Here is a 144,179-nt window from a genome sequence, read left to right as displayed (position 1 = left end):
AATCAGTACAAAAGGGGCCTCATTTGGGAAACACACAGTCAGAAAAGAAGGGAATGTGGCAAGCAAATGCTGCATTTTATATCTGTTCTTCTCATAAACAGTAAGATAAAATTCTGAGATTCTGAGCAAATCAAGCTGATCTACTCCTCCACATGAGGTCTGTCTTAGAGGAGGGGATGAGTAAGAAGGGCACTTTTTAGTGGGTTATACTGTTCCAGGACAAGATCCAACCTGAGACAACATCTAGTCATCAGAACATAGATTTAGAGCTGAGAAGGGCCCTTAGAGGTCAATGAGCCCAACCCTATCATTTTATAGATAAAAATAAACCTGAGACTCAGAAATGAGAAATGACTTCCCCAGGATCATACAGGTAGAAGTGGCAGGGCTGGGATTCAAAACCAGATCCTCTCCCTCTGAATTGAGCATTCTTGCCACTGTACCAAGCTGTATCCCATCTCCCTCATCTCACCAAGAAGTAAGCTGAGGCCAACAAAGGTTGAGTGACTTGTCCCATGACACACAGGTGTCCAGTGGCAGAACCACATTTGAACCCAAGTCATCTGGCTCCAAATTCACTCATTTCCACTGTTCCTAGGCAAGGAACTCTGGTCTGGGTTAGCAGTGACTTCTGAGGTCAGTCTTTACCAGCTCCAACATTGTAGGAGTCTAGGGGGTGTTTAGAGAAACCTGGGTCAGGAAGACTAGGGATTAGGGAGGCTACAGTGGGCGGCAAGAGGGGACTCCATCGTGGTGAAAGGCACGAGAGCAGGGAGAAGAAACTGAAATGATAAGCTAAGCCCAAGAGAAAGAGCTGAAGGAGGGGAGCCTTTCTATCCTCCTGGTGCCCACAGAGTCCAGGGAAAGGAGAGAAAACTGCCAGAACTGTTCAGACAGCTTCATAGGGGGTCACTTTGAACCTGAAGCCAAGGGTTATAGCTACAAGAAGAGACAGCATCCCCTAGTGGGATTGGTGGGATGGAAGGAAGGAGGGTGGGAGCCGGCTGGCCGGCCAGCCAGACTGGGGCTGAAACAGGGTCCCAACTGTAAAAGCCTGAGCTCAGAGCCAAAACAGATTAAGCAGAAGGAATGACTCCTCTCTCCACAGCCTCATGCAATCTGGTCCCCACCCTGACCCTGCACAGTCGCTGCTGCTGTTTGGGGGACTTAAAGGAGGCTTTTACAAAGCAGTCAGAGCAGCCAGGTCTGGTAGGAGGAATGGGTCTTTACTAGGCATGCTTTTTCACTTCCACAAAAGCCTGTGATGACACCCTAGGGTGGCCTGGGGCAAGCCAGGATGCCACCAAGGTCAGGGACAATCAAGGATACAACCAGGGAGGTCATTCACAGGGACATAGTTGTAGAGTCGGAAGGAACCTCAGAGGTCATTTGATCCACTCCTGTCTGAGCCTCAGTTTCTATATCTGTAAAATGAGGGGGTTGGACTAGATGGCCTCTGAGGTACCTTTCAGCTCTAGATCTATGATCCCAATGTGTGACCTTGGGCAAGTCACTGCCTTCCCTGAGCCTCAGTTTCCACATCTGCAAAATGAAGATGTGGGGTTAGAAGGCCTCTGAAATCCCTTCCAGTTCTGAAATCCCACATAAACAATTTTTAAAATATCTATAGGGTAAAATGAGGTTCCATTTCTCTATGATACCTGAGTGGACTTCATATCCTTCCATATTATTGTATCTCCTGGCACCCAAGGAAACAAAATCATTTTTTTAACACCATTCCTCAAGTCTCCTTTTCAGAACTCTGAGGATTTCCCACTACTATTAACCTTCAGCTCACATGACATTAACCTTTGATCATTTGATCACTGCCAAGCCACAGAAATAGCCTAGAACTGGAAGACAACCTCAGAAGGTACCCAAACGAACCCATCCTTAAGCAAGAATCCCCCATTGCCAAATCACAAGTATGAGCTGAGGGCAGTGTGGCTAAGCAACAGCATGTCTTCCCCCCCCCCAAAAAAAATGATCTGGGGGTCGCAGTGGACTGCAAGCTTAATAAGTACCAGCTGCCAAAAAGAAAAGAGGTTAGTGCAGTCTTAAGTTGTTGAGGACCAGTGAGCTAGTAGCTCACTCTTAGTAGCTAATAGCCTTGCTGTTCTCTGCCCTGTCTGCAGTGTTATCTTTGCTTCTGGACATCACATTTTAGGAAGGATGTGGCTAAGCTGCTGGGGACACAGAGGAGGATAGCCAGAGTGGTGAAAGGTCTCAAGCTTATGCTCCATTCGAATTGCTTGGAAGAACTGGGAAGCTTTATCCTAGAGAATGAAAGGCTTATGGGAGACATACTAGCTGTCTTCAAGTTAGCTGAAGGGCCAGCATTTAAAAGATGGATTTGATTTCTTCTGCTTGGCCCCAAGAGGGCAGAACAAGGAGAGATGGGGAGAAGCTGCAAAGACATAGATTTAGGCTTAAAGTCAGGGGAAAAAATCATCCTAACAAGGACAGCTGTGCCAAAGAGAAAGGGAATAAGCATCTACTATGTGCCAGGCACTGTGCTAAGCCTTTACAAATATTAATTATCTCATTTGATCCTCACACAACCCTTCAAGGTAAGTGCTGATATTATAATATTATAATTGAGGAAACTGAGGCAGACAGAGGTTAAGTGACTTGCCCAGGGTCATAGAACTAGTCATTGTCTGAGACCAGATTTGAACTCTGATCTTCCTGACTCCAGGCCCAACACATAGCCACCTGTGCTACTTCTGGCAACTGTTATTATTGTTGAACAAGAGTTGTGTCCGATTCTTTGTGACACCATTTGGGGTTTTCATGACAAAGATACTGGACTGGTTTGCCACTTCCTTCTCCAGTTCATTTTACAGAGGAGGAAACTGAGCAATAGCTGAATGGCCACTTGCTCTGGGTTAGACTGGCTGGTCTCCGATGTTCCTCCAATGCAGAGATTACGTGATTTCATGATTCCATGATCCTTGACGAGTGGTCATAGAGCATGACTGGAAAGAACTCCAGGGGCAGCTAGGTGGAACAGTGGATAGAGCTCCAGTCTTGGAGTCAGGAGGACCTGAGTTCAAATGTGACCTCAGACACTGGACACTTACTAGCTGTGTGACCCTGGGCAAATCACTTAATCCCGATTGCTCACTAAAAAAAAAAAAAAGAGAAGGGGCAGCTAGATGGTGCAGTGGATAGAGCATGACCCTGGAGTCAGGAGGACCTGAGTTCAAATCCAGCCTCAGACACATGATACTTATTAGCTGTGTGACCCCAGGCAAGTCACTTAACCCCAATTGCCTCACAAAAAAACAAAAACAAAAACAAAAAAATCTGATACATTGTACTTAACTGGGGTGGGTTTTTTCTCCTATTTCCCCCCTTTTTTAGTCTTTTCTATAAGGAATGGCTCTCCAGAAGGTGATGGGGGTGGGAGAGAAGGATACTTTGGGAAAAGAAAACCCAAAGGAGATAAATAAAAATTCATTAAAAAAAAAAAACAAGAATAAAAACCAAGAGCCAACTCCCCACCTCCTGCTTAGGACAGCCCAATTCAACCACCCAAAAGGCCTCCTTTGAAGCTTGAGAGATTCGAGGAAAGAAAGAAAAACTCTTTAGAAGTTACTTGGGAAGGTTTCAGATATGTTAATCACAGCTTTCAGTGGGTGGGGTCCCCCCAAAAGGTCACATGGCTTCAAATCACCCACAAGGAACTGAGCAGCCTTGAACAAATCTCTCCCTGCCAAGTGGGAACTGGGAAACCTAGTTTTCTAAACAAAAAGCTAATGTCCTCCACCCTAACCTCCATGTGTACACACACACACACACACAACACACACAACACACACACCCCCTCCCTACTACCACTCTTAGAAGGGGAGGGGGAGGGGAGAGGGAAAAGTGTAGCATTTAAAATGAATCAACAAGCACTCATTAAGCACCCCCCATGTGCCTAGCACTGGGCATACAAAGACAAAAGTGAAACAGTCTCTACCCTCAGGAAGCTTTCATTCTACTGGAGGGAAGAAAAAAATGTATGCAGATAGGAAGAAAGCCTGAAATTGTATCAGTAACACTAACTCCCAGGAGACGAAGCTCCCTCCACTATGGAAGTCAGAAGCTTCTCTGTAACTTTGAGTCATAGGAGCCTAGAGCACTGAGAGGTTAAGTGAGTGGCCCAGAGTGGCCTATTCATGAGAGGTAGAATTGGAACCCAGGTCTTCCTTAGTCTGAGGTTAGCCACAACACCATACTGCTTTTCAGTATTTGTCGTTCAGTTGTATCTGACTCTTTGTGACCCCATTTGGGGTTTTCTTGGCAAAGATAATGGAGTGGTTTGCTATTTCCTTCTGCAGCTCATTTTACAGATGAGGAAACTGAGGCAAACAGGATGAAGTGACTTGACCATACATACACATTTAATTCAAAGTAATTTGGCAAGTGGGGGGGGCAGAATACTAACAATGAGAGATGGAGAAAGGTGGTTGAAGCACTGGATCTGAGAGATGAAGGGAGCTAGTGATTCCATGAGGCATAGGTGAGAAGAGCCCATGCCCCAGCTATGGGGGCAGCTTGTGCAAAGCTGGAACTTGTGCTTCCAGAATATCGATCTGGCAGCTGTACAGAAGCTGGACTGGAGACAAGAGAGAGGTAGCCGATGGATCGTGCAAATGAATGTTGAAATCAACAAGGTGCAGGGGATCTGACTTCCATCTTTACATCAACCACAAACCAATATGACCACTTCCTGGCCCTGAACCACACCCAGGGCTCAAAGAAGCAAAGGGGAGGGGGAGGGTAATGGAAAGAGCTCTGGTTTGGGAATCAAGGAACCTAAGTGGAATCTTACTTCAAATACTAATCTGAGTGATCTTGTGCAAATCATCATCATTGTGAGCCTCAGTTTCCTTACCTGTAAATGGGGATAATACTAACTGCAACCTCCCAGGATTGTTGTGAGGAGAAATCCCTTGTGAACCTTGAATTGTTACAGTACTGGGAGCTGTCATCACCATGATGCCTGTGCAATGCTGATAGGCTCGGATCATGGTGTCCTTACCTGGCATTCATTCCACCTTCTTCTTCCAAATCACTGAACATTTTTTTCTATAAAACATCTAATCACTTAAAGATCTTTTAAGTCTTCAGCTGTGGCTCTTTGCTCATATGCTTTTTCTGATACTCTTTCCCTGGACCAGGTGCCAGTGAAGTCCTTACCCTAGTCTTCCCACTCTGTACCCTGGCCCAGCTGTCACCTCTTATCCCAGCATACAGGCCGTCCTTCCTTGACTCTGCTCTTGATAGCAGGAGGTTGCACAGACAGGGAGCCACAAAAGAAGTGAATGTTAGTAGAGAGGTGGGGACTACAGATGTGGAAGGTTACATGTGCAGGGGTGTGCTGGTAAATGTTTAACCATTGGCTCTCTGAGGAGGGAAAATGTGCACATGAATGAAGTTGAATCTGCATGATTACAATTTTCTCCATCACTTTCTTAAGTCTAGACAATCAACAAAACAATAAATCAAGCCTAGATTTGTAATGTCTGCCAATTTCCAAGGTATAAATGCTCACACTGAAAATTTAACTATCTACTTTTTGGATACCATTCAAGCTGGCTCCAGCATACACTGGTGTGATGACAGCTTTGCTCCTCTCCCTCTGTAGGCTTTGCTAAACTGTTTTTCTTTGTTATAAGGAAGATGATCTACAGGGGCACAGAGGTAGGTGGTGTATTGAGAAATGATTGTGGCATTTTAAAAAGGCATCCCTACTGCCTACAAACATGTCTACCTCTCCCCTATTCTGGAAAAAAAAAATCTTCACTTGATCCTTCCATTCCTGCTAACTATGGTCCTATTTCTCTTCTGCCCTTTGTAGTTAAACATAGTCAGTGACTCCACTTTCTCTCCTCTCACTCTCTTCTTAACCCCTTCCAGTCTGGCTTCCAACCTTATCATCCCACGGAAATTGCTCTCTCCAAAGTTACTAATGATTTCTTAGTTGCCAAATCCAGTGGCCTTTCCTCAGTCCTCATTCTCCTTGGCCTCTCTGCAGCTTTTGACTCCGCTATCACTCTCTCCTCCTCAATACTCTCTTCTCTCTAGGTTTTTGGAACACTACTCTCTCCTGGTTTTCCTCCTACCCATCTGACTGCTTCTCCTCTGTCTCCTTTGCTGGATCTTCCTCCAGGTCATGTTCACTAGCCATGTTCTGTCCTGGGGCCCTCTTCTCTTCTCCCTCTATACTTCTACTTCCCTTGGGGATCTCATCAGCTCCCATGGATTTAATTACCATCTGTATGCTAAGGATTCTCAAATCTATTTTTCATGCCCTAATCTCTCTGTTGAACCTCCAATCTCACTTCTCCAACTGCCTTTCAGATATTCAAGGGGATGTCCAGTAAACATCTTCCAGGGCTGGGGAACCTTCAGCCTGGAGGCCACATGGAGCCTTCTAGGTCCTTGGGCGCAGCCTTTCGACTGAGTCCAAGTTTGACAGAACAAATCCTTTTATGAAGGGGATTTGTTCTGTGAAGTTTGGATTCAGTCAAAGGGCTGCACTTGAGGACCTAGAGGGCCACATGTGGCCTCCAAGCCGAAAGTTCCCCACCCCTGTTTTAAACTCATTATGTCCAAAACATAACTGATCTTTTCCCCCAAACCCCACCCCCTCCTACTTTGCCTATTATATAGAGGGCAATACCATCCTCCCAGTCCCTCAGGCTTGCAACCTAGGAGTCCTCCTGGACTCCTCACTCTCTCTCACTCCCCATATCCAAGTTGTTGCAAAGGCCTGCTGATTTTACCTTTGAAACATCTCTCATGTATGCCCCTTCTCTCCTCTGACACTGCCACCACTCTAGCCCAGGCCCTTATCACCTCATGCCTGAACTATTGCAGCAGCTGCTGGTGAGTCTGCCTGCCGCAAGTCTCTCCCCACTCCAATTCATCCTCTATTCAGCCACTAAAGTGATTTTCCTAAGGAGCAGTTCTGATCATGTTACCCCTTACTCAATAAACCCCAGTGGCTCCACATTGCCTCCAGGTGCAAATACTAAATGCTCTGTTTGGCATGCAAAGCCCTTTATAACCTCATTGCCTCCTGCCTTTCCAGTCCTCTTACACCTTACTCCCCAAAACGTACTCTTTCATCCAGTGACACTGGCCTCCTGGTTGCTCCACAAACAAGACACTCCATCTCTCAGCCCCTCGAATTCTCTCTGACTGTCCTCCATGTCTGGCAGGCTCTTCCCTCTCTCCCTCTGACAACTAACCTCCCTGGTTTCCTTTGAGTCCCAATTAAAATCCCACCTCCTGTTGGAAGCTTTCCCAGCCCCTCTTAATTCTAGTGCCTTCCTGCTATTAATTATTTCCTATTTATCCTGTCTATAGTTTGCTTTGTACATATTTGTTTGCGTGTTGTCCCCTTCCCCCCTCCCCATTAGATTGTGAGCTCCTTGAAGGCAGAGACTGTCTTTCCCCTCCCCATTAGATTGTGAGCTCCTTGAAGGCAGAGACTGTCTTTTGCCTTTTTTTGTATCCCCAGTGCTTAGCACAGTGCCTGGTACATTGTAGGTGTTTAATAAATGTTTATTGAATTGAATAGTAGCAGTCACCCGGGGGAAACCCTGTGGATAGAGTGCTGGGCCTGGAGTCAGAAAGATTTATCTTCCTGAATTCAAATATGGCCTCAACACTTATTGGCTATGTGACCCCGGGCAAGTCACTTTACCCTGTTTGCCTCAGCTTCCTCACCTGTAAAATGATGTGGAGAAGGAAATGGCAAATCACTCCATTATCTTAGCCAAGAAAACCTCCAATGTGGTCACAGAGAGTTGGACACAACTGAAAACAACTGAACAACAACCATAATTATCCCAACTCTGCTTCTAAATCAGAGAGGCACTTTGGGCTTCTCTCCCTTGCCTAGCTCACAGGAGTGGGAGACAAGGATCTAATGCAGTGATACATGTGAAAGGGCTCAGAAAACTGTAAAGTTCTGTCCAAAATGGAAGTCCTGTGAATGCAGACCCAGGTCTGTAAATGAGGTCTTGGAAAGGGTCTTTAAGTTGGGAGACCTGGTGAGCCCTGGCTTTGTCATAACTCATTGGAAGCCACTGGACACTCAGTGGATAAATCAGAGATCAGAGATTTGGGGCTGGAAGGGATCCTGGAAGTCTTTAAGTCCACTTGTCTCATTTGAGGATCCTGAGGTCCAGCGAGGTTGTGTGACACTTACCCAAGGTCCCGCAGCTAGTAACAGTTAGAGGCAGGACTTGAATTCAGGTCCCCTGATTCCTGAGTCAGGGTTCCAGCTGCCACCCCTGGAACCCTGAGCTTTACCAGGTGATATTTTCCTCATCTTGACTGGAGCCAGTCTACCATACCACTTCCCAGCCATCTCTAAACCATATCTACTCCTTTCCTCTGCTGTCCCCACGTTTCCAACTGTAGCTCCCTAGTATGTCTTGTCTTCCCCTATTATAACGTCCTTAAGGGCAGGGCCTGTCTCACTTTTGTATGTGTACCCCCCAGCCCTTAGCACAGAGCTTGGCACATAATAAGGGCTTAAAATGCTTGTTCATTAATTCCTTCATTTGTTCTAATGGCCACAAAGGTTGCTAAAGCAGGCTCTGGTCAGACATGGAAGTTGCCAAGGTCATCCACTGCATCCCAGGTCAACGCCCTTACTTTCATCTTACCACTGGACTTTGATGACTCTGGAAGAGAGAGTGAAGCTGATGACTTTGTGAAATTCTGCCTCGCTTCAATCCAATTCACACATGAGTCAAGACATCACCCAACATGATGTCACTGGTCCTCTTTGAAAATGAAGGACAAACAATAACCATACTGCGTCACTTTCTTCTGTACCTCATTTTCCCCATCTATAAATAATAATAATTCTATTTATATAATGCTTTGTAGGAACAGCATGGCGTAGCGGTTAGCATTGGGCTTGGAGTCAGAAAGAATTGGGTTCAAATCTAGTCTCTTACTCTTTTTTTTTTTGGTAATTTTTAAAATTTTAAACTTAAATACAACATTAGAAAAGAAAAAAAACCCAAAGCATTGCAATGTACAGAGCAGACCATAAAAGAGGATTTAATATATAACAATAAATTTCCATTTCAAGAAAACCTATATTATAAATACTACACATTGTTTTCAAACCTGCCCAGCTTTTCTTTGCTTCCTTGTTGGTTTTCTTTTGTTCTCTGCTGTGCATTACTTTATTTCCCCCACCCACCCTAAAGAAGGCCACAATGAAGAGGGATAGCATCTTCCTTCATAAGTCCAATATTGCTGTGGTGCAGGAAATGATGAACTGGTTGATTTGGAAAAACATGGACAGTTTTTTCCCCATTTCCTGCATTCCTTCTGTTCTTGGCTACATAGGTTTTATTTATACAATAAATTTTTAATTTAAAATAATCAAAATTATCTTTTTTACACTTCAACAATGCTCTTGCCTTATAATGTATTTTAAGGTCTGACGCTGCTGAATCTACTTCCTTTACATCTTTTTCCCGGTTTCTTTGAAATTCTTGACCTTTTGTTCTTTGTTATTATTTTTTCTAACTCAGTAAAATAATTTTTAGTAACTTAATTAGAATGGCACTGAATAAATAGATTAGTTAGGCAAACTTGTTACTTTAAAAATTATATTGGCTTTACCTACCAATGAACAATAAATAGTACTTCAGTTCAGATCTAAGTTTATTTGTATAAAAAGTGTTTTATGTTTATGTTCATATAGTTCCTGTGTATGTTTTGGCAGGTATGCTATCAGATATTATATACTGTCTCGGTGTTTTAAATGGTTTAAAACAATATTGAATATGCTGACACATAGTGTAGTTTCCCTCTTTTTCACTTTTGATTAAATCTATTTTAACTTTAACTTTGTGTGAGATCATGATTACTATCCCTGCTTTTTTTTTACATACTAAACCCTACTCCTGCCCTTTATTTTATCTTTGTGTGTATCTCTCATTTTTATAATGTTTCCTGAAAGCAACATATTATTGAATTCAAATTTTTAATCAGCTATCCGTTTCTGTTTTATGGGTAAATTCGTCCCATTCACAGTCTAACCTGTAATTACTTGTTATACTTTTATACTTGTTAGACTTTTATACTCTTCTAGACATATATGTTGCTCCCTCTTTAGCCCATTCCTGATGAGAGTAAGGTTCCAGCCCTCTCCCCTACTAGCTTCTTCTGTATCAATTTTCCCTTTTATGCCTCGTTTGTACAAGAAAATTACTCCTTTTTATCTCTCCCTACACAACTTAATGTTTTTTAGAATTACCCCATCATACTCAGCTCAGCCCACACCTCTCTTTCAAACTACCCAATGATGACAATCATAAGAGTACTGCTAATATTTTCACATACACGAAGTAACCAATTTGACCTTATTGAGTTGTTTATGATTGGTCTTTAATGTTTACCTTATACTTCTCCTAGATGTCATATGTTGAATTTTCCCTAAAGTTCTGGGGTTTTGGTCACAAAAACCTGAAAGTCTTTGAGTTCATTAAATATCCATTTTTCTTCATTCAGGATTATACTTAACTTTGCTGGGTAAGTTATCCTTAGCTGTAACTCTAGCTCTTTTGCTCTATGGAATATAATATTCCAAGACCAAAAGTCCTTCAAGGTAGTAGCTGCTAGGTCTTTTGTAATCTTTATTGTAGCTCCATGATATTTAAATTGGTTTTGTTGTTGTTGTTGTTGTTTCCAATATTTTCTCCTTAACCTGGGAGCTTTAAAACTTGACTATGATATTCCTGTAAATTTTCTTCCTAGGATCTCTTTCAGATGGTGATTGGTAGATTTTTTCTATTTCTACTTTGCCTTCTTGTTCTAGAACTTCAGGGCAATTTTCCTTGATAATTTCTTGTAATATTGTATTAATACTCTTTTTTATCCTAATTCAATAGCCCGACTATTCTTATATTATTTCCCCTCAATCTGTTCCCCAGATCAGTTGTTTTTCTGATGAGACATTTCACTTTCTCTTCTATTTTTTCATTCTTTTGATTTTGTTTTATGATTTCTTGGTGTCGTAGAACATCATTAGCTTCCCCTTGCCCAATTCTAGTTTTCAAGGAGTTATTTTCTTCCTTAAGTTTCTGATTCTCTATTTCCAATTGGTTGGCTTTCTTTTCATATTTTTTTTTTAAAATTTTCTTGGATTGCCCTTATTTTTTTGGTCTTAATTTTTCCTCAATTTATCTTATTTGATTTTTAAAGTCCAAGAACACTTTTTGTTCTCGGGACCATTTGACATTTCTCATTGAAAAAGGAGTGGCTTTCTAACTCCGTTATCTTCCTCTGGATATGAACCCAGATCTTCTCTATCCCTATAGTAACTACCTATGGTTAGGTTCTTTCTCCTTTGCTTACTTATTTTTTTATTTATTTGTTTGTTTATTTGTTTGTTTATTGTTTTATTTTGTTTTTAGCAGCTATTGGTGTAATCAAGTTGTAGTCCCGAGGTATGTGGGATGATGCCCCAAGCCTCAGGTCCTTCTTACTGTTATTTTCTGAGGTCTGTCTCGGGGCCAAATCTTGGGCTCGCCTCTCCACTCCTAAGCCACAGCTAGGGCCCCCAACCACACTGTCCTGCAAATGATCTTGCTCTTTGCAGTCCCTCCGGTGGCTGCAAACTACAGCTGTCCTCTCTGCCCTAGAACTGAAACCATGGACCACAGCCAACAGGGTCCCTATCCCCCGCTACTGCATTCACCAGGTATATATGCTAGCTCCTTCTCCTTGCAGCCACAGCCTGGGTCGTGTCTGGTCAGCAGAACTGTGCTTGGCATCTCTGCACAGTGGAAGGTACTTCAATCTTCGCCTCCTCAGCCATCAGACCCTCACACTGTCTGCCAGATGAAAGTTTCTAAGCTGAGGCTACCTTTTAACCCAGCTGTCCCCAGGGCTTGTTGTTTGTTGATTCTGAAGGGTTGGCCTGGAGGTGTTTGCACTTCACTCAGGCTGAACTTTCACCCCTGGAGGTCAGATCTTTCCTGGGGCCTTCTCAAATTGTCTCAGGAAGACAACTGCTTTACCTCGTGTTTATTTCTGCTGCTCTGAGGTGATGTTCTGTCTTTTTTTGTGGAGGAAATTTGGAGAGCTAAAAGTTTTCTGAACCCCACCATCTTCCAAGAATCTTCTCCAGCCTCTTACTCTGACTAGTTTGTGGGACCTTGGTCAAGTGTCACTTAACCTCCCTAGGCCTCGGTTCCCTCCTCTGTAAAACAAGTAGGCTGGACTAGATGGCTTCCAGCTCTAGAGCTAGGATCCTATGACTTGGAGAATAGTGATGCTGTCTGTGATTTTTTTCAATTATTTTGCTTTCAACACTTCCTGAAAAATCTTGTAAAATGATCGTCTAATGCTTTTAAGATTATGTTATCTCCAGCATGGTTTTTCTCAGCACGTATTTGGTTCTTGTCCAGTCACTCATCCTGACTTTGTCTTCTTAAGTGCCATTTCTACTTCCTCATGTAGCAACGCATCAGGTTCTAAGACATTAGGGTCCGAATGTGCTGGTTTCACAGTTGATAATGAAAATAGATTGTGACAGAAATGCTGATAAATCTTTTCCATTTGACTTTTATTTGCTGCCCCTCTGCTTCCCGCCAATTCCATCTATGAATGCTCTTGGGGGGATGTGACTCAGCTGTGTCTCAGGCCAAACTTTCTGTAGACATGTTTGCCTCCATTACTTTTTATTCTTTCATAAAACAATACTGGCCATAATCTGATATCTTCCTCTGCAACTTTTTTTTTGTTTGAGGGTGTTTGTTTTTTTTTTTTTAACAAATGTCTTTATATTCTACACTGGTGTTTCTGTGCCTCATAGCCTGGCAAGGAGAGCAAGTATTAACTTCCTAAGGCCCTAAACTTTTCTGGAAATGATGATAATCAAGGTCAATATCTTTGCCTTTTTCCATTTCCCATTTTTCAGTATTGACAGCTCATTTGAATAGGTCAGGGTAAATCTGCTGCAATTGTTCACAGTATCTTCTTCTCATCTTTATTCCTTCATCTAACTTGATTTTGATTTTGACCTTTGCTTTAACTAGTTGATCGCCTGACCACACATAGACGCTGAGGTGACACTCACATCAATAACCAATTGTATCTTGTCTGTTAAGATAAAGTCAGTTTCATTCTTTATGATGATGTTTCTGGGCCAGCACCACCTAACTCTCTTCTGAAAGAAAGAAATCATGATATAGAGACAAAGGGCTTTGGAGTCATCTAGAAGCCTTTGACTTCTTTCATATCTTAAAAGAATCATATTTTCCAACATCTTTTTTGCCATCTTCCATGTGCCTGCTACTGCATCGAAGGCACCCAGGGTCATATAGCTAATAGGTATTGGAGCTGAGATTTGAACCTAGGTCTCAACTAACTCTAATTCTATTAATAATTCCATTATATCACAAGGGCCTCTCATCTGTCAAATAGGATCCTAGTTCTAGAGTTGGATGGGACGTCAGAAGCCAACAAACTGAAAACCCTTCATTTTACAGATGGGGAAAGTGAGGCCTCAGGAAGTGTAGTGACTTGCCCAGAGACACACATAGGATCCTCAGTCTGGAGCTGGAAGGGATCTCAGAGGCCATCCAGTCCAGCCCACTTTACAGATGAGGAAGCTAAAAGCCATGGAGGTTCAAAGACTTACCCATCCAGGTAGAAAATGACATAAATAGAATCTGAACCCAGGCAGGTTCTCTGACTCCAAACCTAGTACTCTTTCCATTGTACCACATTGCCTCTCCAGTAGCAATGAGGGCTTGGATGAAGCGCTTTCCAGGTCTAATGTCCTAAGATTCTGTTACCTGGAAATAACGATGATGAGGAGGATAGCTAGCATATATTAAGCACCTACTAGGCGTCAAGTGCTGTGCTTTAAATTATTATCTCATTTGATCCTCACAACAACCCTTCGAGGTAGGTGCTATTATTATCCCTATTTTACAGATGAGGAAACTGAGGCAAACCAAGGTGAAGTGACTTGTCCAAGGTCACGCAAGCTAGTATATGTCTGAGACTAGATCTGAACTCAGATCTTCCTGACTCAAGACATAGAACTATCCTCTGGAAACAGAGTCCCTAGATCTTCTGAGGGTCTGCAGTACACAGGGACAAATGAAGTTGCACTGGATCCAGCCTTTGCCTTATGGTGCACAGGAACACAAGTCCTGGAACAATTTGCTACAATACAATGACCCATATTTCTTTTTGCTTCTTCTAAATAACTGATTTTTCTTTTTATTTGAAGGGGAGAGTAAGGCTGTTACCAAATAATCTGTGGATTTTCTTAAGGGGAGGGACCTCCCCCTCATTTAATTTATTGCCATACTTGCTTAGATACTTCAGTAGATCTGTGATCTCACCACATGGGTATTCATGCCACTAGGACATATTGACTCCTCCACTCTATCCCATTTCATGCATTTCTTGGCCATATCTCTCCGCCAATCTTGCATAGAATGCCAGAGGTAGGATGTCAGAAGCCTTCATAGTTTTCTTTTCACCTTGCAGGGTTACCAATGTCCATATGTTATCTCATTCTCATTCATACATGGGAAGCCCTATAGGGAAGACAACCTGGGTTGAAATCCTAGTTCTGTCACTTGCTACCTCTGTGATATTAGGAAGTCTTTTGCCTTTTCTGAACCTCGGTTTCCTCATTTACCTTAAATCTATGATCTGTGTTTTTTATACCACTTTTTGGCTGAGTCATCATCTGTAACATGCTGCAGCCTCCTCATACTCATTATGAGTCTCTCCACTGGTCTTTGGATCACCTGCAAGGGTGATTCTTCTGAGATCATGGGTTTTATGTAGTGGTGCAGTGGAAAAAGTACTGAACTTGAAGTCACAGGAACTGAGTTTGAATCTAGATTCTGCAACTTATTGCTTGTGTGACCGCCTTTGAGCCTTAATTTCCTCCTTTGTAAAAGGAGGAAGTTACACTAGATGACCTCTGAAGTCCCATTCGGCTCTATATGTAGGATCCTATGTGTGACCTTGGGCAAGTCTCTAGACCTCCTTGGGCCTCAGTTTCTTTCCTGAGGAAAACAAAAAGGGCTAGACTTGTTGGCCCTAAGGTTCATTTCAACTATAGGTCTATGATCCTAGGTCTCAATTCAATTCAATAAGAATTTATCAGGTACCTACAGAAACAAAATTTAAAACAGTTCCTGCCCTCAAGAAGCTTATAGTCTAATGAATAATTAGAGCTGGCATTTATACAGCACTTGATGGTTTGCAAGGACTTTGCCTACATTGTTTTGCTTTCTCCTCCCAACAACCATGTGAAATAGGTGTTAGTATTATCCCCATTGTACAACTCATAGGATCACAAAAGCCAAGCTAGAAGGGACCTCAGAGGCCCTCTAGTCCAACTTCCTAGTTTTCTAGAGGGGGAAACTGAGGCCCAGAGACGGAAAGTAATTTGCCCAAAGTCACACAGAGAGTAACTATCTGAGGTGAGATTTGAACCCCCATTGTCTGATTCTGGAGTCCATACTCTTCTCACTGTATCACATTTAGGCTCTGAGGGGTCAAGTGGCCTCCCCACTGTCAACCAGTGTCAGAGACAAGATTCAAATCTAAGTTTGCCTGATTTTCCAGGTCCTTCACTGTGCAGAGCACATATGGCTGCTCACTCTGTCTGGATGAGCATGGAGTCACCAACTATAATCCTTCTGATAACATGGAGGACCACTGTGGTTTGGATTCAGTCAAAGGGCTGCATTTGAGGACCTAGAGGGCCACACGTGGCCTGCAGACCACAGGTTTCCCACCCTTGCACTAGACCTTACTAACCGCACTATCCCTCCACACCTCATCACAAAGCCAACTAGCCTGCCAATGGACCCTAAGCTTCCCCAGACCTTGCCATCTTCCCTGCCTCCAAACTCTTAGGATTTCCAGGCCTTTTCATCTCCCTCATAGCTGAACTGTCCTATATATGTTTGTCCCCATGCCTCCTCCCAACTAGAGTGTGAGTTCCTTGATCACAGGGACTGTCTTACTTTTCTACTTGTATTCTTAGCATTTAGCACAGTGCTTGGCACTTCCTAAATGCTTTTGCATTCATTCATTCCTTCTACCATCCATCCATCCACCCATCTATTCATTATTCCTTTCTTTCACCTCCATTGTGCTCTCTTTTGGAGTTCTCCAACTTGCAGCCACGGTGGCATCCCTGGGAGAATATTGGTGTTAAAAAGATGGGCTTTTGCAGCAGGGAACAGAATGAGATCATTGGAAACACTGCCTGATTTCCCAAAATGCAATCCAGCCTGGCCTCCTGCTACTCAATTCAGGGCCCAGCTCTTTGTCTGTCTACAGTGGCTGTCCAAGATATATGCACTGATGGAGAAGCCTGATGAGTTGTCCTTCTACCTGCATGTCATAATCTGGATAGCATGCCTTTTTTTATCTACTTTGTTTTTCCAACATGCTCGCTTAGACTGATTTACTGCCACCAAGCTACAAATATCCACTCTGTTATTCCAAAAATTCATCAGATGACCTGGACGGCCCATATGAGCTTTCAATTGAAAACAAATGTACATAAGATTCCATAATAAAATAACAGCTCACATTGCTCTGGAGTGGGGGGATCTTAATCTTTTTTGTCATCGACCACTTTGGCAGCCTGGTAAAGCCTATGGTCCTCTCCCCAGAATCATGTTTTTGAAATGCATAAAATAAAATACATAAGATTATACAGGAAACCAATTATATAGGGAAATAATTAGCAATTATATGTTATTATATCTATAATGATATATTTAAGGACAGTTAGGTGGCTCAGTGATAGAGCACTGAGCCTAGAGTCAGGAGAACCTGAGTTCAAATCTAGCCCTCAGACATTTACTAGCTATGTGAGCCTGGGAAAGTCACTTCACTGTTTGCCTCAGTTTTCTCATCTGTAAAAATAGCTGGAAAAGGAAATGGCAAACCACTCCAGTATCTTTACTAAAAAAAAAAAAACCCAAATGGGGTCACTAAGAGTCAGACACAACTGAAAAATGACTCAACAACAACTGATATGTGTGTGTGTATTTAGAATAAGTTCATGACCCAGGTTAAGAATGCCTGCTCTAAAAAAAAAAAAAAAACTGACAAATTGCTTACTTCACAGAAACCCCATGAGGTTGTGAGCACAAGTCTTATTTCACTCCTTCTACAGATAAGGAAACTGAGGCTCAAAAGGGTGAAGTGGCATTCATAGTCACCAAGTAAATCAAGTGTCAGCAGTGCCTGTTCTACTATAGCAGGCATCCAGAAAGTGGTTTTTGTGGTTTTCTGTAAGTGGAATACAACTCTAGGCTTCCCTTGTTGCTACACTTAAATCATTAGTTGAGAATGAGAGGTGCAGGTGGGATTTCCTAGAAGGAATGAGAAAGACCAGGGTTTGAATCCCACAACTCATTGGTTGCTGTGTGACCCTGGGTAAGTCACTTAACCTCTCTCCAACAATGTTTGGTGGTTTCCAGTTATTTGTAAATTTCCTCATAGGGTTGTTGTGAAAATCTAAAAGACTTTACAAAACCTAAAGCTGTTATATACAGGCCAATAATTAACATTGATATTGTCACGCAAATAGGGTTAGACACCCCCCACACATACTCCCATTAGGCAGACTCGGAGATGGCTGTTACCATTCACCTGGAAACTTTTTTTTAAACTGTTAAACTCTTGGCCCATCCCCTCCCCCATCCCAAAGAGTAGGACTATTTTTTCTTTTTTGATTTTTAAATTATTGTTATAGTCTCTTTTTTTATTGCCTTCATTTTCAAATATATTCCTCCTCCCTCCCCTCCCCTGAGAGTGTCACTGCCTTGGAACAAAGGATAAAAAAGAGTAGAGCCATAACTACTGATTTTGGTGCCCAGGGAAAGCAACACAAAATGTGCCTTTAAATCACATTTTTTTTTAAGAAAAATTCAAATGGGAGGGGTGGAGAGACCCTAGGATACTACAAGACCCTTTCTAAAGGAGAGAGAAGGGTGGTACCAGGCTGAGAGTTAGTTCAACCAAGGTGCACGCATCTGGGAGAGAAAGTACTCTCTCTAATGATTCTTGCTCAATGGGTGCTAAACACAGCTACCTCTATGCTGAAGAAGCATAAGTACCATCAGTGTACCCTAAGGTTCAGGGTCCTGGAAGCAATTCCCACATCCCGCCACCCAAGTTAAGCCTCTTAAATCCCCATCCTCAATCCCTGAATTGCCTTTCCCATTGTACAAGAAAAGAAACTGAGGCTCATCCAGAGGAAATGACTTGCCCAAAGTCACAGCTAGTTGGTGGGAGAGCCGGGTCCTGAATTCAGATCTTCTGCCTTTTTATATCAGCCAATAAAGCAGAGTATGACTTCAGAGTTTCTAAGGGATCATTGGGTTTCCAAACCAAATGTGGAACCTTAACACTTCCATTTACACTGGGCCTTTCTTATTTTTCTTGTTAATGTTGAGATCCCTTTGAATATTTTGAGATGTGTGAAATAAGGTTAGTCACAGGATTTCCTGCCCCCGGCACTCACAAACAAACTTTCCTCACTTCCTCTAATTTGGCTTGCCTGCTCTTGCTTTTTAAGACTCCACCCTGCTACCACTAGGCAAGAAGGCCACAGAGATATTGTGTGTGTGTGTGTGTGTGTGTGTGTGTGTGCGTGCGTACACGCGCACACACGGCGCGCAGGCATGGCGCGCAGGCATTGAATTGAAAGGATCAACTTTCTTCCCAAGGAAGACTCAAACAGGCAGTGTGGTGCAATAGAAAGAGCACTGGGTTTAGAACTAGAGGGCCTAGGTTTGGTTTCCAGGCTCAGATACTACTTGTGTGACCTTGAGAAAGTCATTTCCTTCACTCTTCTGGCCCTCAGCTTCTTCATCTGTAAAATGAGGGAGTTGGGATAGATGGTCTCTAAGGTTCCTTCCAACTTGGACATTTGGGGAGTCTGGGAGTCCTCCAGCACTGCTTTCTCCTCCCTATATTCCATGGCATCTCTATACCGATTGGAGAAAATAATGAAGTAAGGAAAGTCTTTGTTCAGTGACCCCCACCCACCCACCACCCCTCCACACACACAAGCCTCCCGCCTCCTGTTCCCTTCTTCCAAAAGGAATGGCTGCTCCCATGTTACAGAGTGCTGCTCTGAGTGCCTCCCTGTGCTATCCCACAAGACTCTGGCATAGCACCCCATGTATGGAGGCTGGACTTGGATTTGGGTCAACTAGGTTAGAATCCAGGCTTTACCACATGCTGACTGTGTGGCTGTGACCAGGTCCTTCAGCTCTCGGTTTACTCATTTGTAAAATGGGAATACTGGCAGAACTGGCCCTCGATGGGAGGGAAAGGGTTTTAGGGACCACAAAGCACTGGAGAAATGTTATCATCAGTCTATACCTTCATGACTACTGAGATAGCCCCCCTAACCGGGCCTTCCTGCCCCTAGTCCCATCTCACCACAAGCCATCTTTCACAGATTTGCCAGACTCGTCTTCCAAAGGTCCAGTCATGTCACTGCCAAGCAACACAGAAAGTCCTTTGCCTGATACTTCTCCTGCTTTCTAGCGTGTTAATCATTATTCTCCTCCAAGTTCTCTACGCTCTAACGAAACTGCTTTCTGTCGCCGTAGTCAATGGCACTTCCCCTTCTTTGCTCATTTGCTCTGAAACTATTTCCCAGTTCTCTCTCTCTCCCTGTCTCCTCCTCCTCCTCCTCCTCCTCCTCTTTCTTCTTCTTCTTCTTCTTTGTTTTCTTCTCCTTCTTCTCTTCCTCTTTCCCTCTCTTCCTCTCCCTCTCTGTCTCTCTCCTGCTTTCCCTCCCTTCCTCCTTCTCTCTCCCTTCCCCCTCTCCCTCCCCCCTTTCCTCTCTTTCTCCACATCTTCCTTCCCTTAAACAATATCTCACACAGAACCAGAATCACAGGCTAAAAAACAAACACCTGGGAACACTTCTACATTTATTAATTCCATACTGCTCTAACAAGCAAGCCACCTAAAGAGATAATGGGCTTGCAGCATAGCCTGATTCAGTCTTAACATTTAAACACTGGGCATTATACTCATTAAGCCCCATTCCACTCTCTAAGCATCCCCAAGGGTCTTGCAAGCGCCAATCTCTGTCACATGTCACTCAATCAACCAGGCCCAGATAGCCAGCCTTAGTTGTTGTTTGTGCTCATTATGCACCCATTAGGGAGCAGCGCCACAGTGTGAGCTCCTGTCTCTGGGCAAAAGTTGGCTTCATTCAGATGGCCTTCATCCTTGGGTTCAGTGTTGGTCTCCTGGCCTTTATCTCTTGACGTGAGTCATAATTCTTCCTCATTATTGTCTTTTCCCTCTGCCCTCGTCCCTCCTCTGGTGCAGCCTAATTCCCAGGTAACTCGTCATAAATCTTTAGAATGTAATGTCAGGACATGGCAACATTCTGCAGTGGCCAGAAGGCAACCCCCAAACCCCTGGCTTTCGTGCTGTATTCTGGACAGTGTTGCTGTCTCCCTGCAGTCATAAAAAATAATAATGACATTTCGATAGTGTTTTAAAGCTTGCAAAAATACTTTCCACTCATTATCTTATTTGAGGCCCACAAAAACCCTATGAGAATCATAGTTAGACCCAGAGTAGACCCTAGAGATCATTTAGTCCAATACCTCTCCCCACCTACACACACACACACACATGCACGCATACACATATGTACACACATGCATATATGTATATACACACATGCATGGACACACACGCCTTTTACATATGAGGACAGTGAGGGAGCCTCTTCTCCCAAGGTCACACAGGGAGCAAATAGCAGAGCGGGGATTTGAACCCAGGTCATCTGATGCCAGACCCAGCCTTCTTTCCATGCTGTCTCAGATATCGTAATTGGCATTTTACAAATACAGAAATGGGTTAAGAGAGGTTAGGGAATCTGTCCACAGTCACTAGTGGGTATTCCAGGTAGGATTTAAACCCAGGTCTAGGTGACCTCAACTCTAGCTGTCTACATACCCCATCTCCTGTTGAGTAATAGAGGGAGAACAGAATAGCCAACTTCCCTTAAGCCACCTGAAATACCATCAGACCTTGTGCCCTTAGACTATAGCCAGTTCTTGCCCAAGCCTCAATCATCCCAGCCCTCAACCAGTTTAACTCCTGAGCTCCCAGAATAACCCTACACCTGAAATATACAGACAACGTGGGTTCAAATCCTGTCCCTGTTCCTTACTACCTACTGACCTTCAGCAAGTCCCTTCCCCTCTCTGGGCCTCAGTTTCCTCATCTGTAAAATGAGAGATTGAACTCGCTGGCCTCTAGATCTAGGAGCCTAGGTGTGACCTTGGCCAAGTCCCTTCTCCCTAAGCCTCAGTTTCTTTCTCTGTAAAATGAGGGGGCTGGACTAGATGGCCACTGAGGGCCCTATCAGTTTGAAATCTAGGACTCTACATCCCCCACCCCTCATCTCTACAGAACACCTTGGAAGTCTCACTCCAATACTACCATCCCAAAGAAACTTTTCTTGTTTCCATATTTGGCAGGACCTCACATGAAGCTTTCATTGCCCTTCAGTTACATACTTATATTGAATTTTGGGTACAACAGTTGTTCATCTACAGATCATATCCCCTGAATAAACTCTGGGCTCCCAGGAGGGACATGGATCATTAGATCATAGTTTGGCATCTGAAAGGGATTTCTGAGGCCATCTAATCTGTTTTAACAGAGGAGAAAACTGAGGCCCAGGGAGGGGAAGGGGCTTGCCCAAGATCCCACAGTGAAGCCGAGCTCTAGAGCTGGAAGGGGACTCAGATGCCCTCATTTTACATGGGGGGAACTGAGGCCTAGGGAAGTAAAAGTCCCTTTCTGAAGACCACATGGGCAGTACCAGAGGAGATTTTTGAAACCAGGTGCTCTGACTCCAGAATCAGTTCTCTAGCCACTGGATGAAGTCTCATTTAGACTTCAGATGTCCCAGTGCCTAGGACCACATTCTCTACATAGCAGAAGTTCATTCAAAGTTTGTTGAATTCAATCCAAAGGCATCCCTCCATGTTCATTCTCAATCCTAGGTTGAGGGGGTACCTTTGGTTGCCACTTCTGTCCTCCAGAGCAGTCACGTTCCATCCCTGTTGGGCATCACCAACTCAACCGGTGCACTTCGCTCCTGGGTTCCAAAAGCATCAAAGGCTCCTCCTTGCCTGTAGGGCCCAATCTGGCTCCAAGTAGCTTCCAGGCTAATTTCAATTTACTCCCCCTTCACAAATATCCTCCTTTCTAGCCAGGCCAGCATACTTGCTACAACCTCTACACAACATTCCACCTGCCATGTCCCATCTCAGTTCCCATTCCTAGAACGCTCTACCTCCTCACGTCAGTCTCTTGAAACCTCTACTTCCCTGGTGCTGCAGCTCAAGTGGCATCGCCTACCAGAGGCTTTTCCTAACCCCTCCCCCATTAGTACCCGCTTCCACAAATCTCCTTGTGTTTATTTCGAATACATTTTTGTTGTTTCTTTTCCGGGTATGTGGTGTTCCCTGCTCTCCCTATCTGCCCCCTTGACAGCAAGGACTGTATATGATTTTTGTCTTTTTATCCCTAGTGCCTAGCACAGTGCTTGGCACACAGTAGGTGCTGAATAACTGCTCGCTGAATTGAACTGAGATAGGTAACAACAATAATAGCTCATATTTCTCACAGTCCTTTAAGGATCACAAAGTACTTTCCCCATAACAACCTTGTGAGATAGAATAATTTCCCCCATTTTACAGAGAAGAAAAATGAGGTCTCATCTAAGTGACTTACCCAGGGTTACAAGCTAGTAAGGAAAAGAGCCAGTATTTAAACCGAGGTCTTCTGACTTCCAATCCATCAAGTTTTCCATCCTTGGCCTTTCCTGCCCTAGGAATGCTGGTTTCTCTCTTTCCTTTTGCTCACCTTTGACATAGACCTTGCTATGCCATCAAACTATTCTGGAGAATTTCTTCCTCTTCTGGCTTTTTCTGGTCTTGGACTATCATGCAGGTTTCTTCTTTGCCCTTTGGATCCACAATCTGGGCTGCTCCCTTCTTAAAGGATCATGGGATTTAGAGCTACAAGGGCCCTTATTCCAAGGCAATTTTGTCTCATTCCTTTGTTTTACAGATGAGTAAACTTTTCCAGAAGGAGAAAGAACTTACCCAGGACCACTCCGCTAATACATTAGAGCTGGGAGGCAGACTCAGATTTCCTGACTAGAAGCCCAGCTTCCTTTCCATTCTACCGAATCCAAAACCGGCATTTTACAAGGGGAGTAAACTGAGGTCCAGAGGGACTGAGGGGTTTGCTCCAGGCTAATTTCTTAATCAACCAATGTTCTCGCAGCTTCAATCCCCTAGCTCACATTTTCCTGTCATGATATGATTACTACACCATTTTCTCAAAGCACCTCATTCTATCCTACATGACAACCCCCCCCAATACAACAGGGTCAAGGTTCTTTCCTGTCCTAACACTGGTATAATGCGCTTGGTGATAGAGACCATGGCTCATAAATCTTTGTATTTTCCCACCATACGCACCACAATGTTTCCTGCATAGTGGGTTCTCAATAAGTGTTTGTTGCTCTGACTTGAGATTTCTTGACAAGATCTTGTTCAGAGCTTCATAATATTTAAACTTCTTGGATGGATCTGTGCTCTTATGGAAGTAAGGACCCCCTCTAATGGGGCAGACTACGAGCCACTCAGGCTCTCTCATCCTGTGTAACCCTTGTCCAAGTCTGCCTTGACCAACCCTCCACATAACATCCTGGAGGTCTTCTACTGCTCTCTTGACTCTCTATGGGTACCCGGAGAACATGGGGACCATCCCTTGGTCATCCTTCTCTCTCATCACTTGACTGACTCACCTCCTTCTCCAGCCATAAATCTCTTTGATGATATGTCCTACACTACTTCTGGTGGACAATTCTTCATCCACTGCAGCCTGTTTAGACTCACTGTTAACTTTCACTATACTCTAAAAATACTTAAGGACTTTGATTTACATTTCTGCATAGACACTACTGGTCCTCTGTCTGAGGGGAAAGTAGATAGGAATTTTTCTTGAGGCCTTGGTTTCCTGCTCTTTAAAATGAGGGGGTTGGACTAGATCAGGGGTGGAGAACCTGTGGCCTCGAGGCCATATGTAGCCTTCTAGGTCCTTGGGTGTGGCCTTTTGACTGAGTCCAAGCTTTACAGAACAAATCTTAATTAAAAGGATTTGTTCTGTGAAGTTTGGATTCAGTCAGAGGGCCCCACTTGAGGACCACATGTGGCCTTGAGGCCACAGGTTCCCTTCCTGGACTAGATGGTCTCCAAAGTTCATTCAAGCCCTAAGCTCTATGGCCTGTGAGCCCTAAATACTGACACTGAGAGTATCCCTGAGCTCTCAAACTATAGCTTCCTAATTCCCTCCAAAAATGCAGTCCCAATGAATATTGCATCTTAGCCAGGAACAGAACCCAGTCTACTTTCCATTAGGAAGAGGGCAGGTATTTTGTTCCCAGAGTCCTCTCCTTGAATCAGCCTCCCAAGGGATGGCATTTCTCCCCTAAATAATGCAAAGCAGCTTCACCTTCAAGAAGATGTAGTTTTAGTACATCTGTTTTATGAGCACAGCCGCCACTTCTAGTAGATCTTCATAAGTAATCATCTTTTTTGTTGAAAGCACCAATCAACAAATACTGTAATGAACAGAGCACTGGAGACTAGCATTTGAATCCTTGCTCTGCTATTAACTGACTGGGTGACCTTGGCCAGGTCACATCCCGTTTCTGAGCTTAGAAAATGAGGGGGTTGAACTAGATGATCTCTAAGGGTGGATCATCCTTGGATTCTGTGTGTGTAATGGAAAGAACAAGGAAACCAAAAGGCTTGGGGTTTTCCCCTACTTCTGTGGCTGAGTGACCTGGGGCAAGGCACTCCCCACCCTCAGGCCTCAGTTTCCCCTTCTATAAAAGAAGAGGGGTTAAAAAGGTGATCTCTGAGTATCCTTTCAGTTCTGACATTCTGTGAGATAAAGTTGCAGTCCTAATTCCAAATTCCCATCTTCTAGTATTTCAAAGACAGTCATACAGAGGAGGGCTTAGCCTTGTTGGGCAGAACCAAGAGAGACAGGGGTGGCATGGAGTGAGGGGAAGGTGGCAAGGAGGCAAATTAATTTCCTAACAATCAGAGCTGTCCCATGGGGAAATTGGCAGCCCCCAAAGGTAGCAGGATCCTTCTTGAGGTCTTCAAGCAAAGGCAAGATGGCTAACTTGACAAGTATGTTTTAGTGAGGGTTCTTTTTCAGGTATTGGTTAGTTGCTGAGGTGCATTCCAACCCCAGATCCTGGTTCTGTTATTTTTTTTTTACCTTAGATTTAAATCCCACCTATACCAACAGAAGCAAAAAGAAGTGAACTGCTCTACTTTCTCCCTGTCTTCTGTTAGCAAGCTGTTAGAATCCTAGCTCTAGAGCAGGAAGGGACCCCGGAGGTCATCTAGCTAAACACCCTCATTTTATAGATGAGGAAATGGAGACTCAGAGGGCTAGGTGATTTGTCTAAGATGACACAGGATAAATGGCAATGCCTGAAGTTGAACCGAGGTCCTCAGCTTCAAATCTAACACTCTTTCTACTACATCACACTCCACTAATGACACCTGTAAAGCAGTGACCCCCTGACCAAAGGAGGGCCATCCCCAGAGCAAGCGCTGCCTGTTGGCAGCCCACATGGACAAAGCTAAGGAGCCGGCTTCCAAAAGGGCATGATGATATGTAACAGAAAGGCCCTGCTCCCCTGAACAGCACAGAACATTCTATAACTGGTTCCCATCTCTTAACTCTTAACTACGTAGAAGACACAGACTTTTGACTAGCTGTGGAGACAGAACTTGGGTATGTTTAAAGGCACTAAACAACAAAACTGAGTCTTCCTCTTTCTTGCCTGGATGTGTTGAGGCAGTGAGGAGGCAAGGACTATATTGCAAGCCCTCAGTTGGGAGAGAAACCTTAGACTTTTATCTCCCCAGTGGGGTTGCCATGATGAAGCCCTTGAGTACATGGCCTTGCTGTTGCTCCTTCCTCTATTGTGTCTCTTCTTTCTGCTTTTAGGTAATGGGGTACTAGAGACTGCTATGACTCTGTGAACTTCAAAAGGTTGGAATGGTGGCCTACTAGAGATCTGGGAGACAGAGTCTATGCCAGATTTTGTTTCTAGACCAGATGGTTAGGAGCAAAGTCCCAAGTGATATAGATCAAAAGCCACCAAGAGAGCTAGAGTAGTTCATCCATTAGCCACGCTGAATTTAGAGGTGAACTTTGCAGGGAAAATGAACTGCTTTGAGGTAGAGCCCACTCTCCTTGGAAACAGAAGTGGTATAGGAGAGACTGTGGCCCCAGGCACTGGGGAAGAAATGTTCATACTTTTCTTCTTGCTATACCTTCTCAGTAAACATCCCTTTGCAAAAGCTAATGGATATTATTTAGTTAAATGAAACTGGGGTACTAATCTTGGCGTAGAGGGTTAACATTATGGAGAATATATTAGAACGAGGGCTTTAGCTAGTAGCATTAGAGAAAGAGACCTCTAAATCTGAGGGACTTTGTGATAGCACATTTATCATAACATGTCAGAGCTGAAACGAGCCTTGGGGATCCAACTTCCTAACTTGACATAAGAGAGAACTGAGGCCCAGAGAGGAAAAATGACTAGCAAGCCATATAGTCAGTTAGTGGCAGAGTCAGGACTAAAATCCAAGCCTTCTGATTCCCAATGCATGTTCTTTCCATTTGTAGCACATTGCTGTCCCCATTAGCTGTAATATATTTTAACTGACTCATGGTAGAATGCCATAGTAAAGTCAGATTTCTGCTACCTTTAAAAAAGACACATTCAAACTTTAGGAGTTAGTCTATCAATACATATTTTTAAATAATATTTTATTTTCCCCCAATAAATGTAAAAACAATTTTTAACATTTGTTGGGATTTTTTAAGTTTTGATTTCCAAATTCTCCCTTCCTCCTCACCCCTTTTCCTTCCCTGAGAGTGTAAACAATCTGATATGGATTATATGTATGTAATTATCTATCTATCTATCTATCTATCTATCTATCTATCTATCTATCTATCTATCTATCTATATATATGTATATATATATATATATGTATATATATATATTTCTTATCCAGATACAATGGACAGTGCATAAGCCCCAGAACTGGATAGAAGGAAGAGAACAGGCTAAGTTGCATTGAAGAAATTACATCACACTTTTAACAATCTCAAATTAGCATCAATATCTCTTGGTAACACTACAAATTATGGAATACCACCATCCCTAAAGAATCAAAATTGGAAGAAAAAAAAAGGAAAAAAGTTTTTATGAAGAAAAAAGAAGAATCAATATTGAGGATGACCCAAAGGTCAATGGAAAGATTCATGGTGAATATAAGAAAGCTATCCTATATTACCAACAAGGATTTGCTTGCAAGAAGTGGTATAAACAACATAAGCAAAAACAACGGTGTAAACAAACAACAAAATGAAACTGAATCACTGTATAATTATAATGACCAATTATGGTCCCAGAAGACATACGGAAACACTTCTTCATCCTTTCATTGAAGAAGGGGGAGGATGGTGGAATATTGCACACAATGTCAGACTCAGTCAATATTTCAGAAAGTTTTACTAAATATGTCTTCTTTTTCTTATTATAAGGGAAGACTCACTGCAGCATGGGAGGTAGATGCAGAGTATATCTAGTAATGTCTCTAATGTAAAAACTGAAGGCATCAAGAAAAGTTTTAAAAATAAAGCAAACAATGGGGCAGCTAGGTGGCGCAGTGGATAGAATGCCGGCCCTGAAGTCAGGAGGACCTGAGTTCAAATCCAGCCTCAGACCAAACACTTGACACTTACTAGCTGTGTGACTCTGGGCAAGTCACTTAACCCCAATTGCCTAAAACCAAAAAAAAAAAAAATGAAAATAAAGCAAACAAAATAAGTCTTATAAAAAGATATCACTGAGGATATGTATGATTGGAGAAAGGAGTGAGCCAGCTATGTTCCAAGAGGGAGAGATGACAGATGTTATGCTGTAAGAAATGATGAAGAGGATGGTTTCAGAAAAACCTGTATGCAATAATACAGAGCATGAGCAGAACCAGGAGAACAATTTATATGATAACAACAACACTGTAAAGACAAATAAGTTTGAAAGACAAGAGCTCTTACCAATACAATGAAGAACCAGGATTTCTGAGGACTCATGATGAAACATGCTACCCACTTTCTAACAGAAGAGGGGATGGATTCAAGGTATAGATTAAGACACATATTTCTTCAGACATGGCCAATACTGGAATTTTTTTTTGTTTGACTATGCATGTCATTGTTACAAGGGCTTTCTTTTTCATTGCAAGAGAAGGAAGAATGTAGGAAGGAGAGAAGATATATTTTTGTCCATTGAAATAATTTTTTAATGTAATAAGAGCTTCAATATGAAAAAAGAAAGAAAAGCGTTCTGAAGAGGGAAAGGGTAAATCTGATCTATGTCAGGAGGTTGGAGAATGGAAGAATGTCACAGGAAGAAAGAAGGGAAGGAGGACCACTGTACATTTGAAACTAAAAACTAAATGTGAAGCTCTTCTTGCAGAGGAGGAAGCAGCTGCATATCCTCCAAGGAAAGATAAAGTACACACAGGTGCTGTCAGGTGAGAGAATCATCCAATAAAGATCAAGAAGAAGAGTAATGATGATTGGTGACTTCCTGCTCAGAGGTACTGAGGCAGCTGTTTTTTGACCTGAAAATAACAATACAGAGGTCTGCTATTTTCCTGGGGGTAAGTATCCAAGACCTCCTAACTGGGGACCTCCCCAGACTTATAGGAAAGAATAACTACCCCCCACTTCTGGTGATTCACATGAACACAAATGATGTTGCCAGAAGGATCCTGGACAGCATTTCCAAAGATTACAGTCTGGTTTTCCAAAAGCAGAAGAGTCTACAAACTACGTAAGCTTGACTTCAGGTCCTGGGAAAATTTTTAAGTGGGTTATTAAAGAAATACTTAGTGAGCACCTGGGAAAAAGTAGCCATGATCAGAAAGTAGCCGAGTGACTTCATCAAGAACAGGTTATGCCAGTGTAAGTGGGGTGGACCACATGGCCAGCTCTAATTAATGTAACCAACATGATTCTCCAAGCCCTGATATCTTCATCAGATGAGAATACCTCTTTGAGTTACAGAAGCAATCAAAGGTGTAAAATAGGTGAGAACAATTCCTAGAGACTGCTATTAAATAAATAATAATAACAATAATTAATAATAGCTGGCAGTTATGTAACACTTTAACATAACTCTACTAAGACACAGATGCTTGCAGTCTGCATTGGGTGACAATGATGCCAATGATGAGACCACAGATCCTACAAGGATTGAAATAAATAATAACAATAATAATAATGATAGTTTCCATCTATATATTGCCCTAAGGTTCACAAAGTGCTTGACATACCATAACTCACATACCTGTGAGGTAGATGCTATTATTCTCATTTTTACAGATGAGAATGATTAAGTGACTTGCCCAGAGTCACACAACTACCAAGTATCCGAGGCCATGTTTGACCTCATCAGAAGGGACCTCAGTGGCCATCTAGCTGAATGTCCTCATTTTAGAGAGGAGGAAACTAAATCACAGGGAGGGGAAGAGTTTTGCTCAGGGTCACACATAGGATCCTAAATCTAAAGCTGAAAGAAACCTCAGAATCCAGCTAGTCCAACCCACTTTAGAGATGAGAAAGTCTACTGCTCTATCCCACGAAATGTATTGAGATGGGTTGAAAGAACTAAAAATAACCTTAAAACAATGTATATCAGAGATAGAGTTTCTAGCAGGAGCATTCCAGAGTAGACAAATTCTGTGAAGTAAATATAAAATACATTCAAAGTTAATTCCAAGATATAGCTAACATGAATAAATAGGGGAATCAGGAAAGCCTTTGGGTAGGAAGAAGCACCTGAGCTGTGTTTTGAAGAAGAATATGAGTTCTAAGAGGAGGAGGAAGTGCATTCCAGACATGGGGGACAATCTCTGGAAAAGTAGGGAGGAAGGAGATGGGATGCTGGTAGGCCAGCGTGGCTGGAAAAGGGAACGTATGAAAGAGAATAATATGGAATGATATTGGAGAAGTCAGTGGGAGCTCTGTTGTATAGGACTTAAAATGTGACACAATCAGATCTGTCTTCTGTGAATTTCTGGGTTTCTCAACTTCTATTCTTCCTACATTACAGTTACTTCTCTAGCTAATATACACATATGTGTTGTGATATACATAATATATGTAATCTATACATATATACTTTATGTAGACAGTTTTCTCTCTCTCCATTCCTTTTTACTTTAAAGCCTTTTTGATTACATTTGCAAGACTTCAAGAAAATACATTCTTGCCAGCCTTTGTTAGGTAAACTCCATCCTTGGCCAGGAACCTGTCATTCGTGTATTTTAAGCTGCAGTTCATAAATCCAAAGCCTATTCTCAGACACCATCTTCTTAACCAGATGTTCATTTTCCAAATCTGCTTTTCTCCTCTGAATTCCTCGCCTTTGATGGGCAGTAGTGATGAAAATACCACCTGTGCCCCTAAGGTATTCAGTTTCTTGCCCAAGACTTCATAATCTCTAGCAAGGCTTTCTAGGTTCCTTCTGGTACTATCATTTATGCCCAGCATGAATCATGAGAAGTGGATAGTTGTTATCCATTTTCATGAGCCTTGGGTGGTTTTCTGTTGTCTTGAATAAATGGCCAAAGAAGAAAGCAGATCTATTTTTGTTAATAGGTCAACAACAGCTGCCCCAGTACCCCCAGTAACAATTTTCTAATCACTTCATTTTTTTTACAAAGAGGGAAAGAATAAAGGAATACACACACATACCTCTAGAAGTGAAGGGCAAGACATCACTGATCCAATTCAGAATTCTAGTTTATTACTATTATTTGGATGTGGAAGTATTAAGTAACAGTTTGGATAAAGTAGCCCATGTGTTTATTATGTTTACCTCATGGGGGCAGAGGATATTTTTACTGTTTGGAATCTACCTACTTAGCAGTTATAAATCAATCTTAGATCACTGGGCCATAATCACTACTCTATTAAGGAATAAACAGTGAGCCCTCACCCGTATGACTGAAAACAAGCAAACACATCAGATACAAGAGGTCTCAATATACCCATGCATGTGCATCCACAAGATAACACTTGAGAGTCATTTCCTGATTTCTAGCATAGCAAGAGTGGACAGGAGCATGTGGGTGAGTGACTCATACAGTTGTTGGTTAAGTCCTTGGTAAGTCCCCATGCTTACCTGTCCTGGCCACTCTAGCTCATCTGTATAACCTGATCTTGTTGCTTTCCCTCTCTGGGCCTTGGTTCCCTCATCTGGACCTCATTATTTCAATAGATCCCTTAGGTGTGTGTAGTCTCTCCACTGGTAAAGATTGCAACCTCTCCATTCCTTCTGATACCCTGGGATTTTTGGCTATTTTCTTTTCCTCAACATCCTTCACAGAAAATCTACTACTCAGTGTATTGGAGGACTTCCTCAAGTTCTTTTCATTTTGTAGATAAAAGAACAGCACCTGGGTTAACAATTGCTTACTACATGATTAGAGCCCTTCTTTTCTAGTCATCCATGGTCTTGATGATGTCTCTTAAACCATTTCTCTTGTTGATAGTAAAATGCAATATCCTGTTCAGTCCTACAGTGAGTCTTTCTATTTCTCTTTGGAAGCATTTCTATGTCTCTCATTCAGAGTAGAGCCTCAAAAAAACAACATCAGACCCTGTGAGGATTTAACAATCAGTCAATCAGTCAGCAAACATTTAATGTATCAGGCACTGTGCTAAGTGTGGGAGATACAAAGAAAGGCAAAAAACACTCCCTGATCTCAGGGAGCTCACAGTCTAATGGAGGAGACAAGATACCAATAACTACATACAAGCATGATATATACAAGAGAGACTGTAGATAATCTCAGAGGGAAAGCAGCAGTGGAGAGTCTGGGAAAGGCCTCCTACAGAAGGTGAAATTAGAGCTGAGCCTTGAGGGAAACCAAGGGAAACCTAGAAGTGGATCATTCCAAGCATGAGAGGCAGCCAATGAAAAAGCATGGAGTTGGGAGAAAGAGTGGCTGGTTTGAGGAATAGCAAGAAGGCCAGTCACTGGATCATAGAGCATATGGAGGCGAATAAAGAGTAAGAAGACTGAAAAGGTAGAAAGGGGCCAGGTTGTGAAGAGCCTTAAATGCCAAACAGAGGATTTTATATTTGATCCTGGATGTAATAGGGAGCCATGCAAGTTTATTGAATAGGGAGATGACATAGGCAAACCTGCACTTTAGGGAAATCATTTTGGAAACTGAGTAGATGATGGACTGGAGTAGGGAGAGACTTCAGGAAAGGAGACCAACCAGCAGGCTATTGCAGTAATCACCAGGATGATGTATGTGTGAATGAAGAGAAGGGAACATATACAAAAGATGTTGAGAAAGTAAAGACAGCAAAACTTGGTGACAGATTGAATATGTGGAGTAAGAGGGATGGAGAATAATACTGAGGTTGCAAGCCTTGGCCACTGGAAGGACAGCAGTGCCCTAAACAGTAATAGGGAAGTTCAGAAAATGGGAGAATTTGGAGGGAAAGATGGTGAGTTCTGTTTTGTCCATGTTAAGTTTGAGATGTCTATAGAACATCCAGTTTGCAACAGTTTGCAACGTCCAAGAGGCAGTTCGAGATGAATGCCTGGGACTCAGGGAGAGGCAAGGCTATATAGATCTGGCAATCATTGGCATAGAGACCTCTTAGAGTTATAACATAACAGGGGGATGTGACAAACATAAATAACTATAATAAATAACAATTTATCGATAAGTTTAGTAAGCACCTGCTATGTGAAGGGTGTACAGGCGCCTCTGTGTTGGGCACTGGGGGATGCAAAGACAAACATGAAACTGTCCCTGCCCTCAAGCAGCTTACATTCTAGCATAATCTATGACAAATACAGGAGAGAGGGGTCCCAAAATACTATGTGAGTCCTGAGGGGGGAAATTACTGCCAGGATTGGGGGGAGGGGGGAGGTTACAGTCAGAACAAGCTTCCTGCTAGGGGTAGTACTAAAACGGGGTTTTAAAGGCTAAGTAGAAATGCCACAGGCAGGAGCCAGGGGGTGAGAAACATAAAAGAAAAAGTGTTGGCTCACATTCCTATAGGATTTGAGGGTTTATGAAGCATGTTTCTAACCACAAGCCCCTGAAGCAGATGGCTCAGATATTAGCATCCCTAGCTTACAGATAAGAAAACTAAAGTTCACAGAGGATCAATGATTCACCCACCATTCCACAGCCATCAAATGGTGGGTCTGGGCCTTGAACCCTGTTCTCCTGACTTCAAGGCTAGCATTCTTTCCACTCTCTCATGCTACTGCCCCATAAATACCATTTTTATTTGTTTAAACACATGTCCGGACACTGGTCAGGAGGGTGGGTGTAACGGAAAGAAGCCTGGCTGTCACTCCACCTTCTCAATGGACAAGAGTTCATTAAATGCCTGCTGGATGAAGAGCCCAGCCAGGTGGGAAACTACACAGGCAAGTTTGGATAAAGAGGGAAGAGAGGTCTACAGGCAGAGCCCTGCCCCAAGAGGATGGGCCTAGGTGTGGCACCACAGTTGGGAGAAAGGGAGGGAGAAGAAGAAGAGAGGGACTCTGTGTAACCAGGGCATGTGGATGTGGGGGGAAAGTCAGCATTCAAACCCATTTCCTCCAAGTCACGTGATCCTGCTTTAAACTCAGTTTGGCCACTTACTAGCCTCGTGACCTTGGCCAAGTCACCTCTCCTCTCTCTCCAGGTCTCAGTCTTCCCTGTAAAAAAAGAGAGGTATTGGACTAGAGGATGTCTCGGGTCCCTTGCAGCTATTCCCACCTATGTTCTGAGGTCCCCTCTAATTCCAATGGCCTTAATGGCAGCAATTTGTCTCCCCTGCTCCTTTTCCTCTTCATGGTGTGCCCAAATTACATACAGTGCTTTTATTAGGACAGAGAGCCGCAGGCCAAGGGAGGATGTTGGTAGGCTTTATGGAAAATTAGCAGTGTGTGACACCATGGACAAATCTTAGCCCACATACACCACTGAAGGAGCCTATTCCTGTGTTCACTGGGGCTTGATGTGACAAAGAAGCCATTATTTAGGTCCACATAGGATTATTCCAGTTTCAGTTGGAGGGCAGGAATTCTCTCTTCTGAGTCAATTTCCTGTTATTCCCTTGTATGAAAATGTACTTTATAGAAGTATTACTTTCTTTAAAACACACACTTAGATGAAGTCACACACACACACACACACACACACACACACACACACACACACACATCCACTAAAGGTGGACTGGAAGACAGACCCTGAAGGCAGCCCAGGGCCTAATTCAAGCCCCTTCCCGCCACCCACCCCCCCAGCCCCATCAAAACTTTACCTGTGCTGTGCCCCACCTGGCTGGGCTCATTGGCCTGTTTTCACTTAGGAAATGATCTGAGAGAAGACTGCTGGATAGATGACAGAATAAGAGATTGCCAGGGAGCCAAACTCCCTAAGGTTCCCCTCTGAAGAATCAAAAAGAAATTCCCCAAAGAAACAGCTACCCAAAATCCCCCCCAACGAAAGCAAGGAGCCCAAAGAACACATTGACAGCCATCTGTACACCACGGCCTGTACTCCAGCCATCACCCTCATCTCCCTTCCAGCAGAACCTTGGACTCTAACCCCGGGACACCAGACTCTGCAAAGGGAGAGGTCCCCCTCATTTGGGTCCAAATCAGATCTCCATACCACGCCTCAGCCATTTCTACACCATGCCCCCTCATATAACCTCTCCGCTTCCTAGGATGGAAACACTTGGAGGGCAGGCATTATCTTCTATCTGTATCTCCAGCTCTTAGCATAGCTCTTAGCATAGTGCCTACACATAGCAAGTACTTGGTCGATGTGCTCTCTTTCTCTCCCTCTCTCTCTCTGGGTGAAGCAAGTGGGGTTAAGTGACTTGCCAAGGGTCACACAGCTAGTAAGTTTCAAGTGTCTGAGGCTGGATTTGAACTCAGGTCCTCTTGACTCCAAGGCCAGAGCTTTATCTACTGCACCACCTAGCTGCCTCTCTCTTTCTCTCTCTCTCTCTCTTTTTCCCTCCCTCCCTCCTTCTCTTTCTCCTTCCCTCTTTCTTTCCCCCTCCCTCCTTCTCTCTCTTTCTCCCTCCTTCCTTCCCCCTCTCTCTCTTTCTCCCTCCCTCCCCCTTCTCTCCCTCCTTCTCTTTCTCCTTCCTTCATTTCATTGGCATGGATCCTGCCCCAACAAATGCTGATGCCAACCCCTCTAGAACTTGAGGTGTGGTCTTTTAGACTTGTGGCTGCCAACAAAATCAGCTCCCTGTGGTCAACCTAATGATGAGCCTCTCCAAACTGAGTTGGGATGGACCTCAGGCAACAGACACACACAGTCCATCCCTAGGCCCACCCTCAAAGTCTTCCCAGCTTTCTGGGACCTGCCAGAGCTTAGGTTCCACTGGCAGAGCCTTGAAGAGCTCAGTTTGTTAAGCTCTGACAGGGGGGAAAAATATTATGGATTGAAAAGAAACAGAGTCAAAAACCCCAGAAGAAAAGAAGCTAATCTACTACCTGGGGAAGCAAAATGGTCCAATGGAATGAATAGGTGCTGGATTTGAAGTCAAAAGACTTGAGTTCAAATCCTAACTCTGCTACTTCCTACCCATATGATCTTGGACAAATCATTTACATCTCTGGGACTCAGTTTCCTCCTTTGTAAATGAATGACTGAATAAAGCATTTCTTGAGTGCTTATTATGTACAATGCCCTGGGGATGCAAATAGAAATATCAGTTAGTACCTGCTCTCAGGGAGCTTACATTTTAACAGAGGAAATACCACCTAGAGAAAGGTTTCAGCTTCAAGTGAGATGGAAAGGTCCCACAGTCCTTAGGTTGCAGTGGCAAACCAAATGATAAGGCCTCTTCTTCAATGTCATTTCCACTGATAAAGTCCTATCCGTTTCTGAGGTTGAAACATTTGACAGGGCCAAGGACATCAGTAGCAAGATCTTTCCTTTCTGGGTCTTTAGTAACTGTGTGTGTATATAGCGCCTGCAGGTACAATGACCAGGCTGCATCTCCACAGGGGTCACTTCTCAGGATGGTGGCTGAGGGCACTAGGTTAGAAGCATCACCATTCCCAAGGCTCTTTGGTTACCAGGTCCTAGGGTCTTCATCAGGATCAAGGTGGCGGTGGTTCAACTTGCCTGGCACATGCTGTCTCCTGTCTCCCCTCAAGGTACCTGACTGCTTCAGCTAGGCTGGCTTGCCTACCCTCTGTGTGGCAGTTGGTAGGGATGTCTGATTCATTTTCCATAGAAGCCACCGCCCCACCATGAAGGGGTTGTAACTGATAGCCTCTGAATTGCCTCCACCTGTAGCTCTGAAATCCCATGAGTGACCTTGGACAAGTCACTTCCTCTTCATGGGCCTCATCTCTAAAATGAGGGGAGTTAGACTCAGTAGCCTCTGATGTCCCTTCCAGCTCAAGATCAATGATCCTCTAATTCCTGCTAAAATGTTAATAACTGATTGTCCACCTGAGTCTCATCTCCACCAAGAAGAACTTTTTAATGGAGAATTATAGGAGCAAAGGATCATAGATTCCCATTTTATAAATGAAAAAATGGAGGCCCAGAGAAGGGAAGGGCCTTGTCTAAATAACAAGTGGTGGACCAGGACCTGCACTTTCTCCAAATCCACAGCTCTTTCCATGACACCATGTTTGTTCCCCATGCCCCCCTTTCGCCTTCATCTAGCCTTTAAAAACCAGCTCACATGCCACTCCCTCCAGGGTACTTTCTGTACCTTCTCACTGGAAAGCTCTAATACTGGAATCTGAAGAATGAATGGCCAGTGGTGGAATTATGATGGCCTTATTGAATATAAAAAAATATGACTTGATTTAAGAAATTAAACTAATATGGATACAACCTGTAAACTTGTACAGTTGTGGCTATAGCAGCTAGGTGGCTTCCTAGATATTGTGCTGGCCTTGGAGTCTGGAAGACCCGAGCTGAAATCCTACCTCAGGCACTTAGTAGCTGTGTGACCCTAGGCAGGTCACTTAAGCTCTCCCAGCCTCAGTCTCCTTCTTTGTCAAATGGAGCTAATAATAACACCCACATCACAGGGTCGTTGTTAAAGTCAAAGGAGATAACAACCACATGGCAAACCTGATTTGGAGTCAGGAAAAACTCAAAGCCTGTCTTAAATGTTTAGCGACTGTGTGACCCTGGTTAAGTGCTCTCTGAGCCTCAGTTTCCTCATCTGTCAAAATGAAGAGAATAATAGCATCTACCTCACAGGGCTGTTGTAAGGATCAACAGTGAGATGAAGTGTGTGAAGAACTTTGCAAACCTTAAGGCAATATAGAAACAGAAGCTATTAGAATTATTATTTATTTGCTTATTTTAATCCTTGTAGGATCTGTGATCTCATTGTTGGCATGGGTCCTTCTTTCCCCAGTGCAAACTGCAAGCACTCGGTGTCTTAGCGGAATTGCTATTGACCAAATCAATCAATCAATCAATCAATTGCCTGGTGACCAATCTTCTGCTAAGAAGCCTTTCTACACACTCATCCAGGCTGGTCCTTAGAGGAAAGACTCCATCGACCCCTAGACAGACCCAAAGTGTCACCAGCTCTGCAGGACTTTCCTGAGCTCATGCTCCAAAAGCATTACCTTTCGGAGTCCCAGGTCACCTCTGCCCCTCACGCCTATGACGCTTGCACTTGGCATCAGTGGAGGACTTAGGTAGAGCGTGGTTCACTCATTCATTTATTCATTCATTCATTTATTCATTCATTCATTCCAAATCCTAGCTATGAAAAGTTTAGGAAGTTCTGCTTTAACAAGGGTTCCATGTATAAAGAATAACAAAAGAACTTTCCCATCCTCAATTAAATAACCGTAGCATCAGCGGCTGCTATATGAAGCCAAACTCTTGAAAAATCCAAAGTAATATACCTGTATGCTCTATTTCTGTGTATGTTATCATGAAATGAGAAATGTCATACTAGGTCAGACCTGTGATCCCTCCAACCCAATAGTTCTAGGGGCATGTTCTAGGAGGGTAAGGCTATTCTCTTAGGATCATAGATTTATAGCTGGAAGGCACTGTAGAGATTATCTAGGTTCCCCACCACCACCACCTTATACAGGACAGGGGACTGAGGTCCACAGAGGTAAAGTGGTAAAGGACCATAGGCTCTTGGCTGGAAGGGACCTCAGAGGCCATCTGGTCCAATACCCTCACTTTACAAAGGAGGAAACTGAGGCCCAAAGAGATAAAAGGTCTTGTCCAGAGATCTAGAGCTGGAAGGGACCTCAGAGGCCATCATTTTACAGAGGAGGAAACTGAGGTTAAGCTACTTGGCCAAGGTTGCCCAGGTAGTCCCTTGCCTCAAAATTAAGGACTCTCTCCCTTGTACTATGTCCACCCAAGAGTTATGGTTATGTTTCAAACATGCACAGTTGCCTAGCTTTTTCAGTATGGCATGGTGGTAAGAGCATTAGCCTTGGCGCCAGAAGGCCAGAGTTTGAATTCCAGTTCTGCCACATGCTAGCTGCATAACCTTGGTTAGATCACTGGGCTTCTCTGGGACTTGGTTTCTTCCTCTGTAAAATGGGGTTCCTGATACCTGCCTTGCCTACCTCATAGGGTTGTTGTGAGTCAAGGGTTTAGTGAACCCCAGAGCACTAGAGTTATTGTCTATGACTTTATCTTAGCCTTTGAATCTATTTGGTTTTCAGGCTACACAACTTCTTGGGGGAGACATTCCCTAAGCTTACTGTTTGACTTTTTGTTTGTCACAGGTTTAACTCTTTCCACCACTAAGGAATGGAAGGGCCTCTAGTTCTACCTGACTGGGACTTGGTGGATGCAAGTTAATGTATGCTTTCAGGGTCATAACCAACATGCAGCCAACAGGGCTTTGTCCCAAGGTGCTTCTTGGGGGGTAAGGGGAGGCATTGCTTCTTCTCCGGGACAGCTCTTTGCTCCCCAGTAATATCTGTTCCCTCCCCTCCACTCACTGTCACAATGCAGTTCAACCAGCCCCAGGTTGCCATGCCTTCTTATATAACCCATGATGGGCTGAGGGCCAGATTGCCCCCTCTCCTGGTGCAACCCCAACTGTGGCTGGCCCATCCTGACACATTGCTCTATACTGCTGGTCCTCTGCACCTCTATTCTCTTCCCCAATCTGCTCAACTGGCTGAGGGTTTGGGGGGGGGGGGTTGCCCAAGGTAAAAATAAATAAATTCCTAATTTCAGTTATATTTCAGAGTATAGACTCTGATCATGAATCATCTCTGGCTTCAGCTTTCCAGACTGAAGAGACCTAGCCTTTTTTAATGGCAATAACTGATGTTTCTATAGCACTTTAATAACAGTAATAATAATAATAATAATAATAATAATAATAATAGCTAGCACTTATGTTAGGCCTTAAGGTTTACAAAGCACTTTACATATTATTATCTTTTTTCAACCTCACAACTGTCCTGTGAGGTAGGTGCTATTATTCTCCCCATTTTACAGATGAGGAAACTGAGGTACACTTGCCCAGGTGAAGTGACTTGTCAAGGGTCACACACAGCTAGTAAATGTCTAAGGCAGGATTCAGTCAGATCTTCGGAACTCCTAATCCTGCACTCTGTCATCTGTACCTTTCAAGTTTGTAAAGGGTTTTCATATTCTTCATATTTCAAATTCATATTCATATTTGATCCTCAGAAGAGCTCAGTGAGGTAGGTACTACAGATAGTCAGAAGATCCTAGCTCTGAAGCTGGAAGGGACCTCCAAGGCCACTGAGTCCCACTTCCTTATTTTACAGAGGAGAAAAGAGAGGTTAATGACATGTCCCATGTCACACAATCAGGATTTGAACTCAGCATCCTCCTAACTCCAAGCTTACTGCTCTGTCCACTACATAATGCTAGCCCACTGCACATGTGAGGACACTGTACCTCTAAGAAATGAAGTGACTGGCCCAAGGTCACACAGCTGAGAAGGAAGGGTCAGAGATAGAATTGGTGTCCTAACTATATTATCAAGCATTTGAAATCATCTCTAAGTAGACTCAGAAATCTCTAAGCTGTGCATCAAGGAATCAAGGAATTACTTAAAGAAGAGAGATGTAGGAGAACCAGCTGACAGTGAACACTGCCCTTGCTGGTTGCAATATTCTGGATGGGACATTACTCTTTTTTTAAGAAATCTGGGCCTCAGCTTCAAACAATTAGCAGCCACTAAGGCTGGTGGAAAGTCAGGCCTTTGGATTCTCCATAGCTTGTTTTACAGTGAAAATATCAGGGGCAGAAGGAGTTAATTATGTGAGAAAATATAATATCCCTTCTTTTATCGATAAAAATGCATGCTTTTATAAACAATGAGGAACTTCGTGATGAAAGAGAAAAACATATTAAATGTCAGCACTGATCAGTTAATGCACTGACTGAGTCATTAAGGTGAATCACTCTTGTTAGTCATCGTGTTGAGAGCTGTAAGGGCCTTGAAACATTATCTATCTTATTCAGCCCCCTCAATTTTCCAGGGGGAGAAGAAAATGGAGGCGCAGAGACAGGGAGGGGCTTGCCAAAGGCCCCACCACCACCACCACACACACACACACAGAGGAGAGAAAACCCAACTTGAACCATGGTCACCAGTCTCCAAATTCAGTACTTTTCCAAGATGTCGAACCACCTCTCAAAACTATTTTCTGTAATACCATGATAAGTGATCAGTTGAAATATATTATAAACATTGTTACCTTTTAGATGGAATAAAAATTCAGATAAGAGGAACAACAAGCTAAGGTTGTGATAACCATTTTTTTAAAAAATTAATGCTCAGAGGGGCAGCTAGGTGGTGCAGTAGATAGAGCACCGGCCCTGAAGTCAGGAGGACCTGAGTTCAAATCCAGCCTCAGACCAAACACTTGACACTTACTAGCTGTGTGATCCTGGGCAAGTCACTTAACTCCAATTGCCAAAAAAAAAAAAGCTTATTATAGGCCATGATGTTCAAAGACAAGACATATCAGATTGGAATAATGGGATGCTAGGCCCCACTGTTACCACAACGGTACGTGATGGAAAATTAAGGTGGAAGATTAGCACTGAGTCCTATGCCTCTATCTATCTATCTATCTATCTATCTATCTATCTATCTATCTATCTATCTATATCTATCTATGTTTTAAAGTAAGATGCACGTGAGTCATCTTCTTGGGGAGGCCAAAAGGCAGTGGCAACTAACTCTAACACATTGCCCTTACTGTAAGGGAGAAGGCTGCATGGCAGAAGGTCCACGTGTTGGCCACCAGGCTAAAATTAGCAAGTGCTTCCAGCTTGACATTTTAAACCTGAAAGAGTTTTGCATGTGGCATTTGCTGCCACTTCGCATTTGAGTTGGCAAGGCCAGCCAGAAGGGAGCTGATATGTCTTTCCTTTTAGGCATAGTGCCTAATTCAATCAGTCACCAGGGTTGGTGAGTGGTAGTGCCTGTGGTAGTGTTTTGCTGTGTAGACCAACCAACTAGGCTGTCAACTGGTAGATAATAGAGAGAGTTAGTATGTGAGCCAGGCAAATATGGTTTTCTATAAAAATTCTATGAATACAGCAATTTAGTTAATGGCATACTAATTGTAGGGTTAGCAAGTTCTCATTAAAAGAGTAATGGACCAATAGTCAACACTAGACCTGGGTTCTAGTCCCAGCTTGGCCACTACCTAGCTCTGTGACTCTGAGCAAGATAGATGGATAGATAGACAGACAGAAGAGAGACAGACAGAAACAGACAGATACATTTGTTAAGCACTTACCATATGCCAGACACTGTACTAAGCCATGGGAATAGAAACTCAAGGAACCAAGACAGTCCCTACCCTCAAGGATCTTACAGGCTACTATTCTAATGGGAGAGGAGGAAAACACAGTAAAAGGAAGCCGGAAAGATGGGGAGGGAAGAGAAGATAGGCTGCTGAAAAGGAGATGGACAAGTCCAGAGAGCAGAGTGAAGTAGTCCTGACTGGGGCCCCTCATAAAACTGTGGTCTGGGCCTGAGACTCACCAATCAGGGTGAGTAGGTAAAGTCTGGAAATTTAGTTGAAGCAGGAATGACTCTCTCTCTGGGACTCAGTTTCCTCATTAGTTAAAATGAATAGACTGAACTAGGTATTCGCTATATTTCCCTTATGCTCTGATTCTACTACCATTTGTGTGAGTTTTAAAAAGACAACTACACAGAAAGATATCAAAAACCATAAAGCCCTAGGTACAAGTTCTTCAAGTGGGCAGCTAGGTGTCACTGCAGAGGATAGAGCACCAGGCCTAGAGTCAGGAAGACCTGAGTTCAGATCCAGCCTCAGACACTTACTAGCTGTGTGACCTTGGGCATGCCACTTCACCCTGTTTGCCTCAGTTTCCTCATCTGTAAAATGAGCTAGAGAAGGAAACAGCAAACCACTTCAGTATCTCTGCCAGGAAAACCCTGACAGGGGTCATGAAGAGTCAGACACGACTGAAAACAACTGAACAATGAGAAGCTCTTCTTGTAAACTTCACTTGCTACCTATCTGTGCTTAACCTAACACTGACTCTCCTTTTTCTGCTTAGAGGGAAAACCTTTCACTCATCTCAACTGTGGTATGTGGCAGGCATTGAAAAGCCTTTCATAAGGGACAGCTAGGTGGCACAGTGGATAGAGCACCAGCCCTGGAGTTAGGAGGACCTGAGTTCAAATCCAGCCTCAGACACATAACACTTACTAGCTGTGTGATCCTGGGTAAGTCACTTAACCCCACTGCCTACCAAAAAAAAAAAAAAAGAAAAGCCATTCATAGTATTTACAGCTATAGGTGACTTAAAGTAAAACTCAGAGGCCTGTATTTCTTTTCGTTTACTGTTTCCCATTTTTCCCACAGGAAGGGGGTGGCTTCAACTGTATCATACAAACCTCATGCATGGAAGGGTACAACTCCACAGGACAGTAGGGCAGAAGAAATCTCTTTTAAGGAACCAAGGAAGAGAGGACTCAAGGGCTCATGCCTCACTGACAAAGCAAGACTCAGACAGTATGGATTTAGGGCTCCAGATCGCTAGCGCAAGGAATTCCCTATCACTGGCGCTCTTCAGGCAGAGGTTGGATGAGACTATCTGTCAGGGATATTATAGAAACGACTTACACTTTGAGTAGCAGTTAGACCAGATGACCCCTGAAATTCCTAATTCGAATATAGTACCTTACATGCCCAGGTTCAGAATGAAAATTTATTTGACTTCTCTTTTGCTGTTAAGTCTTCATTTTGAATCTCAGTAGGCATACACTAAGCTCATTTTGTGCTGTAAGGAGCTGGGTGACCACTTGTTGGAGGAGGAGATTAATACTGTAGAGGAGATTAATATTTGGGGTAGAGGTCAGATGAGAGGACCAACTCTGAAATTCTAAAATTCTCTGAAGGCAGTGTAATTGATCAGTGGAGCAGAATTGCATCTTCCGTCCTCCCCTGAGGCATCCTATAGCCAACCTCTCAAAGCAAAGCTATGATCCCCATATCGCAAAGCAAATTGGGTCGTCTGGAGGGAGAGCAAGAGAGGCAGAGAAGACATCTTCAGGGCAGAACAGTACAGTTGGGACACATCTGCTTACCTGGATGGAGTTCTAGGCATATTTTTGTTTCTGTCCCCTTTCCTAGACTCTCACAGTGGGTTAAAATGCAGGCAGATGTCTTCAGGAATAGCATACACTAAAGGGATTGCGTAAGCTGTCACAAGGCTAGGGAGGGCCCTGTCCTTGATATACCTCCAGAGCCCTTGCTCATTCTCCCCGCCATTCATTTGTCCTAGGTCTAGAGACCCGGACATTTTCCATACTCTCTATGGAAATGAAATCTCTTATTCATGCTCACAGTTGTTTATCTTAGATCTGTAGCCCCAAACACTACTTATGCATCACCAAATGTATGCATGGAAAAAAACACAACTGAGTAATATTCAAATGGAATGTTATGCAAGTTCACCTTAAATATTTTATTTTGCCGGGAAGCATTTTTTAATAACTCTCGATTTTAAAGCCCAGATACAGTTTCTTCAGCTGCTATTCAAATAAATGAACTTTCCACTCGATATTGCCTTACTTTTTTTTTCACATTTTAGAGTCTGGTAAAGAATAAGAATGTTATACCATTTTTTTTCTTTTCAATTGTGTGTTTCATGAGCTAAATTTTATCCTCCAGGACATGGAGAATATCCAATTCTCTAAATGCGCATAACAGAAGTCTGTAGATTTTCAGACGCAAAGGTCACATTAAATTAAAAATTTAAGAACTGGTACATTTCAGTTTCTCAGAAGAAGAATGAATCTTTATACTTCTTAGTTCCTATTTCTATGGTGTTTTAAGGTTAATAAAGTATGAATTTCCCTACAACAGCCCAAATGAGGCAAGTAGTACAAATATTATTATGCCCATTTTACAGATGAATAAACTCAGATTTAGAGATGCAAAGTCCTTTACCCAAGCCACAGCAAGTGAACACCCTCCTCACAAACACCCCCCTCCCCCCACCAGGTGCAAGCAAAGCCTGGTGCCCAGGGTGAGTGGGACAGTGGAGAACAGACTTTGGTAAGAGACTTTCTTAGGACATAAGGACCTGGTGGAAGCGGGGTGGGGGGAGAAAACTCCAAGCACCATCACATGAATGGGGAAAGACAGAGATAACAGAATACACTCAGGCTGCAGCTGAGAAGGCCATAGGTGAGGGAGCCATGCAGGGTCAGGGCACAGCCTGGGAGAAACTCGCTTGTGAGAGGTAGGGGGGAAGAGACAGAGACTGGATCCTACCTTTGGTGAGTGGCCACAGTAAGTCTTCATCTTCCTAGCCATTAAGGCACAGAGTTCAGCCCTTTCAGATAGGATTGGATACAACCACGCTGGGGAAGGGGTGGCCCATTCCCCACAGAGTCCAGCCCATGCCTCCAGGACCCCCAAACTTCTGGAAGGTAGCCAAGCATTGGAGATGACCACAGGATGGGGGAGGCATGCCAGTACTAGCATCTTTCCATCCTAGGATGTGAGAATACATCTGCAGTGAGATGGTTGGTCATTGGTCTGTAGGACAGGGGCACAGTGGCAACAAGGCTATTGTAGGATGGTGGTTCAGGACTATGTGTGGCGCTGACAGAAGAATCAAGATGTGGCCTACAGGGGGAGAAAGCACCCTCACCCACATATTGGGCATCCTGAAATAAGCCTCAGGTCATTCCACCCTAGTTACAGCTGTGGGTGTCAGTATCATTTTACACATGAGGCAGAAAACACGTGGCCCAGGGTCTCAAGCTCCGAGCTTACAAGGACCAGGCCAAATTTGGGTTCTTATCCCCAAATCATTAGTCTTTGGTTTGCTTTCCTTCCACTCAGAGATCCTTCTGGGAAATCTCAGCATATAATTCATGTCTAAATCACCATAGACTTGGGCAAAAGGATTATCCATGCCTGTGCAAACCCTCCAGAGTAACAGTGCATACTAGGTATAGGACAGCCTTTAGTTTAGCCCACAGAAAATGCAAGAAGTGAATAAAGGACTCATAGTAGCCCACAATTGACAGAATTCTCTTCTCTCTCCAGTGAGTACCACTTTCCCCTCAGGGTCCCATACAGCAGTGGTATCAAACTTAAATAGAAAGGGGGTAGGGGAAGAGCTAAACCATACATAAGGATTCCTGCTGGCTGGGTACTGACTTAGAAAACCACAAATTCATGTTATCTATGTTATATTTTTAAATTAATTTTGTGAAATATTTCCTAATTATATTTTAATCTGGTTTGGGCCTGCACTTGGAAGTGTGGGTTGCATGCTCTGTGTACCCCACATATAGTACCCCAGACTCATCATGCCACCCTATGATTTGGATTCCCCTAGGAAGGGAAACAAACTTGGGGCTGCTAAAAAATAGAAAGCAGCAACCCCCAAAAGTCCAGTGAGTCCTATCTTCATCTCAAAACTATCTCCAGGTTTCTAGCTTTATGGAACTACCCTGTTGGCTTGAACTTCCCCTGGAAAGCAAACTACCTTGGGATTGTGAAAGAGACAGCCCCCTTCCCATCAGATCTGCTCTGTCCAATCAGCCCAACGTAGTAGCAGGGGGCAGAGTTCAGGTCTCTTGCTTCCCCATATTATGATTCAGCTCCTTGCCACATGGGCAATCTTCTCTCCAAAAGGCTAGCACTGCAGGAACATCCAATTTTTTTCTTTATAAGGTTAGTGATACATAAGGTTCTCTATAAGATTCTCTATGAGGTTTCTCTATAAGGCCCAAAGCTCTCCAGGGACTCACCGTTCTCCAGGAAATACCTCTTCTTCTGCTCTGGAGCCTGAAGTTCAAGACCTGCCACCACTCACCTATGTGAGTTCCCCCTCCAGGGCTGCCTTCTCCATGACAAGGACCAGCAATGCTCTTGGAGCTCCATGATTGAGAGACTGGTCTATATACCTCGTGGCCAAGGCAGGTAAGGGTGGGAGAGTTTCAAAAGAGCATTTACTCTTGCTAGGCTGCTTCCTGACAAGAAGGAAAGACCCCAGGCATAATGACATATGTTTTATTAGAGCATTGGGCAGGTGGGTGGTGCTACAGTGGATAGAGTGCTAGGCCTGGAGTGAGGAAGACTTGTCTTCCTGAGTTCAAATCTGACCTCAGGCACTTACTAGTTGTGTGACTGTAGGCAAGTCACTTCACACTGTGTACCTCAGTTTCCTCATCTGTAAAACAAGCTGGAGAAGGAAATGGCAAACCACTCCAATATCTTTGCTATTGAAACCCCAAATGGTCTAACAAAGAGTTGGACATGACCAACAATAACAACAAAATGAAAGCATTAAAAAGATGTATATCTCTTTTTGAAGTCTCAGGTTGTATCTATTACCAATTTCCCAAATTTTTGGAAAAAGGATGATTTGCCCACATTGGCCTTAGTAGTTAGGGCTGGAGAGCTTAGAGGCTGTCTAGTATAGCCTCTTCATTTTATAAAGGAAACTGAATTGCATAGAGGGAAGGTCACTAGCCCAAGGTCACACAAGATCACTCCAGATCCATGGCTCTTTCCATTACACCACACTGCCTCTTGGTTCCTTTTGATATGGTAAACTCAGAGGACATGTGAAATTTCATAGGAGCATACGATCTAGGGCTGGAAGGGACATTAGCCACCACCTAGTCCAACCCCTTTATTTCAGAGAGGTGGAAACTGAGGCTCTTCTGTGTGTTTGTGGGAATGAGGGTGGAGGAAGCTTTCCCAAGGTCGTAGTACGCAGACAGTAAATAGGATCTATATTCATTCAAACCCCTGCCTTCTGCCCCCATACCTGGTGTACTTTTCAATGCACCAAAAGCATCTTTCGGGAAAGAATGGAGAAAGCAGAGAGAATAACACAAAATGACTGAAAATTTTGGGGAAATTGCAATGAGTATGGTCGTGCCCTTTAGCAGCTGACAAATGCCCCAACTTTGCCAATAATCTGGGATTTAAATGTGAATAAGTAGCTCCTATTTTTCTTTCCACTGGAGACGACCCCATTTGGCTTTATGAAAGCAGGCATGCTTGTCATCTCCCACCTCATTTTCTTCTGAGTGTAGGAGGGGAAATATTATAATACAAACTGTTCTGGCTCATGATAATCTATTTTATAGTTGTATGCAAGAAAAAACGATCCCAGAAAACCTGGCAAAATCCCAGTCAAATCTCTCCACATCTGTTTCTGTCCCCTATTCTGACTCTCACTTTACGGTCCCTGTCTTGCATTCAAAAAGCTGTGTGTGTGTGTGTGTGTGTGTGTGTGTGTGTGTGTGTGTGTGTGTGTGTGTGTGTGTGTATGTGTGTGTGTGTGTGTATGTGTGTGTGTGTGTGTGTGTGAAAGAAAACAGTTATAGTAATAGGCAACACAGTCTTAGAGCCACTGGCTGGCCATCTTTGATTTCAAAGAAAGTGGATTTGGAAACAGAAGGCCTGGGTTCAAATCTTGTCTCTGCCATTTACAACCATGGATAACTTTGGGCAAGCCCCTTCTCTCTCTGGGCCTCAGTTTTACCATCTGTAAAGGGAGGAGAGGTTGCATCTTTAAGGTCCTTTCTTTGAGGTTTCTTATAGGGAGCTCAGTGGTAAAATGGAGAGAGTTCTGGGTCTCGAGTCAGGAAGACCTGAGTTCAAATCTAGCCACAGATACTTCCTAGCTATGTGACCCTGGGCAAGTCACTTCAGTTCTATCTGTCTCAGTTTCCTCATCAGTAAAATGGGGATAATAATAGCACCTACCTCCCAGGGTTGTTGTAAGGATCAAAAGAGATAATAATTGTAAAGTGCTTAGCACAGTGCCTGGCATACAGTAGGTACTGTATTAATGCATATTCCTTCCCTCCTCCCCTTCCAGTTCTTAATAGTATAACATGAGAAAAATAACTGTAGTTTTGTTTTGGTTCTTTCTGCCCCTTAATGACACAACCTGGGTGATAGAAATGCATGTTTCAGAACACAGGAGAGGGCTATGAGATTTCTCTTTAAACACACACACACATAGACACACAAACCATTAGAACATGTTGTAATATGTTCTGGGGAAGGAAGACACAGGTGGGAAGTATGTCTTGTACCGGGTTGAGAAATGTCAAAAATGGGGATAGAAGGAGGAAGCAATATAGACAGCCCCCTAGAGTAAATGACTTCACTCGAGGGATGTAGTAAGGGTTTTGTATTAATGGGGTCCCAGAACTGGGGGGAGGGGAAGCCCATACAAGATAATGAAAGAAAATGATTTAGAATCTAGGGTCCATGAACTTTTCAAAAAATATTTTGATAAATTTTGTCAATAGAATTGGTTTCCTTTGTAATTCTGTGTATTTTATTTTATTCACCTTTTAAGTGTGATTTTGAGGAGAAATCCATAGAATTTGCCACATTGCCAAAGGGCTCCGTGATGCAAAAACATTAAGCACCCTTGGCACACTGGGAGGACTACTAGACATGAAGGCAGGAGAACCGGGGCTTGATTCCTGGTTTGAGTCAGAGACCTTTCTGAGCTGGGACAAGTACTGGCTCTCTCTAGGCCTCAGTTTTCTCCTCCATAAAAGGGCTGAATTGGACTAGTTGATCTCTGAGGTCACTTTTTTTGGGGGGGGGTAGACAATGGGGTTAAGTGACTTGCCCAGGGTCACACAGCTAGTAAGTGTTATATGTCTGAGACCAGATTTGAACTCAGGTCCTCCTGACTCCAGGGCCGGTGCTCTATCCACTGCGCCACCTAGCTGCACCATGAGATCACTTTTAATACTAAATTCTATGACCTGACAGTGTGACCCAGCCTGAATGAGAGGCCAAAGTGAGAGTAGGAAGAGAGATGTTACCTCAATAGCTGCTAAGGTCCAAGTGCTAGCTATTATACTGGGCCTTAGTGTATAGGCATGTGTGTATGTGAGTGTGAGTGTGTGTGTATGTATGTATGTGTAAAATATATATACACATTAGATACACACATGTAAAATATATAATATGACAGAGGTTTAGCCCTAGTATGGCTAGGACTAGGTCACCTGTGATTTGATTGGTATAGGGAGGTCCCAAATGAGGAAACTCCCTCTATCAGTATAGGTCAGTGCCTTCTCTGCACTTCTAGTCTTAAGGGAGTTGCTGGGGCATACAGAAGCAATATAATGAATGCTTGTTGGATTGGATTAGATACATACTCAAAAAATGAGTTGAGTTAGGGATATGACTTTCCTAGAACTTTTGGTTTCTGTACTATTATTACCACTAATAGCTAGCATTTATATAGCACCTACTATGTACCAGGCACTATGCTAAGTGCTTTACAAATTATATCTCATTTGATCCTCACAAAAACCCTGGGAAGTAGGTGCTCTTATTATCCCCATTTTACAGATGATGAAACTGAGGCAGATAGCAGTGAAGTGACTTGGCCACAGTTACACAGCTAGGAAGTATCTGAGGTCACACTTGAATCCAGGTCTTCCAGATTCCAGATCCGGTGCTCTTTCCACTGAGCCACCTAACTGCGTATAATAACTCTCACTAGTCTCTGATAACAGTATCGCTATAGTCCAATAAGAAAAACCAGGAAAGTGATGTATGCTATTACATTATATTGTATTCTATATTACAGATATATGTGTGCTCTGTCACCTCACCCCCTGTCAGATGAGTGTAGCCAGAAGGAACTCTGTAGCCTTTGAAAAAAAAAAAAACAGTGACAGAGCCACAGTCAACTAAAAGGAAGTAATTTTGCTCAAGTACTTTTCTTAGGGGTCTTGGCAATAACTTCCTTTTCTTCCAGTGTGAGCTGATGACAGTCACTTCCCACTGAGTTGTAACTGCCTGGTTTTTTTTTTTTCCCTATCTGTAACTGTTACAGAAGGCTTTCATGTCTCATTTGGACCCATGTCTACCTGGTGCCCAAACAACTGTTCAGTTCAAATGAAACAATAATGGATATAGCTCACAGATCATACTTTGAAGTTTGCAAAACACTCTGTATGCTTCATCTGTGAGATGCTACTTATGATTGGATGTTTGACCTCATATTTTATGTCCTTCTTTGTGACTAAGAGGGTACACAGTAGGTCCCCAAAGAGGCAGTCTTTGTACCACACAATTCAAAGAACATTTATTAAGCACCTAGTATATGCCAGGCAAGAGAGACAGTGCAGTGGGCTAGCTTTGGGATCAGGAAGACCTGCCTCTGAGCCACGCTAGCCTGGTGGCACTGGCCAAGTCATGGGATTCACAGGAGCTAAGCTCTAGAGGTAGAAGGGACCTCATTTTCATTCCAGCTCCCTCATTTTACTGAGGTAGAAACTGCGGCCCAGGGAAGGCAAGCTGACCTTCTCAAAGTTCCATAGCTAATAAGTTGCAAAGCTGGCATTCAAACCCAAGGCCTCTGACCCCAAACCCATTATAACATGGAAGCCTTCTCAAGGTTAAGGTAAGTGGTTTGCTCAAGATCATACCATCAATAAGCTTCTGAAGTTCAAATGTCATTTAACCTCTCAGTGTCTCAAGTAACTGTCCTAAGACTATATCTGCAGACCAAATGGGGGCCAGCTGGGGTAGAAGGAATTACCTCTACCAATGTAAGCAAAGGTCTGGATCCAGGAAAAAAATATGCAAGGCATAGACTAGGAATCTAGTCTCCCTGAGAGCCTTTTTCATGATGACACACAAAGCCATTTGTTGAAAGCCATTCTTTGCACTGAGTATTTTTATCGTGAAGCTTAGGTTACCTGGAAACAAAAGGATTTGTAGCATAGTGGAAAGAAGGTTAGATTTGGAGTCACAGGAAGTCAGTTCAAATCTAGCTCTGTTTCTTATCCCAGGTTTGAATCCTGACTCTGCCTCGTGACCTTAGGCAAGGAATCTATCCTCTTTCATTCTCAGGTTCCTCTTGGGTGAAAGAAGGGGGCTAGATTAGAAGGCCTCTGAGGTTCCTTCCAACTCTGTCTACAATCTTATAATCCTCTTTGGGTCTCAGTTTCCTCATCTGTAAAGAGAGGGGGTCAAAGTAGATGACCTCTGAAGTCCCTTCCAGCATCCTGAACCTCAATTTCCTTCTTTGTAAAATGGGTCACACCACCTCCCTCATAGGGCCATGGTGAGAAAGAGCTTTTGCCAACCTCAGAGCCCCAGAGAGACGGGAACAGCTGTTACTATTGTTAGAGAAATGGGAGCTATTCTTACACCTGTCACTTGTGCAAGTGAGTGGAACTGGACTGAGCCTGGTGAGCCCTCTGAGCTCACCGGGAAGGCATTGACTGAAGGGTTGCTTTGAGACAACTCTTGAAAAATGAGTATGTTTATAAGCAAGGAAATGTTTGAGGCAGGAAACCACTTTCTCAGTGGCTATGTGGGAGCTCTGGGTGCTTCCGAAGCACCAGGAAGTAGAAAATGACAGAGGAAATTCTGCCCTGAGGAACCTCAACTATGTGAATGAAGAAACTACCCAAAAGGAGACATGTGCTCATGTAGGCCCTGAAGAACCCACGCTATATATAGGCCAACTCAGTAGGCCTGGGGATTTAGTGTTCCTTGACCTCATGATGTAGATAGGGCTTTTTTCAAGGCACTCTATCCCAGCAGCAGTATCTGAAGGCTTATTGGTTCAACAAACATTTACTGAGTAGCTATTCTGTGCGAGACCCCCAATAAGGCCATGCACTAAGAGAACGAGAGAAAGAAATGTAGGTTCTAGGATCCTAGTTCTAGGGCTGGAAAGGACCTCAGAAGCCATCTAGTCCAACCCCCTCATTTTACAGAGGAGGACACTGAGGCCCACAGAGAGGAAGTACGTTACCCAAGGGCGCACAGTAGGCTTCAGAGGCTGGACTAGAATCCAAGTCCTCTGAGCCACAGCACTGCATGGTCGCTGCCTGTAGGAAGCTTACGGGGTAGCGCGTGCACACAAGTCATTGTGAGGTGTGTGACCAGTGCTTGAAGTAAGACAAAGTGTTGCTCAGAGGACAGAAAAAACACTTCTTTCTGGGATTCTGCTTCCTCACATGTAAAACGAAGGAGTTGGAATGGACAGTTTTTGAGTCCCCTTGTAGTCCTTGATCTATGAGCCGATAATAAGTCTCTTCAAACCAATAACCTAGCATTCACCTATGATCGAGGAGGCATTTGAACTATGTTTTTGAAGATGAATAGGATTCCAATAAGCAAAGGAGGGTGGGGGGGGAAGGCATTCAGGCAGAGGGAACAGTTTTGATCATAGGCAGAAAATAGGTACTTCAAGAACACTGAGCAGCACCCCCCCTTCGGTGGTCACTAGCACTGGGGTATATGTAGAGGAACAATCAGAGATGAGGCTGAGAAAACAAACTGGGGCCAGGGCCTGGAGGCCTCCGAATTCTAGGCTAGGGCTGAGACTTGTTTCCATAGGTGATCCAGAGCCACTGAATATTTCCAAGCAGGGGAATGACAGGGCCAGGCCTGCCTATTAGGAAGATTAATTTGACAATTGTGTGCAGAATAGATTGGAGGTAAGAGAGGCTGGAGGCAGGAAAACCATTTAGAAGGGGTTTTTTTTAATTTTTCAATTAACAAAAATCGATCTTCTCTCCTTCCCACCCTTGGGGAAAAAAACCACCTTGTAACAAACACGTTTTAATAGGCCAAGTGAAAGGTAATGAGAGCATGAACCAGGGTAGGAGAATTTTAAATGGAAAAGTGAGGATTTTTAAATCTGCCTTTCCTGCTCTGCTATGGTTTTTTTCAAGGGTGAACAACCAGCACTGTATTCCTTTTTGAGTAATAGAGGAAAAATACCATACGATGTTAGGATAATGGTTTCTATTTTGTTTCCAATTGTCCTCCTACTAATCATAGGATTGCAGGTTTAGAGCTGGAAGGGACCTTAGGGCCAGCCAGTCTAACCTCCTCATTTGACAGAGAGGTAAACTGAGGCCCAGAGAAGTCAAGTGACTTGTCCAGGGTCACCTCCTTAGTAAGTGCCTTAGGTGGAATCTGGATCTAGGTCTTCTTAGATTCTAGCTCTAGAGCTCTTCGCATTTATATCACAGCTGCAGTTCTGGTCAACAGACATTTATGGAAATGCCTAGTAACTTATATTTGCCAGGTCCTAAGGATGCCATGATGAAAAACTCCCCAAACCTAGATACCCAGGGAAAGCTGCCCCCATAATCAGACTCCTTAGAGCTGCAGTTCTGCCATAGAAAGGTCTTGCCTAGTCAGCCCTCTTGTTCTCCCTCTGCAGTATGAGGATGAGGCAGCATGTGAACCCTTTTCTTCTGCAGGCTTGGCTCCAGGATGGCTCCAAAACAACCTTTAGGTGTTCAAAAGGCTGCCATCAGTCTGTTGGCAAGGTTTGGGGCAAAATCTGTTTGCAGCCTTCCTGCTCCCCAGATCTCTGAGTGTGCTAATGCTCTCTAATATATGAGTTCTTCCTCTTGGTTAGTAACGGATAGCTGAGAGCCCATTATCTTTTAAGTTTACTGCATACTTTTCCCTAAATGCATTCCCTTCCGCTGGCCCACGCTAAAAGCTCTTCTGTCACTTTTTTTCCCCTGCTACATTTTATTTATGAACCTGCATTGTTTCCCAAGCTACTTACATTTTATAGCTTTCAATAAATATTTATAAACCTGAGAAGACGTTAAAAATGTTTAATATTAAGACTGCGCAAGCCTTGAGAAATTGAAGCACTGGGTTCTCTTGCTAACTACATTACGGTGAGGTTTTGCTGGGCTAATGACCATGTCTGCTAGTAGTTCTGAAGGAGTGAGAAAGAGGCAGGGCATTGAGGATAGGCTCTGGGAGCAGGAAGACCTGAGTTCCTTGGCACATCCAGGCTATGGGCTTATGGCGAAGTCACTCAATCTCTCAATGACTTGCTGGTAACTGTTTAAGACTAGAAGTTACATTCTACTCGTAGTGGGGGGTTTCTACACTGGGAAAGCCCTACACTTTTGAAATCATACGAAAGGATCAAAAAATCCAAAAGTATTCAGAGCCACCAGCCAGTTATACTCAATTAACATGTGTCTGTGCTCAGCACTGTGTTAGCTTCCATTAGGAATGCCAAGAAGTATACAGATCTAGATTTAAAAAAAGAAGGGCCTGAAGAGGCCATCTAGTCCAATGCCTTCATTTCACAGATAAATAATGAGTCCAGAAAAAGGGAAGTGACTTGTCCAAGGTCACGGAAAGCCATAAGTCATAAGTAACAGGACTAGGATTTGAACCTAGGGACTCACTTCAGAGCAGATAGGTTGTGCTGCAGTGGATAGAGTGCTGGGCCTGGAATCAGGAAGATCTGAGTTCAAATCTGGCCTCAGACCCTTACTATCTGTGTGACCCTGGGCAAGTCACTTCACCCTGTTTGCCTCAGTTTCCTCATCTGTAAAATGAGCTGGAGAAGGAAATGGAAAACCACTCCAGGATCTCTGCCACCAAGAAAACCCCAAATGGGGTCATGAAGAGTCACATATGACTCAATAATATCAACATGTCTCACTCCAGACACAGTGTTTTTCCCCACTGTACTATTATGCTACTTTCTTTACTTTTACCTTACCATCCAGTTAGACTGATTCTTATCATATGTAGTAGATAGGTTACTAGGCCTGGGCTTTAGAAACCTGGGTTCAAGCTCCAGCTCTGCCACTTACTGTGTGACCTTGAGAAAATAACCTAATCTTTCTAAGCTTCAGATTCTTCATTTGTTGTTCTGTGCAATATGAATAGAGGGCTCTATTAAATATTTCCCCTCTAAAATATTAAACAATACAACAAAAACATGCTTGATGATTTTTCCAGGTCAAGTTCTTCTAGTTTGTTCTAAAATTTCCTTGACAACTCCTCCCCCTTTTCTCTTTGGGTTATTTGATGTCCTCAGGCCCTCTGGGCCAGTATTTATGGGCTGCTGTGGCTACATAAGTTTAGGAAACATTGTTGTAAGTAATGGGAAGCCATTATAAATTCTAAAGAGTGTGGTCTTTTAGAAAGCATATATTTTAGTCTGATTAATCTCAGATCAATGATGAATTAGAGGTGGGAGAGACCAGAGTCAGGGAGACCAGCTTGGAGACTATTCAAACTAATCTAAATTTGATGAGACTAGGGGCGGTTGAAGTAGAAACATTTACATCACAAAGAATAGTCTGTCAAAGTTAGAAGATGGTGTGAAGTCTAGCATCACAAAGTTAATTTAAAGGAAAACTATATCCTTTATTAAATACATATAGAAACCAAAGGGAGCTAGATTTTCTGTCAAAGGGCTTTGGTTAGAATCCTAGATATGACTCTACCTACGTGACCTTACCTTGGGCAGGGAGGGAGAATTGGTGTATGCCTTTTTGTTTGCAGATGATTGTGCACTCAATGCAGTCTCTGAGGCTGAGATGCAACAGAGTATGGATCGATTCTCTGCTGCTTGTGCTAATTTTGGCCTAACAATTAACACCAAGAAAAGAGAGGTTCTTCAGCAGCCAGTACCACACCATTCATATGTGGAACCATCAGTTACAGAAAATGGAGAAATTATGAATACTGTGGATAAGTTCACTTACCTTGGCAGTACACTTTCCAGAGATGTACACATAGATGATGAAGTTGATATACGAATTGCCAGAGCTAGCTCAGTGATTTTTTGAAGGCTCCAAAGGACGGTGTGGGAGAGAAGAGGTATTTGACTACCAAACTGAAGGTCTATTGAGCCGTAGTGGTGACCTCATTGTTGTATGCCTGTGAAACCTGGACAGTCTACCAGCACAGCGCCAGGAAACTGAATGGCTTCCATTTGAATTGTCTTGGGAAGATTCTGAAGATCACCTGGCAAGATAAGGTACCAGATATTGAGGTCCTTTCTCAAACTAAACTGCCAAGCATTCAAACTCTACTTCAGAGAGCACAACTCCAATGGGCTAGCCAGGTTGTTCGAATGCAAAACATACGCATGCCAAAAAAGACTCTTTTATGAAGAACTCACACAGGGCCAGTGTTCACATGGTGGTCAGAAGAAGTGATACAAGGACACTCTCAAGGCCTCTCTTAAGAACTTTGGAACTGATTGTGTGACATGGGAAACATTGCCACAGGACTGCTCAGCATGGCGTGCCCACACCCGAGAAGGTGCTGTGCTCTGTGAGCAAAGCAGAATTGAAGCAGCTCAAATGAAACATGAGATGCACAAATTTAGACACATCTCTACTCCAAATGTTCATATGGCCGGTTTGTGCCTGACCTGTGATGCAGCCTTCTGAGCAGCCACAGTCAGACACACTGTACCTTGACCCCAACATAGTAATGTCATTTTGGTCCTCTTCAAGAATGAAAGATAACAACCACCCACCTTGGGCAAGTTACCTGACATCTCTGGACCAGAGTTTCCTCCTCTGTCCAATAAGTAAGTTGGACTATATGACTCATAAATAAGGTCTCTTTCAGCTCTAAATCTGTGATCAGGTGATCTATTAGGAACTTCGATGAGACCCAACAATCTAAACTCCCTCTTCTTCCTGGTAACCCTTCCATATCTTAGCAGACAGCCTTTATGAATTGCTGTGGCCAAAAACATCATCAAGTGTAGTCAACCTTTTCTTTGATGAACCTTTAGTTAGGCTGAGCCTTCACACTTAAACTACAGGCCCTTTACTGGATTTGGCTTTAAGTTTCAGGCTTGTTAGTACCTTGTTCTGCTGGAATAGTTTTTCAGAGCACAGGGCCAGCTGTGAAAGAAAATTTTATCCGATTGATCTTAAAAAATGCCTGTTTTCCCTCAAGTGTGGAATTGAGGTGGTAGGAGTAAGGTCTGAGGAAAGGAGCTAAGCTTATGCGTGTTGCCTATGACTCTGTGCTCCCAATAATCTTACCCATGGATGGTGAGGTCCTCTAGACACTACTGTTTGCTGGGGAAATTGTGCTGATTGCATCAAAATTGCCCAGCATTAGAAGCCTTTTTCAATGAGATCCATGGTCACTCAAAAGAGCTCAGCCTAACAGTTTGGAGAATATAAACCAAATGGATGAAAAATGCTTATTGTCCAGAGAACACGCAGTTGGATGGCCTGTACATTAAGTGAGTCCATTAACACATATATCCTGTACCCTTAATGGGGGCTGCTGATGGACAATAACTTGAGCCCAAGAGGAAAAGAGGGGGCTGAATTGCATTTGGGAATTTTGTTTAGTGCTTTTGAAGACTCTAAGGTGCTATATGGTTTTAAAAAAATTATTTTTAAAGACTCATTTAGCATACACTAGAAAAGATGATGGTCTACTCTAGACCAAAGAAGTGTCATGAGGGATATTACTGAGTCAAAGTATGACCAGCAAATGTGTGAGCAATGTGGTGGGAGCCAAGGCGGTCTCACATGCTTCACTGGTATAGCCACATGGCACAGAGAAAGCAAGAAAGGGCCCACAGCTTTGGCAGGTGGGGTGGAATCCCTGTGGTTAACCTATGGGAGGGCATAGAATAGAGCAACATAAGGTGGGCAAGGATGAATCAGCTGTGATCAGCACTGTTGGAGAGAATACCCCATATCTTGGCCTACTGAAGGAGTGACCTTGGACAAGTCACTTGTTCCCCGAAGGCCTCGGTTTCACCCTACTCTAAAATGAGGGGGAACTGAGCTAGATAAGGCCCCTTTCCCATGTGATCTTAGCAGCCAACCTCATGGCACTTCTTCACCCAAAAGCCCGGACAGGGGGCAAAGGAAGGTCACAGTGGGGAGAGTTCCTCCACTGCGGTCGGGCCTTACCAGCTGGCCTGGAAGTGGGGGAGGCTGAGTTCGCTAAGTCCGGAGTTCAAGTCTGCCCTCGAGGCTCCGGCGGGTTAGGCGGCGGCAGCATCGACTCCCCCTTAAGATACTGCCCCTAGAGGTGACGCCGCAGCACCTTGTCCCCTGCCCTCCAAGGCTCCTGACCCCTCCGCCTGAGTCTCCCCCCTCCCCGAGGTCCAATTTGCTGGGGGCCGCCCTGAAGAGCCTAGGGGCATCCAGTCCCGTCTCGTCCAGTCTTTTCCCGTCCCGTCTCGCCTCCGCTCCGTTCCGTTCCGTTCCGTTCGTTCCGTCCCGGAGGGCCAGGGCGAGAGCCAGGGCCAGGGCCAGGGGCTGGGCTCGCCGCTGGCCCGCCCTTCGCCCGCCCCTCGGGCCGGCCAGCCGCCGTTGGCGCCGCCTCCCAGCCTGCCAAAAGCAGCGAGGCGCCGGCGGACGGCATCATTTGAGCCCGCGCTGCCGCACCGCGCCGCACACGCAGCGCCTCGCGCCAGGCGGCCCAAAGGCGAGCTCAGCCGAGGCAGCACAGAGCGCAGCGCAGCCGGACGGCGGCGGCGGCGGCGTCGTCAGTATCAGCGGCCGCGGCTGTAGCCGTAGCCGCAGCGGCGGCGACAGCGGCAGCGGCGGCGGCTGCGCAGGGAGCTCGCCCGCTCCCCTGCTCGCGCGCAGTCCCCGGGGCACGCGGACTCGGCCGCTGAGTAGGCTGAGGCGCCCGCAGCCGCGCAGCGCCCCTCACCTGCGCAGCCCTCCCCTCTTCTCTGTCCCGGGCCAGCCACCGGCGACACGCCGCGCTCATCCGCCCCCCCAGGCCGCGGTGCCGGCGCCGGCGCCGCAGCCGCCAGGGCAGGCCCGCGAGGGAAGCCGGCCCGAGAGGAGCGCGCCGCAGCCGCAGCCGCCGCCGCCCCCGCCATGGCGCACTCGCCGGTGGCCGTGCAAGTGCCCGGGATGCAGGTGAGGAGGCCCAGGCCGCCGGGGCGGCCCAGGGGACCGGGGGGGATCTCGGGGGCTCCCCGCGGGGAGGTAGGGGCGGAGGTGGGAGGACAGCACGAGCGAGGGGGCGTACGACGGCAGGGGATGGGATGCAGTGGAATGGGGCCTCAGTTACGGGCACCTGCGCCCACCTTGGGGCGAAGGAAAGGTTGGAGGCTGCGGCAGCCCCTTGGTGGGGGCTTGGGCCCGGGAGTCGGGGCGGGCCGGGCCGGGCCAGGCCAGGCCAGGGGTGGCGGAGGAGACGCTGAACTAACTGGGCTCTTCCTGTGGGTAGAATGAGGTGACTCTCTCTTTTTCCTTTCATTTTGGAGCTGCTGCTTCAACAGTGAAGTCTCATCCCCCTCGTCACCTGGAAATCCGAGCTCCAGCCCGATTCCGAGGAGCCCTTCTCCGCCCCCCACCCCCACTTCCCCACCCCCCACCCCCTACTCTCACGGTTTCTTAAGGGAAAGAGAAGTTTGTGCCCTGGGTGGTAGAGGACGTGTATGCGGGACGAATATGTATTTCTACTTTATCATTCATCAAGCGCCCTCCCCTCCCCCTCCTTGACAAAAATGGAAAAAGCCAAACAAACAAAAACCCACCAACACCTTCACTTTCGTATAAAAGCAAAGTTGTTAAGCCTTTGGAAAGCAATTGAAGAAGACCAGGCATTTAGGACACTACATTGCGGGCTAGTTACTAAAAGCTATCCAAATCTGAACTGGTTTCTCCAAAAAAGCATACACTTCTTCCCTAAAAGCTCCCCCTCCTTCCCCCCCCCAATTGCTTCCAAAACTCTTTTGTGAATGGGTCAGAGGCCAAGAACTTGAAAGCCTCAGTCCCTTCTCTTGTAATAATAAGAAAACTTTTTGAAGTTCAGAAAAATGTGTTAGAGTAGTAGGCAGCCCACATTTCCAGTAACATTCCTGACCATAGATTTGCAGCCACCTGTAAAGTTTCCTTTAAAGTTTTATTGAGGCTTGAATGTCATTTTGTTTAGTAGTTAGTCCTCTTTTATGCAAGTTCACAGAGATTTTTTAAGTCCTTCAAAAGGAAAAGTCATTTCTGTTTTTTATTTATCTAACCCAGGTTTTAGCAGGATTTCCTAAATGACTAGGCCTTTTAGATAGCTTCAGGGAGAGTTCAGTGCCTAGTCTCAAGTTTTTACTTATTATTTTTTAGAAAATAACAGATTGAGCTTTCCTAAATTTAATCGTCTCCCATCTTGTAAATTGCTCAGTCATTTCTTAACAACAAAAAAAAGATTTCTACTTTAGTCTGGTTTATATAAAGTAAGGGAACCTTTTAACAGTTCCCTTTTTATGCCTGTGATTATTGTCATTATTCATAAAGTTTGGGAGACTCAGAAGTTCAGTAAGTGCTGAGGTGCTCTGGCAAAATGGTTTCCAAATGGCTTTAAACTTGTCCTGTAAATTAGTTAGCCACTCATTTTCAGTGTTTGTCCTCTTAGCTGCTTTTCCAATACATATGTGATTCAGATTAATATTCCTTTTTTCTCAATTACAGGTTGTGCCACTCTATTTCTCCCCACAGAGATTGTAACCTCATGACTCTTAAATTGATTTTTACCCCCAAATTAGTACGAGGAACAGAAAAAGGATCACTTATCTGCCTCTTTTTCCTTAATGAAATTTTAAGTTCTCCTCTCTTTCCATTCCCCGCTCCCAACATAGTTCTTAAGCTCTTGCTTTCCACAGTTAAGTTTGTACACTGCCCTAAAAATAAATATCTGACTGCATGAGCCTAACTCTTAAGTCCAGGCTACTTTGAATATTCATTGTGTGTTGTTGTAGATGCAATAGTCACTTAGCAGGCAGGTTATTATATTGTAAAATACTTAGGCAGATGTAACGAAACTTCAAAGTTAATCATGTGTTTTAGAAACTGCATTTTAAAAAATCAAGATAATTGCTCTTATAACTTTCTCCTTTAAAAGTTTTTTTTTAAAGCAGTTTAAGGAAATTGGGAACAAAAATCTTTTCAGAAAGTGCGTGTTCCTGGTTCACTTACTCCCCTGGCCCCAAGCTGGACATTGAAATAGAGCTACCTGTTCTATTTGTTAAGTTTGACTGACATTTCTGACTTTCAGACAAAGGAATTTGTGTCACTGGTTTAAAACAACAAAAGGAAAAAAAACAACTTTGAAGAAGACACAGGAATTGTTCCAATTCTGACACTTCAGTTAGCAAATCTCATCAATACTTAGGTTAACAGGTTAAACTTTTCTTTTTCTGATGTCATATAGAATACCAAGATAGTACTTTATCTTTTGTACAGTCTGTATAGGTCCTCTTAAATTTTAATTTTTTCTTGGTCTTAGAAGCATTTTTCCCCTATGTTAAGAATCTAAAAGTATAGCATCACTTTTATTATTAAAACGATGTCTGTTTTTATTCCAATATTGTTCATTTAACCTGTACCTGCTAATCAGTACTTACAGATCCATTCTGTAACAACTTCCTCTGGTTCTTGAGGCAACATGGCATAACGATTATGGTTCTGAGAATTGAGAAAACTTTGATTTGAAAGCTGCCTTGAGATATTAGCTGTATGATCCTGGACAAGTCACTTTAATCTCATTGAGTCTCAGTTTTCGCTTTTGTTAAATGGTGGTAGCAATTAGATAATTATAATACCTGCCCTATGGGGTTGAAGTGAGGTTTCACAGGGGGAATGTACATAAATCGTGTTGCAAACCTTAAAGCTCTATGTAAATGTATGCAGTAGAAAAGGAGCCGAAATCATGGCCCCTCAAGGAGCTTACATTCAAATGGAAGAGGCAGCTTGACAGTATCTAGGCACATACACAGTAAATGGAAAGACATCTCAGAGGGAAGGCACTGACTGTTGGTGGGACTGAGAAAGGTCTCCTGCGGCAGGAGGCTTGGAGTTCAGGCAGCGGTGACAGTGGAGAGCATTTCTGAGAACAGCCAGTGCGAAGGCACAGAGATGGGAGATGGGAAGAGAAATAGGCCAGTGTAGCAATGTCGATCGTAACATGTATGGAGGGGAGTAGTAGAAAAAGCCGGAACAGTGGGCAGACTGAGAATGGAATATTTGCTCCTGGTAGTGGTAGGGATCCACGGGAGTTTATTGAGTAGAGAGGTGACGTTGTTGGAGCTTCACTTTAGGAAAATCATCATAGCAAGGAAACAATAAGACAGGTAACAGGTTAGATATGTGGGCCAAAGGAGGAGTCAAGGATGACATCATTATTATCCCCATTTTACAAATTAGGAAACTGAGGCTGGCTCAAGTGACTTGTCTAGGATCATGTAGTAGTGTTTAAGGCATGTTTTGAATTGGGGTCTTCCTGACTCCAGGTCCAGTGCTCTGTCCGCTGAGCCACCTACTTGCCCTTGGTAACTTCGGAAAGAGCAGTTTCAGTTGAAGGATGAAGTTGGAAACTACATTGCAGAGGGTTTAGAAAAGTATGAGAAGAAAGGATGTGGAGGTACCTAGTATAGACAGCTTTCCTGCTGTTTATTCTCTGTCCTATCTTACTGAGTGTCCTTGTAGGTCTCTCTGCAAAGTTCTGTCCTTGGATGCTGATATTTGGTTTTTATCTCTCTGCTGATGACTAACAAATGTGTGTTATGTATATTTATATGTATGTATTTATATATGTTTATATACATATACCTATTTATATAAGTATGTAAATTTGATGACTAGTCCTTCACTCCATCCCTGAATTTGCAGCTGCCTGCTCTTTCTACACGGATGACCTCCAATTCAACATGTCCCAAACTAAGCTCTTGATCTTCCCTCCTTTCCCTCTGCCCAGCTTCCCTAGTTAGTTCTGTTAATGATACCACTATCATCCTGTTCCCTAGAGCTGGAAACCTTCAGGTTATCTTTGCTATTTCCCTTTCCATATCACTACCTCCAAGGCCCACCTCAGGTGTCACCTCTTCCATGAAGCCTTCCGTGATCCCTTCAGCAGAAAGTAATCTCTCCTTCCATTCATGATGCTACTACCTTAATTAAATCTGTCATTGCCTCTATCCTGGATTATTGTAATAGCATTCTAAGTGTCCTCCTTGCCTCCAGTCCATTCTCTAATCTGTCCTTCATCACAATACTCCTGATGCACAGATCTGATATTGCCTTGCCCAGAAATCTTCAGTGGAGCCCCATGCCTATGGGGAAAAAAATGTAGATTTCTTAGGCTGGAAATTAAAAACCTGTACAGTCAAGCTTCAACCTCCCATTACAGTCTTATTCCACATTACAATCCCCCTAAACTGGAATACTAACCGTGCCCTGATGTTGTTTTCTTCTCTCCTATCTCTGTGCATTCGTGCAGGCAGGAGCTTTGGCCTCGTCTTCCTGGAACACAGTAAGCACTTAATGATTTTTTTATTCATTCATTTCATTCGTTCACATTTCTGTTTGTTGAAATCCTTCTCTTCCTTCTAAACCCAGTTCAGGCACTACCTCCACAAAGCCTTCCCTGAGCATGGACTTGAAAGTGATTGCTCTCCCTCATTGATTCTCTTATAGCACTTTATCTGATCTCTCTTTGTCCTTATCCCAGTCTATTTTGTCATGCACCATTGTTATTTGTAAGTATAAACACCCCCCCCCAACCTCCCATTATGTTATACTCTCCTGGAGGGAAGAGACTGATTTTTCATCTTTGTATCTGTTCCTGCCTAGTGTGGTGCTTTGCATGTTGTAAGGGGCTTATTTAATAAATAGATGTAGATGTACTTAAGTCTGGTGGTGAGTTTTTTTTTTTCTCTTAGCAGCTTTATTTGTTTTAATGAAGACAAATATGCAGATCTTGTTTGTTTTCAAAAGTGAATCTTTCTTAGGATGCAGAGTTGTAATGTTGGATCCATTTCAAGCAGCAATGTTTATTCTTTGCTCTATTTGATACAATATATTCAATAAGAAGAGACGCCTTTATACTCTTGGTTGTTAAAAGTGGTTCAGTTTTACAATGGTTATTTTGGAGTGTAGAGTCAAATCTTGTATAAGGATAATATTAGCTAGCATTTATATAACATTTTAAGGGTTTGCAAATCATTTTGCCTATGTTAACTCATGTGAGTCTCACAACGACCCTAGGAGATGGGTGCTATTATTATCACCATTTTACAGTTGAGGAAACTAAGGCAGACATACCCAGGGGCACACAGCTAGTAAGTATCTGAAGCAGAATTTGACCTCAGGCCCAGCACTCTGTCCACTGTGCCACGTAACTGTCCTATTTCACATTCTTATGGTGCTTTAAAATTTATAAAGTTCCCTTTGACCCAGCAATAGCACTTCTAGGGCTATATCCCAGAGAGATCATACAAATGGGAAAAGGACCCACATGTACAAAAATATTTATAGCAGCTCTTTCTGTGGTGGCAAAGAATTGGAAATTGAGGGGATGCCCATCAATTGGGGAATGGCTGAGCAAGTTGTGGTATATGAATGTAATGGAATACTACTGTGCTATAAGACATGATGAGCAGGCAGACTTCAGAAAAACCTGGAAAGACTTAGATGGACTGATGCTGAGTGAAGTGAGCAGAACCAGGAGAACTTTGTACACAGTAACAGCCATGCTATGCAATGACTAACTTTGATAGACTTAGGCCTTCTTAGCAACGCAAGGATCTGCAAAAGTCTCATGATGGAAAATGCTATCCACATCCAAAGAAAGAACTATCGAGTTTGAATGCAGATCAAAGCATACTATTTGCTAAAAAAAAAAATTCAAAGTGCTTTATAATTTCCTTTTACTTGATCTTCACAACAACCATGTGAGGTAACAACTGTCTATCACCCAGGCTCCCCAACCCTGTGTCATCATCCCATATACCTAGTCTGTTGCCGAGTCTTATTGTTTCTGTCTTCATGACATCTTTGGTGTATGTCTCCTTCTTCAACCTCACACAGTGCCCACCTAGCTTAGGTTCTTATGTCCTCTCACCTGGACTAGTAGTAAGTCTTCCTGCCTCAAGACTCTCCCCATTCTAATCTGCCCATGCCACCTCTCTACTTAGTAAACTCCGGAGGATTCCTGTCACCTCCAGGATCAGATATCCCATTCTGTTTGACACTTGCAACCCTTCCAAACCTTTCCAGCCTCTTCCCCCATCCCCAACTCAGCTTAGCTATGTATGTATAGTGCTTTGCACAGTCCCTGTACACTTACATAGTAAGTGCTTAATAAATGTTTATTCCCCTAGATATTGACGTGCGGCTTTTCCCATTAGAAAGTGAGCTCCTTGAGGGCCGGGACCACATTTTTTGCTACTTTAGTGTCCTCGGGTGCTTAGCACTGTGCATACTACATAGTAAGTAAGCTCTTAATCATTGCTGTTGATTGACTAACTGAAGTGTCTTGTCTCACCAGCTAGAGTCCTCAAAGATAGAAACTGTCTTGCCCTTTCATTTTTTCTGTATTCAGCCCTTATCTCAAGTATCTGCAGTTTCATCATTGTGATAATACCTGCCATTGAGGTATATTGCAGCCTCTCTATTACTTAATCATTTTTTGTCTCCTCCACCCTTTTGGCAGTCTGGTGAATCATATGGACCCTTCCTCAGAGTAATGGTGTTGCCTACATTCATAATTGAAAGAAATGCAAAATTTCAGTTGGAGCAAGGGGTTTTTTTGTTTGTTTTTTAATTTTTTTTTTTTGGTGAGGCAGTCACAGTTAAGTGACTTGCCCAAGGTCACACAACTAAGCAAGGGGTTTTTTTAACCAACATCCATGAACTTGTCTTTAAAAATATTTTGATAAGTATACTTTAATATAAGTAATTTCCTATATGATATTATGTTTTTTATGTCATGCATTTGAAAAGGCTTTGCTAGACCACCACAGGGTTTCACAGCACAAAAAAAGGTTATTGGTAAGCAGTAACCTGAGTTACAAGTTAATGAACATAAAAATGCAATTTTCCTCCATCAGTGTTAATGGACCTCCCCCCCAAATGAATGAGAGTGTGTTCTAGAATTTGTGGTTGGAAAATTGGCTACCCTACAGCCAACCTGATGATGATCCTTTCTGGATTTAGCTAGCCTAGTCATCGGACAAGTAATAAATATGTTAGGTGGACTAGACTTAGCTGGACTTTTCCAAAATCAGATATTAATCTAATTTTTGGGAGGCGGAGCCAAGATGGCGGAGTGAAAGCAGTGACTTGCTTGAGCTCTCCCCCAGACCCCTCCAAATACTCATAAAAAATGGCTCTAAACAAATTCTGAAGCAGCAGAACCTACAAAAAGACAGAGTGAAACAAATTTCCAGCCCAAGACAACCTGAATGATTGATCAGAAAGGTGTATCACGCCGGGCTGGGAGCGCAGCATGGCCGGGGCGCCGCAAACCTGGAGCAGGCCTCAGAGGACTGAATCTCGAACAACTGTGGAGGTTTCCAGACTCCTCAATCCACAATGCCAAAGACAATTTAGAAGGTCAGTGGGAAAAGTTTGTTTCTGTTGGTGCTGAGAAAGAAAGGCGGGGTTTCAGCTCCATTCCCCAAGAGCGTGTCGCTGGGGGGGCAGCTGCTTCCCAAGCTTCCAGCCCCACAGACTGAGGGGGAATCCAGTGGCTGATCAGAGAGGGATGACAGGAATCTCTTGCTTTGCCCGTGTTTGGATCTGGGTCACAGTTCTGGGCAGCGGTGCTGGGGTGAGGAGGAGCACTGGCTTGGTGGAGCTTGTAGTGGCTGTGGAGAGGAACCCCTCCTCACAGTTACAGGACAGAAAGGAGTACTTGTGGTCACAGGCCAGGAAAGGAGTAAACACCTCGACCCTTATCATACCACCTTGGAAGAACTGAAAATTTACAGGTCCCTACAAGTATCTCTGAGAACAGCTGTACAAACCCCTGAAGCTTGGGACAGTACATTCTCCACATTGGAAGCAGACTCTTACCTTAACAAAGAGTTTAAAACTCAAGTAATTGGCTGGGATCATGAGCAAGCAGCACAAAAAGAGTCAGACTATATTATCTTACTTTGGTGAAAAGAAGATCAAAATATACAACCAGAAGAAGACAACAAAGTCAAAGCTCCTACATCCAAAGCCTCCAAGAAAAATATGAATCAGTCCCAGGCCTTGGAAGAGCTCAAAAGGGATTTTGAGAAGCAAGTAAGGGAAGTAGAGGAAAAACTGGGAAGAGAAATGAGAGTGATGCAAGAAAATCATGAAAAACAAGTCAACAGCTTGCTAAAGGAGACCCAAAAAATACTGAAGAAAATAACACCTTAAAAAATAGCCTAACCCAAATGGCAAAAGAGGTCCAAAAAGCCAATGAGGAGAAAAATGCCCTAAAAAGAAAAATTGGCCAAATGGAAAAGGAAGTCCAAAAGATTACTGAAGAAAATACTTCCTTAAAAATTAGAATAGAGCAATTGGAAGAGTGACTTTATGAGAAATCAAGACACTGTAAAACAAATCCAAAAGAATGAAAAATTAGAAAACAATGTGAAATATCTCATTGGAAAAACAACTGACCTGGAAAATAGATCCAGGAGAGAGAATTTAAAAATTATTGGACTATCTGAAAGCCATGATCAAAAAAAGAGCCTAGACATCATCTTTCAAGAAATTATCAAGGAAAACTGCCCTGATATTTAGAACCAGAGGGCAAAATAGAAATTGAAAGAATCCACAGATCTCCTCCTGAAAGAGATCCCCAAAGGAAAACTCCTAGGAATATTATAGCCAAATTCCAGAGTTCCCAGGTCAAGGAGAAAATATTACAAGCTGCCAGAAGGAAACAATTCAAGTACTGTGGAAACACAATCAGGATAACACAAGATTTAGCAGCTTCTACATTAAAGGACCACAGGGCATGGAATATAATATTCCAGAGGGCAAAGGAGATAGGATTACAACCAAGAATCACCTACCCAGCAAAACTGAGTATAATCCTTCAGGGGAAAAAATGGTCATTCAGTGAAATAGAGGACTTTCAAGCATTCTTGATGAAAAGACCAGAGCTGAATAGAAAATTTGACTTTCAAATACAGGACTCAGTGGAACATGAAGAGGTAAACAGGAAAGAGAAATCATAAGAGACTTATTAAGATTGAACTGTTTACATTCCTGCATGGAAAGATGATATTTATAACTCATGAGACCTTTGTCAGTATTAGGGTAGTTGGAGGAAAAAAATTGTACATATGTATATGTAGATAGATAGAGGGCACAGGGTGAGTTGAAGATTAAGGGGTCATATCTGGAGAATAAAATTAAGGGATGAGAGAGGATTATACTCAGAGAAGAAGAAAGGGAGAGGTAGAATGGGGTAAATTATCTCACAAAAAAAAACAGAAAAGTCTCTTACAGTGGAGGGGAAATGGGGGAAGGTGAGAGGGAATGAGGGAATCTTATTCTCATAGGATTTGGCTTAAGGAGGGAATAACATACACATTCAATTGGGTATGGAAATCTGTCTTACCCTACAGGAAAATAGGGGGAGAAGGGGACAAGAGAGCAGGGGGATGATAGAGAGGAGGGCAGATTGGGAAAGGGGTAATCAGAAGTAAATACTTCTGAGGAGGGACAGGGTCAAAAGAAAGAATAGAATAAATGGGAGGGCAGGATAGGATTAAGGGAAATAGAGTTAGTTTTTTACAACATGTCTACTATGGATGTGTTTTGCATAACTGCACATGTACAACCTATATTGAGTTGCTTGCCTTTTCAGTGAGGGTGGGTGGGGAGGGAGGAAGAAGAAAATTTGAAACCTAAAGTTTTAAAAACATATGTTTAAAAAAATGTTTTCACATGCTACTGGGAAATAAGAAATATAGGAAATGGGGTACAGAAGTCTGTCCTGCCCTACAGTAAAATAGAAGGGGAAGGGGATAAGAGAAGGGGAGAGAGATAGAAGAGAGGACAGACTAGGGAAAGGGATATTCAGAATGCATGACATCTTGGGGTGGGGGAGGGGGAGATGGGGTGAAAATTTGGAACTCTAAAACTTGTGGAAGTGAATGTTGAAAACTAAAAATAAACAAATTTATATTAAAAATAGAATAAACTCCTTAAAGGCAAAAAGGAGGAACCAAAAAAAAATCTTATTTTTGTAGTCTCTTTTTCTGTGAGTCACTTTCCTTTAGGTCAGCTTTGCAATTCCTGAATTGCATCAGTAGGAGTGATTTAAGATTGCCAGATAAGAGATTTCTTATGGATATTATCAACTTGAATATACACAAAAACATCTCAAAAAGACAGCCTAGAAATAAGCCAGTTGTCCATATACTGAAACTCATTTACTTGATTTCCTTTGACCTTTCTTCTTTCTCCATTAAGGAGAGAGGCCTACCCTAGCTAAAATTAGGAAGTACCCTGGCTTTTCCGTGCCTCTGTACCTAGTACCCTAAGTACTCTATAAATGCAAGTTGTTGATTGGCTTTCTTTTCATTATTACTTCAGTTCCTGTGATTTTTTTTTCAGGGTTTCTTTCTGCTCACTTCCACCTTTTCCCTTCTACCCTTCCTTATCAAAACTTACCAGTTATAGGGTTCATTTCTTAACCCAGCTATTAAATTGGAATGGGTCTGATTAACTACTTGCCCCTTGATGAGGGATGATCAAAGCTAAACTAGCTATACCTCTTAGGTTTTTGTATTTTAAAAAGTTAATCTCTGCTGGTTATTTTTTTAGGATCATTGAAAGATGGTGGGATTCTGATTTTTTTTTTCTTTTTAGAAGGGGTGGTTTAGGTTGCCATGGACTTTGTTTCCCTACACCCCCATCAAGTCACATCCCATGGTGAATCCTGCATCCTTTCTTTGTATTCGATTGGCCTTTCCCTTCACCTGTACCCTACTGGGGTAGAGACAGAGGATGCTCCTCCCAGTTACCTTTGGGCCTCTAGCACACTCCTTACTTCGTGCCTGCCCGTAGTGGTGTCTCTTCTTGGTAGTGAATGAGAAGGGGCTTGAATGTATTTTGAATTTTGACATTGGGTCAAAAGGCCATACCTAAGGATCTAGAGGGACACATGTGCGTCACCCCGGTATAGTGTGTCTTAATGTTCTTAATTGTTTTTTTTTTAAATCAAGCTATAATATAAGATCCTGTAGAAGTAGAAGGAATCATTTTAGTATATGTTTCTACTGATGAGCACAAGCTGTTGCATCTGTTTACTCTCCTTATTACTGAGTTAGTATGGCTGGTTTTGTTTTCCCTTTCCCCTAAAGACAAGGGAAACATAGTCAAATCTAATCAATTTAAAATGCCTAGAACTAGAAAAACAGACTTCAAATCAACTGGAGTTGGATTACTTAATATGTTTATTAATGAACAATATCTAGCTGAGGCATCAGTTGCTTTGAATAACAAACAACCTCCCAGTATCAACTTAAATCAGGCTTTACTGTATTTGAAATTCATACTTTATTAAATTTGTTAGGAGATTTCTAGATTAAGGTGTAGTATATTGCTCTACCATGTTTTAGTGCCTGGTATCAATCTTAGGAGTGAATTTTTGGCTGTTGAGAAAAATACTTCAAAAATATCTAGAAGCAACCAGAAATTTTTAAAGACATTTTTGAATGTAAATGGCTGGTGCCATTTTATTTTCCCTTCATTTTCCTTTAAATAATTGGCATTGGGATGTATCCCTTGACTCGAAGAGAGGTAGATTATCTTAAACCAGGACTTGACTTGGTGGCTGTTTGGTATAAATAAAAGTGTTGTGGGAGTGGAGTAGCCAGAATCTAGAATCGGGTTGGTAAGTTGCTAATGCAAGCAGAAAAAAAAAAGGCCAGAGATCAATTAGAAATCATTTAAACTGTAGGTTGGCAGCTTAATGGTGAAGTGGAGAGACCACTTTAACCTCAGTTAAAATTTGGTCTCAGACACTTAGTAGTGGTGTGACTCTGGGCAGGTCACTTAAACACTGTTCACTTCAGTTTCCTCATCTGTAAAATGGGAATAACAACCTTCCAGAGTCTTTGTGAGGCTTAAATGACATAATTGTGTGCACATAGTGTTATATAAATGTTAAATATTATTATTATTTATAAGGACCTAATTTTTTTGTAAGCTTTTCTACCTCATCGTCATTGCTGCCCACTGGAACTGGGAAGGTCTTAAGACTCTATGGAATCATTTCCTATTGCCTGCTTTTCCTTAAAGCAAAGGCAAGGAGTAAACTAATTAACAAATCATACATTCATACTTTGATTTGGTTGCAGAAAGTTTAACTTTTTCTCCTAGTTAAGGAAATACCGTTAATATGCCTTGCTGCCCTACGAAAAGAAGCAAATTTTGAATCTGTACTTAATGTTCTACTGGCCTCTTGGTACACGTATACCAAGTGTCTTCTGTGTATGGAGAAGAATGATTAGCAAACTCCATGAAAATAGATCTCTGTGTGTGTATGTATAATACATACATGCACATGTAAAATTGTTGACTCAAATTTCTGATTGTACATAGACAAACGTGAAATATGAGGGATTACTTAAGACGGTCTCAGAATAATCATCTTAAATACCTATATGATATATTGATAATAACTAGTTTTTCATGCTTTTTTAATACTTAGATAATATTTTTGATACTTCATTAGCTAAATTATTGGGCTATTACTCAAATCAATTCCATATAGGGTATTGAACATCAGAAATAATCGTTTGTTTATTTGAATTGAATATGGTATAAATTGTATTTAGCAAGTTTTCCAATTCTTTGCTTAATTTTGCCTGTGGAAGCTTTTATATTTTACAGTTGCCCTGAAGACAGTACTTCTGATAATTGTAAGTTAGTCTAAAAGTTAGCAAGATGAAAAGCTGCTGTATGGTATAGCTTTGGTATATGGCTTTTGGGTTACAGAAATGCCTCATCATTCTTTTGGTGTAGGTGCTTCAGAATACAGATCCTAGGATGGTGAGGAACAGGGAGGAAAATGGAGTGTTGGATTTGGCTTTTAGAGACAAAAGGAGCCTTTTACCTGGAGGGCTTCTGTTTATAACTGCTTATCCCTCCATGAAAAATTGTAACTGCAGCTGAAAGAGAGCCTTTCTTCACCATATCTATTCCAAGCTGCCCAAAGGGCATATAAAATGACAAAGTGGGATTTGACTAGTTGTTAAATGAATTAATATGAAGGTTTTAGTAGAGGTGTTACTTTAAAAAAAAAACCACCATGATTCTTGGTAATAGAATGAAATTTAATCTAATCCATACTGCACTTTTCTGTGACTCATCCCTCTGCAAAGGTTCAGACATAATGGTCTTTTGATGCTACTGAGAAAACCTTGCTTAAGGAGGGAAGACCTAGTTTCTTAAAACCAGAGGATTACGAAGTATCTTAATTTATTCTGCTACAATACTTTTTTAAAAAATAAATTAGACATCGTATAAGGTTTATAAAGGGTGTTTTTTGGTTGGAGGAAAGCTAGTGGGAGATGGGAAAAGAGGTGACATCATAGGGGTGGTGACTTCAGCTGCTTTTCTACTTAAGATGTGTTGTTTTGGCTGAGTCTGTCCTAGGCCAATAAATTGTTTCTAGACCTTTAAGTCTATTTTTTGTGGCCTTCTTTCTCTGTAGTCGAGGTGAATTAGCATTCATTAGCCAGTGAAAATTTCAGAATGATATTGAATTCTGTTAGCCCAACATGGGTGGTTAGTTATGGGTGGGATAGGGAAGGAGGGAAGATAGAAGGTTCAGGAGGACCCTAATTCACTCCCAAGTGTCCTGGATTAATATTAATATCACTGTTATTTTCCAAGTATGGGCCTTGCTTGACCTTAGAGGTTTCCCTCGGGAATGACTAACACAGCACTTGAGCTCATTTCAAGGTCAACTTAATATCTCATAGTCCCTTTAAGAAATTTGCCTAATGACTTCTTAACACTATTTGGTTAATGCTTTGGAGGTGAAGGGATGGTGGTAATTTAATTACTTAAAAAAAAAAAGAAAGAAAAACCTAAGCAATTCCAAATGTTAAAAATGATTTTCTGTTGTTGCCTTTTAATAACCAATTATAACTAAATGTATTGTTTTTGGTGTGCAGTATATTTTCTTTTGCTTATTATTTGAAATTGATGCATTGTGTGAGTTGGGTACAAGTGACCTGTAGGTATTTTACCTGAATTCCCATCTTCTCAATTATATAATGACAGTGCAGAACAGTAGACCTGATGTCAAAGTGATATACTGGTTGGTGGTTCTAATTAAAATATGCCTAAGATTATAGTTTATCCATAACATCTTTATAAAATGTAATTAGGTTAGCCTTCAGAATGTTTTAACTTTTTTTCTCTCGGTATTGTTACATTACAGACCTTTTCAAAATAACTTAATATTTATACCACTACACTAAGCATAAAAAAAAGACAAAACAGAAAACTAAGCCACCATCCCTCAACAAATGCATGTATATGTAATGAGAAATATAATTCCTCAGGTTAGTAAATTTGAGTGAACTTAAAAACATCATTTTTTTCTCAAATACTGTATAACTACCCCCCACCTCCCCCACTTCATTTCCAAGTTAATTTGAGTTGCATCTGCTTTAGCTGCTTGCTCCCACATTGAGAGTAGAGTTAATTTCAAGTGTAATTGATTTGCTGCTGAGAGGTGGCTAAGTTAAAACATCTGGCACATGGTGTACAAAAAGAGGCCTCTTGAAAATTTGGATTTATGTCCTCTGTAGTCAATATAATGTGGTCTTTCTTGGGATGAAGGTGGCCCTTGTTGAACTGTTTTTCCACTGGCATGGTGATGGGTTTTCATTGCGCATATTCTCCCATTTCCTTCTCCGGCCATCGGTACCTGGAGGGGGGAGGGGGGGTCAGGAGTGTACAATGTGACTATAGAACAGTTTTTCTCTATGCTCAACTGACTCATGATCAGTTCTCAGATGGATTATACTTTGGCCTCAGCATAATACCAAATGAACCAAAACCTCTAGGCTAAAGGAGGTAGATATTAATCTGTTTCACCATTCTCATTGAAGTTAAGTTTTCTGTAGGTGGTAGCAATGATAAATAATGATATAAACTTGTCTTTTTTCTTAACTTTTCCTTTTTTAAAAAAAATTACTTAGGATATGGGGGAGGTGGGGTTTCCTAGCTGTTCAAATAAGAAAGTAAAGAAGGGATGCTAAATATCAAAGAAAGAGGGAAGATAATAACAGCATTACTTTTTAACAGCATTACTTTTTATCAGCATTTTAGAGGAAAGGGTATTTCTGTTAGGGAAGGAAAGTGAATAGGCAGTGTTAAGTGTCAGATGTAATCACATTTGCCTCTTCATTGTAACAAATGAGTGTCTTCACCCCACAATTAGCATCTTGGGCACTTTGTCAGCAATAAGAATAATAGTATTAATCAAGGCTTTAAAATTATTAGATTACAGCATATGGAATAATTAGGTTCTAGGTGATTTAGGCTCCTTGGTGATTTAAGGGGGTCATAAAGATACAGGAATAACCTCCCTCTCCCCCTGCAAAAAAAAAAAAGGGTAGAAAAAACAGGCCATGATGCAGTATTTGAAATTTGTTGACTATATCTTTCTTTCCCCATCATCATTCAGTTATGAAGCCCTGTCTATTTTTTTACTCCCACAAAATGTCTCACATGCATCTCTTCTGCCACCCGCCCCTAGTCCTAACCCTAGCCCTCATCATCTCATGTCTGCCTTCCAATAAATAGGTCTCCTTGGCTAGGCTCTTCTCCCTATGATTCATCCTGTACCTTGCTGTCAAATTAATCCTCCTTTAAATATTGATTTCATCTTATCAGTCTCCTCAAAAGCCTTCACTGACTCCCTATTTACTACAATTTCAGAACCCATTTTCTCTACCTTACTTTTACTGCTAAAAATTCAAAGTAGTTAAGGGAGAAAGCATCGAGGGCTTAGGATGGGCTGAGAAAGGCTTCGTGGTGAAGGTAGAACTTATGGTGAGCCTTCAAGAAGGAATTAGTGGGGAAGGTGATAGGAGTGAAGGCAGCTAAATTACCAGACTTGGCGAGGGTAAGGAGACCTTTTCAGATTGTTACATAGATGATTCTTTGGGTGCATTTTTGTTAGGTAAGGAGTTGTTTCTTAGGTGTTGATTCTAGGGCTGGTGGGGGCTGTAAAATGATAGGGTATGGATCAGCTCAGGTTCTAGATCTCTAGATCTTATAGTGTAGCAAACTGGCCAAAGCATTTTAATTTAATTTTGTGAATGAATGACAGCTTAATTTCAGTGCCAGTAATCCACAGTGGTAATGAATACACTTTATAGTTTGTTTCTGGCCTAAGCTGACTGGGCTTCTTTAGGTTTATAGCCCCTGCCACCACAGACAGGTATACTAGCAGCCAGAAATCATTGTTTTTATTTTTAAAATGAACACTTCATAAAATCTTTTTCCAAATCTACAATCTTGCATTTGCATGAAACCTCTCAAATACAATCTAACATTTTGGGGAAGTAAAACTTTTTTTCCCCTGGTTTCTTTTATTATGGTCCAGATCAGTAATTTTATACACATAAGGAACTCTCAGTGTGGAAACTCCTTCCACTGATGCAGATTGGTAAAGTGACTCTGCCTATGGTCTCACAACTAGTTTGTGTTTGAGTCAGGACTTGAATCTAGGTCTTTCTGATTCCTAGACTGACCTTTCATCTACTATGTCTTCCTGCTTCCAGATTTTATTAAGAATATTTTAATAGTATATGATATTAAAGTTCTATATGCAAATAGTATAGTACCTGTACATTATTAAATATGCAAGTATAAGTAAGTACTGTTAAAATTAAGTTCTGTATGTAATTACCTTGTGTAAATTACCAACTGTAGATTACCTTTGCTTCCTCAGTATAAATTAAGGGGGAAATAGATGGGCACTTATGAATGCATCTATTATATAGCAGTCTTCAGATGGAATTCGTTATGTTGCTGTAGATATATTAACAATGCAGGCTTTCTGAGGGCGACATGGAAGTAGCTTTCTTAGGATTATAATGGTATTTGCTTTTTTTTTTTTTTAAGGTTCCGACTATTAGTTAAAGGCTGTTATTTAGGCCTGACATATTAACAACCCTTATTTTTGATTGTTTGAATATCTGATTTGTCATTTTTGGTGTTTTAGTGAAGTGAGATTTCAGCTTTGTGTCTCCATGCCACAGTGTAGGACAGAGTGAATCTCCTGCTTGAATCTGAATAGGGGAAGGCTGTCCTACTGAAAACTGGTGGGATTCAGAGTATTAAGAATGAAGGGTATTACATAGAAAATATTGGTGTGGAGGAAGGAGGGGCTGGTACATTAGCAGGTACACAGATGCAACCTTGCAACTTGCCCTGGAAAGTGGAAGCAAAAGAACATTTTAGGTCTGTTGCCTAGCAAGGAAATATGATATTCATGGAGCAGGGAGAGAAAATGAGAAAAGAACCAGAGCACTCAGGGAAGAAAAAAATTGGATATTATGGGATGGATCTAGAGTGATAGAAAGCTAAAATTCAGGATTGTACTGCCTAATTAATACAGGATGTCTGGTCACTTTAGGCCTGAGACTTCATATGGTTAGTTATACATTCAAATCTCTATTGTCCCTTTGGTTAATCTTACTTTCAATTTCTTTGTGACCCTAGGCCTCCTAGTTTTTGGGTTGTTTTTTTTTTTAAGCTTTATAAGGATGGGGAAGTTTACGATTGTATTTAATTGGTCTTCACTGAGTGTATGTTTAGGGGGGAGCAAGGCTTTAAAAGATAAATTTGATATTGTGGAGTTAGAAACTGGTTTAATTCTCAATATGGCAGTCTTAGTTGGTGTTTTGTCTTAAAGGCTCTTTTATTAACATCAAATGAATGTTCAGTAACACCAGACTCACTGGCATTTCTTTCATTAATTTATTCAATAAATTACTTTTACTCGAGCAGCTGTTCTATACAAGGCATCCCAACTAAAAACAGATAGCTTCCCCCCAAAAAAACCCTTTTGAGAAAAAGGTAGAACCCTCTAGATTTAAAAGTAAAAATGGATAAACATTGTCAGAATTTGTTAGTGTCCAGATTTTGGAAATACCTTTTCTCGCCAATTTTGAAAGAATAAGTAATAGTACTTTGTGCCCAGTTTTTTTCAAATTTTGACAGATTTATTCCCAACCCATTATAAGTTAGTCTAAATATGGTGTTATGGTCATATCTAAAATATAAATACTTGTCCTGTGATATTGAAGTTGACAAAAACAAAGGTCCTACTTGTGCATTAAAAATAATTGTTATAGGAATTTTTACAATTACTACTTATTGAATTACTTTAGTTTGTTTGTTTTTGGTTAGGCAGTGGGGTTAAGTGACTTGCCCAGGGTCACACAGCTAATAAGTATTATCTGTCTGAGGCCGGATTTGAATTCAGGTTCTCCTGAATCCAGGGCTGATGCTCTATCCACTGCGCCACCCAGCTGCCCCTGAATAACTTTAGAAATGAAGTTTTAACAGGAAATTATTCTGTTGCTCTCCCTGTCCCCCATCCCCACCCCAAAAAACACTCCTAAAGACTAAAGACTGTCTCTTACTACACAGGACATTGTGTTTAAATCTTGTTTATCTAAGTCCTGAGACATTAGAAATAAGATGAGGTAATGTGACTTTGGTATTTTTTTCTGTCAGAATTCTAATTTTTTTAAAATTTTATTATTTATTTTTTAAGCCCTCCTAGGGGCTTCTGCACTTTTAAAATTAATTTATTTTAATTTATCAACAATCACTTCCATAAGATTTTGAGTTTTAAATTTTTCTCCACCTCCCTCCCTTTCTTCCTCCCTCCCCAAGACATTGCACAATAGGCTGTACATATACATTCCCATTAAACATATTTTCACATTAATGATGTTGAGAGGAAGAATTAGAACCAGTGGGAGAAACCACAAGAAAGAAACAGAAGAAAACAGAAGAAAACAATAGCAAATAGTATGCTTATGATCTGCATTCAAACTCCATAGTTCTTTCTTTGGATGTGGATAGCATTTTCCATCATGAGGCCTTGTGGAGATGTCTTGGATCCTTGCATTGCTGAGAAGGGCTAAGTCTATCAACATTAGTCATAGCACAATGTGGCTGTTACTGTGTATAACATTCTCCTGGTTCTGCTCACTTCACTCAGCATCAGTCCATACAAGTCTTTCCAGGTTTTTCTGAAGTCAACTTGATCATCATTTCTTATAGCACAATAGTATTCCATTACATTCATATACCACAACTTGCTCAGCCACTCCCCAATGGATGGGCATCCTCTCAATTTCCAACTCTTTGTCACCACAAAAAGAGCTTCTATGAATATTTTTGTACATGTGGGTCCTTTCCCCATTTGTATGCTCTCTTTGGGATACAGCCCTAGAAGTGCTATTGCTGGGTCAAAGGGTATGCACATTTTTATAGCCCTTTGGGCATAGTTCCAAACTGCTTTCCAAAATGGATCATTTCACAACTCCACCAACAATGCATTAGTGTTCCAATTTTCCCACATCCTCTCCAACATTTATCATTTTCCTCTTTTGTCGTGTTGGCCAATCTGATAGGTGTGATGTGGTACCTCAGAGTTGTTTGGATTTGCATTTCTCTAATCAGTAGTGATTTGGCACTCAGGAGAGAAGCAAAGGATTCCGTTGCCTTTTCAGTTGCCTAGACTGTGTGCGTATTTGAGATGCTCTTTTGCCTTGTTTGTTAGAAGCTTGGACAAAGGGAACAATGTAATATGGGAAGCTGTCTATAAGCTCCTGGAGGAGAGGGATTTTTGTTTTTGTCACAATCCCCAACACCCAACAATAGCTAGTCTTTATATAAGCACCTACTATGTGCCAGACACTGTACCAGTCACTTTACAAGTATTATCTCATTTGATCCTCTCAACAACCCTGGGAGGTAGGTGCTATTCTTATTATCCCCATTTTACAGTTGAGGAAACTGAGGCAAACAGAGGTTGTGACTTGCCCAGAGACAGCACAGCTAGTGTCTGAAGCTGGATTTGAACCCAGGTCTTCCTGACACCAGGCCCAGCACTCTATGCACTATGGTGCCCCCTAGCTGCTTCACCTTACATGCATGTAACAGGTGACTGATGTTTACTGAATTGCAAGGCGTGAAACTGTTCCTGCATTGGCAGAAAAGTAACCTGAAACGATATTTTCAGTTATTCCTTTTTTCTTAAAGTTGTTTCAGGTCTAAAAATCAGAATGAGAAGATTATTAACACCAGTATGTATTCTTGTCCTAGTTGAACAATTTTAATGTAAAGCTATACTGTACTAAAATATTGTTAAAAGAAAATATTTAAAATTTGGGGGACTTATTTAAAAAATAGGAATGACAAAATAATTGGATGTAAAAACAGGCTTCTGGGGGTTCTGACCTGTGAATTTATCACCCAGAGGAGTCCAGAAACAGCTTAGCAGCTAATAAAACTGAATGTTGCCTGGAGAGGTTAAGGGTTATACAAAGTGGTATGTGTCACAGGCAATATTTGAACCCACTGGCTGCCCTTCCATCCACTACAGCACACTCACTGCCTCTGAGGCTTAGTAAATACTTTTTATTCTCAATGATTTTGCTGAAAGTGAAACTACTGTCTTACGTATACAGAAAACATAATCTAAATTCTATGACTTTTGTGTTTTGCCTGTGGGAACATTCCCCTGGGGGTGACAGGTCTTTGAAGCTGCTTTCTAAGTGGGTGTGGCAAAAGAAAGAGGCCCCTGTGTAAGCTGATAAATGTTATCATCTAAAAGGAAGTGTGTGCCTATTTAAAAAGGAACATGTAGTCTTAACATACTTGTAACTCAGTCTACACACACAGTTTAGGAATTCTAGTTTTACTTAGAATTTTGAAAATAACGTTAAGAGAAAGATGAAAACAAATGTAAATATCCCATAAAAGTAAGCAACCTGGACACTTACTCCCTCAGAGACTCTAGCCACCATCTATGGCCTTGTTTCTAGAGAAAATGTATTCTGAGTTACAAATGAACTTTTAGAATAAAACTTGTTTCCTAAAGAGGGCCCTGCCTATATTTCTAAGGAGTAATCTACTTGTGCTAGTTTGAGAGAATCATTTCATCTCTTTAATCAGTATTCTCTCTATCATTCATTGTTAACTAGAAACGATTTGCCATGTAAACATCTGACCTGCAAATGGCCTGTACACACAAACAAATGATTGTATTTGGCTTCTTTGCCCCTCTACCTGCCTCTCTTCCCAGCCCCAACTCCTCCCTACCATGGGAAGTAAAATTAAACATAATAAAGAACAAAAGTCATCAACCTTTTAAGTCATCATCATTAAGTACTGTTATCATTTGAATTATACTTTAAGGTTTGCCAAGTACCTTCCCAGAAGCCTTTTTTAGAATCTCCCCCCAAAAAAGTCTGTGCTTCATTTTCTTTTAGGTCAGCTTCAAGGTTCAGTAGCCATAATAAACTTTTTAAAGGCTTCTATTCAAATTAATTTTCTCTTTTGTCAAATTGATCATTTCATCAGTACTGTTTTTCATAGTAAGTACATAGTATTTTAGCTATACTTATAGTTTAGTCACAGCATCTCTTGTGCCTCAGTTTACTCAACTGTAGAAGGAGAAAATTAGACTAGATATCTAAAGTCCCTTTAAACTCTCAAACAACTTAAAAGACCTAAAGGAATCCAACTTAGGCCCTTTCTTAGGCTCCTGTCTTCATTTTTTTTCATTTGTAACATAAACGTTTGGTTTCAGTATTTAAAATTTTTCCTATTCTGTTGTTTACAAAGAATGTTCAAGATTGGTTTTTTTCTTCTACTCTGAAAAATAGCATCAAACACTTAATAGCACAACCAGAGTTCAAATGTGAAGCGGTAAAGAAGTATACTTTGAGAATAACATTTGACAAAAAAGTTTTGGAAATCTTGGGAGTGGGGCTTCAATTTTCTTATTCAGTTTCTTATTTTCAGATTAAGAGAGAAGTCTTAGAGAGTTCCCTAGTTCTGGATTCCCCTTTCTGGTCATTTGAGCTCAGAGCTGCTGACCTGATTCTCTCTCTTCCTTAGTTACCAAGGAGTCAAGCCCCATCTTTCTTGTTTCTCTAGGTTCTGTTATGGTTCTGGCAGAATGGCTCTGTAGGCCTGTGTCTATGACCCATAGATTGAATTGTGGCACCAAATACTCTTCTAGCTACCCATTCCCTGTTACATCCTTATTCTGCCATTCTTTCACTCCTTTTTCCTTCTTCTTATCCTTTCTGCTATCCCCTTTCCAAAACCTGGCTTCAAATTTAGACTTTACCATAAACAAATAAACAAATATCTTCTTTTACATAGACTATACTGTGATTCCTGAGTGTAAGACTACACAGACTACATTATAGGGTCCTAGGTAGAGAACTGGGGTTCTTAACCTTTTTGTGTGTCATGGCCCCCTTTGGCAAACCTATAGATGGGCCCCTTAGCAGAATCATATTTTTAAATGCATAGACTAATGTACATGTGATTACAAAGGAAACAGCTGTATTGAAATAAAGATGTAATTTATTCCCCCCTCCAGGTTTATGTTCCCCCCCCTTGAAATCTACCCACAGATCCCAGATTAGAAATACGTGGTATAGAGCTATAATGAATATTAATGTATAGACCTCATTAGCCATGACAGTTGATTTTTTTTAAATCTTGGTTTAATATTGAAATTAGAGATGAATTTCTAATTTTTCTCCTACCAAAATCATGCCTTTTTATCTTTAATCTCCAGGCTATTTTTATCCTCAGGTACTTTAACTTAATAAAAGTTGTGCTTGCCTGCAGTAAGTGGTACTGCCAGGTAGCAGGCTCCTTATTTTATATCTGCTTCTGGCTCTCCTAAGCCATATTTGGCCTTTATTACTATTTGTCCAAAGGGAGACCAGTAAAGCTGTATCCTTTGGACTTCCTCCCTACAGTTCCTTCCTGAACAAGTGCTTTTTGGGGATTAGGGTAGTGAAACCCACTGTCCCTACCATACATTTATGACAAATTTACTTGGAGTTTTAAGGATCAGAATAAAAGCCTAAATAGGTGAGAAGGTAAAAGCACATCTCGGGTTGTACTTGGGTTTCAGCCTTACTGTAGTACACATTTAAACATTGCCTACGAGAAGGTATTAATTTATCTCTGTGGTTCTTCCACTTCTCTGCCATTACTCAGGGCTTAGGGTTGCTTCATGGGGCTCTAACCTCTAAGCTGTACAAAAGGCATTGTTCTCCTATACCACCGATAGAGAGAGGCGTGTAGGCCCAGATAAAACCCCTATCCTCCATGAGACTTAGCTGTTCCAGGGCATTCTGCTCACAATCCCCTTCTCTGGCAGAAACATCTAAAGGAGAGTGACTCAGTTCAATTCCTTTTTATCTAGTCCTTCTGGTTAATCTTATTAGGTTTCACTCAGACCATAGTTCTAAATCCTTGCACTAATATTTTTTCTATCCCAAAAACTCAGCCTCTTTATGTTAATAAGCATTTTGGGGGAAAGGCAGGATGGCTGGTATGAGGGGAAAACTTTGAGGAGATAAATAGGTATTGGGGTTAAAAGAAACCAGTAAAAATAATATTTTAGTTCTGAAAAGATCCGATTACAATGTGTTATAATGTCCAAGGGTTTCTTTTTAAAAATGAAGTGTCATGGGATTTCTAAGTACTATTGTTATGGTTAAGTAATGCTCATCAAACCCAAGGAGCAGAGGGTAGGCCTCTGTGGAGAAGTGGTGGGCTACAGGTACAGAGTGAGGCATATGCTATCAGTTTTTGTTTTGTTTTGCTTGACTTTGCCTTTTTGGTAACAAAAGGTAGTGAGAAGGAGGTTGACGATATTGGGCAATAACAGCATCGTTTATTTTTTTGAAAAACACTTTTCCAAACAAAGCAGCGAAGAGATATAAAAGGATAAATAGGCATTTCTAATGTGAACAGAGATATTCTTCAAGAATCAGTGCTAACCACCAGTTTTATTTAATCTTTTAATAAATGGTCTGGAGAAGGAATATATTTTGTAATCCTGAAGTTTTTGTAGAATCATTCCATAAACATTTACTGAGTGCTTATGTAACACTAAATTCTTCTGGATATTGAAAAAAATCATCAAATTGCAGATTATTAAGGTGTTAAAGCCAGAAGGTTACTGATAAAATTTGAAATACCAGTTTGGAATAGATAAAAGGAAATGGAATATTGTCTGGTGTAAAGAACTTTGGCTGTAGAGTCAAGACTTGAGTTTGAATCCTAGTTTGCTATTCCCTGACCTGTGTGAACTTGAACAAATTATTTGACATCTGGGATTTAGTTTCTTTCTTTGTAAAGGTGAGAGTTCGTACCAGACAATCTGTGTGGTTGCATCTGACTCTGAAATATTACAGGATTTCAGAATTGAAAGGGATTTCGGTGGCCAGTTAGTCCAACCTAAACCCAAAAAGGAACCGTCACTAAAAGATGTCCCAGAAGTGCTTGGCCTGTTAATGAGGGGCAGTCCACTCTGCTCTGGGGCAGCCCTCATTGTTGGGAAGCTTTTTCTGGTATCTAGCCTAAATTTACCTTTTTTGACTTTGTCTACTGTTACTTGTTTTGCCCTCTGGGGACAAAGAGAGCAAACTGAATCTCTTTTCTATGTGTTGGCTTTTTATATCCTTGAAGAAAACTATCATTCCCTCTCTGGCCAGTCTTCTCTAGGCTAAATATCCCTTGTTCTTACAATTGATCCTCATATGACATGGGCTTAGGCTTTTCATCATCCTGCTTGCCCTCCTAGAAACAGCAATCTTTCCTAAACTGTGGTGCCCAGAATTGAACAAGGTAGACCAGAGCAGAGTACAAAGGTAGTGTCAAATCAAGTCACCAAGCATTTGTTAAGTGCTTTCTAGGTGCTGGGTACTCTTCTAAATGCTGGAGATACAAAGAAAGTAAAAAACATGGCCCCTACTCTCAAAGAGGTCACATTCTGAGAGGGGAAACAGTATGAAAATAACTATGTACGTAGGAGATACGGGTATGAGTGGAAGGTAGTCTCAGAAAGAAAGATATATAGGTGGCCAGGACAGAAATAGTCTTCTGCAGTAGGTAGTAGGATTTGAGCTGAACCCAACGAAACCAGGAGGCATAGGTGAGGAAAGAGAGCATTCCAGACATGGGGGACAAGAAGTGCAAAGGCTCAGACTCAATATGGAACTGGATTATACGGTGATTGAAGGGAGTAAAATGAAAGAAGGCTAGAAAGGTAGGAAGGGACCAGATTGTGAAGAGCTTTAAAAGCCAGAGAGGATTTGATATTCTATCTTAGAAGGAATAGGGAGCCACTGGAGTTTGAGTGGGGGAAAGGAGAGGGTTGAAATGGTCAGACTTGCATTTTAAGAAAGTCCCTTTGGAAGCTGAGTGAAGTGGGGAGAGACTTGAGGCAAGGAGTCCAGTTAGGCCAGGTGAGAGGTAAAGAAGACATATCATAAGAAGGTGATTAGAGACAAGGGAATATATGCAAGAGAGGTTGTAAGGGTAGAAATGACACTATTTGACAATATGTGTAGGGTGAGTATACCAAGATAAAGTCAGTTGTACATGATTTAGACATAAAAGGTGATACTATAAGCAAATTAGGGATGGAGTCTTAAGTTTTTAGATGGGGAGTAAATGGGGATAAAGGATAGAGAGGAGGCAACATGATCTGGAGAGTTCAGGATTCTTCTTAGGAATGTCATACTTATGTAGAGGATCTCTGGGAAAACATGCACAATAATCTTACCCAATACAAAGGCTGTTCAAAGGTTGCCGTCTGCACTGATGGAGAGTACATTCACATTGATGAACTAATAGATTTACTGATGTAAAAGCAGTGTGGACCCACAGAAACAGGTCTGAGTTCTAGAAAATAATCCTATACATGAAATGCTTCTCTTGGTCCCTAGCTATGATAATGTCCTGGACAGTTCTTCTCTAAGGAAAGCAGTCAGTTGCTTGTTTGAACTGTGCAAGAGATGAACTTTGTCTGATCCCTACTCCACCATCAAGACATCACACTCATCAGCCAGTCAGCCCAATGTTCTGTCTCTGACAGTGGCACTACAAATCCATCATTAAAGTTTGTCAAGCTCTTTTTTGAATAGATTTATTATTAGTCTATTCTATTTTCTGAGATAATTTCCATGGGCTTAAGATTTCTTAACAATGCCATGATAAAGGCATAAATTGAGATGCTTATCAAATTTGCAGATGACAGAAAGCTGAACGGGGTAGTTAACATGCTGTAAGATAGTCAGGATCCAAAAAGATCTTGACAGGCCAGCACACTGGACTGAATCAAATTAAGATGAAATTGATTCAGTAGGGATAAATAGAAAGTCTTACGTTTGGAATGAAAATAATCAACTTCACAAGTACAAGATAGGAGAGGTGTGGTTAGACAGCAAGTCACCTAAAGAAGATGGAGTGGGGTTAGAAGACTGTAAGCTCACTGGATCAGCAGTATGGCAACTACACACTCTACTCCCCACTCCACCCCTCCAAAAAAACAAGGTGATTTAGGCTGTGTTAAGGCAGACATAGCTTCTGGGAATAAGGAGGCTTCCAACCTTATTCAACTGAAACTGCTTCCCCAAAAGTCGGTAATGATCTCTTAACAGCCAGATTCTCAATCCTCATCCGCCTTAATTTCTCTGCAGTCTCTGACACTGTCAGTCACCTCTTCTCCCGGACAGTCTTCTTTAGGTTTATGTGACACAGGTCTCTCCTTGTTCTCCACCTATCTGCTGACCACTCCTTTGTGTCCTTTATCCAGGTCACACTCATCAACCATGCAAAGGCTTGGTCCTGGCCCTCTTCTCTTCTTCCTTTATACTAAGAGTTCTTAAACTTTGTTGTGTTATGGACCTCTTGGAAGTCTGGTGAAGCCTATGGACTCCTCAGAATAATATTTTTAAATGCACAAAATAAAATACATAAGAAACCAATTATATTGAAATAGTTATCAAATTTTTTTAACCTAGGTCACATACCCAGTATTACCTCCCTTGGTAAGCTTATCAGCTTATAAGTTCATTTCTGTACAACTGATTCCAAGATCTTTCAATATCCAGCCCCAATCTCTCTCCTGAACTCCTGTCCCACATTACCAACATCTTGAGAGTTGGATGTTCTCTAGGAATCTCAAACGCCACACATCTAAAACAGAACTCATGACCTTTTCCCCAAAAACCGTAACCATTCTGTCAGGGCCCCACCATCCTCCTCCCAGTCACCCTCACAACCTCAATGTCATTCTCCACTTCTCTCTAACTCTCATCCCACACACACTTTTTATTAAATTTATTTTTAGTTTTCAACATTTACTTTTATAAGATTTTGAGTTTTAAATTTTTTTATGTTTATTTTGATTTATCAACCATCACTTCCATAAGCTTTTGAGTTTTAAATTTTTCTCTCCCTCCCTCCCCACCTTCCTCCCCAAGATGGCGCACAATCTGATATAGGCTATACATATACATTCCTATTAAACATATTTTCATATTAGTGATGTTGTAAGTAAGAATTACAACCAATAGAAGGAACGACCAGAAAGAGGAAACAAAATACAACAGAAGAAAAAAAAATAGCAAATAGTATGTTTTGATCTGCATTCAAACTCTATAGTTCTTCCTTTGGATATGGATAGCATTTTCTATCATGATGCCTTTGGAGATGTCTTAGATCCTTGTATTGCTGAGAAGGATTAAGTCTATCAATATTAGTCATTGCACAATGTGGCTCTTACTGTGTACAGTATTCTCCTGATTCTGCTCACTTCACTCAGCATCAGACCATACAAGTCTTTCCAGGTTTTTCTGAAGTCAGCCTGCTCATCATTTCTTACAGCACAATAGTATTCCATTACATTCATATACTACAACTTGTTCAGCCATTTCTCAATGGATGGGCATCCTCTCAATTTCCAATTCTTGGCCACCACGAAAAGAGCTGCTATAAATATTTTTGTACAGGTGGGTCCTTTTTCCATTTTATGATCTCTTTGGGATATAACCCTAGAAGTGCCATTGCTGAGTCAAAAGGTATGCACATTTTTATAGCCCTTTGGGCGTAGTTCCAAATTACTCTCCAAAATGGTTGGATCATTTCACAACTCCACCAACAATGCGTTAGTGTTCCAATTTTCCCACATCTTCTCCAACATTTATCATTTTTTTGTTTTGTCATGTTGGCCAATCTGATAGGTGAGTTTTAAATTTTTCCCCTTCCACAAAGTGGCCTGCAATAATAAATAGGCTCTACATGTACAATCATATTAAACATGTTTCCACATTAGTCGTGTTGTGAAAGAAGAATCAGAACAAAAGGGGAAAACCACAAGAAAGAAAACAACAACAAAGAAAATAGTATGCTTCCACCTGCATTCAGACTCCATAGTTCTTTCTCTGGATGTGGATAGCATTTTCCATCATGACTCCTTTGGAGATGTCTTAGATCATTGCATTGCTGAGAAGAGCTAAGTCTATCAAAGTTGGTCATCACACAGTGTGGCTGTTACTGTGTACAATGTTCTCCTGGTTCTGCTCATTTCACTAAGCATCAGTTCATGTAAGTACAGGTTTTTCTGAAGTTCACTTGCTCATCATTTCTTACAGAACAATAGTATTCCATTACATTCATATACCACAACTTGTTCAGCCATTCCCGAATTGATGGGCATCCCCTCAATTTCCAATTCTTGGCCACCACAAAAAAAGCTGCTATAAATATTTTTGTACATGTGGGTCCTTTTCCCATTTTTATAATCTCTTTGGGATACAGACCTACTAGTAGTATGTACAGTTTTAAGGCCCTTTGGGCACAGTTCCAAACTGCTCTCCAGAATGGTTGGATCAGTTCACAATTCCACCAACAGTACATTAGTGTTCCAGTTTTCCCACGTTCTCCACTATTTATCATTTTCCTGTTTTGTCTTGTTAGCCAATCTGATAGGTGTGATATAGTACCTCAGAATTGTTTTAATATGTATTTCTCTAATCAGTAGTGATTTAGAGCATTTTTTTCATGACTATAGATAGCTTTAATTTCTTTATCTGAAAACTGCCTGTTCGTATTCGTTGACCATTTATCAAATGGGGAATAACTTGTATTCTTATAAATTTGATTCAGTTCTCTATATATTTTAGAAATGAGGCCTTTATCAGAGACACTGACTATAAAAATTGTTTCCCAGCTTTCTGCTTCCCTTCTAATCTTGGTTGCATTGACTTTGTTTGTGCAAAAACTTTTTTAATTTAATGTAATTAAAATTATCCTTTTTGCATTTCATAATGGTCTCTATCTCTTGTTTGGTCATAAATTCTTCCATTCTCCGTAGATCTGACAGGTAAATTATTCATTTCTCTCCTAATTTGCTTATAGTATCACCCTTTATGTCTAAATCATGTACCAGTTTGACCTCATCTTGGTATACTCACCCCATACATATTGTCAGCTAGTGTCATTTCTACCCAACTGCTCATACATACACACACACACACACACACACAGAGCCCCTTTCTGTTGACGATAGAAAAGGGCCCATCGGTACAAAAGTATTCATTTGTGGGGGCCAGTGATATGCTAGTTAGAATATGTCTACTGTATCAAAACACCATTAAAAACAAAAGACGGGCTTTTGTGCTGGGAAGTGGCTTTGGATCAATGAAAGTACTGTAAGTTGAAAGTATAGTTTCCCAAATGCAGTCTGGACCACTCTCCTAATTAATTCTGGGCCAAACTCATTCATCTTCAGTGTTTGTTCCAGTGGCCATATAACCTCATGTCATTGTCTGGACAATAAGCATTTTTTTATCCATTTAGTTTTTCCTATATGGTCTCTTTAAGTAGGGTACAATGAAAAGAGTGCTGATTTATTGATTGGTATTGATATGTTAAATATAAATATTATTGGCATTAGAGACCCTGAATTTGAATGCCAGTCCTGCCATTTACTACCTGTGGGACCTTGGACAGGTCACTTAACATCTCTGGGCCTCAGTTCCCTTTTTAAAATGAAGGAATTGGCCCTAATTGATAAATGGTCAAAGGATACGAGCAGGTGGTTTTCAGAAGAAGAAATTAAAGCTACCTATAATCATATAAAAACCACTTCTAGTCTGTATTCCAAAGAGATCATGAAAAAGGAAAAAGGACTCACATGTACAAAAAATGCTTATAGCAGCTCTTTTTGTGGTGGCCAAGAATTGGAAATTGAGGGTATGCCTATCAGTTGGGGAATGGCTGAACAAGCTGTGGTATATGAATGTGATGGAATACTATTGTTCCATAAGAAATGATGAGCAAGTGGACTTCAGAAAAACCTGGAAAGAGTTACATGAGCTGATGCTGAGTGAAGTGAGCGGAACCGGGAGAACATTGTACACAGTAACAGCAACATTGTGTGATGACCAACTTTGATAGACTTAGCTCTTCTCAGCAATGCAGTGATCTAAGACAGGGGTGAGGAACCTGTGGCCTCGAGGCCATATTTGTCCCTCTAGGTCCTCAAGTGTGGCCCTTTGACTAATTCCAAACTTCACAGAACAAGTCCCTTTAATAAAAGAATTTGTTCTGTAAAACTTAGACTCAGTCAAAAAACCACAGCTGAGGACCTAGAAGCCTATATGTGACCTCGAGGCCACAGGTTCCCTACTCCTGAATTCTAAGGCAATTACAAAAGACTCGTGATGGAAAATGCTATCCATATCCAGAGAAAAAACTGTGGAGTCTCAATGCAGATCGAAGCCTACTATTTTCTCTTTTTTTGTTATTTTTTCTTTCTCGTTTTTCCCTTTTATTCTAATTTTTTCTTCACAACATGACTAATGTGGAAATAGGTTTAATATGATTGTACATGTATAGCCTATATCAGATTGCATGCCATCTTGGGGAGGGGAGAAAATTTTAGAACTCAAAATCTTACAAAAGTGAAACATTGAAAATTAATAATAAATAAATTTTAAAAAATAAAATGAGGGAATTGGATTGGATGATTTAAGGCCTTTCCAGCACTTAATCTATAATTTTATGAGTAATTGTGGCTCTCATTGATGTCCTGTATGTTCTTGGGGTTTGATGCAATTAGTATGGTATCAGCAGCTGTGAGCAGCAGGAACATCTCACCATCTGCATTGGAACCATCCACAGAACATTTTCAGTGACAATGACAAACACCCCTGGATAACATATCTTTCTGTTCTCTGACTTGACAATAATAATTAGGGTCATTGAACAGTTATCTGTGGAGTTCCATTTATCAACCAATTTTATATGATCTTAACATATTGCATAAGTCCCAAGTTGTTGGAGGAAAGCCATTATGGCTGTGTTTTGCTCTATCAAGTAGATTTTTTTTTAAACCAAGAAGCTCAACAGGATCTTGTATTCTCTATAGTTTTGGTTAGTTGTGTGACTGGAAAGACAAGGCACATTATAGAAAATTGCTTGCAGAAACCTGTCTGATTGTTCTTTTCATCAAAGGTAGCCTTTATTCTCATAAAGATATTATAAAAATGAAAAAGTAGCCTGCTACTTTTTTAGTACCATCGAGTTAGTTATTGATGTTCTCTTGGTCACCTTTTAGGGTTAATGTTGTCTGTGGGGTTTTCCCCATTGTTGTTTCTCCCTCTTTGAGATACCTTGTAAAATGATTCTGCAGTGCTTTCAAGATAGTCACTTTCAGCATGAATTTTCTCAGAATACAGTTGATGTGGGCCAGCTACTCTTCCTGCTTTCATCTGCCCAGGTATCATTTCAGCTTCCTTATATCAAAGACTAGGGTATTAGGGTACAAATCTGGTGATTACACTCTTCCTGATGATGAAAATAGGCCAACAGATTTGTTCCATTTTCTATTTGTTAGCCTCCTGCCAGTTTCATATATAAGTGCCCTTGGGATGAATTCATTCAGTTGAGTCTCATGCCAAATTTCTATAGATTTGGTTTCATTTCTATTGCTTTTCACTATTTTGTGAGGTGATATTGCTCATGATCTTCTCCTTTTTTTGTATTTTAAAAATTAATTAATATTCTAAACTTGTTGCCTTTGTCTGTCATCTGTCTCTGCTTATCAGAGAGCATTTGCTGGTAACTTGGTTTCTGGGATCTTTGGCCTTATGTTTTACATTGGTTAGAGTTTTACAGGAAATGATGATAATCACAGTAATACCTTTGCCATTTTTCCATTTCCTATTTTCAGTATTGACAGCTGGTTTGAATAGGTTAGGTTGAAGCTGCTAAAATTGCTCACAGTGTCTTCTCATATTTATATTTCTGACTTGATGTTTGACCTTTGCTCATACTAGGCAATGATCTGACTGCTTGCATACAGACCGCTGATTCTGATATGACTCTCATATCAGTAACCAATTTCCTGTATGTGCATATAAACTCAATTTTATTTTGTTTTGGGGTGTTGTTTAGCACTCACAATGTCCAGTGCCTTTCAGCACTCTTCTGGATGAAAATATTCATGTGATAAAGGTTTGAGGCTTCAAAATAGTCTACAAGCCTTGGGCTTCTTTTTGTTTGCAGACTCCTGTTTTTACCATCTGCTTTCTAAAGGGGGGTGGGGAATGGGGCAAAGAGAAGAAAAAAATACAAGAGGCCTGATGAAGGGAAATATTACTACTAACAATTGCTCAATTGCTACATCTTTGCCCATCAGCAAATGGGATCAGAAAGAAGCGCACATACTTCTTAGATGTGTATTTTCTAAAATTGACTATGTAATGGAGGCATAAAAAGGCCACTAAAATGCAGAAAAGCAGAAATACCAAACACATTCTTTGCTGATGCAAAAATTCAATAAAGGACTTTGAAGAAAGAATTAAAAATTAATTGTAGACTGCACTTCCAAATAATTATTAGCTCAAAGAACAAATCAGAGAAACTATATAAAATTTCATGCAAGAAAATGACAGCGGTGAGAGAGCATACCAAAACTTATGGGATGCAGCTAAAGCAGTCCTTAGGGGAAATTTTTATCTCTAAACATTTTCATCAACAGTAGAGAGAAAAATTCAATAAATGAGACGTGCAACTAAATAAACTGGGAAAACAACAAATCACACCCCCTCCAGCTAATACCAAAGTAGAAATTTTGAAAATGGAGAAGAGATTAGTAAAATTAAAAGCAAAAAAATAATAGTATGAGATAATTTTTTCAAAAGTTTTGTTAAAATCTGAACACTCATAATACTCCCTTTTATTCATTTAGTAAGCCTTTCAAAAAAAGGAAATATGGTAAGTCTGGCATGACTTGTTCTCAATGAAACTATACTGATTTCTTGTTAGTAACTACTTTCCTTTCTAGATGCTTGTTCCAGAATTTCTCAGGAATTGAAGTCAAGCTTACTGGTCTATATTTTGTAGACTCTTCTCATCACTTTTTAGAAAACAGGAACATTTGCTCTTTTGTAGTCTTATGGTTACAACTCCTGTTCTCTGATCTTTTTGTCAGCTTGTGTTTGGGCCTTTGTTAATAGACCTTGAGGCTATTTATTTCCCAAATTAATTTTTCCCTTATGTTCTTTGTAATATTTCGTAGCTTCCTTTTGGAAGTGTCATTAGTGCCCATGTGAATCATCAGAAGTGGCTAGTTGTCATCCACCTTGATAAGTTGTAGGGAGTTCTCTGTTTTGTCTTGGATACACGTCCCAGGAAGACAGAAGATCTCTATCACTATCACTAACTTCAAAATACTAGCAGGTTGTCGCATAAGTACCTGCATACCCCTAAGCAGGGAATCATCAACTACTATTATTTCTTTCTTCATCTGTGTCCTACTGCACCATGATTTCTCACCTGACAGTTATTGTGGTTCTACTGTATTATTTTTGGGAGGAAAAGCAGCTTTTTCCTCAAAGCATCCAGCTTTCTCCTCTTCAGGAAGAGCCTCCCATCTGTTTTCAAGGTCTCATCGTACAGATGTACTTTGTCTTCCCTCTCTCCTCTGTGTTATATTCTTCTGTTCTCCATCACACTGACAAAGATCAAATCTTCCTTATTCAACTTCAGATCCCTCTTTTCCTTGAAGCCTTCCTTCCCTTTCCTTTAGAAGCCCTTCCTTCTTCCAAACAACCAAGAGTATAGAGAGGCATTCTTTGAGCCCATTTATCTTCTGGTACAAGAATATAAGATAATCTACACTTGAAACATATGTAACAGTCATACAAATGTCACATGCTTGATGCAGATGACTACACACTTTCCCGTTTTGTCCATCATGGTTGAGATTTTCAGACTTGTTTTTTGTAACTGTTGTGAGTATTTATTCTTCAATCCTGAGCACACATGTTGCTCAATCTCATGTCACGCTCACAAAATAATTTGTGCAGGCTTAAAAGTGTGTCTTTGCTACTGTGAAGGTTTTGTTTCTGTTCAGACAAACTGCCAAAAATTTAGAGGAGCTCTTCTTTGTTGGTGGCAGCAGTCTCAAAACCAATGAAATACTACTGTCAGTTTCAAGCTCATTATCTCCCATGCTGGAAAGCAAAGGGGAGTGAAGACTTTTGAGGTACCTTATTCTCTCTGGTGGTGGTTGGCTTGACCAAAGAAATGCCAGAAATGTTCATTTTAATGGCCACTGTCCAAGCTGCTTACTTGTTCCTATCCTTCCCTCTTATTTTTTAAACTGCTAGAATAAAATACAGATTCACTACTGACATAAGACAAGCCCTCAAAATAAAGAGGGAAATTTGAATACTTTTTTAAATGGACTGTAGTTGGGTCCAAGGTTGAAATGTTTGTGACTAAAATTTGTTGATCTTGATCCCTTAAGTTTAGCCCAGCTCTCTAAATATTTGGATAGGAAAACCAACATTACTTGGGTTCAATAACTGAACTGGATTCACTTAGAAAACAAATTTTTTTGTTGTTCTGACCTTGACACAAACCAAGAAACATTAAAATGCATACCAAAAAAACCCAGAAAGACATGTGTGTGTGTGTGTGTGTGTGTGTTCATGTTCTTTTTTATTAGCTCAAATCATTTGCTTAAAAGTTAATTTGAATTAATATGTAGGGCATGTTTCAAGGATGTACTAAGCGTTCATTAGCAACCTGTGGAGAAGCCTGTGGCAATCGAAGCATTTAACAAGCACCTGCTATGTGGCAAACACTGTGCTATGCTGGGGATGCCAAGAGAAAAAGGAAGGGGAAATAACAAAATAAACACAAGTTAGTTTAAGGAAGGATGACACAAACAGGACTCAAGAAAGGTGTGTGGGACACAGTATTTGAGAGCTGAGTCTTGAAGGAATGAAGGAATTCTTTGAGGTCTAAGTGAAAAGGGAATGTATTCCAAGAATGGAGGTGAGATGAAGTATGAAGAACAGTAGTAGGAAGGTCACTTTAGCTAAAGCATGAGTGGGCAACCTGTGGCCTTTTGACTGAATCCAAGTTTTACAGAATACATCCTTTTATTAAGGGGATTTGTTCTGTGAAGTTTGGATTCAGTCAAAGGGCCACATTTGAGGACCGAGAGGGCCACATGTGGCCTCGAGGCTGCAGGTTCCTTACTCCTGAAACCACAGAGTGTGCAAATAAAGCTGGACGGGCAGATTGGGGCCAATTTGATAAGGTCTTTAGAAGCCAAACAGAGGAAGTTATATTTGACCCTAGTAGGCAGCCACTGTAGTTTATTGAGTAGGGAAGGGACATAGTTGAACTTGTGCTTAAGGAAAATCATTTTGGTAGCTGTGTCGAGGGTAGATTGTGGACAGCCACTTCAGACCAGTTACAATGCTACTGCAATAGTCCAGATGACAGCTGAGATAGAGGATAGATGTGAGAGGTGTTGTGGAGGTAAAATAGCAAGATTTGGCAGTGGTTTGGCTGTGTGGAGTGAGGGAGAGTGGGAAGTTGAGGTTAACACTGCTGAGCTTACAAACTTGGGTGAGTGGAAGGATGGTGGTGCCATCTATGGTAATAGGGAGGTGAGGTTTTTGTTTTTCTAAATGGAAGGCTTGAAGAGAAAGAATTCGGTTTCAGAAATGTTGATTTTGAGATGTCTCTGGCACAGCCATTAAGAAACATTCAGTTGGCAGTTGGCAGTGCAGGATAGGAGCTCCAGAGAGAAATTATTAGGTCTAGAGACCTAGGAATTGTCTGCATAGATATGATACTTGAACCCATGGGAGCCGAGGGGCTCGTCGAGAGAATGTGGAAAAAAGAGAGAAGACAACCCAATATAGAGCCTTGGAGTGTGCCAAAAGTAGGCATGATGCAAAGGATGAGTCGGCAAAGGACACTGAGGAGTCACCATAGATAGGAGATGACCCAAGAGAGAGAAGTGTCCCACAGATTCAAAGAAGAAAGGTGGTCAGCAATGGCAGGTTCTGCAGAGAGGTCAAGAAGGGTGTGGGTGAGCAACGACCATCATGTTTGGTGATTCAGAGAATTTTTCCTAATTTTGGAGAGAGCAGTTTCAGTTGAATGATGAGTTTAGGAACCAGATTGCAAAGGGCTGAGAAGTAGGTCAGAGGAGAGGAAGTGGAGGCAATAAGTTTGGACAGCTTCTTCTACTAGTTAGGATGTGAAAGAGAAGAGACATTATAGTATGATAGCCTGAAGGGATAGTAGGGCTAAGTGAAGGTATTTTAAGGATACTTAGGAGACTTGGCCATGATTGTAGGCAGCAGGAAAAGCACCAGTAGAAAGAGAGAAATTGAAGATTAGTCAGAGAGGATGATTGAAAGGGCAATCTCTGTAAGAAGACAGGAAGGTATGGGATCAAGGACACATGTGGAGGGACTGTTAGCCTGGCTGAGGGGGAGGGTTGCCTCATACTCAGAGACTAGAGTAAAGGAGGAGAGAGTGGGGTAAGGGTGATGTTAAGGAGTTTTGACATGAAGAGAATGTGAAATGGGAGCTCACAGTGAATCATTTCTTGTTATTAAAAGTCTGAGGTGAGGTCCTGATCTAAAAGCTCTACGAGATTTGAGGATGAAGCAGAAGGTTGGAGGACAGCTTTTGTGGGGAACGGGATAGAGAGTCAGTTTGGGAAGATTACAAAGATTATCTTGCTGCGATGAAGGCTGAGTTGAGGTCACACAATATAAATTTGTAGTAGCCCCAGTCATCTTGGTTGCATGACTTGGCTCCTTCAGAAGCCCATAAGTGGGAGCAGAGGAGGTGATGGTGGAAATAATTCAGGTTTAGGGGGATAGGATGAGAGATGAGACAATAGAGGACTATGAGGGGTTAAAGTGGCTAATGGTAGCTTAGCAAATGAGGGAGAAAGAGGAAGTTTAGAGCATTACTACTAAGAAAGTATTGAGACCTGGAGGGGTCAAAGATGCTATGATAAGGACAAAGAAAAGGTCAGGAAGGATAAGGCATCAAGAGAGAATGATAGGTTTTATTCAAGTAGAAGAATGTTAAGGTTTTTCATCCCCAGAAATGGAATATTTGTGGTTGATAGGGAGATCTAGGAAGTGGCCATCCCTCTGTTTGGCTGAGGTAGCGTGGATAGACTGATGAAGTGGAAGTTTATCCCTCCCCCTAGCCAGTGCAGTATGCTTAGGCCAGCGCTGGCTGTGGTCAAATGGTTAGAGTTTGTCCAGGCCAGGGGGCAGGAAATAACCAGCCAAAGGTAAAAAAAACTAAAATTATAGATAATCCAGAGCAATAGACAAAGCAGTTGAATGCTGAGTCAATATTCCCTATGGCTGTTTTGCATGATTTGTTTTCCTCAACTTTTGAACGATTTTCCAAAATCCTACTTGAGTTCCCGACTGTGACACAGAGTAGACCTGGCTAATAAATCTCTGGTGGGCACGAGGCTGCTAGGCCAGAAAGGTTTCAGGGTCAGGCCTAGGGTGATGAGTATGTGCTGCCTGAGGGCCAGCCAGGCCTCTGGTTAGGGAGAGAGCCCTAACCACGAAGTTGGCCAAAGGGTGATGGATTTGTTTTTTTACTCGTAGCAGTTCATGAAGACTCTGCTAAAGTAGAGATGGGAAATCATCTGATTCTGTGGAGGATTGGACCCACATTGACAGAGTCATGGATACTTGGAAGACTGGAAGAATTTATTATATTCGGCTCCCTCCTCTCCTTTTCCCCTCCCTTTCTCACTCATCTTTTCTTCTTCCTTAGAATCAAAGAACTGATCCAGAAGAGTTGTTCACTAAATTGGAACGTATTGGGAAAGGCTCCTTTGGAGAAGTTTTTAAAGGAATTGACAACCGGACACAGCAAGTGGTTGCTATTAAAATCATAGACCTCGAGGAAGCAGAAGATGAAATAGAAGACATTCAGCAAGAAATAACTGTTTTAAGTCAATGTGACAGTTCGTATGTAACAAAATACTATGGATCGTATTTAAAGGTAATGTTTTTATGTAAGTCATAAGGTACTTTCATTATAGTTCTTTTTACAAAAGGCAGTGCTTTAAATCAAGGTTTGGCAGCTGTGGGGCTGGCTACATCAAGTACAGTTAGTGATGCCAGACAGTCTGCTCTGGGATTTAACAGCTGGATGCTGACTCCAGCTTAGGGCTCAGTTTCTGCACCTAAACTTTGGATTCACATGGGACTGGAAATGGAGCTGACCCCTGGGACAAATGCAGCCTCGGGAAAGGGCTGCATCCTTGTGTTTACATATATCACTCTTCGTCCACAAATCTGATGGAATAAGACTGGAACCAGAAACCCTTCCATCCAGCAAAATGTTAGGTTTTTGTTGGTTCCAGAATAAGGTTGACAGTCACCACTTTCTACGTCAGGAAGTTGGGTTGGTTAACCCACAAAATCCCGTGCCTTTCTGAGCTTTCTGTAACAGTCCCAACACTTTAGCCCCATATACTTGCTCTGAAGGATTGACAGCATGCTTATTTATTCATTGTCAGCTCTTTGTCACTCAGGAGATTGGGGGAGAGGGGAGAGAAGTTTTGCTTTTCCTCTCCAAGATTGTAAGATTTTTGGAAGAAAAGATCATATGCTATTTATCTCTGTATCTTCCTTAGCACAAAGTAGCTGATGAGCAGTTGTTTGATTTGAAGATAGAAGAGGAGTTTGTTTTCACCCCATTATTCAGCACCCTGGCATGCTCTTTTTTGAGGGCTTTTCCATATTTGGCTCTATGAGGTGAATTGCAGAAAGGGATATGGGTGTCACAGCTTGCCTCAAGTTGTTCGTCCTTATGACTCTGGGAAGATGTTTTTTATCACTTCTCAGTGAATGTTGAGGGTCTACTGAAAGGTGATCTGGTGGGGACTGGGCAAGCTACAGAGCGGAGTTGGCTTCATTCCTTGCTATAATGGAGATTACAGTCTAGCAAGCACACAAATAACTTTGATACAGTGTGAAGTGTGATGGATGCCATAAGAATTTGAAGTTTGAAAGGGGATTTTTTCAAAATAGTACTCTGCCCACCTTCAAAAAACATACTTATGTTGCTGTGCTTTTGTTTTTGTTTTAGTCAGTGTAAGAATATTCAGGCATGCAAAACTCATTTAAGAGAGAAGTTTGTAAGCATTGAGTTACCTTCTGCCCCCACCCCCAGGCATTTTTGTGACCCCCTAGTTTATATAAGGTTCAGAAAGCAAGAGGGACTTGCTCAAAGTCTCATAGAGTTAGAACTTGAAGCAAAGTCTGTCTTCTTCCTACTATACTGTGTAGAGAATGTTGGTATCCTACCATTGATAGTTATTTTTAAAATAAGCTATTTGAGTTGCATTACTTTTTATAAAGTCCAGTTTACCTTAATAACAAATTGCATGCTAGTAGAAGGGAATAGTTGTATGTTATAAAGTTTCTTAAAAAGCATTTAATTTCAGCATTTATTTCGATATGGAAGTCATTACTGTATTCCAGTATGTACATACATTTTACCATAAATCACTGAAGCATTACTTTGCATTCATATAGATTAAATGAAGCAGTTGCTATTTTTAGAGAGCTTCATGGCTCTCTCCTAGCTTAGGAGACTTGCTTTTCGGCTGCTTCCTGCCTGTTTTCTGTATTCTCGGCTAAATTCTGCTATTTCCAGACCCTTAGGCCCACTTGGGAACAGATAGGAGCACACCTTTGCTATATTTCTGGGACCAACTTAAAATATTAAATGGGACCTATTTCAAACAGTCCATTCTATATTACACTGACAGATTGTCAGTGTTGGTGTTGAAAACACTTCAACACTTCTGTTCCTATTGGTTTTTCATTTGTGTAGTCTCCTGAAAAATGAACCCTTAGGTTTTTCTCTTTTTACCTTGCTCTTAATATAATAGACATCTGATCAATATTTTCTGAATTAAAGAAATTGGGTTTTGAAAGATTTTATACAAATTTTATACTCTGAGTGCTCCAAGTCCCTCCTGCAATTTAAAATGGTTGCCTCCAATATATTTTTAAAGAGCTACATTAAATAATCCCCATGTCAAGAGCTAGTTGTTTCTAGACTGTTTATTTGCTTCATGGTGCAACTATAGAAATATCCAGACCAGGGCAGCTAGATGGTGCAATGGATAGAGCACCGGCCCTGGAGTCAGGAGGATCTGAGTTCAAATCTGGCCTCAGACACATGATACTCAATAGCTGTGTGACCCTGGGCAAGTCACTTAACCCCAGTTGCTTGGCCAAAAATAAATAAATAAATAAATAATAAATGAAAACAGAAATATCCAGAAGGTGACAGTGATTTATTTTTATCTTAGATCCATTTGTATTGCATCATGCATATTGCTCTCCATTATCATGGATAACTCCTGTTTCCAGGAGTTTTAAAAGCTAATAAAAAGCTAATAAAGTATTTCTTTCCCCAACACCCTATGGGATTAAGTACTGTAAGCATTATTTTCCTCATTTTGCAGATGACAAAACCTAACACAGCTAGTAAATATCTCAGAACTTAGATCTCCTGCCTTGAGGTCCAAAAAATATTCTTTCTCCCATGCCCTGCATACTCTATACTACTTTGCTTTTATATTCTGTCAGTTTAAGTTAATTGGTTTTTTTACCTTGATCACCTTCTGTTCAATCAATGTCAAAAGGATATTGTGTTTTAATTATTTTTACTTTATATTGTCTGCTAAATAGAAGTCCAGAGTAGTAAGGTCCAACCAGTGCCATTTAAGGCTATGTCCTCTTAGCTAGCATTTGGGAGCTGTTATTATTAATAGATGCCTATGCTACTCTTTTTGGCGATATCAGAAGGTCTTAGACATTGAACCCTGTTTATTTCCCCAAGTAAGAAATGTATCTTTCTAAGTTGTCCTTAGATCAAGACTCTTTGAATAACTAATATTTCATTGTAAATAGGAAAGAAGTTGGGGGGGGAGGTTGTGCCAGAGATAATTATGTGTTCTTATAGAGTTGTAGTGACTTTCTTGGGATGTGCAAAAAAATTAGTAAGGTTTTCATTTTGACTGAGATCATTTTGAGTCCATTGTCAATGTTCTTGACTGACAAAGTTAGCCTTTATGAAGAGTGCTGAAGTTAGTGAACCCTTCCCATGTGATCTCATCATATTGGAAGAATCTTTCATCATCTTAAAGTATTTTTCTAGTTCAATGTAAATCTCACTCAGGCATTAAATGTAATTTGAGTCATGCCTCTGCTTGTTGTTAGAGATTGCCTTTAGCTTTCTATTTATATTAAGGAAATATTTTTCAGCCTGCCCCCAAAAGAATGTCCTTTTTCAATTTCATTTTTAAAGAAAGACTGAAAAAATGTTCCATAATAGTTTTTTTGAAAAGAAGTAATATAGATTTATACATTGTCATCCATTTTGATTTACATTTTCCTTGCTATGAAGTGGAATTTGACTAGGGATAATTTTAGGAAAACTTTTATACTCCTTTGAGAATCTTTTGTTCATTTTTAAGAAGTAGTCTAAAAAGTAGAGACTCTCAAAATCTTGTTTTTAAATGAGTAAAATAAAATAGAGGATTACAGTTATCTTGAAATATAGTAAAATATAAAATATAAAAAAAGAAAGCTGACAGACTCCAAATTAAGAGCCCCTGTTCTAGAGGCAGTATGGTATGGTGGAAAGAGAAGTGCCTTTGGAGTCAGAGGACCTGGATTCTAAGTCTCCCGTGTGCTCCTGAGTAAGAGAGGGAGTTGAACTAGATGGTTAGATCCATTCCAGTTCTAAATCTGTGATCCTAAAGCATTTGAATGACCTTTGATTCTTTTACTAGACCCCAACAATGTCTACCTTTTTTAGAACTCATATAATAATCCTTCCTGAATTACAAATACCTGATCTTAAAACTGTCTTTTTTACCTTCTCATGGCTCTTGCCTTTTTATCTTGGAGGGTTGGGAATGGGGGAATCTTCCCTTTTCCATTTATCAGCCCCAAAATATCCCTAGTTATATGGGCAGCTTGACAGGTGATAGTGGTACATATATACCAAAGAAAAGGAAAGATAGAAGTTTTGAACTTAAATTAGCTATAATGAAAAACTAGTGTCATCAACTTTTTCAAGTCCTTGAAAGTACACAGAAGTCCCCTTCAGAATAATTTCAAAAGTCTCCATCTACCTCTTCATTATCTTTTAATTAAAACTGCTCTACTTCAAGTACTAGTAGTTATTTTTTAAAAACCTACTTGTTCTATTTAATTTTCTGTTTTGTCAGATTACTAATATTTCACCATGTTTTTAATACTTTTTGTTATAGGCAGGCATATGATATTTTGCTGTGTTTTAGACTATAGCCTCTCTGGGCCTCATTTTCTTCTGTAAAATTACAAGGCAGCTGTGGTGCAGTGTGGACAGCAGTGGCCTTAGAGTCCATTGACTTGGATTTGAATCCTGGCTCTGCTACTTACTTGTCTGTCTGTTCCATAACCTCCCGAAGCCTATTTCCCCATCTCTGAGATAAGAATAATTGCACTTCTTCCCCAAATAGGGTTATGATGAGGAAGGTGTTTGGTAAAACTAAATGTGAGTCTCTTATGAAAATGGCAGTTACTATTATTGAGAGTCCCTTGGACAGCAAGGAGATCAAATCAGTCAGTACTTAAAGAAATTAATTCCAGGTTATTTACTGGAACATCAAATGCTGAAGCCGAAGTTTAACTACTTTGGCCACATATTTAGAAGACGGGACTCGTTGGAAAAGACCCTGATGTTGGGAAAGACTTGAAGGCAAAAAGAGAAGGGGACAGCAGAGAATGAGAAGCATTAGAGGTGTCATGGAAACCACAAACACGAGCTTGGACAGACTTCAGGAGATAGTGGAGGACAGAAGGGCCTGGCATGCCATGGTCCATGGGGTCACGAAGAATTGGACATGACTGAACAAATGAACATTATTGTATCGAGAGAGCTTTGGGAAGATGCAACATTTAGAAAAATGGATTATAAACTGCTCTATGACAGCATTGGTTTTGGGGGGTTTTATCTTTGCTTTTCCAGTGCCATATGCTTATTTGATATGAGTCTCATAGTGGGGTATGAGATTGCCACAAGGAACTTTATATAATACATAGGATTGAGTGAATTTCAGAGTTGTGAAAGAAAGTGCCTAGTGAGGGCAAAAGGTCATCACCAGTGGGGAGAATCAAAGAAAACTTGATTGGGGAGGGGGGTGCCTTTCTGATTGGACTTTAAGTAGGTTGGAATTCAAAAAGTGTTTATGAGGTCGGGTAAGGGTGTGCATTCTGGGCATAAAGAGACAGGAAAGCAAAGGACATGATTGTAGAGAGAGGTTGTGTAGGTGGACTGACGTAAAATATGAAGAGTGAGTAAGAGAAAGCTAGAAAGGTCAAGTGGCAGCAGATGGCAGTGGGTTTTGAGTGCCAGGCAGACAAGTGTGAACATTAACCCAGCAAGCAGTAGAGATTCTCTGAAGACTTTTGAACAGAAGAATGACCTGGCCAGACCTAGAGGTGGGTGAGTCTGGTAATGGTTTAAAGGATGTTTTCATGAGACAAGGGAAGAGTGAAAGCAGTAAGACTTGTTCAGAAAAGCAGGCAGGTCATAATGAAGGATCATCCAGTGGAGGGAGCTCCAGAATAGGGAAGACAATTCAGACATGATGTAGAAGTGACCAGAGCGACCACTTAAATAGGAGGAAATGGAGCTGGAAGAGTTTAGAGCTAAGCCCAAGGCTTCAAAGACAGAAAAAGTGAAATCAGATGGAACGGCAGATTCTGGGGGGGAAGGATCAAATGCACCTAACAAAGGAATGTGAGAAACAGACCCAGACCTTCCTCTGAAAGACAAAAACACCATTTCATAATCATTCGTTGGCTTGGTCTTTACAGGGCACAAAGCTGTGGATCATAATGGAATACTTGGGTGGAGGATCAGCACTGGATCTCGTAAGTATTGGAAAAATACATGCCTACATAATATAGGTACTTGAGTGTGTATATATACATATATACATATATACATATATACATATGGGTATATACGTGTGTGTTTTTAAAATACACACACACACACACACACACATAAAGTGAAGTAGGCAATCTTCCTCAAGCACGCTAATAAAGTTTCAGCTAATCTATGCTAATAAAATCACATATTTGGGGAGGGGGCCGGCAAACACTGTGGGTCACAATGGAATAACTTCCTTGGGTGGAGTATCAGCATTGAATCTTGTAAGTATCGTTTGTGTGTATGTATTTAAAATATACGCATACACACACACACATATTTATATACAAAATAAAGTAACATACAAGTGAGTCGTATTCTTGGGTAGGCCGAAAGGCAGTTGCAGCTAACTTTGGAGTCTCTCTTAGCACCACATTCCCCTTACTGTAAGAGAGAAGGCTGCATGGCAGAAGGTCCATGTGTTGGCCACCAGGCTAAAATTAGCAAGTGCTTGACATTTTAAACCTGAAAGAGTTTGGCATGTGGCATTTGCTGCCACTTTGGATTTGGGTTGGCAAAGCCAGCCAGAAGGGGGCTGATATGTCTTTCCTTTTAGGCATAGTGCCCACAATTCAAGCAGTTGCCAGGGTTGGTGAGTTGTGGTGCCTGTGGTTGTATCTGGCTGTGTAGACCAACCAGCTAGGCTGTCAACTGGCAGGTAACAGAGAATTAGTACGTGAACAGGCAGGAAGTTAATGAAACACTCATTTTTGGGTTAGCAGGTTGTCATTGAAAGAACAGTGGATCTGGGTTCTAGTCTTAGCTTGGTTACTGACTAGCTGCGAGACCTGGAATAAGTCATTTGCCCTCTCCGAGACTCGTTTCCTCCTCAATAAAATGAATAGACTGGCTTCTACTCTGACTCTATTACCATTTGTGTGCTTTTTAAAAATACTGTGCAGAAAGATGTCAAATATAAAGCCCTAGGTACAAGTTCTTCCCATAAATTTCAGTTGTTACCTGTCCTCTGACTCCTTTTTCTGGAGGTGTTGAAAAGCCTTTGATGTTGTTTACAGCTGCAGGTCACTTAAAGTAACAATAACTCTTTGTGTAGGCTCAGGTTTCTTTTGGTTTTACTCTGATCCTTTTTTCAGTTTGATATTCCTATTTTTGTGGAAGTGAGGAAAAAATGTTTTTAGGACACAGGTCAGCTCCAGATCTTCTAAATGACTCTGGGAGAGGGGACATAGACTCTAAAGTTTGGGCCTGTGACAGCCTCTGTTCTGGATCCTGGGCTAGGAAATTCCCCATCCCTGGTGAACTGGAGACCTTGGGCCAGAGGCTAGAGAACTGCTTCTCACGGATGTAGAGAGAATTCAGTTGAACTAGGTGAATTACAATGTCTATGAAATTCCTTGATTGTTATGTAGTTCCTTATATGCCCAGGTAGATGGTGAAAATTATTTGAGCTTTTTTGATGCTTAACCATCATCCTTCAATCTTGTACATACGTAAAGCACATTTTATGTTCTAAGAGTCAATCTTTTTCTTGCATGGGTCTCCATTCTCTTTTTTTTTTAAGTCTGTCTTTGAGCACTTGTATCTCTGTTGTCTCAGCTATAACAGCTTGAACCAAGAATTAGATAATCATTTAAATGAGATGGTAAAATGCTCTCTTCATGTGATGATTTACATTTTAATTAACGTGATAAAGTGGGTAAGACTATTGCTTTAAGTTGGTTAATTCCTGTTTCACTTTTTCTTCAGATTTAAATGAACAAAAGCTGACCACTATAAAGATCACAGCAAATACAAATTGCTATCAGTACCTGAGAACCAGATGTCCATACAAATTCTCTTAAAATGACCTTTTGTAAAGTACAAGTCAGGGGCCTGTAGTGGAAAGAAGGCTGGACTAGAATTCTGGTGCTGCCAGGTCTAGTTGAGGCTCTACATTATGCATCCCCCTTTGAGGTTGTGCTTATCTTATCTCCATCCAGATGTCCTCATCTGGAAAATGTTTTGGTCTACTCTGTATGATCTGTGAGATCCCTTCCTGTTCTCTTTGGATTTTATTGAAACGTTTATCGTGAACAATTTTGATTCAAAAGATTGTCAATATTTTCATTCTTATTTTTAAGTATAATTGAATATTCCTAGTATAAAGTTGTTTAAATTCCAGAGAAGCCACTATGACTTCTTGTGTCTGCCAAATGGGCAACATTCACATCCCAGGAATGGAAAGGACCTTGAACAAATTCCCCTGACCTTTAGTTTAGAGTCGCACCTGAAACACCTCCAAAAAGTGATCCTTGAACCTCTTCATTGTGCATGAAGAACTCCAGGGGATTATCTTCCCCAAACTATTCCTACAGTGGTAACCTGGTAGATCATGGATAGAGCATTGGATTTGGAGTCTAGGGATTAGGGTTTGAATTCCTCTTCAAGTGCTTACCCATTGGTTTCCTCATCTATAGAATTATGTTTAAGGTACCTACAGGGTTGGTGTGATGGGGAAAACATTTGGCATACTTGAAGCACTATTATATTAATGAGTTATTGCTTATTAATAATTCACCTCAGTATTAAACTTCAGGGTTAATTAATTATTGCTTATATTTCATTTAAGTACTTTATTCTTAAGCTTGAGTTCTCTTCTTCCTCTTCTTCTTTGTGGAAAGACAAGGTGGGTATTTGTTATAAATCAACCCTTTATATTTTTGAAGGGGAATATGGACAAGGATTGCACAGGCTGAGCAGGCATAGATAGGATGCAGTTTGCATCACTGACGAAAGCATACCTACATCGAGGAGATCACAGAGCCATTGGAGTCTATTTGAAGTCACCCTTAATTTACTTTGGAGAGGAGAAGACTATCTCTCATCTCCTTTAATCTCTTCTCATTGATATTTTTCCCACAACTGTCTTTACATACTCCTTATCATTTTTGTATCTGAGGATGCATTTCCAATTTGCCTAGGTCATCTTGAATTCTAATCCCATCTTTCAAGGAACTGGCCATCTCTTCCCCCCTCCCACCCTCAAAGTTTATGTCATCTCCAAATGTCATTGAGTATATTTTCTACCTAAGCATCAGGATCATTGGCTAAATTCCCAGCAGTCTATAGATTGTGTCCCTCAATAGTAACTGACTCACTTGGGCACCCCCCCCATTTATCTAGGAATCTGGATGATTCTTGTTTATATTAAGTAGTCTTACACAAAAGAGGACCAAAAGCCTTTGCAAGCATGGTATATAGTAGAAAGAACACTGGGCTTCAACCCAATTTGCAGACCCCATACAAGTCCTAGTTACTTCATCTATAAAATGGGAATGATATTTGAAATTCTTCTTCCCAGGTTATTTATGAGGATCAAATGAGGTAATAATATAGGCTATGATGAGAATCAGTTAGAGTGACTGTGGGAGAAATGGTCAGTGCAAAGGACTGTGAGAGGGAGTAAGGCTAGTATTAGCAGCCTGCTGAAAAGCATTTAAAATAAGGACAGGACAGAAGGGAAAAAGAGAACTCGGAATGGGCTGCTCAAGAAGGGAGGCTCAGCTCCAAGAATTTGAATCAGAGGCTGAGTATCCAGTACTAAGGAGGATACTAGGCAGGTGGTTCCTGGGGGCAGAGCCTAGAGGACACTGGTGAAGTTGCTGGATCTTATGAGAGGTAAGTAGTTCTAGCCTGGTAGGAAATTGGCTAGACCTGACATCCATAGCCAAGAAGAATTCAGTTTCTGCAGCCTAGAGGAGGCCAAAAGAGAGGCCTGGAGTAGAAGTAGGGGAAATAATGAAGGACAGTGACAAGCCTAAAGAAGGAATATGCTGAGTGGAAGAGTAAAAACCAGTGTGAAGGACTTACCCATAATGCTGTGGGAGGAGCATAGGATTTGGAGTTAGTTAGAGGACTCTAGGCTTGAATCTAAGCTCTGATCCATAGTACTTGTGTGACCTTGGGTAAGATACTTCTTTTCTGGGCCCGAATTTCTTTTTCTGTAAAATGAAGGGGTCAAACTAGATGACCTCTAGAGTCTAAGAACTAAGGTCAGTTTGAAGCCAACAGGTGCATTTAGATACTTGTAACTTGGCTCATCAGTGTTATCAATAGATAGGCCAAAATCTCCTTTCTCTCTAATGGAGAATAGTTACATACGTAGGTGGACTCTTAACATGCCATACTGCAAGTGAGTACAGTAGGAGCAGTGATATCCCAGAGAACAGGAAGGCCATGAAATGAACCTAATTTAGGGCTTACAGGAGAATCCACCCACCCTTTTGTCCCCAAGTTAGCAAGGCTGCATAGCCTGAGATAGATACAGGGTCCTTAATCATCAAAGAAAGATTCATTTGTGTTCAATGAGGAGGAAATTTGTGTAACTAACCCACAGAGGTTGAAGCAAAGATTTTTTTTTCTGATTGTCACTTACCCAGAGCTGAGCTCCCATGAGTACCCTAGTTAACTTATGTTTTATACCTTGTTCTCAAATTGATTCTAGATGCAGTCTTTCAACTTACAGGGCTTTCAGGACCATCATTTTTCAAATACTGTATATAGTGCATTGGCTCATTCAGGCTTTTAGCTAGCTAGCCCTGTGTAAATTCCCTCAAGTGATAGCTGCTAAGACAGTATACTGACTGGCTTCCACCATTCACAAATACCTGGAGAAGAAGTACATGCTCAGCTCCTTAATGTCCAGCCGTGCCCTCTTAATAAGCCAAGAACTAGGCTCAAATATGGCATGAGGACATTTCAGTGCCAGCAATTATTAAAATGTGAGTTTCTCACCTTCCCAGATGACTTAGAAAATTAAAATAGGAACTTTCTTTTCTAAAATTTGATAGTTTTGAAAGAAAATGGATAAATTTTGAGAGAGATCTATTAAACTCCAGAAGTCTCTAGAGTATACTGTGTCCACAGACTATTAAATATTAAACAGTGAAGCTGAAGCATGGGTTCTATTTTAAGTGATTTGAGTTTAACATAAAAGTGCTCTTTATTGACTATAAATACAGCATTCATTTCAGATTAAGTACACAAGGTGCCAGAGAGCCATGACTCCCTTCGTGTGGTCAGGGGCTTGGTTTTTTTTAACCACCTCTGCCCTCCCCACAGCAAACAGAGCTCCACCCCAGCACTGCCTTGACATTCCCACCCTTTCCTGTAATAAGATTGTACACTTCACTGCTGGTGCTTTACGAGGTACCAGAATTTTAAAATAACTTCATTGAAAAGAGATTTTCACATATTCCATTACAAATTCTCCCGAAACTTAATGATTGCTTTCCTTGTATTCCAGTCAAGGCAGTTGGCTTTGGTACAAGGGATGGGGAAAGAGGGAGGGATATGTGTTAGATCTTTATGAAAAATCTGAACTCTGTATGATTGCATACAACTTTCTACTTTGTACTGTGAAGCATTCAATTACGTGCCTGGTTAGAATTTTTGAATTTGGGAAGACCAATCATATGATTCAGGGCTGGAAGGGACCTTCGAGATCATCTAATCTAACCTTTTCACTGTAAAGATGAGGAAGAAACCCAGATCCTCCAACTCCAAATCCATTGCTTTTTCCTAATGAGTTGGTCTATTCCATGTAGTATTAAAAAAAACAAATTAAATGTTAACAATTAGACTACAGTTGATTTCATGAGCCAAATGGTCGTAAGTTTTGAAATTGGTTTGCTGCAAGATTTTAAAGCATGTTCCAGTTTAAATACTGTTTTATTTCAAAACACCAACATGTAGGTAGCTAATCTTGTTGCCCCATATGAAAAAGTCTCCTTCGTTATTGAAGCACGTATGTAAGTCAGTTACTTCCAACTCTAGTGGAACAGCTGGTCTGGTAAGTGCTCTCATACTTTCAAGGTTAAATTTCTTATTTTAAGACCTATTTTGGCTTACTCACCCTATTGAAATTCCTTTTTTAAAAAGTTTCAGGCATGTTTCTTAAACATTGCTCTTTTAACATTGTGAAACAGCTTTTATGTAATTTCCTTTATTTCAAAGATAACTCAAACATTAACCTTTTTTCTTCCCCAAACCTTTGTGTATTATGTGTGTGCGTGTGCGTGTTTTTGCCCCCTAAGCTTCGAGCTGGTCCATTTGATGAGTTCCAGATAGCTACCATGCTAAAGGAAATTTTGAAAGGTCTAGACTACCTGCATTCAGAAAAGAAAATTCACAGGGACATAAAAGGTGTGCAAAACTTCAGTATGAACTTGATAAAAATTGATGTCTTCTGAGGAAGGTAACTAATCGGAGTTTTACGTTTTCCAGCTGCCAATGTCTTGTTGTCAGAGCAAGGAGAAGTTAAGCTTGCAGACTTCGGAGTTGCTGGCCAGTTGACAGATACACAGATTAAAAGGAATACCTTTGTAGGAACCCCATTCTGGATGGCTCCTGAAGTTATTCAGCAGTCAGCTTATGACTCAAAAGTAAGACATTACCAGCATTAAGTGTTTCAATTGTGATTTTAGTTGTAAGTGGATATATTTGGATGTATCCACAGTCTCATTGATATGAGTGATCCTTCCAAACTTTTTCTTGGGCAACTCTTCTTTAGGTCTTGTTATAATTCCTTCATTGAGCTTTCATCCAAGGCACCAGAAGCAGTTCTTTGGTTCTGATGCCAAGAACCACTGTAGCACTCAGTTTGGATGGCTATTTGAAGAAGGCAGGTTGGGGTGGTACCTTACTGAACTTGGGACCTGGCTCCTATACTATACTATATACTGGTTCCTAAGTAGAAATTCACCTTGCAAATATTGAATGTTCATTTGGAGGCCTGAAAAAGTTCTGAAACAATATGCATACATTCCCCTTTTCTCTAATACTGCCACCACCATGATGTAGGCCCTCATCACTTCATACCTGGACTATTGCAATAGCCTGCTGGTGGGGCTGCCTGCCTCAACTCTCCCATTCCAGTCAATCTTCCACTTAGCTGTCAAAGTGATCTCTTAAAGCACAGGTCTAATTGTCATTCCCTGTACTCAGTATACTCCAGCGGCTCCCAATTTTACCTCCAGGATCAAATATAAAATGATTTGGCATTCAAAGCCCTTCATAATCTGCCCCCCCCTTCTAGTTTTCTTGCACGTTATCCCTTCCCCCCACCTTTAAATCCAGTGACAGTGGCCTCCTTACTAAGTTCCTCGAATAGGACAATCCGTCTCCCAAATCTAGACATTTCCATTTTCACATTTCATTCTTAGAACATTCTCCCTCCTCGTCTCTGCTTCCTTCAAGTCCCATCTAAAATTCCACCTTCTATAGGAAACCTTTCCCGATCCCTCTTGATGCTAGTGCCTCCTCTTTGCTGATTATTTCCCGTTTATTCTGTCTATAGCATATTTGTAACAGTTATTTGTATTATAAGCTCCTCTGGTGCAGAGGTCTGGTCTTTGGCTTTTCTTTGTATCCCGAGTGCTCAGCACGGTGCCTGGCATATTGTAGGTGCTTGATAAATGTTTATTGACTAATGATTGAACCTTGAGGACCAAGACTGGTTTTTGGTTTTTGTCTTTATAGCCCCTAGGACTATAGCATAGTGGGACTAGCTGAGACTAGCATAATGCCTAGAGTGTAGTAGGTGGTGAATAAAATGTTTATTGAATTGAAAGTACCTCTCCTGAGCATGAGTTCTACCAGGTAACTGTCACTTCCAGGTGAAAGGATCAGCTGTTTATCCTGAGCCTTTATCTCTCTGTAACCTCCCTTATACTAGATGAGCAGATATACTAAAGGGCAGGGGTGATTCTTCCTCCATTGTTACCAGCTTTTTCTACACCAAGGCTTCTTAAACTTTTTCCACTCCTGTTTCAGCAGGAGTTGGGGTTGGTGTTGTGTGGCCTGAGGCCATGTGCAATGCAAAGTGTGCATGTTTTGTGTTCAGAACTAAGGTTGCAGTGAAAAGTTGAAAGATGCAACATGGACAGGTGCTGCCAGAAGTACCTCACATTCGTTATGCATTTGATTTTTAATTCATTTTTGGTCATTTCACATTCAGAAACTTTTTACTGTTGCCAGATTTTTTGTGACCCCAGTGGGCTCACACCCTACAGTTTAAGAAGCTCTGTTCTAGACCAGCTTCCCCCTAACAAATTTGTTTCCTTCTCTGAGATAAAAGCACTTGCCCACCTAGGGCTTGAGTAGTTGTACTATTTTCCTGATTTGATAAGTTTTAACTCTGAGTGGCCTAAGAAAGCCACCTTGTAAAATAGATAGGAAGTGGCAGGCACTGTGCTAAGCATTGGAGATACAAATACAACAAAGCAAGATGGTCGGTCCCTGACTTAAGGAAAAGACAATTGCTAGAAATGCTGGAAGGGGAGTGGGACAGTGTGGAGAGAAGGAAGAGGACTCTAGAGGGAATCGAGTGAAATATTGCTGGAGCCCTTCCTAAAATGGTAAATGGGGAGGGAGTCACCAGTGAGTAGAGCAGGGCCCCAGAGTACATAAAGGTGATATTATAGTTACCATTTAAGCATTTCAGCCTTTAAAAAAAAAAAAGGTAGAAGAAAGAGGCGGTATATGGTATTCACGTAAAATGATTCCCAAAGTTCAGGAGGTACTCATTTTAGAAGTGCAAGAAACTGTTGCTTTTTATGCATTTGTTATAATTTTTTTTCTCACTTCAGGCTGACATATGGTCCTTAGGAATTACTGCTATTGAATTAGCCAAAGGAGAACCACCTAACTCTGACATGCATCCCATGAGAGTTCTTTTCCTGATTCCAAAAAATAATCCACCAACTCTATTGGGAGATTTTACTAAGCCCTTTAAAGAGTTTACTGATGCATGTTTGAACAAGGATCCATCATTTGTGAGTATCTACTCATTGCTTTTTTAAAAACTTACCTAAGGTCAGAATGGCAAAGGATACACGTGTACAAAATATTGCCTCCTCTCTGGATATTGAGATAAACGCTGAAATTGTCCAGTATTCCCCTCCTTGCCTCTCTTAGCTCTGTTCAGCTTAGCCCAGTCCTGTGTTTCTTTTCTCTGCCTCATGGTTCCCAGCTTCCCCTATTTATATACTGACAGTTTCTCCTTCCAGGACAGGGGAAGCTTGGGAAAAAAGTACATCTTATGTGATGCTATCACATAAAGTACAATTCTTCCTTATATAAGGAAGGGGTTTAGTCAGCTCAGTTTTCATCTTAAGGAAAAGGAAAGCATGATTTGGGGTTTAATGCCATTTCTATATATGACTAGGGTGGACCTCAGACCATCTAGTCTAATCCCTGTTTTGGGGGGGAGGGGAGGGCTTGCCCTAAGACCATGTGGGCATTGTCAGGTGGGATTTGAACTGGAGCTAGGGAGTGATCTCTCCTCTGCACCCTCTGAATGGTGTTCACTGGCGGGTTTGAGGATGTATTTCTTTTTCCTGGCATCAAGAAGTCCTAAGTAAAATGTAACTGAGTTTGGGGGATACAACTTGATTACAGTTGTTTTTAAAGCAAAGCTGTCTGCTGCTGACTTGTAGAAAGAAGCTGGCCTTACATGTCAGCTCCTCTGGGTACCCAAGCCTGGGTATGCTGCTTGAAATTTAAGCATGTTACTTATTCGTGTTGATAAAATGCCAATCATGTTTTGAAATCACTAGTTCTATGAACAATTAAGCTAATACTCCCCATTCTTTTAAGTCCATACTTATCCTTTTCATCATTTTTATTGTTTAAAAGCTCAAAGCCTACTTGATCAAGGTGTGTTTTTTAATTAAGTACTTTGAATTTACTGTATATCTCAACTCATAAATGTCTTTTAAATGAAATTTTGTTTCTAAACTCCTGAACCAAGCTTTTCCCTGCCACTTTGCAGGTGGGCTAGCTAGTAAAGTGATCTTTGTATGTGCAAAAGCTAACGTTTCAAATTGGTATATATATATATATATGTATATATATAAGCTTCCTTCCTCATCTAGCCTGAACTCCTTCAAATGTAGTGGTAGCTTCTGCGCAGCAAAACTGTTAGTCATCTACTTCCATAAACACATGCTTTTCAGCTTTTAATCATTCAAAGTGTTATCAATAATACAAAGATATACATATTCATGCATCCTTTATTTTTGACTTAGCGTCCGACAGCTAAAGAACTGCTGAAGCACAAATTCATTATTAAAAATGCCAAGAAGACATCGTACCTGACAGAACTGATCGATCGGTTCAAGAGGTGGAAAGCCGAAGGACACAGTGATGACGAATCGGATTCTGATGGCTCTGACTCGTAAGCGTGGCTGCAGTCTGGGATTGGGGGGCACTTGCTGGATCACTCTGAAAGCCTTCTCAAATCAGAAACGATGTGGGACACAATGGCAGTTGGACCATTTGTTTATTTAACTGAATGTCTCCTTATGTCCCCTTGTCTTTGTTATGCAAACAAATGGGTCTTCACAATTGATTTTGAAAAGGAAATGGGAGATCTCTAAACCATCTCAGAATCGGCCCCTAGAAAGTTACCTGAACCCCACTTTTAAGTTTTGCAAAGCAGACAATTTCTGTATATAGCAATACATATATGCTAAGTGTACATAAATCATGTCACTTGACCAGAAGTGATCAATTCAGGATTATTTTTATTAAATTTCTAAATTAGTTTTAGAACAGTCTGTGTTTAGCTACACCAAAACAACCTTTTTTTTTTCCTTGGCAGAAGGGGCACAAAAGCCATTGAAATTCCTTTATCTAAATCTCTGATTCCTGCAACCATTGTGTTATGCTCAACTTTTTAAAGGATTCCGAAGGTAGTTCCATATAGACCTGGTCAGTTGGAATTTCACTGGGTACTTTGGGGGTGCACTTAAGATTTGGTAAAATGAGACCTATTTGGAATCTTATTTCACTAGCATTGTTTACTGACAGTTATTGGAGAAAGTGTGCTTTCTGACAAAAAAAAAATAATGTTTGAGGTTTTTCTCTCTTAGGGAATGCAGCAACAAGGAAAATAGTTCTCATCCTGAATGGACCTTTACTACTGTTAGGAAGAAGCCTGATGCAAAGAAACTACAGAATGGAACAGTACGTAGATGGTCTTTCCTACAGAATGTGGTAAAATTGTGATGTCCACAAGTTGTTTGAACTTGGTGGCACCACGTGGTGCACCTCAGTTTTTGAGGGCTTATGGACACAGGTTCCGGGAGGACGGTTTCTGGGAATGTGGGTGCATCAGGAGCTTCAAAGTTAGAGAGATCTTACTGCCCCAGGCAGAGGTGGGTTTAGGGAAGTGGCAGTAAGATAAAAATCCCTGTCCCTCAGGATACACATACTTGTGTTCATTTTTAAACAAATGATTCTGTTGCCTGTTTTGTTTTACTTATGTTAAAGGAACAAGACCTTGCCAAAACACTGAGCTGCTTGTCTACGATAATCACACCTGTATTTGCTGAAGTAGGTACTGTTCCATTATGTTTGGCGCTCTGTCTTTTCAAGACTGTTTTTAATCTGATAGTATTATTGGTCTGCTTTAGTTGAAAGAGCAAGACACAAGTAATGCAAGCAGAACAAAAGCGATTGAAGAGCTTGAGAAAAGTATGACAGTGGCAGAAACTGCCTGTCCAGGAATTACGGATAAGATGGTGAAGAAATTAATTGAGAAGTTTCAGAAGTAAGTTTCCTGGGTCTTCCCCTTCCTGCTCCACTCATGTTGGTGTGGTAAATCTTGTAGGCTTGCCATCTCAGGCATTGCCTTCAAGTCATTCTTGAGAAGCTCCTGTCTTCTCTCTCCAGTTTGGTTCCTTGGCTTTCCATCTTAAATGTGAGCTTTGTGCATTGTGAACATTAGACTTATTTGTCACAAAGGTATAGTCACAATTTGCTGCCCAACCAAGAAATTATTTTTAGCTAGCATTTTGGAAACATTTGTTGACTGTCTCCAGAACTGAAGCTCTAACCAGGAGGAACAGTCTTTAAATCCAGGAGGTATGAATTGAGACTGTTGCAATTTGGCCTGAAGATAGCTAGCACTGCCTTCCATAGAAATGGTGTGTGACTGTTTTATAGCCTGTGAATTTGTAGTACATGAAGGGAGGGGACAAAGCTCTAGGCAGTTGCCTCATAGCTATGATATTTTCCAGGTGAAAAATAGTCCTGTCTTGGCAATTTGCAGATAACAGTTACTTAAACATTGATTTCTACCACCCATCAGATTAAAAAAGAGTTTCAGCAGCTTGGTGAATCAGTTAATTGGTAATACAGATTAGAATTTTTTTAAAAAATTGTTCATTGATCCCAGTTTTTTTTTTATTTATAGGTTTTCCGTTAATGACTCATCCTAAGAAACTTCCCATTATTGACTTCAGTTACATCCAGCTCCATTGCAATCCACCCAGATGGCTTCAAGCTTGGCAGTGCTTACTTAGCTCATGAGCCCCCATGTGCCTTTTGGATCTTTGCAGCATACTGATGGTGAAGGATTTGGAAGAACCTACTCAACTCTTTTGTGAGGGCGTATATGGTTTTATATTTTCAGGAGATGATTTTGTAAAGAAGTTTTAATATCATAGTCTCATCTGTGTTTATTCTGGTAAATGTTGAGATCTAGTTTGGCTTTTAGGCATCATAATTATTTTTAATAGGATGCACAAGTTAGTTGTGTTTTGCTCTTTGGTTACTGTACACTGCTGAAACATACAGGTCTGTCATAGCAATCATAAGTGAAACTTTTGTCAGTCATCCTCAAGAAGTTTCAAAACCAGCTCTTTTCTCTCTCCTCCCCACCCCCAAGAAACAACCATTTTAACTGTCTTGGCAGGGAGAATGTTCCAGGTAGTACTCACCTGCATCAAACAAGAGTTTAGAGCACCAGGAAAGTCAAAGGGTGAGAGCATGCACTACCGATTCTGCTTTTGGACCAGGACAAACAACTCCATGATTCCCTCCATTTGAGAGCAATAATCTAGTGAAATAGTTTGCAGCTGATCTATGTAGCTACATCAACATCGCCTTTTGTAGAACAGGCTTTTTTCAAGTCATATTTAAGTCTTACCATGGTTAGAAACCTAGAGCAATACAGTTACCTAGGGAAGGCTTTTGGCAATAATGTTCAAAATGCAGGCTGGCCGACTTTGTTTAAACATTCGCTATGGGGGAGCTTGAAGAGGCTGATCATCACATAACTAATACCTCCTCCTCTGCAGCAGCAGTGGGTATCAGCAGAAATCCCACCAGCATTTGTGTGTGTGTATGGGGGGTTAAGTTGGCTTGTGAAACATTTGTTTTCCTAGTATGTCCATAAGCATCATTTGTTCATAATTTCTGAAAGGGTATTTTGAATATGTATTTCCTGTTAGTATGCAAAATACCTGAGTTAGAGGTATTCTTTCCCAAATGTAGTCTACAGTGGAGTAGAGTAATATTTTTCCCCTCATAAAAAGTAGGTAAGATGATACAATTGCTTTTTCATTCTATTTATGGTACTTATGGATCCAGTATGTATATTATGCTGAAATTCAGTACTTGTGGGATTGTTGGTGTACATTTATTTTTTATAAAGGTTCTGTGTTTATTGTATCATTTGGATCTGCACAATCTTGTTTTTGCACAAAGGTCTTGTAAAGAACCTGCATATTCTATCTGCCAAGTATGAGGAAAAAGGAAGGTGTGAAGGTGTAGGCAAACATGATCTGGAGAGTCAAGTGGCCATTAGGTTTTTTAATGTAAGAGACCTGAGAGTCAGAAAGTGCAGTGTTCTTCTGTATACCAAGGATAAGTTCTTTTCAATGGTGCCTACAGTGTAAAAAAATTACTTTTCATTCCTTGTTTTCGTGTTAAAGAAATTGGTTCTGTTGAAATTTTCACCTGCTGTGTAACTGAAACTCAATTACTTACAATTTATATCTATAAAAGTCTGGAGGTCATTTTTGAAAAAACAAGAGTGTTCTGGATTAAAATATTTTTGTATAAGCAACAAGTCATAAACACACAGTTATCTGAAGCTTTACAAAGTTCAAATAGTAACGTGCATTATCAGTGTAGTTAATGAAGTCTAACTATTTAAAGTGTATGTTCACCCTGTTGGGGAGGTTACAAAAATAAATATTTTAATTCTGTAAACTTCCGTGACTTGTACTGTTCGTGTTTGTGGTGGGAAATGGTTACCTGACTCTCCTTAGTCTCTGGATGGCAAACTGAAACCACTCTGAATGGCGGAGCACATAGTCTTCCTTCTTATATTGGGCTTTACATGGAGAAATAAAGATGACAACAGAGGGGTTAAAAGTTAAGAAAGATCAAGGCATCTTAAGATGTGATAAACACACAGTATGCTTATTGTAATGGGAACCAAGAAAGATACACCAAGATACTTCACTGGCACAGGAGATGTGGAAGAACAGACAGGGTCGAGTGGAAATCTTTTGAAGACTGTTGAGGAAGAGAGAAGGGTGGCAATGGGAGTCTTGGGGAAAGAGAGAGAGACTTGTCCTGATGCTGCCAATAATGCGCCAACCACCAAAGTCAACACGTGTCTCTCGAGGATGCCACCTAATTGTTAACCCTAAGGTAGAATAATGGTGCTAACAACACTACAGAACTTAACCTCCATTTAAAGCAATATATTCTAGTGAAAAAGACATTTCAAGTTATATGCAGGCCACATGTACCCCTCCACTAACTTCAAAATCCCTCTCCCCCTTCCCAACCACAGCAGAGGGAGGGAGGGGCAGGAGTAGTAGCTCCACTGGGGACCTAGGGTGCTTTGCAAGAAGAATGAGGGTTGAAAATATTTTGCAGAAAGAAAAGTATTTGTAAAACTTGGTCTATCACTTATGCTAAAAAATAATGGTGTGGTTTCAGTGTGGTCCTGCCTGACTGAGCAGCAGGCGTAGTAAAAGACGCCTCCTCGTCTGCTTCATCTAGTTGGAGACTACCAGAAGACAAACGGATTCTGGTCATGGGTGATCTCACCATTTTGTCATACAGAGCATAGTAATCCGGGTGAAGCATCTCTGGTTCTGAATCACTGGATTTACTACCTAAATACTGTTCAGCTGCACTCTGACTCCTCAAGACCTCTGGAAACTCTTGCTGGGCAAACATGTACGTGAAGAAATCAGCTTTTCTACTTAGAGCAGGGCAAGGCCCCAGGGGCTGGAACTCTGACCCAAAAGGAAAGCGGATGGTTTTCATGTCTGAGTGGCTGTGGGACCGTTTAGGGGTATGCTCTTGAACCCTGTACTCAAAGGCATCTTCCAGAGTTCTGTCATCATCTTCCACACCCATGTTGGGGCTGTCCCCACTGCTAGTCCTGGCTAGGGCTTCTTCTAGTTCCTGAAAGTCATGCTCCCTCCTGGCATTGTGAGGGCTTCTTTTGGCTGCCTTCCCTAAAGTGGCCATGGCTGGAGAGCGCCTGGGTACCTGGGGTGGCTGGTCCACATAAAAAAAGACTTGTGGAGGTACAATGTCAACCTGCTGGCTAACGTTGGGAATATAAGGTAGATCAGTGTAGGTTAGCTGCTGCCTTGGGGGGACAACCCCTCTTGTGTTCCCAGATATGCTTGTGTTACCTTTGGCAAACTCTGACCTTGTCTGGAAAGAGTTGAGAGGGCTCTTCGGCCTATAGAAGTCATCAGGCTCAGGGTCAGTGTTGAAGTCAGGTTTGGTGTAAATGAAAGGAAAAGTTGAACTGCTTTGGGATTGATGCAGAAGTGTTGGGTCGGCTTCCGGTTTGGAGCGCTCAAACTCAGCTGCGAACGTCACCTCCACTGTGGAATTCCTCCTCTGGCTGTCGAGCATGGGTTCTGATGCGTGCACTCCATTCATTCCACTGCGGTAACACCCACCGCCGTACACGAGATGCAAATCTTCAACCTTGGGGAGAAAAGACGGGCAGCTTGGAGTGGGGCAAAGTTTGCAGAGGGATGAGCGATTCAAAAAAGCACAGCTGTGGGGAGTCTCAGCAGCCCAGATTTTGTTAGCATATTGAATCATTTGTACAGAAAAGATCAAAACCAAGTGACAGCTGAGCTCAGGAATGTGAAATGGCCATGGCCAGCTGCAGTTCATCTCTGTCTTCTATCCCAGTGGCCTGGGAAGCTCTGCCACCAACTTACTACATGACCTTGAGTGATTCACATTCCCTCTCTAGGCCTCAGTTAATTCATCTGCCTTGCAAGTAAGTGGGGGGAGAGCACGAATTAGACTAGATTATCTCCAAGGTCTCTTACATCTCTCAAACTCTTATTTGTGTGCAGACCGCCTTTGATTTACATGAAGATATATGAGTTTATGGACCACATAATGAATGAATATGGGCTGCTAAATCTTGGGGGTGGGGGGAGGAGGATAATACATGTCACTAAACTCGAGGCAAATCCCTGAGTATCAAGGGAACAGCAAATGTCTTCTCTGAAATTGAGTTTCAAAGCCATAAAACAAAAATGCTTCAAAATCTTTTATTCCTAGTAGACCTTAACATTCTACAAGGAAAAATAGGCAACCTTCAACTCTAGAGCCTGTCACTTTGTATATTTTTGGAGGGGTCAACCCACCTTGGCCACCCGGCTGTTTGCTGGTTCTTCACCTACCCAAATGCCTCTTGGCTTGCCATTATAGATCTCTGTATTTGTTCCTGTGAAGTGAAGAGCCTTGAAAGAACCTGGCGGATTCCTGGGAACTGCTGAAATGGAGGCATGGGATACATTGCAATAGAAATGTTACCTGCTTGGCCACATCGGAGAGGAGATCCGGGGACGACCTACACTGTCGCTCGTGGTATTGAGGCAGGTAATGTTTCCTGAAATCCCCAAACAGAAGAGTCACAGGCTTGTGACCACAAAAGTGCAGAAAAATCTCAATTCAGCTCAGAGATACTCTATACCTACCTCTCAAAGGGTAAGCTCTTCAGCCTGCCTTTTTTCCCATATTCCAAAAGTTGCCTCTGGGTTCTTCCACTAATAAAATGAAGACAGATATATGTTAAATAAAAAAACACCACCACATTTTTCTTCATTATATCTTAGTTTAAATACAGTAAACTTTCAAACATTAGGGCTTACACTCACTGTTCCTATTGAAGGAAAAATCCAAGTATTTGGGGGGGAGAGGCTGGGAAACCTCCAGTATTCTGAGATTGGAGGTAGAGGGGAGGAGGGAGCAAATTCCAGAGTATGGGGCCAAGTATGGACTATCTCACAAGAAACAGTAAACCAATAGAGCTAGAAGGTACTTGAAGTTAAGACTAAGTTGCAGAGAAGACCTGCTTTGGCAGAGAGAGTTCCCATAACAGTGCAATTGCAGGTCAAGTCCCTAGCTCTAATTAAAAGCCTAGAATCATTAAGAAAATGTTAAATCATCTATTGGTTTGAAGTATGTAGATCACACCCCTCGAATGTTTGAAAGGAAAACCATTTTAAGTAGACACCAAAAGAACTTGATATAAGGTAGGCCACCCAGAGTGGGAAAGTGGGCCACAGGACCTTGGGAAAACGCTGAATAAATGTGGCAATATGTTAGTGGAAGGAGCACTTCACTCAAGGGGACCTGGGTTTGAATCAGAGTGCGGCCTGTGTGAACTTGGGCAAAGCGCTTCCTCTTACCCAGAATGAGGAAGCTGGACTTAGCGGCCTACACTTTCCCCAGATACAAAAGACACACACTCCTGCTAACAATTTCTATACCCTTCAAAGCATCAGCAGCTGACTTGATTTTATGTCCCAGCCATTCTGAAGGCCAAATAAGCAGATTGTCACTGGGTGGACCAAAGGGAAACTTGGCAAAGCAGCCTAGATACGAGTGCATACATAACCAACCCCAACTTATGGAAACTATTTTTTTTTTGCTTCTAGAACAAAGTCCCTATTTTGTTCTCAGTTACTAAAAACAGGTTTGATTTTATCTTTTTCCAAAATAAACTTTACCTATAGCGGAAACTTGAGCCCTTACTGCAGAAGAGTGTTTTGGGCTTTGATTTGGGTTCTTCAGAGAGTCTAAAAAAGGCATGGTACTCAACACATGTCTTCCAGAAGGCTTTGCACGCATCCCTGCTGGCCATGGTAAACTCCAACGTGTCCTTGTACAACACCTGCATGATTCAGATAAGACACTGCTTCAGAGTCCTTGAGAATTCCTCCCTCAGTTTTTTCCCTTATAAAGTGAGGGTGTCCAACTAGATGGCTTGTGGCCTTTCTAGGGAGGCAACATGAGCATCCCCACTCTTCCATTCCCTAGCTGCGGCACCTTGGGCAGGCCCTTGCCCTCCCTGGATTTCAATTTTCTCATCAGTAAAATGAGGCGTCCAAGGTCTTTTCTGGCTTGAACATTTTAAGTCTCTCAGAGTGGTGAGGATCAAGTGAGAGGAAAGATTTGGAAGGCCTTTGTAAACTAGAAAGTTCTATGCAAATGAAGGAATTCATCATAGTAGTATTTTATGGATGGCATTGAACTGAATAATTTAAACCAAGGGTAAAGGAATGTAATTCACTGCCAACTTTGTGTTGAAGGCTGTGTGTCACTGGGTGTTATTGTTTAGTTTATACCAAAGCTCATGATGGAATCAAAATTCTGATGCATCTTCCTCCCTTCCTTGGACAAGTAGGGGACTCTGGTTATGGAATGTGGAATACAGTGGAAGATGAAATAGTTAAGCAAAGCAGACAACCACAGGACTGGGCTCTCTGGGGGTGGGGATGTCCTGGAGTGACTGGGATATAAAAATGACAAACTCATTTTCCAAGCTGATCTGACTTCCCCCAGGGTACATGTATCCCTGGGCCATCTGTAACTTCACTGGCTGCCTCACAAAGTTGTTCTGTGGAAAGCACTTGCTAAGTTACTAAAATGTGAGCAGTTGGTATTTCTTTAGATGAACACAATGGAATGTGGACCCACCTGCTTTGGAATTTCCCCACAGGAAAATCACCACTAGAGCTCTGGTCCTGACCATGAGAATTTGCATTCACAGGCTCATTACACCTTAGAAGTCAAGGAGGAGGGGGCGGGGATGGATTTATAAGCAAGGGCCCTGCCAACGTTAGCAGTTCCTGTTCCAACCATGTGTGCTGGGTATTTGCAAAAGCATCCTGGGCTCCCCAAGGGAACAAAAACCAAATGACCACAATTAGAAGACACTTACCGAAATGTTCGCATGGAGTTTGATAAGAAAATGCTTTCTCTTAAAACTCAGCTTACGGATTTTAGCCCAGTTGAAAGTATTGATCTTTGTATTCCCCTAGAATGAAATATATTGAGCTGTAGATATATGTCAACATACCCACCAATAGCTAGATTATTATTATTATAACAGGCTCTTAATCGGTCTAGTCCAGAGGTTCCCGAAGTGGGTGATACTGTCCCCTGGGGGGTGCTGGAATGATCCAGGGGGGTAGTAGTAGCCTCAGGGGCAATGGAGGGGGGCGCTAGAAGCATAAGGAAAGAAGAGAAGTGAAGAAAAATTTGAAAAACCATTCATACATGTTTCATCTGTTACGTGACAGTTAAAGTTGCAGTGATAACATCATTTTCCAAATAAACACACAAAATGCAAGTTATAACTGATCAATGGTCAAGTCCACCAACAGATCTTAAGAAGCAAGTGTTGGCAGCGTCACACATTGTCAGAAAATCCAGCATGCATCGGCAGGAATATGTGCGTGTAATGACTTGTTTGCAATACGATACTATATGGTTACATGACGCAATATTGCATCATCCAAATTTCAATACAGAAAAAACCCACAAATTTATAATAAATTATTAAATTTAAGATGCATCATTTTAAAATATATTTTTTTAATTTTTTTTGAAATAATACAAATCAAAAAAAAACTGTTAAAGGGTTAAAGAAAGTAGATTTCCAGCAGAGTGTTGAATAGTTGTTTTTTTTTTAAAAGGGGGCGGTAGGCCAAATAAGTTTGGGAACCTCTGGTCTAGTCTTTCCCCCTCAGATCTTTTTTGCATTTATTCCACATGTGCTTATTCCATATGTACTTGTCTTAACTCATTAGGATCTAAGTTCCTTTAGAGTGAGGATTGTTTTATTATTTATACTTTTTCCCTAGCACATAGTAGGTACTTAATAAATACTGATTGGTTGGTCCTTCATACATCTGCCAAAATAAATACTCTTCCTAAGGCACAACTTTGACCTCACTCACCTTCTCAAAAACTTTCAAGGCTCACTGTTGCCCCTAGGATAAAATGCTTTCAACTTTCCTGTTAGCTTCCAACATCAGCTTTGAATCTGTTCTCTTTGCCCCAGGGCCTTCTCCAGTGCACTGGAGATCATTTCTAGATTCACCCCAAATAACCAGATCTGGGCTCCTGGCCTTTTCCCAGGCCTTACCTTTGTCTGCTCCTTCCTGCTTGCCGCGAGGCAGGCCTCTTGGACCTTATAGGACACAACCTCACCACCCACTATGTTGAGGGAGGGCCTTGAATCACATGCCACTCTCAGATGACCTCTTTCTAGCCAGTGATTGCCTGGACTCATTCCTCGGTGGTTAAATACTCCCGAGCCATTCATACTAGCCCCATTCCTGAGATTCTGAACCCCTGGCCATCATACAATCCCAGTGACCCATCCCACACTTCCTGCTCCTTTTATTTTTATCTCCTCAGCCCTCCCTCCCAAATATTCCACTCAGATTTACCCCATTTCACTGGGTTCTCTAGGCTGTTCCCAAATGAACAAATTTGCTTTCCACCTCTTCCTGGCTCCCTCCTGTTAATATGACATCCCTGGCCACCCTTCCCAGGCCTAGTTGTACTTCCACACCTCACCATTCACTTCCAAACTGTCCCTCTATAAGTATCACTCAGTCACCTCTCTTTTAAGGTTTATGTAATCTGAATTTATCAGCCAATCAAGGTTCTTTCGTGTCTATTACCTATCCACTCCCAGGATATTCTCCTTACTTGCCTCAATGAGTTCAGTGCCTGGCTCACAGTCTTTCCATTCTAACTCCTAACTTCATACTAGGGGCCTTTAGTCATCCTCCTTCAAATGCCACTGGTTCCTCAGTCTACTCAATTCCCATGACCAGTCCTCCACCCACCTCAGCCTACCACAGATGGTCATCTCTTTTATGTTGCCAATATCCACAGTGGTTCTACTTCCATATTCAGGAACTCTGAAATTCCTTTATATGATCATCTCTTCTATCATTCTACATCTCCCTTTGCCTTATGACCCCAACCCTGCTCTTTTTCCTCATCGATCCTCCCAACCCTCAGTTCTTTCCCAGGCCATGACCCTTGAACTGGCTATACTCTCCTCCCTTCCCTATCGTGACCTCTTGGTGAATCCGCTGAGTTTAACTTGAGTCCCCTGTCCTATTGCCAATCATGTCTTGCCAAACCCCAACCCTGGATTATTCTCAGCATTCCATGGAGAAAATCATGAGATTGTGTTGACTGGCTCCATTACAAACTTATATTACATAATCTCAACTGAACCCTCACTGCAAGGCAATCCTTTTACACCTATCTCCCTGATCAATTCACTTTCTCACTCATCAGTGGCTATTCCAAACCTTTTCATCCCTCCTCAAGCCACCGACTGTGCTCCCTTCAGACTCTCCCAGCTGTGGACTTTGCCTCACACTTAACCCAAAAAATGAGGCCACTCATAGACAGCTTTCTCTTCTCACATCACTGATTTCTTTTTTAAACTCCTATATACTCTTTTTATTTTTTTTTTTTAGGCAACAGGTTAAGTGACTTGGCCAGGGTCACACAGCTACTAAGTGTCAAGTGTTTGGTTTGAGGCCAGATTTGAACTCAGGTCCTCCTGACTTCAGGGCCGGTGCTCTATCCACTGCACCACCTAGCTGCCCCTCCTATGTACTCTTGATACCACCCCTTTCATCTTCTCCAGCACAGAAATATTTGCCAAGCTTCAATTTCTCCCTGTCTACTGGCTGCTTACCTGCTGCCTACAAACACTCCCCTGTCTCCCTCATCTTTGTAAACCGTGAACTGACCATCCCTGCTAGTTTGTCCAATACGTCTCCTCCATCTCAAGGCCAAACTTTTTGAGAAAGTCACCTGTGGTCAGTTCCTCTACTTCCTTTCCTCTCACTCTCTTCTATACCCTCAGCAATCTGGCTTCCAACCTCATTCTCCAAAGTTACCAATGATCTTGTAACTGCCAAATCCAATGGTTTTTCTTCTCAGTCCTCATCCTTCTTGACCTCTCTCCAGCCTTGGACACTGTTCATCTCTTTTCCTTGATACCCTCTCCACTGAGTATTCAAGACCCAGGTTCTCCTCCTCCCCATCTGACCACTCCTTCTCAGTCTCCTTTGCCAGATCCTCCTCCACAGGGGTGTCCCTCAGGGTTCGGTCCTGGGCCCTCTGCTCTTCTCCCACCCATTAAGCTGCCAAAGTGGTCTTCCTAAGGCTTGGGTCTGACCACGTAACACCCTCTACTCAAGAAACTCCAAGGCCTCTCTCTCTACCCCGAGGGTCAAAAACCAATCCTGTTTGGCTTTCTTCACAACTTGGCCCCTTCCTACCTTTCTAATACTTTTACACCCGACTCCCTTCCACATACTCTATGATCCAGAGTCAGGAAACATATTATATGCCCAGAACATCCATCCCCCTGTGCCCATGCAGTTCCCTCCTCACCTTTGCCTCCTGGCTTCCCTAATTTCCTTCAAGATGGGGAAAATCCCACCTTCTGCAGGAGGCCTTTCTTGCCCCTTCCCCCCCCCAGTTGTTAATGTCTTCTCTCCAAGATGGCCTTCCATTTACACTGTATACATCTTATATGTACAATGTCATGTGCATGTCGTCTCCATTATAACATAAGCTTCTTGAGGGCAAGGACCAGGTTTTTGCCTTCTCTGTGTGTCCAGTCCTTAGCACGGTCCTTGAGACATAATAAAAGCTTGCAGACTGTCACGTAAGGTCTACCATAGTCTGACTCCTCTAACCCACCTCTCCAAACTTATTTCACACATGGGAAACTCCCGCTAAATTGATTCCTGGGCTGCTCCCCAAGCTCAGCCTCTTAGTTCCTGCCTCTGTGCATTTGCCTAAGTCTGGCATGCTTAGAATGTACTTCCTCCATCTTCCTTCAAGGCCCAGCTCAGGGGTATCCTTCCCTGAACTACTGAGCTTAAAGCAATCTCTCTTGTCTCCTTTTTTCCTCGACTATTTTGCCTGCATTTCTCCTTTGGACCTGTTACTTCCTCCATTATACTATACTTACCCCTGAATACATATCTCTCACCTCAGTGCAATGTAAGCCCTTTGAGGGCAGAAACTCTTGTCATTTTTGTCATTGCACCCTCAGTGCCTTGCATGTACCTGGCATTAATAAAGGTTTGCTTGTGTAGAGCACATTGCTCTTTTCCTTCTCTAGCTGGACAGATAGATTTGGAGATGGAAAGGGAGGAAGGACGCAAAAGCGCCATATTTACTATGCAGTACAATAACTGATTTTCATAATAATGACATTGAATCAGCAAGAAAAGATTAAATACACTGGTTTGAACACAATTTCCCCTCTTCTCTCTGAGAGACAGGCAGAGAGACACAGAGAGAGAGAGAGAGAGAGAGAGAGAGAGAGAGAGAGAGAGAGAGAGAGAGAGAGATTTTTTTGAAAGAAAAATAAAATCTAGCTATATGCTGAAAAGTAAGCCTGACTCTAGGCCACCCTGAGTTTTCTGTCTGACGAGAGGTCAGGGTGAGGATCATGGCCTATGATCAGACCAATCTCAGAATACTCTATTTAATAAGGCAGAAAAGAGCTTGATTGACAGTGGGAAGATTCCAAAAGAGCAGAGCCTGTGACTTAAGCTAGAGGAAGGTGTTTTGAGCTGCTCCAGAATATGGCAGAAAAATCAATACTAATAGGTCCTATATCTCTAACTTTACCAAAAGCATTCCTTACAACACCTCTGTGAGGTATACAACACAAAAATTATTATCCCCATTTTACAGATGAGGTCCAAAGAGTTGAAGTAACTTGCCCAAAATCACAGAGTTAGTGTCAGAGGTGGGATTTGAACCTGGGTCTTTCCTAATTCCATGCCCAGTGTTTTTTTCTCTATGTCATTTTGCCTGAAAAGAAACTATTCCAGGAGGAAAAGAATCCTTTGTCAGAAGACTAACTTAGCATTTTAATAATCCCATAGTCAATTTGAGGCAGCTGGGATCTAATGGAAAGAGTACTAAACTTTGGAGTGAGTGTGAGAGTTCATGGACACAGAATCAGAGAAGTGGAGAATGGAAGGGGCCTCAGTGGCTGACCAGCCCAACTTCAAATCCAACATGCCTAAGAAGGGGCATCCAAGGAACAGAATCCTCCACCTGCCAAGGCAGGCCATGCCGTTCTGAAACAGATCTCATTGTTAGCCTAAACCTGTCTCTTAGCTCCTTCTACCAAGGGCCCCAGTTTCTTCTCTCCAGCCCCTCCTTGACGTGACAGCTACCATGGCCCACGTGAGTCTTCCCTTCTCCAGGATAAACATGCCCTTCAGCTGATCCTCCTATGTCGTGGACTCAAGGCCCTTTACCATCTTCCCTGACCTCTGAACACTCCAACTCAGATCAGTGTCTTTAAATAAGAGTGCCTAGAATTGAACACAGTACTCCAGATGGGATCTGATTCTGCTATTAACTATGGGACCTTAGGCAAGTCATTCTCTGAGCCTCAGTTTCCTCATCCGTAAAACAAGGAGATTCAAGAAGTAGTATGGTACAGTAGAAAGAGCACTTCACAAAGCTGGCCTGCGTTCAAATCCCAGCATGGTTGCCAACAAGCTATGTATCATCTCTGGCTAAGTCACTTTCCATCCCTGGGACTTAGCTTTCTCATCTGCAAAGTAAGGGTGCTGGATTAGCAGATGATCTCAAATGTCTGTTCTAGCTATGAAACCCTGTGATCTTCTAAAACCAGATCCTTCAGAGCCCCAAAGCCCATCTGAGGACTGAGGGTGAGGGAGAGATACCAGTTTCCTCAGAGCAAAGGAAAACGCCCTTACCCGTAATACCAGCACTCCCATGTGGGCAACAGCCAAATGAATCTGAGTCCCTTCGCCATCACTAGCAGGGTGAGGTCTGATCCCATACATTTCAAGCTTCCTTGCTATGTCCAGAAGTTGGATGTCTGATTCTGCAGGGCTCTTACCACTGCAAGGAAAAGAGATGCATGAACCTTCCAATTCTGCTAGAGGGACCCCCTCCCCATTCCCTATCTCCCAAGAGAAACCTAAGTCTGCTCCGCCATTTATCAGAGAATCCTGATCATGTTGTGAAGAGGGCAATGGCCTTAGCATAAGGAGGTCCTGAATTGGAATTCCATCTTTGATGTGGATTACCTTGAACTGGCTCCTTGCCTTCTCGGGGTCCTCAGTTTTTGAGCCTATAAAATGGGAATAATAATACCTGCCCTATTAACCTCATGGAATTGTGAGGAAGGTGCTTTGTAAATGGTAAAGAGCCATTTGCTATATGACCTTGGGCAAGTTCCAATCCTGCCCTAGGCATTTACTAGATTTAAGACCTTGAATGTCACTTTTCTCTGGGCCTCAGTTTTCCTCATTTGTAAAATGGGAGAGTTGGGCACAATGACCTCTAAGGTCTTTTCCCACTCTAGATCTAGGATCCCAAGTCACTGCCCCTTCCTGAGCTGCCATTTTCTCATCTCTAAAGTGGAGACCAGAGGGTCACAGATTTAGGGTTCCAAGGGGTCATCTAGGTCTACACTGACCAGAGGTCTAGAGGTCATCTAGGCCAGTGCGGTCCCGACTCAAATAGAAACAGGGATCACTAAACCATCCATAAGGAGCCTGTGAGGCACACACTGAGTTAGCTTTAAAATGTCATTATCTATTTTTTGTTTTGTTAAATATTTCCCAATTGCATTTGAATCTGGTTTGGGCCACCCTTGGGAGTTCTGTGGACCACAGCAGGCCTCATGTCTGATACCTCTGGTCTAATCTAACCCTCTCAACTGAGGCCCATAGAGATGAAGCGGCTTGTCCCAGGTCACACAGACATTGATCAAGCTGGAATGTGACAATGATCCTCTCATTGCCTACCTTATAGGCTTGTAATATCTTTAAAGCACTTTGGAGCAGCTGAACTGCACCAGAAATGCCAGCTGCCTCTACTGTGCCCATATCAGAGCCCCAAGCTACTCCTTTCCAGTTGTAATTTCCAAGTCTGTTTCAGACTGAGCCATTAGTTCAGGGCTGATGAAGGCAGGCACTAATTAAAGTACTCACATATGTCTTTGATGAAAGTGCAGGATCTTGCTGTCTAAGCCGCCCTGGTTAGGTAAGTAGTGGTTTTGTTCCAGATGCTTCCTGTCTGTTTCTTCATGGAAGTCACCCAACTCCGCTGGGGTGGGGGTGAGAGGGAGGGAGAAGAAAGAAAGAGAGAAAGAGAAAGCCATGTCCCAGTTGATGACTTACACCATTTCCTCTCCTTAGAAGAGCCCCCCGGGAGGCTGTTTTAGAGTCAATCTGCTGCTAACCAAGGGCAAAGGCACTGACTGGCATTCCAGGCATCCTTGCTGCAGATCAATTCTGACACCGGGGGAGTCTGGTCTCTGAAAGCCCAAGTCCTATTAACACAATCCAGACCTTGAGATGTCAGTGGTTCAGTAGAACCTTGTTATTTGAGGATTACTGGTTCTGTCAGATGCTCATGCTTTTCCTCTGCCTCCTCCCACCTCTGTTCTCCCCACTCCTAACCCACCCATCTCTTGATCTCCATCCCCTTCCCATAGGATGACAGGCCAGACAAAAAAGCGCAGGCCACCTTGGCCTGCATTAAGAATGGCAGCTTCTGCAGCTAGGGAGGGGATGGTCTGCTGGCCTCTGCCCTGATCAGATCACACCTGAGGGACTGTGTGGCCCCATTTTTTTATGGGGGAGGGGGCAGTTAAAAATTTTAAAAATTTATGTTTAACTCTGTTCACATAACATCAATCTATTTTTTTCTCCCTACCACCATCATCCCTCAACACCATGAAAAATTAAAAAATATATAAACAAAACTCTTGTAATAAATATACATAGCCAAGCAAAACAAATTCCCTCATTGGCCATGTGTAAAAAAACCAATGTCTCATTTTGCAGACTGAGTCTATCATCTGTCAGGACCATGTTCCATCATGGGTCCTTTGGAATCATGGCTGGTCACTGCATTGATCAGAGTTCTGCAGTCTTTCAAAGTGGTTTGCCTTTACAACGTTGTTATTATTGTATAAGTTATTCTCCTGGATCTGCTCACTTCAGTCTTCATCAGTTTATGTGAGTTTTCCCAGGTTTCTCTGAAACCAACCCCTTCATCATTTCTTATAGCACAACAGTATTCTATTGCATTCACATAACAACTTGTTCAGCCACTCCCCATTTGACAAGTATCACCTTAGCTTCCAATTCTTTGCCACGACAAAAAAGAGTTGCTATAAATATTTTTGTAGGTATCAATCGATACAGATTTCTTAAGTACCTACTATGTACCTGGGTCTTTCTTTGATTTCTTTGGGGTACAGGCCCAGTAGTGGGTCTCTTTGAGTCAAAGGGCATGCAAGGCTTAGGAACTTTGTGCATAATTCCAAATGGCTTTCCAGAATGGCCGGCCCATTCTCAGCTCCACCAAGAGTGCATGAATGTGCCCAATTCTCCATAACTCCTTTAACTTTTTTAAGTTTCCTTTTTTGTCATCTTTGCCAATCTGATGGGTGGAGCCTCAGCGTCATTTTCATTTGTATTTCTCGAATTATTTGTGATGTGGAGCCTTTTTTGCATATGGCTGTTGACAGCCTGGATTTCTTTCTTTAAATACCACCTGTTCATATCCTTTAACCATATATCAACTGAGGAATGTGGGCCTCACACTTTTGGAAGGACACTGACGTGCTAAAGTATACCCAAAAAAGAGCAACCAGGATAGTGAAAGGCCTCTGGATTATGTCACATGAGGATTCACTGAAGGAACTGGAAATGATGAGCCTGGAGAAGAGAAGACTCAGGGAACAATATAGCTGTGTCTAAGTGCTTGAAGGGCCCTGATGTGGAAGAATTACCCTTGTCCTGCTTAGCCCCCGAGGCCAGACCCATGGGCAGTGGGTACAAATTGCAGATAAACAAATTTAGGAGGAATGGAAGGAAGATCTGGTTGCCAACTGTCAGTCAACCACCAATTTCTAAGAACATCTGGAGGCTGAGGGCCTGGTTTTAAGGTCATCTCTGGGCCTCAATTTCCTCCTGTGATTCCTTCCAGCCCTAAGTCTATGATCCTATGAACATTTCAAAGTCTCAAAGACCCTTATTCTGTACTCCCACTCCAAATCTTGTCCTCTCCAGACTAAACATATTCCCAGTCTCTAATTCCTTGAACTATTGATCCTCATATGGCAAGAATTTGAAGGCATCGCTATCCTGTATGCCTTCCTCTGGATGCCCTCCTCTTTAGCAATATCCTACCTAAACATGGCACTCAGAATTGGACACGATGTTCCAGATGTGGGCCAACTGAAGCAAAGGGCAGTGGGACCCTCACCTGCCTTGTTAAGAACGTGAGAATCAGGGGCAGCTAGGTGGCACAGTGGATAGAGCACTGGCCCTGGATTCAGGAGGAACTGAATTCAAATCCAGCCTCAGACACATAATACTTACTAGCGGTGTGACCCTGGGCAAGTCACTTAACCCCATTGTCTAGCCAAAAAAAAAAAAAAAAGAACGTGAGAATCAAAGAGGACACGTATCTTGAGTGAAAACCTTAAAAGGTTTGTAGGAAGTTTAGTTTTTCCACTTAGGTTCACAGATGCTTTTTGTAGTTGATGCACCATGAGTAAATAACTGGTGATATCCAAAATTAACCATTCACACAAACTTTGAGTTTAAGGGTACATTGTAAAGATGAAACTTTTTGAGTTACCGTGCAAGATTTTTTTCATGATGTCATTTGTAACATGTTTTGTGAGACCTTCAAAATTAAAGTTTTGGTTACAAAAAAAAAACAAAACTGTGAGAATTGGAAGAGACCTCAAGGGCCAACCCCAACCTGAATAAAAGTCCCCTTCTACACCATCTCTGAAGAGAGGGCGTCTAGCCTCAGTGCCTGAAGGCCTCCTGGGAGGAGGACTTTTCCCAGTCATTAAGGCCAAATGTGCCTCTATGCAACCAGATACTACATCTCTCTTAAGCAGGCTAAGAGCTGGTTAGGTTTTGGGTTGCCCTGTCATCACCCTCCTCAACCACCATTCCTCGGGTTGTGAAGTCCCTCCTCCCCTACACAGATCTCTGGACAATTAATTGATCATGTGTCCCTAAGCTCCCATGGAGGGGCAAAGGCTGATCTCCCCATAACAACACAGGTGCTATGTATGTAGCAAGCAACCTTTGTCCAGGTCATGTTTTTATTTGATCTTCTGACCAGTCCAACAAAGCAGCTGAGTATGAATTATCCTTCTAAGGGAGAAAAGAGAATAAGGGCTTACATAGTAATGGGAGGGCAGAGGAGTACAGATTTAGAGCTGGAAGTCACCAGAGAAGTCATCTAATCCAAATCCCTTACTTCACAGGTAAAGAAACTGAGGCCCAAAGTCATACAAATAGGGAGCAGCAGAGCTGGGATTTGAACCCAGGCCCTCTAACTGCAACTCTAGCAGTGTGTGGGGGGGGAGTTTGTGTTTGTGTGTGTGTTTTCTCACTACATCACAGCTTTCATTTCTGAAAGTCTAAGATTATAAGTTCCTCTTTCCCCTTTCTGGGTCTTAGTTTCCTCATCTGTAAAAAGAGGATAGGGGGGTCCCATTGAATTCAACAAATATTTATTAGGTGCCTACCATGTAGAAGGAGCTGGGGATACAAAGATCCAAAGTGGCACAGTCCCTGTTGTCAGGTAACTTAGAATCTAATGGGAGAGGAGGAGCTCCAACATAAATAGAGAGAAGTGCAATACAATCAAGGGTGTGCTGCTAAATGTTTACCAACTGGCTCTCTGGGAAAAGAAAATGTGCCCATGACATATTTTTAAGCTTCATCTGCATGATTTGCACTGTCTCTATAACTTTCTTAAATCTAGAGACAATCAATGAAAACAAGCCCCAATTTGTAGCTCTGGCTGTTGAAAACTTCACCATCAGCTCTGGTGAGCAGTCTAGAGCTAGCTCCAGCACACTCCGAAGAGTTAGGGGGTGCTAGCAAGAAAGCTAAGATGCAGACAAAGAGGGCAGTGAGGTGGCACAGTGGATAGAGCACCGGCCCTGGATTCAGGAGGACCTGAGTTCAAGTCCAGTCTCGGACACATAACACTCACTAGCTGCGTGACTCTGGGCAAGTCACTTAACTCCAATTGCCTAAAAAAAAAAAAAGATGCAGACAAAAACCTGAAGATGCAGAGAGCCCCAACTACTCAGGAGTTCTGAGAGAGCTTCACAGGAGAAGTAGTGGCCACGTAGGGCCTTGAAAGAAGACCAGGAAAGGTAGAGATAAGGAGGCATTTTCCAAGAACACAGATCTGGAGCTATGCTAGTGATAATAGCTAATATTTCTCAAGATCTTTAAAGTTTGTAAAATGCTTTTCACATGTTATCTTATTTGATCCTCACAGCAACCCTATGAGTTGTATGTTATTATTCCCAATTTAGAGACGAAAAGTAAGGCTGAGAAGACAGTGACCTGCCCAAGGATGAGGCAGGATTCAAACTCAGGCTTTCCTGACTCCCAGACTGACTCAGTTTACTCAGAGTACCTGACAAGTGACATGGTATATATAGGAGGTTGGCACTGGTGCCAGGAAAACCACCCACTGTTCATGTCCTTCCTCTACAACATCCTAGTTATGTGACCTCGGGCAAGTCATTAAAACTCTTGGTGCTTTGGAAAACTCCATGAGATTGTACAGAGTTGTTGGGAGTTTCCCCATTGGGAGCTGCTGACACTGATGAAATGACAGGTTGGGGTCAAAGTAGCACCTGCTTTCTCAGAGTCACTGTGAGGCTCAACTGAGCCATGGAGCATTAATATAGCAAGGCCAGCTAGGGTGACGATGACTTGCTTTTCTCTTAAGAAAGGAGAGTTTTGAGCATTTCTTGCAAACTCCCCTAAGGAACCGAGTTGAATTTTGAGAAACAAAACTGGAAAATGATTGAATGCTTCATCACGCCAGCCTCTTGAGCCTCTTGTGGGGACGAGTATGTGCTAAGGTGCCATCCCTGTCAGGCTGGGATTATCTGGGCTAACACAGTTGAGCAGGGGATAACTCAAACCAGAAGACGGGCCAAAAGCTTTGGGCAGCACAGCCTGTCTGCAGTCAATTTATCTCCTCCCATCCAATTCTGTTTGGCTTAAGCAAACAAGATGAAGGACTTTAGGAGGCTTTGTTTCTCAGGGTGAGTCAGGTCTGACAAACAGGCCCTTAACACTGCTATCTCACAGCTGTAGGGTCTTGATATGTCTCTTCCTTCTGTGGGACTCAGTTTCCTCATTTGTAACATGAAGGGATTGGATGAGATGATCTCTAAGGCCCCTTCTAGAACTCTGACCATGATCCTATTAGTAAGTTATAAGGTTGAGTAACAAGGTGGTACAGGGGGAAAAGCACTGGCCCTGGACTCAGAAGGCCTGAGTTCAAATCCCACTTCTGATGCTTATTGTCTATGTGACCCTGGGCAGGTCCCTTCCCCTCCCTGGGCCTCAGCTTTCCCCTCTGTAAAGAGGTTGGAGTAGATGGCCTCTGAGATCCCTTTCAGCTCTACAGCTATGGTCCCTAGACTTCAACAACCTGGAAGTTTAGGAGTTTGCTTATTCCCTCCATCAACACAGATCAAAATCCTGCCATGACTTAGGCATAGGCAGCTGGGTAGCACAGTTGCTAGGGCTCTGGAATGGGAGTCAGGAAGAGCTGAGTTCAAATCCTACCTTACATATAAGTATGAGACTCTCGGCAAATCACTTAACCTCCCGGACCCTCAGTTTCCTCGTCTGTAAAAAGGGTATAATAATAGCACCTACCTTCCAGGGTTGTAGTAAGACTTAAAAGAGATAATACATACAAAGTGCTTGGTAAACCTTAAAGTGCTAGATCAGAGCTAGCTCCTAGCTATCATCAGATAGTCTTGGCCCAAACTGTCATCTGATATACTGTGCTACAGCACTCTGAACTTCGCTAGGCTGGACCTTAAACAAATTCCCTACAGTCAACCATAGGGCCCATACGCAAAGCCTTTCCAGCCTGTTACAACCTATCAGAGAAACTTACACTTGGCTGGCCTAGACTTTGAGAAGCCAGATTCACCTCCACAATGAAGTGCAGTCACAGAGAGGGCAGAGCTAGGCAGAATATAAAGAAACATCTACTAGAGTAGAGGACACTGCCTGTACTCAGGGAGTTCACCATCGCTGCAGGTCGTCTCTCCAGAAGCTGGATGGCCCCTTCTCAGGAATGCTGTCAAGGGTGGGGAGGGCACGACTAGGTGACCTCTGAGCTTCTTTCCAGATCAGAGTGGCTGAAACTCTCCGGATGCAGTCTGGTTCGTGGTCAGCCACCCTGCCCCCCTATTAGACCGTGCGCCGGCTGAGGAGGTGCCGTTTGAGGAGGTGCCGTTTGAATCAGGCTTGTCTCCTCCTACGTCCTGCAGTGGGCCCAGCCACACCGCCACTGCAGGTGCCCTCCCCAGCCCGTACTTACATTGTAAAATGTGAGACACCAGCAGGGCTGTGCAGTTGTCACTGCACGGAAGCCTTCCTTGGGCCAAATCCTTCTTGATTTGAAGGGCAAAGAGATACCTGTGTGACAGAAAGCAGGCCTCAGTACAGTTAGCAGAAAGCAAGAAGAAGAATAGCACTTCATTCCTTCCCAGAGATTCAAGCTGATTCAAGAGCAAGCATTGCTTGCCTAGTCCTGGTCCTGGCCTGGGAGTCCAGAGCCTTGGGTTCAAGGCCCAGCTCTGTCACCACCTGTGTGACACTGGACAAATCACTTCCCCTGCCTGGGCCTCAGTGCCCCATCATCTGTCACACGGCAGGTTAGTCCCTTACAGTGTTGATGAGATAGCCAGTAGGTACGGTCATAACCCAGCTGATTCAACGTTTTGTTGGTCTTAGGTTAACAACTTACATTTCTATACTGTTTAGAGATTTGCCCAGCACACTCCTTGCCAACAGTCCTGGGAGGGAGGTAGCACCCGTTTTTTTAGCCCTATTTTACACATGAGTAAACTCAGGCTCGGAGACAAAGGGTTTGGCCCAAGGTCATTCACTCAGTAAGTAAAAGAGCTGAGGTCTGAACCTGAGCCTTCTGACCACAACTGCAGTCAGCTTCCCAGGATGTGCCATTCACAGGGGGCATGATGTGGCAGAAGAGAGACCTGGCCTCAGAGGCAGAAGGGCCTGGGTTCGAGGTCAGGCTCTAGCATATGAACTGGCTGAGTCACGTCACCATCAGTGACCCCAAGCAACTCTCTAAGACAAGGGCTCTTAACCAGAACGTGTTTTTCTCAATACTTGAGAAACTGAATTTCAATGGAGTTGGTCCCCTCTGTGATCCTGTGTTTTATGCACGTAAAACCATTATCTTAAGAAGAGGTTCACAGGTTTCAGACTTCCTAAGTGGACCATGACACAAAACAGATGAAGTACTGCTCTAAGCCTAGGAGTTGTGGGACAATTGGTGATGTGTACTGGTGGCTCTCTATACTGATGAAATGACAAGTCCAAATCATCAAGGTGCTAGCATAAACCTGCACTCCATCTGTCATGAAATTTCATGCCTGTAAGCACAGCCACATTCCCTACAAGAAGGCTGTATCAAGAAGGTCGAATGTCTGAGAACGAGATCTATAAGCCATGCTCCTCTCACTCTAAGGCTCTCGAATTGCCACATGGATGACCTTTGGTCCCCACTCTTTAGCCCATGCTGTTCTGAAGATTCTAGAGCAAGACTTCCTAACCTGGGGTCGTGAACTTGTTTTTAAAAATATTTTGATAACTATTTCAATGTAAGTGGTTTCCTTTGGTTTCTAGGCTCAAAATGTTGGTGTCATCCATACCTCCTCACTATCTCCTTCAATCCCCCACATCCAAGCTGTTGCCAAGGCCCATCGAGTTCACCTTTGCAACATCTCTCAAATATGCCCCCTTCTCTCTTCTGACACTGCCCCCACTCTGGTGCAGGCCCTCATCACCTCACACCTGGACTATTACAACAGCCTGCTTGGGGGGGGGGGTGCTGCCTGCCTCAAGTCTCTCCCTACTCCCATTTGTCCTCCATTCAGCCACCAAAGTGATTTCCCTAAAGATCACATCTCCCCCTTACTCAGTAAATTGCAGAGAGTATTTTGTTTTGTGCGTTTGCAAACTATTCTGAGGAGGGTCCACGCTTCACAACCTGCCCAAAGGGTCACCCAACAGATGAAACAAAAAAAGTTAAGAATCTCTGGTCTACTGAGTCTTTCCTTCCATCGTCCACAATCGAAATTCAGGCCCATTCATTCCTCATGAGGTTTATTTTGGACTGGTCTGGTATAGTGGCAAGAGTGTGAGACTTGGTATCAGCAGACAAGGGTCTGAATACATTTCCCACATACTCCCACACCACCCCAACACTCACACACTTATTGACTGTGTGACCTTTGCCAAGAGCTTTCCCTTCACTGGACCTCAGTTTCCTCCTCTGTAAAATCGGGTAGGGTTGGACTAGATAATTTCCAAGGTCCCTTTAGGCTCTGACATCTATAATTCATGGTATGTGTGGGGATTCATAAATCCAAATCTTGTCTAGTCATCAGCACACATGTGAAATCATGGCAGAGCTGCCATGATCTGATGACTGTGTGCTGGACTATGCAAGTTTCCATGGGGCTGTAGTCCTGTAACTAGCAGGTGGGTTAAGGGAGGAAAGAATAAAGAAAAGATTGCAGGGAAATGGTTTGCAAAGAACTTTTCCAGAAAAGAAGTCACATCTTTGGAGGTGAAAGTGCACTTGTAGAAGCATTCTGACTGTGGGGAGCCAGGGTGGTATAGCAGATTCTCAGCACATCAAACTTAGATCAGATACCTCAGGTTCTAGTCTCCTCTCTGCTATTTATTAGTGATCTTTGGGTGCGTCACTTCCTCTCTTTGGGCCTCAGTTTCCTCATCTGTAAAATGGGCATAATGGGCAATAATTTCACCGCTTGGCCCCCCAGCGCTGGTATGAGGAAAGTGTTCTGTAAATCATACAGTGCTCTATAACTGGTTATTATCTTTATTCACCAACCTTAAAGCACCCTAGAAATGTAGGTCATCACTGCTGGGAGCTAAGACTTTAGGGTATGTTGATATTGACGTTACTAGAGAAAATACTTTGCAGAAAACAGAAAATGTTTACAAGACAAGTCTAGCCCACTCACAGCCATTTGTCATCAATTATTTTCTCTTGCACCTGCTGCTGTCCCTGGTACCCACATACCTACTGCTTAATGCCCACTGACATCAGCTTGAATCATAAAGAGAGGAAACGGAATTTTGTATGAAAAATTAACCATCCACAGAGTCGTATGGACAAGATTAAAGTTTGCATGCCCAACCAGGTCACACGGAGTGGGTGAATTGGCAACATCCTCCTGCATGTACCAAAGGTAGCACATGCCTGCTGATCCCTGCTGCTGGTAGGCACCCAGCCCTTGTGTCACCATGTGGTCACTGATGGCATGCCCCATCCTGGCAACCCAGATGAATGGACTCCCAACTTAACGTCCCATGTCTGAATGTTAATTGACCTTTGCTGCAGATGTAGGGTTCAAAGGTCACACGTGTGATAGTAGTGGTAGCTGAGGGGGAGAAACAAGGTCAAGGATGTTCTTCCCTTCCTATCTTCCCACCCCACTAGAGTGACTAACTCCAAGCCTTCAACTCATGCAACGACTTCATGATGTAAGGGCTTCGGCCTAGGTGAGGAAGTACAATAAATACCTTGTCAGCTCGTCTCTCAGGTGTCCAGGATCCACTGGGAAAAATTTCACCATAAATTTGAAAAGAATCTCCTTAGGGTCTTAAAACACAACATCTTCATAAGTTTAATTTAAACGCCCATCAAGAACACTCAAATATCTTTACACAGTCATTGTCCATTGGCCCCCACCAACCCCCTCCCCAATTCAATCAGTTTTCTCCCTTTCAGATTTCATTCAGGTCAAATCCTGATCAAGATATAAGCTCCAGGAGGGCAGGCACAAGACTATGAGATACAGCATGTGCTGCATACAGTAGGAACTTAATAAAGGGCCACTCAATTGAATTACCTCAATGTTGTATTTCCCCAAGAGCTGAACACAGTGCTTAACAAGTGTTTGGTAAATGAATTAATGACTAAGGAATCAGAATCATAGCATCTAAGAACCAGAAGGGATTTCTGAGGCCAGCTGGTACCTGACCAAGGATACAACATCCTCAACAAACAGTTGTCCAGCCTCTGCTACACAAGGAGATTCGACTACTTCAAGCTCTGCTTAGGGGCTATTTCCTTCCATCAATCTGTCTCTGGACAACATCCTCCCCTCATTCCTAGCTCTCCTCCTTGGGGCCAAAGGCCTTCAAATACTCCAAAATGTCATGTGACCATATCCCCTCTAAGTCTTGTCTTCTTCAGGCTGACTATTCCTAATTCCTTCAACTGAGCCTATGTCACATGACTTCAAGGCCTTTCACTATCCTGGTCATCCTGTTCTCAACACACTCTACCTTGGCTAGCTAGGTCTTTCCTAAAACGTGATGCTCAGGACTAAACATCTCCAGGTATAGCCTGGCCAGAGCAGAGTAGAGTAGAATGATCATTTCCCTCATCCTGGAAATGCTGATAGCATTAGCCTCCCTCACCCCTTTTTCCTTCATTTTACACTGCCAACTCATTTGGCATGTAGTCCACTGAAACCCCCCAGATCTTTTTTCACAGGAATTATTATCTAACTATGCCCCCACCTTCTAGACAGTATACTTTTCAAATTGACTGTTTGAACCCAGGTGTTGAACTCAACTTCTCTCCTTATGAAATTTCATTTATTCAATTTGGCTCATAATTTGGGCCTGAAATCTTTCATGGGCTGCTAGTTGGTGCTGTGGATAGAGCACCAGCCTGAAGACAGAAAAACCTAAATTCGAATTTGGCCTCAGATAGTGTGACTCTAGGCAAGTTACTTAACCTCTGTTTGCCTTAATTTCCTCAACTGTAAAATGGGGATAATTACAGCACCTACCTCCCAGGGTTGTTGTGAGGGTTCAATGAGATAATAACTGTAAAGCACTTAGCATGAGGCCTAGAACGTAATATGTTAACTAATATGTTAGCTATGTAAATTTTAGCTAGAATTATTAGCTACGATGTTAGTATCTGTACCCTGTCAGCAAAACTATCCTTCCTAGTAGGGTGCTACCTGAAAATTGGGTAGGTATGCTATCTATGCCTTCGTCCAAGCGATTAACAAAAATAATGAATGGCACAGCATCAAGCACAACTACCTGGAGGCACCTCCAAGTTGGTGACAAACCTGAATGACCCACTCACTCTCAACCAGTTCCAAATCCACCTCCCTGTACTCTCATCTAGCCCACATCTCCCTGTTTTTATCACTGAAATAGCAGGAGAGACTTTTGTCCAATGCTTTGCTGAAATCAAAGTGAGCCATGTCTTGTCTATAAGGTTTGCCTGATCTCCCTACCAGACCAGTAACTGCCAGGAGAGGATATGAAGACAGCCAATGGCAGCTGTGTCATTCTGGACTCCATATTAGAATTGGGACACTCCTTCCTTTTCAGATATTCTTTGTGTTAAGCAGAATTTCGTTTTTTCTTAAGCACCGTGTCCTTGCCCAAAAGAGGATACTGAATGGCTCAACTAGAGGATGATAGGGGGAAGAGAAGGACAGGAAGTGTCACGTTCAGAAAAACACTAGCACATTGAGGTTTGCTACTGAATTCACCTTCATTAACTGAGATTCATGTACCTACCCCCTCTCTCCGCCCACCTCCCAACTCCCAATTCCTTAAGCTAAAGAGCAAAAAACAAGTTTGGATAATACTCAAGATTAAGGCTATCACTCCAATTAAGGAACTCCTAAGAATTTTTGGTTTTCAAAAAGAACTAGCATCTCAAAAGTGACATGGGGTATGTTTCCAGAGCTAGCTCATGGTCCTAGATAACAGAGTAGTAGGCTAACCTGTTCTTTGTTTTGGGATCCTAAATCCTAAAGGTTGCTGGAAGTCTGGCCATTTGTTGTGGAGGTTATTACAAGGCGAAAATGGGAGGCAGAGAAGAATTCCTTCTCCTACGGGAGCTAGACTGGATGCCCCAAGATCTCTGCCAACTCCGAGATGCTCAAATTCCATGAAAAGCACAAGGGTTTCACTTTGTTCAGAGAGCCAACAATTTCCAGGCTGATCCCATGTGTCTTACAGTATGTATCGCAGATGAAATATAATGGTCTACCTCCAAAGAGCACTCTGGCATTCAGAAATAAGGACCAGCTTGGTGCCTGGGGAAGATGAGAAATGTGTGGAGAAGTGAGGGAGCCATCTCTCTGGCGAGGTCCTGATTTCTGAATCTAACAGGAAGGCAGGAATGCTTTGACCTGGTCTCAGGTTCCTGTCATCCACTGTCTACAATCCAAATATCTTCAAGGAAACGGTAAATGGATTTTCAGTAGGACAGCCACATCCCATTCAGGTTCAAGGATCTGCAAACTGGTAGAGCATCTGAACAAAGCCCTCAAGGGCTGTAACCCTCAGGCCTCTCACACCCGGGCCCAGGCCAGGCCAAATAGCACAGAGATTATGGGGTTTCTATAACACTCACCTGGTGCCTCACAGACTTCAGTAACAGCACTCACATCCACATCAGGGACTTATGCAACTGGACTTGGTCAAGGGAATGTTTAAAGTCCTAGGCTCATAGGATTTAGAGCTGGAAAGGGCTTTAAAGATCACCTAGTCTAGCCCCTTCTTGAAGAGGAGGAAACTGAGCTCCAGGAGTGGTCAGGCACAGTAGCAGAGGTTGCTTGCCACTACTTCTCATTCCTGCTCTCTCCCATTTTCAACTCAGCCTCCTTTAGGAGTCCTCCTTGACTCTGAAACTAATCTCGTTCTCATTCTCTCCTCCCTTTCTCTTACTCTCACCTCTGAGGCATTGAGATCTTAGTTGTTGCCTTCTGGGAAATCTGGGGCCCTGGCTTACTCTTCCTCTGGCCAGCTCCCCTGACCTAGACACCAGGCAGACCTAAAGGGGCCTGAGAGATCATCTACTGGAAATCTGGTCTTTTGATAAAGAAAGTAAGGGCTGGTGAGCTCAAGGCAACTTGCCCATAGTCACAGAGCCACTAAATAGCAGAGCTGGGATGCAAACACAGCTCTTCTGTCATTGCTGTTGTTTTTCCCTGTGTCCCACCTGCAAAGCAGTTGTCTTTGTTGTGACACTTACTTTTAACTTGCTTTGTTATAGGCTTTAGAAGTTCCAACCAAACCTGTAAGGGCAGGAATTAAAAAAGTGGATAGAGCACAGATCAGGTGCAACCCCCCCCCCAACACACACACACACATACATACACACACCAACTGCCAACAATTAGCCTACCATTAGCTTGGCACTCTGGATTTAAAGGGCAGTTTGAGATTGCTCAGTGTCCAAAAGGTGATACAAAGTTCCCAACCTTGCCTGCCTCTTTTGTCCTCTCGCTGATGATAAACATTGTAAGAAAACCCTCCTGATTATAGGTCTGTGTTCTCAGAATTACTCCCCTGCCTCCATATCGATTACAGAGAGGTGGCAGAGACTCATTTCCTGAGTTGCCACAGATGAATAATGAAAGCAATTTGGTTTCCAATTAAAACCTATGACCTATAAATGGCAGCATTTAATGAATGAACATAAGCCTCCAGGGTAAAGTGGCCAGACGGCAAAGGTACCCATTGGTGACCCCAACAGGGAGAACTTGGTAAAGTTTCAAGCCTGGGGTTGGGGGAGTGAAGGAAGACTATCTCCTCTTTCCCTGAGGATTCAGTGAAGTGGCTCAGACTGCAAAGGTGAATGGGGACTGTGAGGGGGTAGACATGGGTCAGGCTTAGCTTACCAGAGACAAAGACCTACTGTCAGATTCCCCCTCCTCCCTTCCACAAACAAAAAAGAACTGAGTTTTAGCACATAAATCAACCTCTCTGAGCAAGAGGAAAGAGCAAACAAATCCTACTAAGAAATGAAATGCACCTATGAAGTCCTCTCCTATGCATTCATCCCCCTCTCTTGGATTATGTTCATTTGCACACTTGGCCTTTTCCCCATTAGAATAGAAACTCATGGAGGATAAGCCCCATGTCATATACAGCTTTGTAGTTTCATCAATGAACCCACTGTAATAAATGTTGAGTTTAGGATCTCACCCACAGTAGGTATTTACTAGCTATTTGTTGAATGGAACTGAATCCAATTTTTGCTTCCTGAGGGTAGATACAGTTTCAGGTAAGGCAAAGAGTAGAAATTAACATCCCACATTGGTCTGACCACTTCTTCTCCATTACTGGGCCTTAGGAGACTCAATCCT

General features: G+C 42.0%; 2 protein-coding genes and 1 long non-coding RNA gene across 4 annotated transcripts; 1 reads left to right on the top strand and 2 right to left on the bottom strand.

The window, feature by feature from the left end:
* Nucleotides 1–44,891: 44,891 nt before the first annotated feature.
* LOC144455008 (uncharacterized) lies at nt 44,892–58,812 on the bottom strand. Its single transcript, XR_013483641.1, has 3 exons — nt 58,475–58,812; nt 56,282–56,543; nt 44,892–45,257 (listed from the first exon to the last, which is right to left on the bottom strand). It is a non-coding gene; the product is annotated as an uncharacterized LOC144455008 (long non-coding RNA).
* Nucleotides 58,813–59,319: 507 nt separating this feature from the next.
* STK26 (serine/threonine kinase 26) lies at nt 59,320–117,764 on the top strand. 2 transcript variants are annotated; one of them, XM_020969817.2, is made up of 12 exons: nt 59,320–59,440; nt 63,792–63,824; nt 97,523–97,753; nt 103,642–103,698; nt 109,795–109,903; nt 109,985–110,142; nt 112,348–112,533; nt 113,788–113,936; nt 114,634–114,727; nt 115,034–115,096; nt 115,177–115,313; nt 115,959–117,764. In XM_020969817.2, exons 1-12 carry the CDS (start codon nt 59,399–59,401, stop codon nt 115,981–115,983), a joined length of 1,284 nt encoding a protein of 427 aa, XP_020825476.1. In that variant the 5' UTR covers nt 59,320–59,398; the 3' UTR covers nt 115,984–117,764. The 2 variants fall into 2 exon arrangements, with proteins under 2 accessions (XP_020825476.1, XP_020825477.1); XM_020969818.2 differs by lacking the exon at nt 63,792–63,824.
* Nucleotides 116,919–143,105, bottom strand: FRMD7 (FERM domain containing 7). Its single transcript, XM_020969867.2, has 10 exons — nt 143,063–143,105; nt 139,567–139,645; nt 136,304–136,401; nt 129,883–129,997; nt 128,638–128,785; nt 122,778–122,873; nt 121,564–121,727; nt 120,529–120,597; nt 120,365–120,440; nt 116,919–119,515 (listed from the first exon to the last, which is right to left on the bottom strand). The coding sequence occupies exons 2-10, from the start codon at nt 139,617–139,619 to the stop codon at nt 118,472–118,474; spliced, it is 1,863 nt and encodes a 620-aa protein (XP_020825526.2). The 5' UTR covers nt 139,620–139,645; nt 143,063–143,105; the 3' UTR covers nt 116,919–118,471.
* Nucleotides 143,106–144,179: the final 1,074 nt, after the last annotated feature.

This window comes from Phascolarctos cinereus, unplaced genomic scaffold (genome assembly GCF_003287225.1).
Source record: "Phascolarctos cinereus isolate Bilbo 61053 unplaced genomic scaffold, phaCin_HiC Scaffold_8;HRSCAF=390, whole genome shotgun sequence".
Taxonomy (NCBI): Eukaryota; Metazoa; Chordata; class Mammalia; order Diprotodontia; family Phascolarctidae; genus Phascolarctos; species Phascolarctos cinereus.
This window is presented reverse-complemented; position numbering and strand designations above follow the sequence as displayed.

What these genes read in the sequence shown, in the direction of transcription:
- FRMD7 (XM_020969867.2), bottom strand. Translation starts at nt 139,619, where the DNA reads ATGGTGAAATTTTTCCCAGTGGATCCTGGACACCTGAGAGACGAGCTG. An exon ending in CTGAGAGACGAGCTGACAAG is followed by an intron (nt 136,402 to 139,566) that starts GTATTTATTGTA and finishes TCTGTCACACAG; the next exon opens with GTATCTCTTTGCCCTTCAAA. An exon ending in GGTGTCTCACATTTTACAAT is followed by an intron (nt 129,998 to 136,303) that starts GTAAGTACGGGC and finishes CCCCCACCCCAG; the next exon opens with CGGAGTTGGGTGACTTCCAT.
- STK26 (XM_020969817.2), top strand. Translation starts at nt 59,399, where the DNA reads ATGGCGCACTCGCCGGTGGCCGTGCAAGTGCCCGGGATGCAG. An exon ending in AATTCACAGGGACATAAAAG is followed by an intron (nt 109,904 to 109,984) that starts GTGTGCAAAACT and finishes TACGTTTTCCAG; the next exon opens with CTGCCAATGTCTTGTTGTCA. An exon ending in TCACACCTGTATTTGCTGAA is followed by an intron (nt 115,097 to 115,176) that starts GTAGGTACTGTT and finishes GGTCTGCTTTAG; the next exon opens with TTGAAAGAGCAAGACACAAG.